General features: G+C 50.3%; 3 protein-coding genes across 8 annotated transcripts in view; 1 reads left to right on the top strand and 2 right to left on the bottom strand.

Annotated features, from left to right (window-relative positions):
• Window positions 1-33,541, top strand: part of dgke (diacylglycerol kinase, epsilon) — a 72,167-nt gene extending 38,626 nt beyond the window's left edge. Inside the window, exons 4-9 of the mRNA XM_041217401.1 lie at window positions 1-3; window positions 260-373; window positions 1,143-1,214; window positions 1,853-1,980; window positions 31,168-31,279; window positions 32,678-33,541. The exon at window positions 1-3 is cut by the window's left edge and continues 46 nt beyond it. Of these exons, the coding sequence (XP_041073335.1) occupies window positions 1-3; window positions 260-373; window positions 1,143-1,214; window positions 1,853-1,980; window positions 31,168-31,279; window positions 32,678-32,881 (633 nt within the window). The 3' untranslated portion in view covers window positions 32,882-33,541. The remainder of the gene's footprint in view (window positions 4-259; window positions 374-1,142; window positions 1,215-1,852; window positions 1,981-31,167; window positions 31,280-32,677) is intronic.
• Window positions 33,542-43,394: 9,853 nt separating this feature from the next.
• Window positions 43,395-98,590, bottom strand: trim25 (tripartite motif containing 25). Of its 6 annotated transcripts, XM_041216985.1 has the most exons (10): window positions 97,944-98,590; window positions 92,914-93,009; window positions 90,320-90,553; window positions 89,722-89,896; window positions 88,222-88,272; window positions 87,417-87,509; window positions 86,991-87,059; window positions 76,681-76,749; window positions 48,374-48,427; window positions 43,395-47,217 (listed from the first exon to the last, which is right to left on the bottom strand). In XM_041216985.1, exons 1-10 carry the CDS (start codon window positions 98,538-98,540, stop codon window positions 46,694-46,696), a joined length of 1,962 nt encoding a protein of 653 aa, XP_041072919.1. In that variant the 5' UTR covers window positions 98,541-98,590; the 3' UTR covers window positions 43,395-46,693. The 6 variants fall into 6 exon arrangements, with proteins under 6 accessions (XP_041072919.1, XP_041072921.1, XP_041072922.1 ...); XM_041216987.1 differs by lacking the exon at window positions 86,991-87,059; XM_041216988.1 differs by lacking the exon at window positions 87,417-87,509.
• A 2,293-nt stretch (window positions 98,591-100,883) lies between these two features.
• On the bottom strand, window positions 100,884-133,351 carry scpep1 (serine carboxypeptidase 1). Its single transcript, XM_041217113.1, has 13 exons — window positions 133,268-133,351; window positions 126,429-126,568; window positions 125,861-125,950; window positions 125,156-125,311; window positions 121,695-121,769; window positions 120,530-120,602; window positions 119,815-119,852; window positions 119,603-119,731; window positions 119,282-119,375; window positions 113,393-113,506; window positions 112,865-113,002; window positions 110,670-110,833; window positions 100,884-101,160 (listed from the first exon to the last, which is right to left on the bottom strand). Exons 1-13 carry the CDS (start codon window positions 133,311-133,313, stop codon window positions 101,098-101,100), a joined length of 1,320 nt encoding a protein of 439 aa, XP_041073047.1. The 5' UTR covers window positions 133,314-133,351; the 3' UTR covers window positions 100,884-101,097.
• Window positions 133,352-142,152: the final 8,801 nt, after the last annotated feature.

Raw genomic sequence — 142,152 nt, 5'->3', positions numbered from 1 at the left:
AAGGTAATGTTTGTCAACCCAAGCTCACTGTCACACACAGTGCCCACCCACCCTGCACCTCTCCAACTTCAACCCCTGACCCCACCCTCCCTTGAAGGTGCTGACTGTCCCTTCCCCTCCACACACTGAGCTCCTGCACTGGCTTGGCATGCAGTGCAGAATGGGCTGTGGCTGCCTCTTGGTGTAAATGCTGTATTGCGCTGTCTATGATTATGTTCCTGTTCTGTGCTCTCAATCTGGTCTTTCTCTTCCTTCCCAGATTTTCTCAATGAACAATTATTTCTCGGTTGGCCCAGATGCTCTTATGGCTTTAAACTTTCACGAATGCAGGCAGCATAGTCCATTTCTCTTCTCCAATCGGATTATTAATAAGGTGAGCGTGAACATTCAGTTGTCTGAATCAGGAGCCTGGCGATGAGACTGAATCACAGTGTGATCCTTTTCACTGTTTGGTATGAGTTACCAGCAATGTGCCGGTGTCTGTGCCTGTGCCTTCTCAAAGCCAACTGTGGTTATAGAAACCCTTGGAGAGGGCTGTGTAACTGTTCAGTGTAGAGGGAGCTTTACTCTGTATCTAACCCCGTGCTGTACCTGTCTTGAGAACAACTGTCTAGCAGCAGTGTCAGGACGGAATATTGAAACAGGACTGTGGTAAATGTGATGTTATGTGCTGCAAGCTCTGGGATCTGATTAGTGTCTGTGTTACAAGTGAACTGCTTATTAAAACACTCCATGAACACCCTGTATTTTAGCAGCAGACTAGAGCGGGAGCGGGAATGTGTTACTCCGGACTCCACAGTTCTCGGAAGGCTAGAGGCTGATTGACATGTATTTCTGCACTGAACCCAATCCTGGGAGTCTCCTATAAAAACAGAAAATGCTGGAAAAACTCAGCGGGTCTGGCAGCATCTGTGGCGAGAGAAACAGAGTTAGTGTTTCGATTCCATATGTCTCCTCTTCAGAAGAAGGAAAGTCTAAAGAAGAGCCATATGGAATCAAAACATTAACTCTGTTTCTCTCGCCACAGATGTTGCCAGACCTGAGTTTTTCCAGCATTTTCTATTTTCATTTCTGATTTCCAGCATCTGCAGGATTTTGCTTTTACCTGGGGGTCTCATGTTGCTTTTCTCTGTTTTGAAAAGGCTGTTTATTTCTTCTATGGGACCAGAGACTGTTTAGTTCAAGCCTGCAAGGACCTGGATCAGAAGATTGAGGTGAGTCCTGCTGCCTGGCTCCATCTACACTGTGATTTCACCAGGTCTTCATAGCCCAACGGACCCTTATCACAAAGCTTGTGTTAACCACGAGGGTAGATTTGGTGATGATGGGGTGGGGGCAGGTTCAGTGATGTTCTTGGGAGGGCTGGTTCAGTGTTGACAGGGGTGCAAAGTGAGGGTATTTTGGGCATTCAACTGAGGCCTATTGAATGTGAAAGATTCCATGCCCATATTGGAAGAAATGCCAGGGAATTCCACCCAGCCTCTTGGCCAATCTTTATCCAACCAACATCACTAAATCTGCTCTCTATCACAGTGCTGTTTCTGGGAGCTTGTTTGTAAATCGGCTGCTGTTGTTCCTGCAACAATGACCACGCTTAAATAAACACTCCATTGACTGGCAAGAGCTCTTGGACATCCTAAGGGTGCAAGTCGATTTCTAGAAATGTGAATTGATTTGTTTTATCAAAGAGACGAAGCAGAGGATCCCTGAATTTTTTCAGTTACTGCGCTCACTCCATGGCTACCCCATCCCACCCCCACAGCAATTCCTCCTTCCTGTCACTGTCACTGTGTGGTTAACATTGCCTCTGTCTCTCTCGATCCTTCATTCTTTGCTCTTCCCCCCCACACAGTTGGAGCTGGATGGGGTACAGATCTCTCTGCCGAAGCTGGAGGGGATTATCGTTCTCAACATTGCTTACTGGGGAGGGGGCTGTCGGCTTTGGGAAGGCACAGGGGATAAACCTTACCCCCTCGCCAGGTAAGATCCACTTTAACCAGCTTAAGCAGATACTGCAAAGAGCACATAGATCAAAGATTCCTCAGATCAGGAGCTGGGATCCTGTGGTTTGGGGGTGTGGAAGGAAACCCTGAGTAAACATGTAAAGATAACTTCAAGAGTCAGCATGTTCAGGGGAGTGGGAGAGAGAGAGAGAGTCAGCACCTTCAAGGGAGGGAGAGTTAGCATCTTCAGGGGAGGGAGAGTCAGCACCTTCAGGAGAGGGGGAGAGAGAGAGTCAGCACATTCAGGGGAGGGGGAGGGAGAGAGTCAACACCTTCAGGGGAGGGGGAGACTTCAGGGGAGGGGGAGGGAGAGAGTCAGCACCTTCAGGGGAGGGAGAGTCAGCACCTTCAGGAGAGGGGGAGAGAGAGAGTCAGCACTTTCAGGGGAGGGGGAGGGAGAGAGTCAACACCTTCAGGGGAGGGGGAGAGAGAGAGAGTCAGCACCTTCAGGGGAGGGGGAGAGAGAGTCAGAACCTTCAGGGGAGGGGGAGAGAGAGTCAGCACCTTCAGGGGAGGGGGAGAGAGAGTCAGCACCTTCAGGGGAGGGAGAGTCAGCACCTTCAGGGGAGGGGGAGAGAGAGAGAGTCAGCACTTTCAGGGGAGGGGGAGGGAGAGAGTCAACACCTTCAGGGGAGGGGGAGACTTCAGGGGAGGGGGAGAGAGAGTCAGCACCTTCAGGGGAGGGAGAGTCAGCACCTTCAGTGGAGGGGGAGAGAGAGAGAGTCAGCACCTTCAGGGGAGGGGGAGAGAGAGTCAGCACCTTCAGGGGAGGGGGAGAGAGAGAGAGTCAGCACCTTCAGGGGAGGGGGAGAGAGTGTCAGCACCTTCAGGGGAGGGGGTGAGAGAGTCAGCACCTTCAGGAGAGGGGGAGAGAGAGAGAGTCAGCACCTTCAGGGGAGGGAGAGAGAGAGAGTCAGCACCTTCAGGGGAGGGAGAGAGAGTCAGCACCTTCAGGGGAGGGGGAGAGAGAGTCAGCACCTTCAGGGGAGGGGGAGAGAGAGTCAGCACCTTCAGGGGAGGGGGAGAGAGAGAGTCAGCACCTTCAGGGGAGGGGGAGAGAGAGAGTCAGCACCTTCAGGGGAGGGGGAGAGAGAGAGAGTCAGCACCTTCAGGGGAGGGGGAGAGAGAGTCAGCACCTTCAGGGGAGGGGGAGAGAGAGTCAGCACCTTCAGGGGAGGGGGAGGGGAGAGAGAGTCAGCACCTTCAGGGGAGGGGGGGAGAGAGAGTCAGCACCTTCAGGGGAGGGGGAGAGAGAGTCAGCACCTTCAGGGGAGGGGGAGAGAGAGTCAGCACCTTCAGGGGAGGGGGAGAGAGAGAGAGTCAGCACCTTCAGGGGAGGGGGAGAGAGAGTCAGCACCTTCAGGGGAGGGGGAGAGAGAGTCAGCACCTTCAGGGGAGGGGGAGAGAGAGTCAGCACCTTCAGGGGAGGGGGAGAGAGTCAGCACCTTCAGGGGAGGGGGAGAGAGAGAGAGTCAGCACCTTCAGGGGAGGGGGAGAGAGAGTCAGCACCTTCAGGGGAGGGGGAGAGAGAGTCAGCACCTTCAGGGGAGGGGGAGAGAGAGAGAGTCAGCACCTTCAGGGGAGGGGGAGAGAGTCAGCACCTTCAGGGGAGGGAGAGAGAGTCAGCACCTTCAGGGGAGGAGGAGAGAGAGTCAGCACCTTCAGGGGAGGGGGAGAGAGAGTCAGCACCTTCAGGGGAGGGGGAGAGAGAGTCAGCACCTTCAGGGGAGGGGGAGAGAGAGTCAGCACCTTCAGGGGAGGGGGAGAGAGAGTCAGCACCTTCAGGGGAGGGAGAGAGAGTCAGCACCTTCAGGGGAGGGAGAGAGAGTCAGCACCTTCAGGGGAGGGGGAGAGAGAGTCAGCACCTTCAGGGGAGGGGGAGAGAGAGAGAGTCAGCACCTTCAGGGGAGGGGGAGAGAGAGAGAGTCAGCACCTTCAGGGGAGGGAGAGAGAGTCAGCACCTTCAGGGGAGGGGGAGAGAGAGTCAGCGCCTTCAGGGGAGGGGGAGAGAGAGTCAGCACCTTCAGGGGAGGGGGAGAGAGAGTCAGCACCTTCAGGGGAGGGGGAGAGAGAGTCAGCAGCTTCAGGGGAGGGGGAGAGAGAGAGAGTCAGCACCTTCAGGGGAGGGGGAGAGAGAGTCAGCACCTTCAGGGGAGGGGGAGAGAGAGTCAGCACCTTCAGGGGAGGGGGAGAGAGAGTCAGCACCTTCAGGGGAGGGGGAGAGAGAGTCAGCACCTTCAGGGGAGGGGGAGAGAGAGTCAGCACCTTCAGGGGAGGGAGGGGAGAGAGTCAGCACCTTCAGGGGAGGGGGAGAGAGAGTCAGCACCTTCAGGGGAGGGGGAGAGAGAGTCAGCACCTTCAGGGGAGGGGAGAGAGAGTCAGCACCTTCAGGGGAGGGGGAGAGAGAGTCAGCACCTTCAGGGGAGGGAGAGAGAGTCAGCACCTTCAGGGGAGGGGGAGAGAGAGTCAGCACCTTCAGGGGAGGGGGAGAGAGAGTCAGCACCTTCAGGGGAGGGGAGAGAGAGTCAGCACCTTCAGGGGAGGGGGAGAGAGAGTCAGCACCTTCAGGGGAGGGGGAGAGAGAGTCAGCACCTTCAGGGGAGGGGGAGAGAGAGTCAGCACCTTCAGGGGAGGGGGAGAGAGAGTCAGCACCTTCAGGGGAGGGGGAGAGAGAGTCAGCACCTTCAGGGGAGGGGGAGAGAGAGTCAGCACCTTCAGGGGAGGGGGAGAGAGAGTCAGCACCTTCAGGGGAGGGGGAGAGAGAGTCAGCAGCTTCAGGGGAGGGGGAGAGAGAGTCAGCACCTTCAGGGGAGGGGGAGAGAGAGTCAGCACCTTCAGGGGAGGGGGAGAGAGAGTCAGCAGCTTCAGGGGAGGGGGAGAGAGAGTCAGCAGCTTCAGGGGAGGGGGAGAGAGAGAGAGTCAGCACCTTCAGGGGAGGGGGAGAGAGAGTCAGCACCTTCAGGGGAGGGGGAGAGAGAGAGTCAACACCTTCAGGGGAGGGGGAGACTTCAGGGGAGGGGGAGGGAGAGTCAGCACCTTCAGGGGAGGGAGAGTCAGCACCTTCAGTGGAGGGGGAGAGAGAGAGAGTCAGCACCTTCAGGGGAGGGGGAGAGAGAGTCAGCACCTTCAGGGGAGGGGGAGAGAGAGAGAGTCAGCACCTTCAGGGGAGGGAGAGAGAGTCAGCACCTTCAGGGGAGGGGGAGAGAGAGTCAGCACCTTCAGGGGAGGGGGAGAGAGAGAGAGTCAGCACCTTCAGGGGAGGGGGAGAGAGAGAGAGTCAGCACCTTCAGGGGAGGGGGAGAGAGAGTCAGCACCTTCAGGGGAGGGAGGGGGAGAGAGTCAGCACCTTCAGGGGAGGGAGGGGGAGAGAGTCAGCACCTTCAGGGGAGGGGGAGAGAGAGTCAGCACCTTCAGGGGAGGGGGAGAGAGAGTCAGCACCTTCAGGGGAGGGGGGAGAGAGAGTCAGCACCTTCAGGGGAGGGGGAGAGAGAGTCAGCACCTTCAGGGGAGGGGGAGAGAGAGTCAGCAGCTTCAGGGGAGGGGGAGAGAGAGAGAGTCAGCACCTTCAGGGGAGGGGGAGAGAGAGAGAGTCAACACCTTCAGGGGAGGGGGAGACTTCAGGGGAGGGGGAGGGAGAGTCAGCACCTTCAGGGGAGGGAGAGTCAGCACCTTCAGTGGAGGGGGAGAGAGAGAGAGTCAGCACCTTCAGGGGAGGGGGAGAGAGAGTCAGCACCTTCAGGGGAGGGGGAGAGAGAGAGAGTCAGCACCTTCAGGGGAGGGGGAGGGGGAGAGAGAGTCAGCACCTTCAGGGGAGGGGGAGAGAGAGTCAGCACCTTCAGGGGAGGGGGAGAGAGAGAGAGTCAGCACCTTCAGGGGAGGGGGAGAGAGAGTCAGCACCTTCAGGGGAGGGGGAGAGAGAGTCAGCACCTTCAGGGGAGGGGGAGAGAGAGTCAGCACCTTCAGGGGAGGGGGAGAGAGAGTCAGCACCTTCAGGGGAGGGGGAGAGAGAGAGAGTCAGCACCTTCAGGGGAGGGGGAGAGAGAGTCAGCACCTTCAGGGGAGATAGAGAGAGTCAGCACCTTCAGGGGAGGGGGGGAGAGAGAGTCAGCACCTTCAGGGGAGGGGGGGAGAGAGAGTCAGCACCTTCAGGGGAGGGGGAGAGAGTCAGCACCTTCAGGGGAGGGGGAGAGAGAGAGAGTCAGCACCTTCAGGGGAGGGGGAGAGAGAGTCAGCACCTTCAGGGGAGGGAGAGAGAGAGTCAGCACCTTCAGGGGAGGGGGAGAGAGAGTCAGCACCTTCAGGGGAGGGGGAGAGAGAGAGAGTCAGCACCTTCAGGGGAGGGGGAGAGAGAGTCAGCACCTTCAGGGGAGATAGAGAGAGTCAGCACCTTCAGGGGAGGGGGAGAGAGAGTCAGCACCTTCAGCGGAGGGGGAGAGAGAGTCAGCACCTTCAGGGGAGGGGGAGAGAGAGAGAGTCAGCACCTTCAGGGGAGGGGGAGAGAGAGAGTCAGCACCGTCAGGGGAGGGGGAGAGAGAGTCAGCACCTTCAGGGGAGGGGGAGAGAGAGAGAGTCAGCACCTTCAGGGGAGGGGGAGAGAGAGAGAGTCAGCACCTTCAGGGGAGGGGGAGAGAGAGAGAGTCAGCACCTTCAGGGGAGGGGGAGAGAGAGTCAGCACCTTCAGGGGAGGGGGAGAGAGAGTCAGCACCTTCAGGGGAGGGGGAGAGAGAGTCAGCACCTTCAGGGGAGAGAGAGAGAGAGTCAGCACCTTCAGGGGAGGGGGAGAGAGAGTCAGCACCTTCAGGGGAGAGAGAGAGAGTCAGCACCTTCAGGGGAGGGGGAGAGAGAGAGAGTCAGCACCTTCAGGGGAGGGGGAGAGAGAGTCAGCACCTTCAGGGGAGAGAGAGAGAGTCAGCACCTTCAGGGGAGGGGGAGAGAGAGTCAGCACCTTCAGGGGAGGGGGAGACTTCAGGGGAGGGGGAGGGAGAGTCAGCACCTTCAGGGGAGGGAGAGTCAGCACCTTCAGTGGAGGGGGAGAGAGAGAGAGTCAGCACCTTCAGGGGAGGGGGAGAGAGAGTCAGCACCTTCAGGGGAAGGGGAGAGAGAGAGAGTCAGCACGTTCAGGGGAGTGGGAGAGAGAGTCAGCACCTTCAGGGGAGGGGGAGAGAGAGTCAGCACCTTCAGGGGAGGGGGAGAGAGAGAGAGTCAGCACGTTCAGGGGAGTGGGAGAGAGAGTCAGCACCTTCAGGGGAGGGGGAGAGAGAGTCAGCACCTTCAGGGGAGGGGGAGAGAGAGTCAGCACCTTCAGGGGAGGGGGAGAGAGAGAGAGTCAGCACCTTCAGGGGAGGGGTAGAGAGAGTCAGCACCTTCAGGGGAGGGGGAGAGAGAGTCAGCACCTTCAGGGGAGGGGGAGAGAGAGAGAGTCAGCACCTTCAGGGGAGGAGTAGAGAGAGAGTCAGCACCTTCAGGGGAGGGGGAGAGAGAGTCAGCACCTTCAGGGGAGGGGGAGAGAGAGAGAGTCAGCACCTTCAGGGGAGGGAGGGGGAGAGAGTCAGCACCTTCAGGGGAGGGAGGGGGAGAGAGTCAGCACCTTCAGGGGAGGGGGAGAGAGAGTCAGCACCTTCAGGGGAGGGGGAGAGAGAGTCAGCACCTTCAGGGGAGGGGGAGACTTCAGGGGAGGGGGAGGGAGAGTCAGCACCTTCAGGGGAGGGAGAGTCAGCACCTTCAGTGGAGGGGGAGAGAGAGAGAGTCAGCACCTTCAGGGGAGGGGGAGAGAGAGAGAGTCAGCACGTTCAGGGGAGTGAGAGAGAGTCAGCACCTTCAGGGGAGGGGGAGAGAGAGTCAGCACCTTCAGGGGAGGGGGAGAGAGAGAGAGTCAGCACCTTCAGGGGAGGGGTAGAGAGAGAGTCAGCACCTTCAGGGGAGGGGGAGAGAGAGTCAGCACCTTCAGGGGAGGGGGAGAGAGAGAGAGTCAGCACCTTCAGGGGAGGGAGGGGGAGAGAGTCAGCACCTTCAGGGGAGGGAGGGGGAGAGAGTCAGCACCTTCAGGGGAGGGGGAGAGAGAGTCAGCACCTTCAGGGGAGGGAGGGGGAGAGAGTCAGCACCTTCAGGGGAGGGGGAGAGAGAGTCAGCACCTTCAGGGGAGGGGGAGAGAGAGTCAGCACCTTCAGGGGAGGGGGAGAGAGAGTCAGCACCTTCAGTGGAGGGGGAGCAAGAGTCAGCAATTCAGGGGAGGGGGAGAGAGAGTCAGCACCTTCAGGGGAGGGGGAGAGAGAGAGTCAGCACCTTCAGGGGAGGGGGAGAGAGAGAGAGTCAGCACCTTCAGGGGAGGGGGAGAGAGAGTCAGCACCTTCAGGGGAGGGGGAGAGAGAGTCAGCACCTTCAGGGGAGGGGGAGAGAGAGAGAGTCAGCACCTTCAGGGGAGAGAGTCAGCACCTTCAGGGGAGGGGGAGAGAGAGTCAGCACCTTCAGGGGAGAGAGAGTCAGCACCTTCAGGGGAGGGGGAGAGAGAGTCAGCACCTTCAGTGGAGAGAGAGTCAGCACCTTCAGGGGAGAGAGAGAGAGTCAGCACCTTCAGGGGAGGGGGAGAGAGAGTCAGCACCTTCAGGGGAGGGGGAGAGAGAGAGAGTCAGCACCTTCAGGGGAGGGGGGAGGGGGAGAGAGAGTCAGCACCTTCAGGGGAGGGGGAGAGAGAGTCAGCACCTTCAGGGGAGGGGGAGAGAGAGTCAGCACCTTCAGGGGAGGGGGAGAGAGAGTCAGCACCTTCAGGGGAGGGGGAGAGAGAGAGAGAGTCAGCACCTTCAGGGGAGGGGGAGAGAGAGTCAGCACCTTCAGGGGAGGGGGAGAGAGAGAGAGTCAGCACCTTCAGGGGAGGGGGAGAGAGAGTCAGCACCTTCAGGGGAGAGAGTCAGCACCTTCAGGGGAGGGGGAGAGAGAGTCAGCACCTTCAGGGGAGGGGGAGGGGGGAGAGAGAGTCAGCACCTTCAGGGGAGGGGGAGAGAGAGTCAGCACCTTCAGGGGAGGGGGAGAGAGAGTCAGCACCTTCAGGGGAGGGGGAGAGAGAGTCAGCACCTTCAGGGGAGGGGGAGAGAGAGTCAGCACCTTCAGGGGAGGGGGAGAGAGAGTCAGCACCTTCAGGGGAGGGGGAGAGAGAGTCAGCACCTTCAGGGGAGGGGGAGAGAGAGTCAGCACCTTCAGGGGAGAGAGAGTCAGCACCTTCAGGGGAGGGGGAGAGAGAGTCAGCACCTTCAGGGGAGGGGGAGAGAGAGTCAGCACCTTCAGGGGAGGGGGAGAGAGAGTCAGCACCTTCAGGGGAGGGGGAGAGAGAGTCAGCACCTTCAGGGGAGGGGGAGAGAGAGTCAGCACCTTCAGGGGAGGGTTAGAGAGTCAGCACCTTCAGGGGAGGGGGAGAGAGAGTCAGCACCTTCAGGGGAGGTGGAGAGAGAGTCAGCACCTTCAGGGGAGGGGGGAGAGAGAGTCAGCACCTTCAGGGGAGGGGGAGAGAGAGTCAGCACCTTCAGGGGAGGGGAGAGAGAGAGTCAGCACCTTCAGGGGAGGGGGAGAGAGAGTCAGCACCTTCAGGGGAGGGGGAGAGAGAGTCAGCACCTTCAGGGGAGGGGGAGAGAGAGTCAGCACCTTCAGGGGAGGGGGAGAGAGAGTCAGCACCTTCAGGGGAGGGGGAGAGAGAGTCAGCACCTTCAGGGGAGGGGGAGAGAGAGAGAGTCAGCACCTTCAGGGGAGGGGGAGAGAGAGAGAGTCAGCACCTTCAGGGGAGGGGGAGAGAAAGAGAGTCAGCACCTTCAGGGGAGGGGGAGGGGAGAGCGAGTCAGCACCTTCAGGGGAGGGGGAGAGAGAGAGAGTCAGCACCTTCAGGGGAGGGGGAGAGAGAGTCAGCACCTTCAGGGGAGGGGGAGAGAGAGTCAGCACCTTCAGCGGAGGGGGAGAGAGAGTCAGCACGTTCAGGGGAGGGGGAGAGAGAGTCAGCACCTTCAGGGGAGGGGGAGAGAGAGTCAGCACCTTCAGGGAGGGGGAGGGGGGGAAAGAGTCAGCACCTTCAGGGGAGGGGGAGGGGGGGAAAGAGTCAGCACCTTCAGGGGAGGGGGAGAGAGAGAGTCAGCACCTTCAGGGGAGGGGGAGAGAGAGAGTCAGCACCTTCAGGGAGGGGGAGAGAGAGAGAGTCAGCACCTTCAGGGGAGGGGGAGAGAGAGTCAGCACCTTCAGGGGAGGGGGAGAGAGAGTCAGCACCTTCAGGGGAGGGGGAGGGGGAGAGAGAGTCAGCACCTTCAGGGGAGGGGGAGAGAGAGTCAGCACCTTCAGGGGAGGGGGAGAGAGAGTCAGCACCTTCAGGGGAGGGGGAGAGAGAGAGAGTCAGCACCTTCAGGGGAGGGGGAGAGAGAGTCAGCACCTTCAGGGAAGGGGGAGAGAGAGTCAGCACCTTCAGGGGAGGGGAGAGAGAGAGTCAGCACCTTCAGGGGAGGGGGAGAGAGTCAGCACCTTCAGGGGAGGGGGAGAGAGAGAGAGAGTCAGCACCTTCAGGGGAGGGGGAGAGAGAGTCAGCACCTTCAGGGGAGGGGGAGAGAGAGTCAGCACCTTCAGGGGAGGGGAGAGAGAGAGAGTCAGCACCTTCAGGGGAGGGGGAGAGAGTCAGCACCTTCAGGGGAGGGGAGAGAGAGTCAGCACCTTCAGGGGAGGAGGAGAGAGAGTCAGCACCTTCAGGGGAGGGGGAGAGAGAGTCAGCACCTTCAGGGGAGGGGGAGAGAGAGTCAGCACCTTCAGGGGAGGGGGAGAGAGAGTCAGCACCTTCAGGGGAGGGGGAGAGAGAGTCAGCACCTTCAGGGGAGGGAGAGAGAGTCAGCACCTTCAGGGGAGGGAGAGAGAGTCAGCACCTTCAGGGGAGGGGGAGAGAGAGTCAGCACCTTCAGGGGAGAGAGAGAGAGTCAGCACCTTCAGGGGAGGGGGAGAGAGAGTCAGCACCTTCAGGGGAGAGAGAGAGAGTCAGCACCTTCAGGGGAGGGGGAGAGAGAGTCAGCACCTTCAGGGGAGAGAGAGAGAGTCAGCACCTTCAGGGGAGGGAGAGAGAGTCAGCACCTTCAGGGGAGGGAGAGAGAGTCAGCACCTTCAGGGGAGGGGGAGAGAGAGTCAGCACCTTCAGGGGAGAGAGAGAGAGTCAGCACCTTCAGGGGAGAGAGAGAGAGTCAGCACCTTCAGGGGAGAGAGAGAGAGTCAGCACCTTCAGGGGAGAGAGAGAGAGTCAGCACCTTCAGGGGAGGGGGAGAGAGAGTCAGCACCTTCAGGGGAGAGAGAGAGAGTCAGCACCTTCAGGGGAGGGGGAGAGAGAGTCAGCACCTTCAGGGGAGAGAGAGAGAGTCAGCACCTTCAGGGGAGGGGGAGAGAGAGAGAGTCAGCACCTTCAGGGGAGGGGGAGAGAGAGTCAGCACCTTCAGGGGAGGGGGAGAGAGAGTCAGCACCTTCAGGGGAGGGGGAGAGAGAGAGAGTCAGCACCTTCAGGGGAGGGGGAGAGAGAGAGAGTCAGCACCTTCAGGGGAGGGAGAGAGAGTCAGCACCTTCAGGGGAGGGGGAGAGAGAGTCAGCGCCTTCAGGGGAGGGGGAGAGAGAGTCAGCACCTTCAGGGGAGGGGGGAGAGAGAGTCAGCACCTTCAGGGGAGGGGGAGAGAGAGTCAGCACCTTCAGGGGAGGGGGAGAGAGAGAGAGTCAGCCCCTTCCGGGGAGGGGGAGAGAGAGTCAGCACCTCCAGGGGAGGGGGAGAGAGAGTCAGCACCTTCAGGGGAGGGGGAGAGAGAGTCAGCACCTTCAGGGGAGGGGGAGAGAGAGTCAGCACCTTCAGGGGAGGGGGAGAGAGAGTCAGCACCTTCAGGGGAGGGGGAGAGAGAGTCAGCACCTTCAGGGGAGGGAGGGGAGAGAGTCAGCACCTTCAGGGGAGGGGGAGAGAGAGTCAGCACCTTCAGGGGAGGGGGAGAGAGAGTCAGCACCTTCAGGGGAGGGAGAGAGAGTCAGCACCTTCAGGGGAGGGGGAGAGAGAGTCAGCACCTTCAGGGGAGGGAGAGAGAGTCAGCACCTTCAGGGGAGGGGGAGAGAGAGTCAGCACCTTCAGGGGAGGGAGAGAGAGTCAGCACCTTCAGGGGAGGGGGAGAGAGAGTCAGCACCTTCAGGGGAGGGGGAGAGAGAGTCAGCACCTTCAGGGGAGGGGGAGAGAGAGAGTCAGCACCTTCAGGGGAGGGGGAGAGAGAGTCAGCACCTTCAGGGGAGGGGGAGAGAGAGTCAGCACCTTCAGGGGAGGGGGAGAGAGAGAGTCAGCACCTTCAGGGGAGGGGGGAGAGAGAGTCAGCACCTTCAGGGGAGGGGGAGAGAGAGTCAGCACCTTCAGGGGAGGGGGGAGAGAGAGTCAGCACCTTCAGGGGAGGGGGAGAGAGAGTCAGCACCTTCAGGGGAGGGGGAGAGAGAGTCAGCACCTTCAGGGGAGGGGGAGAGAGAGTCAGCACCTTCAGGGGAGGGGGAGAGAGAGTCAGCAGCTTCAGGGGAGGGGGAGAGAGAGAGAGTCAGCACCTTCAGGGGAGGGGGAGAGAGAGTCAGCACCTTCAGGGGAGGGGAGAGAGAGAGTCAACACCTTCAGGGGAGGGGGAGACTTCAGGGGAGGGGGAGGGAGAGTCAGCACCTTCAGGGGAGGGAGAGTCAGCACCTTCAGTGGAGGGGGAGAGAGAGAGAGTCAGCACCTTCAGGGGAGGGGGAGAGAGAGTCAGCACCTTCAGGGGAGGGGGAGAGAGAGAGAGTCAGCACCTTCAGGGGAGGGAGAGAGAGTCAGCACCTTCAGGGGAGGGGGAGAGAGAGTCAGCACCTTCAGGGGAGGGGGAGAGAGAGAGAGTCAGCACCTTCAGGGGAGGGGGGAGAGAGAGTCAGCACCTTCAGGGGAGGGAGGGGGAGAGAGTCAGCACCTTCAGGGGAGGGAGGGAGAGAGAGTCAGCACCTTCAGGGGAGGGGGAGAGAGAGTCAGCACCTTCAGGGGAGGGGGAGAGAGAGTCAGCACCTTCAGGGGAGGGGGAGAGAGAGTCAGCACCTTCAGGGGAGGGGGAGAGAGAGTCAGCACCTTCAGGGGAGGGGGAGAGAGAGTCAGCAGCTTCAGGGGAGGGGGAGAGAGAGAGAGTCAGCACCTTCAGGGGAGGGGGAGAGAGAGAGAGTCAACACCTTCAGGGGAGGGGAGACTTCAGGGGAGGGGGAGGGAGAGTCAGCACCTTCAGGGGAGGGAGAGTCAGCACCTTCAGTGGAGGGGGGAGAGAGAGAGAGTCAGCACCTTCAGGGGAGGGGGGAGAGAGAGTCAGCACCTTCAGGGGAGGGGGAGAGAGAGAGAGTCAGCACCTTCAGGGGAGGGGGAGGGGGAGAGAGAGTCAGCACCTTCAGGGGAGGGGGAGAGAGAGTCAGCACCTTCAGGGGAGGGGGAGAGAGAGAGAGTCAGCACCTTCAGGGGAGGGGGAGAGAGAGTCAGCACCTTCAGGGGAGGGGGAGAGAGAGTCAGCACCTTCAGGGGAGGGGGAGAGAGAGTCAGCACCTTCAGGGGAGGGGGAGAGAGAGTCAGCACCTTCAGGGGAGGGGGAGAGAGAGAGAGTCAGCACCTTCAGGGGAGGGGGAGAGAGAGTCAGCACCTTCAGGGGAGATAGAGAGAGTCAGCACCTTCAGGGGAGGGGGGAGAGAGAGTCAGCACCTTCAGGGGAGGGGGGGAGAGAGAGTCAGCACCTTCAGGGGAGGGGGGGAGAGAGAGTCAGCACCTTCAGGGGAGGGGGAGAGAGTCAGCACCTTCAGGGGAGGGGGAGAGAGAGAGAGTCAGCACCTTCAGGGGAGGGGGAGAGAGAGTCAGCACCTTCAGGGGAGGGAGAGAGAGAGTCAGCACCTTCAGGGGAGGGGGGAGAGAGAGTCAGCACCTTCAGGGGAGGGGGAGAGAGAGAGAGTCAGCACCTTCAGGGGAGGGGGAGAGAGAGTCAGCACCTTCAGGGGAGATAGAGAGAGTCAGCACCTTCAGGGGAGGGGGGAGAGAGAGTCAGCACCTTCAGCGGAGGGGGAGAGAGAGTCAGCACCTTCAGGGGAGGGGGAGAGAGAGAGAGTCAGCACCTTCAGGGGAGGGGGAGAGAGAGAGTCAGCACCGTCAGGGGAGGGGGAGAGAGAGTCAGCACCGTCAGGGGAGGGGGAGAGAGAGAGAGTCAGCACCTTCAGGGGAGGGGGAGAGAGAGAGAGTCCAGCACCTTCAGGGGAGGGGGAGAGAGAGAGAGTCAGCACCTTCAGGGGAGGGGGAGAGAGAGTCAGCACCTTCAGGGGAGGGGGAGAGAGAGTCAGCACCTTCAGGGGAGGGGGAGAGAGAGTCAGCACCTTCTGGGGAGGAGAGAGAGAGAGTCAGCACCTTCAGGGGAGGGGGGGAGAGAGATTCAGCACCTTCAGGGGAGAGAGAGAGAGAGTCAGCACCTTCAGGGGAGGGGGAGAGAGAGAGTCAGCACCTTCAGGGGAGGGGGAGAGAGAGTCAGCACCTTCAGGGGAGAGAGAGAGAGTCAGCACCTTCAGGGGAGGGGGAGAGAGAGTCAGCACCTTCAGGGGAGGGGGAGAGAGAGTCAGCACCTTCAGGGGAGGGAGGGGGAGAGAGTCAGCACCTTCAGGGGAGGGGGAGAGGGAGAGAGTCAGCACCTTCAGGGGAGGGGGAGAGAGAGAGAGTCAGCACCTTCAGGGGAGGGGGAGAGAGAGTCAGCACCTTCAGGAGAGGGAGGGGGAGAGAGTCAGCACCTTCAGGGGAGGGGGAGAGAGAGAGAGTCAGCACCTTCAGGGGAGGGGGGAGAGAGAGTCAGCACCTTCAGGGGAGGGGGGGAGAGAGAGTCAGCACCTTCAGGGGAGGGGGAGAGAGAGTCAGCACCTTCAGGGGAGGGGGAGAGAGAGTCAGCACCTTCAGGGGAGGGGGAGAGAGAGTCAGCAGCTTCAGGGGAGGGGGAGAGAGAGAGAGTCAGCACCTTCAGGGGAGGGGGAGAGAGAGTCAGCACCTTCAGGGGAGGGGGAGAGAGAGTCAGCACCTTCAGGGGAGGGGGAGAGAGTCAGCACCTTCAGGGGAGGGAGAGAGAGTCAGCACCTTCAGGGGAGGGGGAGGGAGAGAGTCAACACCTTCAGGGGAGGGGGAGACTTCAGGGGAGGGGGAGGGAGAGAGTCAGCACCTTCAGGGGAGGGGGAGACTTCAGGGGAGGGGGAGGGAGAGTCAGCACCTTCAGGGGAGGGAGAGTCAGCACCTTCAGTGGAGGGGGAGAGAGAGAGAGTCAGCACCTTCAGGGGAGGGGGAGAGAGAGTCAGCACCTTCAGGGGAAGGGGAGAGAGAGAGAGTCAGCACGTTCAGGGGAGGGAGAGAGAGTCAGCACCTTCAGGGGAGGGGGAGAGAGAGTCAGCACCTTCAGGGGAGGGGGAGAGAGAGAGAGTCAGCACCTTCAGGGGAGGGGTAGAGAGAGAGTCAGGCACCTTCAGGGGAGGGGGAGAGAGAGTCAGCACCTTCAGGGGAGGGGGAGAGAGAGGAGAGTCAGCACCTTCAGGGGAGGGAGGGGGAGAGAGTCAGCACCTTCAGGGGAGGGAGGGGGAGAGAGTCAGCACCTTCAGGGGAGGGGGAGAGAGAGTCAGCACCTTCAGGGGAGGGGGAGAGAGAGTCAGCACCTTCTGGGGTGGGGGAGACTTCAGGGGAGGGGGAGGGAGAGTCAGCACCTTCAGGGGAGGGAGAGTCAGCACCTTCAGTGGAGGGGGAGAGAGAGAGAGTCAGCACCTTCAGGGGAGGGGGAGAGAGAGTCAGCACCTTCAGGGGAGGGGGAGAGAGAGAGAGTCAGCACGTTCAGGGGAGTGAGAGAGAGTCAGCACCTTCAGGGGAGGGGGGAGAGAGAGTCAGCACCTTCAGGGGAGGGGGAGAGAGAGAGAGTCAGCACCTTCAGGGGAGGGGTAGAGAGAGAGTCAGCACCTTCAGGGGAGGGGGAGAGAGAGTCAGCACCTTCAGGGGAGGGGGGAGAGAGAGAGAGGTCAGCACCTTCAGGGGAGGGAGGGGGGAGAGAGTCAGCACCTTCAGGGAGGGAGGGGGAGAGAGTCAGCACCTTCAGGGGAGGGGGAGAGAGAGTCAGCACCTTCAGGGGAGGGAGGGGGGAGAGAGTCAGCACCTTCAGGGGAGGGGGAGAGAGAGTCAGCACCTTCAGGGGAGGGGGAGAGAGAGTCAGCACCTTCAGGGGAGGGGGAGAGAGAGAGAGAGTCAGAACCTTCAGGGGAGAGAGTCAGCACCTTCAGGGGAGGGGGAGAGAGAGTCAGCACCTTCAGGGGAGAGAGAGTCAGCACCTTCAGGGGAGGGGGAGAGAGAGTCAGCACCTTCAGTGGAGAGAGAGTCAGCACCTTCAGGGGAGAGAGAGAGAGTCAGCACCTTCAGGGGAGGGGGAGAGAGAGTCAGCACCTTCAGGGGAGGGGGAGAGAGAGAGAGTCAGCACCTTCAGGGGAGGGGGAGGGGGAGAGAGAGAGTCAGCACCTTCAGGGGAGGGGGAGAGAGAGTCAGCACCTTCAGGGGAGGGGGAGAGAGAGTCAGCACCTTCAGGGGAGGGGGAGAGAGAGTCAGCACCTTCAGGGGAGGGGGAGAGAGAGAGAGAGTCAGCACCTTCAGGGGAGGGGGAGAGAGAGAGTCAGCACCTTCAGGGGAGGGGGAGAGAGAGAGAGTCAGCACCTTCAGGGGAGGGGGAGAGAGAGTCAGCACCTTCAGGGGAGAGAGTCAGCACCTTCAGGGGAGGGGGAGAGAGAGTCAGCACCTTCAGGGGAGGGGGAGAGAGAGTCAGCACCTTCAGGGGAGAGAGTCAGCACCTTCAGGGGAGGGGGAGAGAGAGTCAGCACCTTCAGGGGAGGGGGAGAGAGAGTCAGCACCTTCAGGGGAGAGAGAGTCAGCACCTTCAGGGGAGGGGGAGAGAGAGTCAGCACCTTCAGGGGAGGGGGAGAGAGAGTCAGCACCTTCAGGGGAGGGGGGAGAGAGAGTCAGCACCTTCAGGGGAGGGGGAGAGAGAGTCAGCACCTTCAGGGGAGGGGGAGAGAGAGTCAGCACCTTCAGGGGAGGGTTAGAGAGTCAGCACCTTCAGGGGAGGGGGAGAGAGAGTCAGCACCTTCAGGGGAGGTGGAGAGAGAGTCAGCACCTTCAGGGGAGGGGGAGAGAGAGTCAGCACCTTCAGGGGAGGGGGAGAGAGAGTCAGCACCTTCAGGGGAGGGAGAGAGAGAGTCAGCACCTTCAGGGGAGGGGGAGAGAGAGTCAGCACCTTCAGGGGAGGGGGAGAGAGAGTCAGCACCTTCAGGGGAGGGGGGAGAGAGAGTCAGCACCTTCAGGGAGGGGGAGAGAGAGTCAGCACCTTCAGGGGAGGGGGGAGAGAGAGTCAGCACCTTCAGGGGAGGGGGAGAGAGAGAGAGTCAGCACCTTCAGGGGAGGGGGAGAGAGAGAGAGTCAGCACCTTCAGGGGAGGGGGAGGGGGAGAGAGTCAGCACCTTCAGGGGAGGGGGAGAGAGAGAGAGTCAGCACCTTCAGGGGAGGGGGAGAGAGAGTCAGCACCTTCAGGGGAGGGGGAGAGAGAGTCAGCACCTTCAGCGGAGGGGGAGAGAGAGTCAGCACGTTCAGGGGAGGGGGAGAGAGAGTCAGCACCTTCAGGGGAGGGGGAGAGAGAGTCAGCACCTTCAGGGGAGGGGGAGGGGGGGAAAGAGTCAGCACCTTCAGGGGAGGGGGAGGGGGGGAAAGAGTCAGCACCTTCAGGGGAGGGGGAGAGAGAGAGCGCCAGCACCTTCAGGGGAGGGGGAGAGAGAGTCAGCACCTTCAGGGGAGGGGGAGAGAGAGTCAGCACCTTCAGGGGAGGGGGAGAGAGAGAGAGTCAGCACCTTCAGGGGAGGGGGAGAGAGAGAGAGTCAGCACCTTCAGGGGAGGGGGAGAGAGAGAGAGTCAGCACCTTCAGGGGAGGGGGAGAGAGAGAGTGTCAGCACCTTCAGGGGAGGGGGAGAGAGAGTCAGCACCTTCAGGGGAGGGGGAGAGAGAGTCAGCACCTTCAGGGGAGGGGGAGAGAGAGTCAGCACCTTCAGGGGAGGGGGAGAGAGAGTCAGCACCTTCAGGGGAGGGGGAGAGAGAGAGAGTCAGCACCTTCAGGGGAGGGGGAGAGAGAGAGAGTCAGCACCTTCAGGGGAGGGGGAGAGAGAGTCAGCACCTTCAGAGGAGGGGGAGAGAGAGTCTGCACCTTCAGAGGAGGGGGAGAGAGTGTCTGCACCTTCAGGGGAGGGGGAGAGAGAGTCAGCACCTTCAGGGGAGGGGGAGAGAGAGAGTGTCAGCACCTTCAGGGGAGGGGGAGAGAGAGAGAGTCAGCACCTTCAGGGGAGGGGGAGAGAGAGTCAGCACCTTCAGGGGAGATAGAGAGAGTCAGCACCTTCAGGGGAGGGGGAGAGAGTCAGCACCTTCAGGGGAGGGGGGGAGAGAGAGTCAGCACCTTCAGGGGAGGGGGAGAGAGAGAGAGTCAGCACCTTCAGGGGAGGGGGAGAGAGAGTCAGCACCTTCAGGGGAGGGGGAGAGAGAGTCAGCACCTTCAGGGGAGGGAGAGAGAGAGTCAGCACCTTCAGGGGAGGGGGAGAGAGAGTCAGCACCTTCAGGGGAGGGGGAGAGAGAGAGAGTCAGCACCTTCAGGGGAGGGGGAGAGAGAGTCAGCACCTTCAGGGGAGGTGGAGAGAGAGTCAGCACCTTCAGGGGAGGGAGAGAGAGAGTCAGCACCTTCAGGGGAGGGGGAGAGAGAGTCAGCACCTTCAGGGGAGGGGGAGAGAGAGAGAGTCAGCACCTTCAGGGGAGGGGGAGAGAGAGTCAGCACCTTCAGGGGAGGTGGAGAGAGAGTCAGCACCTTCAGGGGAGGGGGAGAGAGAGTCAGCACCTTCAGGGGAGGGGGAGAGAGAGAGAGTCAGCACCTTCAGGGGAGGGGGAGAGAGAGAGAGTCAGCACCTTCAGGGGAGGGGGAGAGAGAGTCAGCACCTTCAGGGGAGGGGGAGAGAGAGAGAGTCAGCACCTTCAGGGGAGGGAGAGAGAGAGTCAGCACCTTCAGGGGAGGGGGAGAGAGAGTCAGCACCTTCAGGGGAGGGGGAGAGAGAGAGTCAGCACCTTCAGGGGGAGAGAGAGAGAGTCAGCACCTTCAGGGGAGGGGGAGAGAGAGAGTCAGCACCTTCAGGGGAGAGAGAGAGAGTCAGCACCTTCAGGGGAGGGGGAGAGAGAGAGAGTCAGCACCTTCAGGGGAGGGGGAGGGGGAGAGAGTCAGCACCTTCAGGGGAGGGGGAGAGAGAGTCAGCACCTTCAGGGGAGGGAGAGAGAGAGAGAGTCAGCACCTTCAGGGGAGGGGGAGAGAGAGTCAGCACCTTCAGGGGAGGGGGAGAGAGAGTCAGCACCTTCAGGGGAGGGGGAGAGAGAGAGAGTCAGCACCTTCAGGGGAGGGGGAGAGAGAGTCAGCACCTTCAGGGGAGAGAGAGAGAGTCAGCACCTTCAGGGGAGGCGGAGAGAGAGTCAGCACCTTCAGGGGAGGGGGAGAGAGAGTCAGCACCTTCAGGGGAGGGGGAGAGAGAGTCAGCACCTTCAGGGGAGGGGGAGAGAGAGAGAGTCAGCACCTTCAGGGGAGGGGGAGAGAGAGAGTCAGCACCTTCAGGGGAGGGAGAGAGAGAGAGAGTCAGCACCTTCAGGAGAGGGAGAGAGAGAGAGAGTCAGCACCTTCAGGAGAGGGAGAGAGAGAGAGAGTCAGCACCTTCAGGGGAGAGAGAGAGAGAGTCAGCACCTTCAGGGGAGGGGGAGAGACAGTCAGCACCTTCAGGGGAGGGGGAGAGAGAGTCAGCACCTTCAGGGGAGGGGGAGAGAGAGAGAGTCAGCACCTTCAGGGGAGGGGGAGAGAGAGAGAGTCAGCACCTTCAGGGGAGGGGGAGAGAGAGAGAGTCAGCACCTTCAGGGGAGGGGGAGAGAGAGTCAGCACCTTCAGGGGAGGGGGAGAGAGAGTCAGCACCTTCAGGGGAGGGAGAGAGAGAGTCAGCACCTTCAGGGGAGGGGGAGAGAGAGTCAGCACCTTCAGGGGAGGGGGAGAGAGAGTCAGCACCTTCAGGGGAGGGGGAGAGAGAGTCAGCACCTTCAGGGGAGGGGGAGAGAGAGTCAGCACCTTCAGGGGGAGAGAGAGTCAGCACCTTCAGGGGAGGGGGAGAGAGAGTCAGCACCTTCAGGGGAGGGGGAGAGAGAGTCAGCACCTTCAGGGGAGGGGGGAGAGAGAGTCAGCACCTTCAGGGGAGGGGGAGAGAGTCAGCACCTTCAGGGGAGGGGGAGAGAGAGTCAGCACCTTCAGGGGAGGGGGAGAGAGAGTCAGCACCTTCAGGGGAGGGGGAGAGAGAGTCAGCACCTTCAGGGGAGGGGGAGAGAGAGAGTCAGCACCTTCAGGGGAGGGGGAGAGAGAGAGAGTCAGCACCTTCAGGGGAGGGGGAGAGGGAGAGAGAGTCAGCACCTTCAGCAGAGGGCGAGAGAGAGAGTCAGCACCTTCAGGGGAGGGGGGAGAGAGAGAGAGTCAGCACCTTCAGGGGAGGGGGAGAGATAGAGAGAGAGAGTCAGCACCTTCAGGGGAGGGGGAGAGAGAGTCAGCACCTTCAGGGGAGGGGGAGAGAGAGTCAGCACCTTCAGGGGAGGGGGAGAGAGAGAGAGTCAGCACCTTCAGGGGAGGAGGAGAGAGAGTCAGCACCTTCAGGGGAGGGGGAGAGAGAGAGAGTCAGCACCTTCAGGGGAGGGGGAGAGAGAGTCAGCACCTTCAGGGGAGGGGGAGAGAGAGTCAGCACCTTCAGAGGAGGGGGAGCGAAAGAGAGAGTCAGCACCTTCAGAGGAGGGGGAGAGAGAGTCAGCACCTTCAGGGGAGGGGGAGAGAGAGTCAGCACCTTGAGGGGAGGGGGAGAGAGTGAGAGAGTCAGCACCTTCAGGGGAGGGGCAGAGAGAGAGAGTCAGCACCTTCAGGGGAGGGGGAGAGAGAGTCAGCACCTTCAGGGGAGGGGGAGAGAGAGAGAGTCAGCACCTTCAGGGGAGGGGGAGAGAGAGAGAGTCAGCACCTTCAGGGGAGGGGGAGAGAGAGTCAGCACCTTCAGGGGAGGGGGAGAGAGAGAGAGTCAGCACCTTCAGGGGAGGGGGAGAGAGAGTCAGCGCCTTCAGGGGAGGGGGAGAGAGAGAGAGTCAGCACCTTCAGGGGAGGGGGAGAGAGAGAGAGTCAGCACCTTCAGGGGAGGGGGAGAGAGAGTCAGCACCTTCAGGGGAGGGGGAGGGAGAGTCAGCACCTTCAGGGGAGGGGGAGAGAGAGAGTCAGCACCTTCAGGGGAGGGGGGAGAGAGAGTCAGCACCTTCAGGGGAGAGAGAGAGAGTCAGCACCTTCAGGGGAGGGGGAGAGAGAGAGAGTCAGCACCTTCAGGGGAGGGGGAGAGAGAGAGTCAGCACCTTCAGGGGAGGGGGAGAGAGAGAGAGTCAGCACCTTCAGGGGAGGGGGAGAGAGAGTCAGCACCTTCAGGGGAGGGGGAGAGAGAGAGAGTCAGCGCCTTCAGGGGAGGGGGAGAGAGAGAGAGTCAGCACCTTCAGGGGAGGGGGAGAGAGAGTCAGCACCTTCAGGGGAGGGGGAGAGAGAGAGAGTCAGCACCTTCAGGGGAGGGGGAGAGAGAGTCAGCACCTTCAGGGGAGGGGGAGAGAGAGTCAGCACCTTCAGGGGAGGGGGGAGAGAGAGTCAGCACCTTCAGGGGAGGGGGAGAGAGAGAGAGTCAGCACCTTCAGGGGAGGGGGAGAGAGAGTCAGCACCTTCAGGGGAGGGGGAGAGAGAGTCAGCACCTTCAGGGGAGGGGGAGAGAGAGAGAGTCAGCACCTTCAGGGGAGGGGGAGAGAGAGTCAGCACCTTCAGGGGAGGGGGAGAGAGAGAGAGTCAGCACCTTCAGGGGAGGGGGAGAGAGAGAGTCAGCACCTTCAGGGGAGGGGGAGAGAGAGTCAGCACCTTCAGGGGAGGGGGAGAGAGAGAGAGTCAGCACCTTCAGGGGAGGGGGAGAGAGAGTCAGCACCTTCAGGGGAGGGGGAGAGAGAGAGAGTCAGCACCTTCAGGGGAGGGGGAGAGAGAGTCAGCACCTTCAGGGGAGGGGGTGAGAGAGAGAGTCAGCACCTTCAGGGGAGGGAGAGAGAGTCAGCACCTTCAGGGGAGGGGGAGAGAGAGAGAGTCAGCACCTTCAGGGGAGGGGGAGAGAGAGTCAGCACCTTCAGGGGAGGGAGAGAGAGAGTCAGCACCTTCAGGGGAGGGGGAGAGAGAGTCAGCACCTTCAGGGGAGGGGGGAGAGAGAGTCAGCACCTTCAGGGGAGGGGGAGAGAGATTCAGCACCTTCAGGGGAGGGAGGGGGAGAGAGTCAGCACCTTCAGGGGAGGGGGAGAGAGAGAGAGTCAGCACCTTCAGGGGAGGGGGAGAGAGATTCAGCACCTTCAGGGGAGGGAGGGGGAGAGAGTCAGCACCTTCAGGGGAGGGGGAGAGAGAGAGAGTCAGCACCTTCAGGGGAGGGGGAGAGAGAGAGAGTCAGCACCTTCAGGGGAGGGGGAGAGAGAGTCAGCACCTTCAGGGGAGGGGGAGAGAGAGAGACTCAGCACCTTCAGGGGAGGGGGAGGGGGAGAGAGAGTCAGCACCTTCAGGGGAGGGGGAGAGAGAGAGAGTCAGCACCTTCAGGGGAGGGGGAGAGAGAGTCAGCACCTTCAGGGGAGGGAGAGAGAGAGTCAGCACCTTCAGGGGAGGGGGAGAGAGAGTCAGCACCTTCAGGGGAGGGGGAGAGAGAGTCAGCACCTTCAGGGGAGGGGGAGAGAGATTCAGCACCTTCAGGGGAGGGAGGGGGAGAGAGTCAGCACCTTCAGGGGAGGGGGAGAGAGAGAGAGTCAGCACCTTCAGGGGAGGGGGAGAGAGAGTTAGCACCTTCAGGGGAGGGGGAGAGAGAGTCAGCACCTTCGGGGGGGGAGAGCGAGAGAGTCAGCACCTTCAGGGGAGGGGGAGAGAGAGTCAGCACCTTCAGGGGAGGGGGAGAGAGAGAGAGTCAGCACCTTCAGGGGAGGGGGATAGAGAGTCAGCACCTTCAGGGGAGGGGGAGAGAGAGTCAGCACCTTCAGGGGAGGGGGATAGAGAGTCAGCACCTTCAGGGGAGGGGGAGAGAGAGTCAGCACCTTCAGGGGAGGGGGAGAGAGAGTCAGCACCTTCAGGGGAGGGGGAGAGAGAGTCAGCACCTTCAGAGGAGGGGGAGAGAGAGTCAGCACCTTCAGGGGAGGGGGAGAGTGAGAGAGAGAGAGTCAGCACCTTCAGGGGAGGGGGAGAGAGAGAGAGTCAGCACCTTCAGAGGAGGGGGAGAGAGAGTCAGCACCTTCAGGGGAGGGGGAGAGAGAGTCAGCACCTTCAGGGGAGAGGGAGAGAGAGTCAGCACCTTCAGGGGAGGGAGAGAGAGAGAGAGAGTCAGCACCTTCAGGGGAGGGGGAGAGAGAGAGAGTCAGCACCTTCAGGGGAGGGGGAGAGAGAGAGAGTCAGCACCTTCAGGGGAGGGGGAGAGAGAGAGAGTCAGCACCTTCAGGGGAGGGGGAGAGAGAGAGTCAGCACCTTCAGGGGAGGGGGAGAGAGAGAGTCAGCACCTTCAGGGGAGGGAGAGAGAGAGAGAGAGTCAGCACCTTCAGGGGAGGGGGAGAGAGAGTCAGCACCTTCAGGGGAGAGAGAGAGAGAGAGTCAGCACCTTCAGGGGAGGGGGAGAGAGAGAGAGTCAGCACCTTCAGGGGAGGGGGAGAGAGAGTCAGCACCTTCAGGGGAGAGAGAGAGAGAGTCAGCACCTTCAGGGGAGGGGGAGAGAGAGAGAGTCAGCACCTTCAGGGGAGGGGGAGAGAGAGAGAGTCAGCACCTTCAGGGGAGGGGGAGAGAGAGTCAGCACCTTCAGGGGAGGGGGAGAGAGAGTCAGCACCTTCAGGGGAGGGGGAGAGAGAGAGAGTCAGCACCTTCAGGGGAGGGGGAGAGAGAGTCAGCACCTTCAGGGGAGGGGGAGAGAGAGTCAGCACCTTCAGGGGAGGGGAGAGAGAGAGTCAGCACCTTCAGGGGAGGGGGAGAGAGAGTCAGCACCTTCAGGGGAGGGGGAGAGAGAGTCAGCACCTTCAGGGGAGGGGGAGAGAGAGAGTCAGCACCTTCAGGGGAGGGAGAGAGAGAGTCAGCACCTTCAGGGGAGGGGGAGAGAGAGAGTCAGCACCTTCAGGGGAGGGGAGAGAGAGAGAGTCAGCACCTTCAGGGGAGGGGGAGAGAGAGTCAGCACCTTCACGGGAGTGTGAGAGAAAGAGAGAGTTAGCACCTTCAGGGGAGGGGGAGGGAGAGAGAGAGTCAGCACCTTCAGGGGAGGGGGAGAGAGAGAGAGTCAGCACCTTCAGGGGAGGGGGAGAGAGAGAGAGTCAGCACCTTCAGGGGAGGGGGAGAGAGAGAGTCAGCACCTTCAGGGGAGGGGGAGAGAGAGTCAGCACCTTCAGGGGAGGGGAGAGAGAGAGTCAGCACCTTCAGGGGAGGGGGAGAGAGAGTCAGCACCTTCAGGGGAGGGGGAGAGAGAGAGTCAGCACCTTCAGGGGAGGGGGAGAGAGAGTCAGCACCTTCAGGGGAGGGGGAGAGAGAGTCAGCACCTTCAGGGGAGGGGGAGAGAGAGTCAGCACCTTCAGGGGAGGGGGAGAGAGAGAGAGTCAGCACCTTCAGGGGAGGGGGAGAGAGAGAGTCAGCACCTTCAGGGGAGGGGGAGAGAGAGAGTCAGCACCTTCAGGGGAGGGGGAGAGAGAGAGTCAGCACCTTCAGGGGAGGGGGAGAGAGAGAGTCAGCACCTTCAGGGGAGGGGGGAGAGAGAGAGTCAGCACCTTCAGGGGAGGGGGAGAGAGAGAGTCAGCACCTTCAGGGGAGGGGGAGAGAGAGAGAGTCAGCACCTTCAGGGGAGGGGGAGAGAGAGAGAGTCAGCACCTTCAGGGGAGGGGGAGAGAGAGAGAGTCAGCACCTTCAGGGGAGGGAGAGAGAGAGAGTCAGCACCTTCAGGGGAGGGGGAGAGAGAGTCAGCACCTTCAGGGGAGGGGGAGAGAGAGAGATGGAGAGAGAGAGAGAGTCAGCACCTTCAGGGGAGGGGGAGAGAGAGAGAGTCAGCACCTTCAGGGGAGGGGGAGAGAGAGAGTCAGCACCTTCAGGGGAGGGGGAGAGAGAGTCAGCGCCTTCAGGCGAGAGGGAGAAAGTCACCCTGACTCAGTTCCTGGAATTTGGGGTGAATCAATGTTGAGGGAACGGAGTCAGGGTTGCGGTTAAAGGTGACGGATTCTGTCTTGTTTGATCAAGTTGCTGGCTGTTCAGGATTGGGCATTGGGCAAACAACTGGATGCAAAGACCAAATTTGGGCATTAAATTTGTATGTTTAATATCTCTAAGAAAAGCTCTGCTACAAATGGTGCAGCATTGAAATGGGAGAGAGATTTGGATCGAGCAGGGCACTGAGTCGCAGTAACAAAATGATGCTACTTGGAGACTAATTCCCCTCAGTCATTGAGTGGGACTGGCAAAGAATAAACAGCTGAAGGGGATTGGATTGTGTAAACTGTGGACAGGACTCTGGAATTAATCAGCATGTCAGTCGACCACAAGGGGAGAGGTAAATACCTTGAGAAGTTTTATTGCAGCACAATGGATCAAGTAGAGGAATTAAATGTGGTTAAGGATGTCAGGAATAGTGGCCATAATATGATGAGGTTCAAGATCTAATTAAAAGCAGCAAAATGCTTGTGCAACAACCTACACGGATTGGAAATAGACTTTTCAAAAGTTAAAGATTGAATAAATAGGAGGAAATGGAAAGAGGACCTATCAATGTGATTTTTAAAGGTGCAGAATATCCACTTTTTAAAAAAAAAACTTCAATTTCAGTAATGTTTGGGTAAATGAAGGGGTTAAAAATAAATTAAAATCACAGGTGCAGCAATAAGAATGATATAAATATGAGTGAGAGAAAATAAACAGCCTGGTTAGAAGAGCAATAAAGACAGCATGAAGGGAATATGAAGAGAGAATCATTGTGAACTGGTATTCTACAGTAAAAAGGAGAATTTGTCATGTGATGTGGGAGCTGGGGGAGTGGGTTAGCAGCAGAGTCAGTTGAAATAAATTGTGAGAATTCATTGAGCTGAAATCTGGTTGACAATATCATTGGAGTTCTGCAGAGGGTACCTCTGGATAGCACGATGCCCTTCCATGTTCCTGGGGTTTTGAGGTCAGAGTCTGGGTCACATTAATCACAGGTCTTTAATTCAGTTGCAAAGTGTTGGTTTAATGATAACTCGACAATGAATTTCTTCACTGGGAAAAACCCAGCAGCATTATGGGATAGTTAAAGCTGATCCAGCAGCTAACGTTACCCCTTACCTGGGCTCTCTTAACCCTATCAATTCTGCTAATGTATTTACTCCCTGGTGGTTCCTAATTTCTGGCCCTGGGCAGGGGAGGGGCTGAGTGACCAGCCCCCAAAGTGGGAGGGGCTGAGTGACCGGCCCCCAAAGGGGGTGGAGTTGAGTGACCGGCCCCTGAAGGGAGAGGGGCTGAGTGACCAGCCCAGGAAGGGGGTGGGGTTGAGTGACTGGCCCTGGGATGGGTGGGAGAATGACGATCCCCAAGTTTTTGTTAAGATCCATTTAGGGACCGTCAATGTTTTGTTTTAAGTGGACAGTGTTTGAGATTCCAGACACTCGCTCAGTGAACAAAGCCGTAAGATTCCACAGGTTTTGAACAAATAAAAATAATCTTTACTTCGCAAGTTCAGAAATATAAAACAATTCACTATATATATCTTATACTCTAACATTCAGGGTTAATATGAGGTACATGCGAATTCACAGGCAAACTGGCCGAACACACCACATTACACAATAAATGACACACGACCAAGAAAATTTCCATGGATTTCTCAACAACCCACCCAGATGTAAGTAACACTGTGAGTCAACCAATCTCTCAAACTCTGTCTCTTTCATGGGAGATTCCAGTTTTTACCTTTGAAGATCTCACTTTGGAATTCTCTCCAAAAGTCGCTCCAGCTCAGGCAACCCAAGTGACTGCCCACCTCGCAGGGTTTCAATCTCGTCTCCCATCACTCCGTTCCTGTGGATTTCCAAATCTGTACTCAGCACCAACTCACAAGCACAACGTCATCTCTTCGGACACCCCAAGTGGAATACACCCGCTTCAAAGGCCCAGTGGCCTGCAGCATGAAATCACCAACTTTCTGCTGCCTCCTTCGATTGCCAGGGCTTCTCCTGAGCCCTCACCGCTTAGCCTGCCAACTGCAGCCCATTTTCTGCCTGGAGCCACTTTCTCTGCTCCTCCCTCCTCTTAACTGGGACATTTCCCTGCCCCTACTTGGACTCTTTCTGATCTCGGGTCACATGACTGGGGTTTTTACGCTATCTTTTTTTCTCCACTTCACGCAGGTTCCCTGTGCTGTGCTGTGTAGGTGCAGCTCCCTCCTGGAGCAAGCACCTCGATCAAACGCTGTGTAGTGGATAAGCCTCCCACTCCCGGTCTGTGCAGGTGCCCTGATCAAACACGTTGCTGCATATGCGCAGCCCGCTCCCGGTCTGTGGAGGTGTGGAAACTTGCTGGGAGTTGTAGTTCCCAATCTTCTGATGCCGATGTAAAATGTGGATCTCACAACAGGGTTCAGGTGAGGCGCTGATTTTCAGCCAATTTCATAAACCTACTGCCAAATTGGACAAGGGACTGGGAGCAGGAAAGGAAAGAATTGAAAATGGGGTCCTGGCTCTCCCTGGAGCAGCTGTATTGGGGAGAACTGTGTTCAGGCCTGGACACACACCTCAGGAGGGATACCAACATAAGTAGAAGCAGGAGTAGGCCATTCGGCCCTTTGAGCCTGCTCTGCCATTCTGTACGTTTCCTTGATGTGGACTGCACTTTCTCACTTGATCTTCATATTCCTTATTTTGGCCTTGGAGAGGGTGCAGCACAGATTCATCATAATGATACTGGGGCCAAAGGGACTAAACTCTAACAACATTACCTAGACTGCACTTGTCTGCCAGATTAAAGAAGATTAAGGGGTAATCTAATTGAGGTGTTTAAGATGATCAAAGGATTTGATAAAGTTGATAGAGAGAAACTAATTGCTGTGGGTTTTGGATGGTGAGTTGGGTAGTCCAGAACAAGGGGGTAGAACCTTCAAATTCAAGTCAGGCCATTCAGGGGTGATCTCAGGAAGCACTCCCTCACACAAAGGAGAGGGGAAATCATTAAAAGGTGGTTGAGACTGGAAGGCGTCAATTGAAAATTTCAGAAGTGACATTGAAGAAGTTTTGTGAAAGTTAAAATAGTGGGACAACAATCACATTGTGACACTAAGGATGAGATTTCAACTCATTCAAAACCCACCCACCCATACAGTTCAGTTTGGCCCTAAGCACATCCAGTAATGCGGATTCGTGTACATCCGGCCTTGGACTCCACTGGGACCTCACCAGATAGTGATGAGGAAGTGTATGGGCTGTAGTGGTATCTGCAGTCCAGGCAATTCAGAAGCTCGGTGTAGCGAGGCTTTGCCTCTTTTTATTATTGTTCATTCACGGGATGTGGGCTTCGCTGGCTGGGCCAGCATTTACTGCCCATCCCTCGTTACCCTTGAGAAGGTTGTGGTGAGCTGCCTACTTGAACCGCTGCAGTCCATGTGGTGTAGGTACACCCACAGTGCTGTTAGGGAGAGAGTTCCAGGATTTTGACCCAACGACAGTGAAGGAACGGCCGATATATTTCCAAGTCAGGATGGTGAGTGACTTAGAGGGGAACTTCCAGGTGGTGGTGTTCCCATGTGTCTGCTTCCCTTGTCCTTCTAGATGGTAGTGGTCATGGGTTTGGAAGGTGCTGTCTAAGGAGCCTTGGTGAATTCCTGCATTGCATCTTGTAGATGGTACACACACTGCTGCTACTGTGCGTCGGTGGTGGAGGGAGTGAATGTTTGTGGATGGGGTGCCAATCAAGCGGGGCTGCTTTGTCCTGGATGGTGTCAAGCTTGTTGAATGTTGTGGGAGCTGCACTCATCCAGGCAAGTGGGGAGTATTCCATCACACTCCTGACTTGTGCCTTGTAGATGGTGGACAGGCTTTGGGGAGTCAGCAGGTGAGTTACTCATCGTGCTACATGGCTAGTCCAGTTCAGTTTTTGGTCAGTGGTAACCCCCAGGATGTTGTTAGTGGGGGATTCAGTGATGGTAATGCCATTGAACATCAAGGGGCGATGGTTAGATTCTCTCTTGTTGGAGATGGTCATTGCCTGGCACTTGTGTGGCGTAAATGTTATTTACCACTTCTCAGCCCAAGCCTGAATATTGTCCAGGTCTTGCTGCATTTGGACATGGACTGCTTCAGTATCTGAGGAGTCACAAATGGTGAACATCCCCACTTCTGACCTTATGATGGGAGGAAGGTCATTGATGGAGCAGCTGAAGTTGGTTGGGCCGTGGACACTACCCTGAGGAACTCCTGCAGTGATGTCCTGGAGATGAGATGATTGACATCCAACAACCACAACCATCTTCCTTTGTGCTAGGGTATGACTCCAACCAGCGGAGAGTTTTCCCCCTGATTCCCATTGACTCCAGTTTTGCTGGGGCTCCTTGATACCACACTCGGTCAAATGCTGCCTTGATGTCAAGGGCAGTCACTCTCACCTCACCTCGCGTGTTAAGCTCTTTTGCCCATGTTTGAACCAGAACAGGGAATTAGGATTTGGAAGAATGACTCTCTTTCTTTCTATTTCTCTCTTTGCTTCTCTATACCTTTTTTTCTCTCTCACTCTTACTCTTTTTCTCTCTATCTTTTTCTCCCTCTCTCCCACCCACCCTCTCCCTTTTGCTCTCGCTCTTACTTTACCTCTTTCACTTGTTCTCTCCCTCTCTCTCTTTCGCTTGTTCTCTCCCTCTCTCTTTCGTCCATTCCCCCCCATGCCTTTTTAGGGTACAAAGGTTACAGCAGGGAAACAGATACCTTGTTCTGCCCAGACCATGTTGCCCTTTAAGCTTTGTGTAAGCAAGTAGTTGAAATCTCGTTTACTTGCCTTGTTTGCTGACTCTTCAACCCTTTTCCTTTATCCACCTCTCCAATCTAATCTTCAACATTGCTGTTGATTGGCTAGCTCAGTGTGATCTTGGACAGTGTTAGAACAGAAACGATTTATTTTCTAAAGTGCCACGAGAGTGAGCCTATGATGGGAAATGCTGATTGCACAAGGGTTACTGATGACTTTCAGTGGTCACATAGTGACAGACGAGGACACACGTCAAGAGACTGTCTCAGATGTGACCTCATCCTTGATTTCCACACTCACCAGTCAAAACAGGTTATGAGGAGACTGACTGCTGACACTTTTAAAGCAACAACACAGCAGCAAGGTCAGGATAGCATGGAATATTCCAGAATGAGGAATACCCCCAGACTTAATAAAGGACGGACTGGACAGAAGAATCACTGGGACCGCCAGGGGTTTTTATGTCTATTATATTCCAGTCCTTTGTATTCAGAATCCGAGCAAGCACCGGTTTAGGCCAAGGGAGGGTTTAATTGGACCAGCCATTCATCAGCCTCCATCATCATTACAAAAGCAAAATACAGCAAATGCTGGAAGTGCTCAGCAGGTGAGGCAGTGCCTGTGGTGAGAAACACTGATTCACTGACCTTTCATTGGAACAGGCCTGCATTCTCTCCTTTTAACGCTCATTTTGATCAAACTATTTATAATTAAACAGCAACAACTTAGGGTACTTTTGGGAAGCAGGTTTTTAGTTGGTTCACAGTTGGGAGTTTTCTAGCTGCAGGAGACAGTGTCAGTGCCCCCCCCCAGGGTGACAGATTTCCATTAGAATTAGAATGGCTGCTACTGGGATTTCAAAATCAAAAAGTTGACACAAGTCTATGGCGACAGTTCACAAATACTTTCCTTGAACTCTGAAATGTCAATGTTAGGAGGATATCCTCTTTTATTTAGTGGTACCCTGTATTTTTGGCTGCTTCAATGTATTCAGGTCAGTTTATTCTCTGCCCTTTAAACTGAATCTATTTCCCTTGCAGTCACAATGATGGCCTGTTGGAAGTGGTTGGTGTTTATGGCTCATTCCATTGTGCACAAATCCATGTGAAACTGGCCAACCCAGTGCGTCTGGGCCAAGCACACACAGTCAGAGTAAGTCCACAACCCTCAGATGGGAAAAAACATCACCCAGAGTTCCTTCTCCTGATAACTGACTCCTTACTGGAAGTGGCTTGTGGTGGGGAGGGGGTGTTCCTGGTGTGTCTCTGGGGGGTTACAGAGTAAGGCAGTTTTTTTTGGGGGGTATGCGGTGGGGCAGTTTTTTGGGGGGGTAATGGGGTGGGGAAGTTTATTGGGGGTAATGGGGTGGGGCAGTTTTTTGGGGGTAATGGGGTGGGGCAGTTTATTGGCGGTAATGGGGTGGGGCAGTTTTTGGGGGGTAATTGTGTGAGGCAGTTTATGGGGGTAATGGGGTGGGGCAGTTTTGGGGGTAATAGGGTGGGGCAGTTTATTGGGGGTAATGGGGTGGGACAATTTATTGGGGCTAATGGGGTGGGACAATTTATTGGGGCTAATGGGGTGGGGCAGTTTATTGGGGCTAATGGGGTGGGGCAGTTTATTGGGGCTAATGGGGTGGGGCAGTTTATTGGGGCTAATGGGGTGGGGCAGTTTTTGGGGGGTAATGGGGTGGGGCAGTGTTTTGAGGGTAATGGGGTGGGGCAGTGTTTTGGGGGGTAATGGGGTGGGGCTGTTTTTGGGGGGTAATGGGGTGGGGCAGTGTTTTGGGGGGGTAATGGGGTGGGGCAGTGTTTTGGGGGGTAATGGGGTGGGGCAGTGTTTTGAGGGGGTAATGGGGTGGGGCAGTGTTTTGGGGGGTAATGGGGTGGGGCAGTGTTTTGGGGGTAATGGGGTGGGGCTGTTTTCGGGGGGTAATGGGGTGGGGCAGTGTTTTGGGGGGTAATGGGGTGGGGCAGTGTTTTGGGGGGTAATGGGGTGGGGGCTGTGTTTTGAGGGGGTAATGGGGTGGGGCAGTGTTTTGGGGGGTAATGGGGTGGGGCAGTGTTTTGGGGGTAATGGGGTGGGGCTGTTTTCGGGGGTAATGGGGTGGGGCAGTGTTTTGGGGGGGGTAATGGGGTGGGGCAGTGTTTTGGGGGGTAATGGGGTGGGGCAATGTTTTGGGGGGTAATGGGGTGGGGCAGTGTTTTGGGGGGTAATGGGGTGGGGCAGTGTTTTGGGGGGTAATGGGGTGGGGCAGTGTTTTGGGGGGTAATGGGGTGGGGCAGTGTTTTGGGGGGTAATGGGGTGGGGCAGTGTTTTGGGGGGTAATGGGGTGGGGCAGTGTTTTTGGGGGTAATGGGGTGGGGCAGTGTTTTGGGGGGTAATGGGGTGGGGCAGTGTTTTGGGGGGTAATGGGGTGGGGCAGTGTTTTGGGGGGTAATGGGGTGGGGCAGTGTTTTGGGGGGTAATGGGGTGGGGCAGTGTTTTGGGGGGTAATGGTGCTGGCATGTTGTTTGCCTGAAGGGTCATCACTGTTCACCCTCTTTCCCCCAGCTGATCCTGAAGAACTCAGCCATGCCCATGCAGGTGGATGGTGAGCCCTGGGTTCAGGGGCCCTGTACAATTGTGATCACTCACAAAACCCACGCACTGATGATTTCACCACCAAGCGAGCAACTGGAGGATGATGTCCCGAGAGTGGCTGAGAGCCAGAGCAGGACCGAGAGGAAAATTAACGATCCGGATATTGGGATCTGAGGATGCCATGCATGCTGCTTTGCTGGAGGGGCCTCTCTCACAACTGAGGAAGATTCACTTCACCAGAGTGACGTGCTCGTCTTGGCTTGATGGCTGATTGTCATGAAGAGAGTACAGCTGGGAACTATCAGGCACTTCAATCCTGGGGAGGAACCCGCTCCCCGTGACATAATGGAGCGACATTAAAGACTCCGATTGGATGCACTGCTGCAGTCATCTGCTCAGCTCTTTCTGTAATTGCTCAATGGTTCGATTCAGCACATTCCCTTACCCCCCAGTGCATTTCTCTGTGACAGATGCCATACTCCCTTTCACCTTTTCAAATGACTGAGAAGAGGAACAAACAGGCTGAGAATCCGGGACAGACTGGCTCATACATGGGTCATTATTGAGAACCTGGGCTGGTCCATACTGATAGGGGGAAATCACCATTTGCTGCTCCAACAGTCCATAATCAATCTCAGCCCAATTCTTGAGCAGCATCTGCTGCAGATATAACCAGCACCCTCCCAGTGTCCCCAATAACCTCATTAACCACACACTGGCAGATATAACCAGCACCCTCCCAGTGTCCCCAATTACCTCACTAACCACACACTGGCAGATATAACCAGCACCCTCCCAGTGTCCCCAATTACCTCACTAACCACACACTGGCAGTACAAAGAGCATAGGAAATGGAGAAACACTCTCTGGAGAAGGAGAGAGAAATCAGCTTAGATTGGGGCTATGACAACTTGTTCGGGCAGTGGAGAGTGAGCTTTACTCTGTATCTAACCCCGTGTTGTACCTGTCCTGGGAGTGTTTGATGGGGACAGTGTAGGCGGAGCTTTACTCTGTATCTAACCCCGTGCTGTACCTGTCCTGGGAGTGTTTGATGGGGACAGTGTAGAGGGAGCTTTACTCTGTATCTAACCCCGTGCTGTCCCTGTCCTGGGAGTGTTTGATGGGGACAGTGTAGAGGGAGATTTACTCTGTATCTAACCCCGTGCTGTACCTGTCCTGGGAGTGTTTGATGGGGACAGTGTAGAGGGAGATTTACTCTGTATCTAACCCCGTGCTGTACCTGTCCTGGGAGTGTTTGATGGGGACAGTGTAGAGGGAGATTTACTCTGTATCTAACCCCGTGCTGTACCTGTCCTGGGAGTGTTTGATGGGGACGGTGTAGAGGGAGCTTTACTCTGTATCTAACCCCGTGCTGTACCTGTCCTGGGAGTGTTTGATGGGGACAGTGTAGAGGGAGCTTTACTCTGTATCTAACCCCGTGCTGTACCTGTCCTGGGAGTGTTTGATGGGGACAGTGTAGAGGGAGATTTACTCTGTATCTAACCCCGTGCTGTACCTGTCCTGGGAGTGTTTGATGGGGACAGTGTAGAGGGAGCTTTACTCTGTATCTAACCCCGTGCTGTACCTGTCCTGGGAGTGTTTGATGGGGACAGTGTAGAGGGAGCTTTACTCTGTATCTAACCCCGTGCTGTACCTGTCCTGGGAGTGTTTGATGGGGACAGTGTAGAGGGAGATTTACTCTGTATCTAACCCCGTGCTGTACCTGTCCTGGGAGTGTTTGATGGGGACAGTGTAGAGGGAGATTTACTCTGTATCTAACCCCGTGCTGTACCTGTCCTGGGAGTGTTTGATGGGGACAGTGTAGAGGGAGATTTACTCTGTATCTAACCCCGTGCTGTACCTGTCCTGGGAGTGTTTGATGGGGACAGTGTAGAGGGATCTTTACTCTGTATCTAACCCCGTGCTGTACCTGTCCTGGGAGTGTTTGATGGGGACAGCGTAGAGGGAGCTTTACTCTGTATCTAACCCCGTGCTGTACCTGTCCTGGGAGTGTTTGATGGGGACAGTGTAGAGGGAGCTTTACTCTGTATCTAACCCCGTGCTGTCCCTGTCCTGGGAGTGTTTGATGAGGACAGTGTAGAGGGAGATTTACTCTGTATCTAACCCCGTGCTGTACCTGTCCTGGGAGTGTTTGATGGGGACAGTGTAGAGGGAGATTTACTCTGTATCTAACCCCGTGCTGTACCTGTCCTGGGAGTGTTTGATGGGGACGGTGTAGAGGGAGCTTTACTCTGTATCTAACCCCGTGCTGTACCTGTCCTGGGAGTGTTTGATGGGGACAGTGTAGAGGGAGATTTACTCTGTATCTAACCCCGTGCTGTACCTGTCCTGGGTGTGTTTGATGGGGACGGTGTAGCCGGAGCTTTACTCTGTATCTAACCCCGTGTTGTACCTGTCCTGGGAGTGTTTGATGGGGACAGTGTAGAGGGAGCTTTACTCTGTATCTAACCCCGTGCTGTACCTGTCCTGGGTGTGTTTGATGGGGACGGTGTAGCCGGAGCTTTACTCTGTATCTAACCCCGTGCTGTACCTGTCCTGGGAGTGTTTGATGGGGTCGGTGTAGAGCGAGCTTTACTCTGTATCTAACCCCGTGCTGTACCTGTCCTGGGAGTGTTTGATGGGGACAGTGTAGAGGGAGCTTTACTCTGTATCTAACCCCGTGCTGTACCTGTCCTGGGAGTGTTTGATGGGGTCGGTGTAGAGCGAGCTTTACTCTGTATCTAACCCCGTGCTGTACCTGTCCTGGGAGTGTTTTAATTGGGTATTGCTGCTGTCACTTTTGAGGTATATTATCTCACGGCGTATAGAATTTACCAAAAGCCGAGTGAATTTCCCATCCTCTCTCCCCTACTGTCCAGCTTCGTTGATCTAGTTGATGGGTTCCTCCTGCTTCCCTCACATTGGTTATTCCCCAGCTGAGCAGAGGCTGATTTTAAGTTGCCTCTTCCCGACTCCCCTTCTGGTTTTGATGTTATTGTTTTGTGGTTGATTGTTTATTTCTGCTCTTGCTGTATTTGCACTGGTTTTGGACCTTGTCGAGTCTCTGCACTGTGGCTGTTTACTGTGACCCTTTTTACTGGTTAATCCAGTGTCTTTTATTTAAGGAATCTGTATTGCACTGGTGATCGCTGGGAGTGTCAGAGTTGCAGGTCAACACTGACTGGCTGGCTGAAGAAGGGGAGCAACAATTTGCTTTTATAAAACGCCTTTAACCTAGTAAAATGTCCCAAGCCGCTTTACATGAGCGTTTGTCAAACAATATTTGATCCTGATTACGTGAGGAGATGAGGGTACAGGTGAACTGAAGCTTGGCCAAAACAACGTGATTTTGGAATCGGAAGCTGAGCTTTCAGTTTGTGCCTTTTGTGGAAAAGCAGAACTGAGAGTTGGGGCCTTGTTTATATCCCATACCATCCCAGGAGGGTGAGAGGGAGCAGGACTGCACCCTGCTCTTCTTGCCCCCCAATCCCTGATGCACTGAGCTGACTTCTCCCTGAGGGGGGAGATGGTGTTTACATGTGTGTCACATTGTTATCTTCCCCTGCTCCTGGAACCTGTCATATTGAGTGTTTTCATTGTGTGGGTTCTCATTTGTGTAAATGGGGAGGGAAGTTTAGCATTGCTTATTGTGGTCAAACTTTGTGACATAATGTGGAATAAATTTAGGAAAAGCTCCCTGATGGAGTGTTTATATTTTTGTGTCCTGGATAATTCACATGGCTTTACCCCCCTCAATTTAATCTGGTCCCTCTGTTGCCTGTCTGCTACTGTTAGCCTGAGCTGTACCAAGGATTTCTCATGGACCATTCTGTTTTTGGGCCATCAGCAAAAACAAATCCCTTATTCAGTGAGGAACCTCCGTCGTGAGTCCCATTGACAGATTTAACTGATGCTGAACAGAGACACTGACTTTAATGAAAATCCTGTAGTTATTTGTGTGAAAAGAGGCCATCGTAGACCCTTGATGAGCTGCAGTGTGGAGACTTTATCCATCAGCTTGATATTACCTGACAGGTCTTCGAGATGATAAAACCTGCAGTTTCTGCTGGGTCAAAATCCAGTGATGCTTTTTGCAGGTTGCTCAGGCAGCCAGAGGAATAAGGAATTATTTCCCCAGGTAAACTATTGTGGTAGAAATACTTTGAAAAGTAACTAGAAAAATGTTCGTTAATGATGTGGGGGCTGTCCACAAACCCGTGACCCACACAAACTCCAGTCAGAGAATCATTGAGACACATGGAAATGCACACACTCAGCATCCAGGCACACCGACGCTGCGGTTCATCCAACAAACTGTTTCTTGATGGTCCCAGCTGGAGGGAGAGAACAGCGGGGGAGAGAACAGGGTAGTGGGGTGGGGGGGGTGGGGGGAGACCATGATGATGGAGGGGATAAAGAGACAGATGGACAGAGACTGAAAAATAGCATTACAGGAGGAGATACTGGGGTGTATTTGGAGGGACAGTGATTTCCATTGTCTGATTTTAAACATTGCAGAACATTTGCTAAAACATTTTTATCAAGCGTAGCTCCTCTCGATGGGAACCTGTGACTGACGGAGAACACTCTGTAAAACAGAGAGTTAAAAACAAAAAAACTGCAGATGCTGGAAATCCAGAACAAAAACAAAAACAAATTACCTGGAAAAACTCAGCAGGTCTGGCAGCATCGGCGGAGAAGAAAAGAGTTGACGTTTCGAGTCCTCATGACCCTTCGACAGAACTGAGTTCGACTCTTTCTTGGACTCGAACTCAAGTTCTGTGGAAGGGCCATGAGGACTCGAAACGTCAACTCTTTTCTTCTCCGCCAATGCTGCCAGACCTGCTGAGTTTTTCCTCTGTAAAACAGGTTGGATCCATTGTACATTTTTTGTCTAAACCGGAGCTTGGTTTTGGAGAATGTTGGGGATGAGGTGTGTCACTGGTAGGGTTTTGGAGAATGTTGGGGGTGGGGTGTGTCACTGATAGGCGTCAGCAGGGGATAAAATTGTTGTTGACTGCAATTCCCAGCTTTTCCAAGTGGGATTGAATGTGGGATACTGCTGCAGTCGGTGCTGTGTACAGGGACTCGTTACACTGCCTGCTGTACCTGTTGCAGGGGACCATTCAGCCTATCAGGCCAATGCTGGCTCTTTGAAAGAAGACCTTGTTTGTGATTGGAATATTTTGATGTCCCTTTGCTGAGTGGATTGAGAGAAGGGGTTGGGAGTGAATATGAGACAAATCTGGGAGGAGTTTTAAAGGGATCTGGCCCTGATCCACTCTGGGTTTTCGCTGATCAGAGTGAGCGGCTTCAGCACCTTGGACAGAGTGATTCCGGATACTGAACCAGGATCCTGATCCCAGTCCCGATGAGCTCTAGGCTGGTGTCTCTGCCTTCTGCCAAGGAGAAGCGGGGCAGTGGATCTCAAAGTAACTGGAGAGAGGTGAGCAATCCCAGGAAACTGCGGAGAATCTGATGAGATCTGGTTTGTATCTCGGAAGTGCTGTAAGGCGAGTGTGTTTGAGATTGTGACAGAGTAGGAATGTGTAGGAAGGGGGCGTATAGAAATGGAATGCCTCTATGTATAAAGCCCAGGTTCCTGTATGCCTTTTTAACCACTTTCTCAACCTCCCTGCCACCTTCAATAATTTGTACACGTCTACCCCAGGTCTCTCTGTTCTCGCACCTCCGTTTAGAATTGTCTCTTGTTTTCGTACCAAAACAAATCACTTTGTACTTCTCTGCATTAAATTTAATCTGCCGCCTGTCTATGTCCTTTTAAATTCTCTACTCCTCTCAGGTCGTACTACTCTTCCAAGTTTTATGTCATTGCAGCTTTTGCAATTGTGCCCTGTGTACCCATCTTGGTCTTTAATATGGATCACGAGCAGCCGGGGTCCTAGCACCAGCCCCTGGATAACCCCACTGAATAGCTTCCTCCAGTCAGAAGAACAATTGTTTACCAGTATTCCGCTTGCTGTCACTCAGCCAGTTTTGTAGCCGTTCTGCGATATGGTCTTCAATTTTGCTGACAAGTGTTTTCTGGTACTTTATCAAAAAACCTTCTGGAAATCCATATACAACACATCAACCACATTACCCTCAACTCTCTCATTTCATTGATAAACTCCAGCAAGTTAATTACTTACAAAATAGGACTAGGCCATTCAGCCCCTTAAGCCTGTTCTGCCATTCAATAAGACCATGGCAGACCTTATGTTTTGAATTCCACATTCCCATCTATCCCCAATAACCTTTGATCCCCTTGCCTAACAAGAATCTCTCTACCTCTGCTTTAAATATATTCAGTGACCCCACCCCCACCCCCTTCTGACTCAGAGAGTTCCAGAGTCGCACAACTGAGTACATACGAACAAGGATCAGGAGTAGGCCACTCAGCCCCTCAAACCTGCTCCCCCATTTAATAAGATCATGGCTGATCTGGTATTAACCTAAAATCTACATCCCACCTACCCCTGATAACCTATCACCCCCTTGTTTACCAAGAATCTATCCACCTCTGCCTTAAACATATTCAAAGTTTCTTTTCCTGAAAAGGCGGTGGAAGCAGAGTTCCAAAGACTCAACCCTCAAGTGAAAAAAATTCATCTCCTCTGTCCTAAAAGGGCACCCACAAGAAGAAACATCCTTTCCACACCCACCTTGTCGAGACCGTTCAGGATCTCTTATACTTCAACCAAATCACCCCTCACTCTTCTAAACTCCAGTGGAAACAAGCCCAGTCTGTCCAACCTTTCCTCATAAGACAACCCACTTATTCCAGGTATCAATCTAGTAAACCTCCTCTGAACCACCTCCAACACATTTACATCCTTCCTTAAATAGGGAGACCAAAACTGCCCACAGTATTCGAGATGCGGTCTCACCAATGCCCTGTATAACTGAAGCATAACATCCTTACCTTTATGTTCAACTCCTCTTGTAATACAGGATAACATTCCATTAGCCTTAATTACTTGCTGTGCCAGCATACTAACTTTTTGTGACTCATACACTAGAACACCTAGATCCCTCTACAGCTCAATTCTACAGTCATTCTCCATTTAAGTAATATTCTTTTTATTCTTCCTGACAAAGTGAAGTTTCACATTTTCCTACATTATACTCCATCTGCCAGATTTTTGCCCACTCACTCAACCCATCTATATCCATCTGCAATCTCATGCCCTCTTCAAAATATACTTTCCTACCTATCGTTGTCATCTGAAAATTGAGCTACCATGCCTTTGCTCCTTTCATTGAAGTCATTGATATAAATTGTAAAAAGTTGAGGTCCCAGTACAGACGCTGCAGGACTCCACTAGTCACATCCTGCCAATCAGAAAAAGACCCATTCATACATACTGTTTTCTGCCAGCTAGCCAGCCAATCTTCTATCCAGGCTAATACGTTACCTCATGCACTATGAGCTTTTATTTTCAGCAATAACCTTTGATGTGGCACCTTATCAAATACCTTCTGGAAATCCAAGTACAGCACATCTACAGGTTCCCCTTTATCCACAGCATGTTACTCCTTCAAAGAATTCCAATTAGTTAAACATGATTTCCATTTCACAAACCATGCTAACTCTTCCCGATTACCTTGAGTTTCTCTAAGTGCTCAGCTATAATCTCCTTAATGACCAATTCTAACATCATTCCCCATGACAGACGTCAAGCTAACTGGCCTGTATTTCCCTGTTTTCTGCCTCCCTCCCTTCTTGAATAGAGGAGTTATATTTGCTACTTTCCAGTCTGATGGAACCTTTTCAGAATCCAGGGAATTTTGAAAAATTAACACCATTTGCAAATACACTTTGCCCTTTAACCAATCTGTACTCACTTTCTTTAATTAATCTACATTCGTCCAAGTGACTATTAATTTTATTCCTGATCATTTCTAAAATCTTCCCCTACCACCTTTGGTCCTTTCATTCCGGTTTCTCCCGTCTCACCTCGGCTACAGACTACAGTCAACATCTCTTGTTCCTCATTTGTATTCTGCTACCCTTCCCCTCCCCATGAAGTTGCTGACTCTCCATTGATTTTCAAGGCTCCACATTTGCCCCTCCCTCATTCAATTATTTAAGTATTTTTTAAGGGTTGGACATTTATTTGGCTAAGGACCTTCCCCTTGACCCTGCGATGTTTTTCTGTTTAGATAATTATCCAATTTTCACTTGAAAGCCTCAATGAACTTGCCTCCACCAAATTCTCTTCAGTGTTCCTTCAACTGCCTTCCCCGTTTTAACCTAAAACCCAGATCATCTCTCTGAACAAACAGCAAGTGTGGGGGAAAGCGACGGCATCATGGTAATGTCACTAGACCAGTAATCCTGAGATGGAGGGGAAATACGGGCTCAAATCCCACCATGGCAACTGGGGGGGATTTAACTTCAATTAATAAAAAACATCTGTAATTGAAAGCCAGCCAGCTGTGGTGCTACATTAGCAATTGTCATTTAAAAAACCCCCATCTAGTTCACCGATGCCCTTCAGGAAGAAAAGCTGTTGCCCTCAGTGGGTCTGGCCCACACTCAATTGTACTAAACCACAACAGAATGCAGCAGTTCTGGAAGGTATCTTACCATCACCTTGCCAATGACACCCACATCCAATAAAGAATAAAAAACATCCCCACCCTCAGTCACCAAGTCAAACAACATCCATGGAGTCAGTTGGGTAGCCAGCCAGAGGCTGTCCAGGAACTGTACCCCAGTGAGAGTCAGTGTGTGTGGAACTGTACCCCAGTGAGTCAGTGTGTGTGGAACCCATATGGCAGTGAGTCAGTGTGTGTGGAACTGTACCCCAGTGAGAGTCAGTGTGTGTGGGACTGTACCCCAGTGAGAGTCAGTGTGTGTGGGACTGTATCCCAGTGAGAGTCAGTGTGTGTGGGACTGTACCCCAGTGAGAGTCAGTGTGTGTGGGACCGTACCCCAGTGAGAGTCAGTGTGTGTGGGACTGTACCCCAGTGAGAGTCAGTGTGTGTGGGACCCGTACCCCAGTGAGAGTCAGTGTGTGTGGGACCAGTACCCCAGTGAGAGTCAGTGTGTGTGGGACCAGTACCCCAGTGAGAGTCAGTGTGTGTGGGACTGTACCCCAGTGAGAGACAGTGTGTGTGGAACTGTACCCCAGTGAGAGTCAGTGTGTGTGGGACTGTACCCCAGTGAGAGTCAGTGTGTGTGGAACTGTACCCCAATGAGAGTCTGTGTGTGTGGGACTGTACCCCAGTGAGAGTCTGTGTGTGTGGGACTGTACCCCAGTGAGAGTCTGTGTGTGTGGAACTGTACCCCAGTGAGAGTCAGTGTGCGCGCGGAACCGTACCCCAGGGAGTCAGTGTGTGTGTGGAACCGTACCCCAGTGAGTCAGTGTGTGTGTGGAACTGTACCCCAGTGAGAGTCTGTGTGTGTGGGACTGTACCCCAGTGAGAGTCTGTGTGTGTGGAACTGTACCCCAGTGAGAGTCAGTGTGCGCGCGGAACCGTACCCCAGGGAGTCAGTGTGTGTGTGGAACCGTACCCCAGTGAGTCAGTGTGTGTGTGGAACTGTACCCCAGTGAGAGTCAGTGTGTGTGGGACTGTACCCCAGTGAGAGTCAGTGTGTGTGTGGAACTGTACCCCAGTGAGAGTCAGTGTGCGCGCGGAACTGTACCCCAGTGAGAGTCAGTGTGCGCGCGGAACTGTACCCCAGTGAGAGTCAGTGTGCGCGCGGAACTGTACCCCATTGAGTCAGTGTGCGCGCGGAACTGTACCCCAGTGAGTCAGTGTGCGCGCGGAACCGTACCCCAGTGAGTCAGTGTGCGCGCGGAACCGTACCCCAGTGAGTCAGTGTGTGTGTGGAACTGTACCCCAGTGAGAGTCAGTGTGTGTGGAACTGTACCCCAGTGAGAGTCAGTGTGTGTGGAACTGTACCCCAGTGAGAGTCAGTGTGTGTGGAACTGTACCCCAGTGACAGTCAGTGTGTGTGGACTGTACCCCAGTGAGAGTCAGTGTGTGTGGGACTGTACCTCGGTGAGAGTCAGTGTGTGTGGAACCTATACCCCAGTGAGAGTCAGTGTGTGTGGGACCCGTACCCCAGTGAGAGTCAGTGTGTGTGGGACCCGTACCCCAGTGAGAGTCAGTGTGCGCGCGGAACTGTACCCCAGTGAGAGTCAGTGTGTGTGGAACTGTACCCCAGTGAGTCAGTGTGTGTGTGGAACTGTACCCCAGTGAGAGTCAGTGTGTGTGGGACTGTACCCCAGTGAGAGTCAGTGTGTGTGGAACTGTACCCCAGTGAGAGTGGGTGCTTGGGGAACTATATCAGTTCTGAGGAAACAGGTGGGGAAAGAATTGTTCTCCCTCTGCTGGAATCCTCTAGAATGATCAGTGAAGTGAGGAAGCGGACACAATGGTCTGACTGATGACTGAACCAGTATATTAGCCCACAATGTTGCTGACAGATGTGCTGCTGTTCCTGGTCTGGTGCAGTACCTTTGCCAGATCACAATTAACTTTCCCATACTTTTCCAGTTCACTCTCCTGCTCACAAAGTGCTGTCATGCCCTTTATGACAGTTGAAGAATGATAAATGGAAACGTAATGAAAGGGGCCTTGACTGTCTGTCCAGCCCCAGAACCCCCCGCCCTCCCCACAACCTCCCCCATTGCCCTGTGGCACACAAAGGAGTAGCACACAGTCTGCATAGGAAGGTTTAAGGTTTAATGAGTTTTATACAATGAGATACAAATATATGCAAGTAGTCCCTTGATTAAATTATCAGACTCTGCATCTCCAAAAGCAGTAAACAACTATCATTAATCAGAAATCAAGAGGGGGCCAGCGTCTCTCCCCCTTCTCCACAAACATAAGAGAGCAACATCCCAATAAACACATCTTGACCAATCGTTCACTTTACCACAGCTGTAAATATCTTGTTTCACCACAGGTTAAAGTTCCCAACATTAAACCTGGTTCTGGTTAACAGAGACGAGGCTTCCCCAGTTGAGGGGCTCAGACCTACAATAGATTCTGCAGCTTTCCCTCTGCTCCGTGCTGTCAGATTAGTGCGTTCCCAAGTCAGAGCCCTCCCTAGGTTCCTGAGGTCAATATTTAACCTTCAATTAACATCTCTGAAAAGCAAGATTTTCTAATCATTATCACATTGCTGATTGTGGGATCTCCCTGTGCTCTAACTGGCTTCTGTATTTCCTGAGTTACATCAGTAACTACACCTCAAAGTGTCTACATCGGCTATAAAGTGCTTTGAGACCTTGAGGCTCCAGAAATGCTCTTATTATGAAGAAGTTAAGTTGTGCAAACTGAAGCCAAAATGAATCTTTAATATTTCAATCTCTCCCATTTTGTCCCACCCTTTTCCAAATACATATAGAAAATATTTTCCAAAACAGATCTGAAAAGCATTGCAATGAGAATAGAACCCCTGAGAAATAAGCATAAGCAGAATATATATTTTTTTAGAAGATTACAAGTTCCAAAATGATTTCCTGTATTATTAACATGCTGCTGTGATAATCTGATCGGAGTGTTGGTGTAACTGTGCCCTGGAGCACCTGGAAACACAGTGTGCTCAACACCATCAACAAGCAGAGTTCAGAGCAGTGATAGATTCACAAATGGCCCCTCAAACCATACAAAATTTCACTGCTGCAGGCAAGGCAATCAGCAGCATCGAACAGTCACTGGTCTAACTAGCAATGGGGATTGTCATAACTGGCATCAGGTACTAGTATAGTTACATAGGATACACTGCCCAGAAGCAGGCCATTCAGCCCAACTAGTCTATGCTGATGTTTCTGCTCCACTTAATCCTCCTGCCATCTTTCCTCATCTAAATTTACCACCGTAAACCCTCTGTTTCCTTCGCCCGCAAATGCTTGTCTATCTTCCCCTTAAATGTATCTATACCATTTGCTTCAACCACTCACTGTGGGAGTGAGTTCCACATTCTCACTACTCTCTGGGTAAAGAAATGTTTCCTGAATTGCCTATTGGATCTCTCGGTGACTATCTTATATCGATGACCTCTAGTTCTGCTCTTCTCCACAAGAGGAAACATTCTCTCTCTATCTACTCTGTCAAAACCTTCACTATTTTAAATGTGTCTACTAGGTCAACCCTCAGTCACATTTTTTTGAAAAGGACAGCGAGTCTGTCAAACCTCTCCTGACAGGTATGCCCCACCTTCTGGTATCTCCTTGTAAATCTTCCTCACACTCTCACCACCCTATAGCAGTCAGAATGGCACGTGATACTATGGGATATCTGATAAAGGTTTGTTACAAGTTTAACACAACTTTCCTACTTTTCAATTCTACTCTAGAAATGAGCTGAGTGCTTGATTTACAATTTTTATGACCTGATGAACCTGTGTTGCTATTTTTAGTGAGTAGTGTATCTGATCTCCCAAGATTTCCTTTTGTTCCTTTACCCCATTTCGATTCCTATTTTCAAAGCAAAATACAACCAACTTTGTCAAAATGTACAACCTCACAATTATCTATTGAACTTTTTTGGTCCATTTTGCATTACTAATGCCCTCCACTAACTTGGTCCATACCTCCTCAGTAATGACGGTTCCACCAATCTGATGTCATCTGCAAATTTAAGATTCCAAAATCTAAATTTTAATATAAATTACAATTACAACTAGCACAAGGCACCAGCATAATGAGGGCTGGCACTGGCATAGCTACCGAGCAATGACATAACACTAGTATAGCTAGCACCAGGAAATGGTACAACTAGTAATAGGCATCAGCCTAACTAGAATCAGGTACCAGTATAACTAGCACTGGGAATCAGCTGACCTATCACCAGAGTTGTAAATAACAATGTGCAACCAAGCTGGAGTAACTAGGTACTGCAATAACTAGGTACTGACTAACCAGCCCTGCACCTGATCAGGCCCAGTAATAGCTGCAGAGTGTGGAGAATTGTCATAGGGGTTAAATCCTGGGCATCGTACTGATGAACACAGCCTGGATAGTTAGCAAATTGTAGTCTCAGGAAGGGTGAGGAGTAACCTGTGGACTTCTGAAACTGGTTTGCAATCGAGTGGTGACTTGTTTCAAATATCCATCCTTAAAACTCTCAAGGGTTTAATAGAAAAATATGAATGGTTTCCTATTCTAACGTTCAATGTCATTTAAAGGGCAACAATTCCTTCAATACCACAATTCCCTTTTCTCCCTCATCCTGCCAGTTACAGCTTTTCTCTGATCATTTGATAACATGTGAGAGGGAGACAGGTTTAGCTCTGGAGCCCACCCCACCCCCTCCAGACAACAGTTCTGTATTTGTTGGTAGCTCAGTGTTTGTGGAGACAATTTCCAGGTACCTGTCTCCGAGATCTGCGAACTTCCACCCCACACTCTCAACTAAACTTGGAATTGTTCCTGCATATTGACCCCAAAGCCTGGATACTATCCAGCTCTTGCTGCATTTGGACATGGACTGCATCTGTATAGAAGTAGCTGAACATGGTTGGGCCGAGGACACTACCCTGAGGAACTTCCGCAGAGGCACTGTCACCCAGTGGGGAGATAGGGGTATTTTACCCTCACCCCAGGAAGGGCACAAACAATTCTGCCATAATAGATGATGCTTCTGCCCTGATTGCCACCCTGGGGTGGGTGCAGTGAAGGAGCTCAAGCCCAGGGCAATTCCAACCATCTTCCCATTCCCATCATTAGCGCTAAAATAAAATCAAAATATTGCAGATCCTGGGAATCTGAAATTAAAACAGAAAATGCTGTAAATACTCAGCAGGTCTGGCAGCATCTGTGGTTAGAGAAACAGAGTTAACATTGAGTCATATTATTCAAAAGTCATACTGGACTGGAAACATTAATTCTCTCTCCACAGATGCTGCCAGACCATTAACACTGAATTTTATTTATAAATTTTCCTGAAAATATTTTTGAAGTTGAAAAATAAATGGATAAGTGGTTGATCCATGGCGAGACAGTGCAAAAATCTTTTGGATTACTGAACAAGAGTCAGTTTGGTACCACTGGAACTCAGCCAGAAAGCAGGGTGAACCCGGCCCTGGAACACTGTTTTGAAGCCAAATAGCAGCACAATGGCATTAGTGACTGAATAAAAGGCCACAATTCCTGCCTCAAAGTCCAGGAACACCCCTACCACCCGGGGTCGCTGAACACTCAGGACAGTTTCCTGGTCTCCATGCCAGAACGACAGCTTCTGGCCAAAGCTCTCCACACACCAGCTCAGCAGGTTCCTTCCCAGGCGACTCCTGGAACCTCTCCTATCCATCCCACTATATGCAATCCCAATTGCCCAGAAACTGCTACCATCATTGTTCACCTCCCAGTAATGCCGGCCGTTTGTGAAACTCTGCAGGCCCAGCACCTGGGAACAGTTGAAGAACCTCTCGGGTAGATCAGGGTAGGACTGTGGCTGGTCAGCCACACTCAGGGTGGTGTAGCGATCGGCTATAACCAGCTTCTTGTGAGCAGTCCGGTGGTCGAAGGTGACCCTAGAGTTATCTGCAGAACACAGAATAAATCATTAATCAATGCAAGGAGTACCCAGCATCTAGTGCTCCAGGACTGATCAGTTACTCACCTGGATCACACAATCTGGCAAGGAGCAGACACCACTTATCAAACCACAAATCAGTGCTCAAACCAACCCTCACAGCCAAACGCTGCTATTTGCACTGATTCAGTCACTGGATGTGGGTTTACTGTACACATGCAGTCTTTCCAACATTACCAGGCAAGTGGGGAGTATTCCATCACACTCCTAACTTGTGCCTTGTAGATGGTGGACAGGCTTTGGGGAGTCAGGGGGTGAGTTACTCGCTGCAGGATTCCCAGCCTCTGACCTGCTCTTGTAGCCACAGTATTTATATGGCTAGTCCAGTTCAGTTTCTGGTCAATGGTAATAGCTTTGACTGTCAAGGGGAGATGGTTAGTGTTCTCTTGTTGGAGATGATAATTGTCTGGCATTGTGGCATGAACACTGTATAGAATTACATAGCACATATGGCACAAACAATCCATTTGCACAAACTGCTCCGTGGTGTTTAGACTCCACTCAAGCCTCATCCACACACTTAACCCTCTATTCCCTTCTGCCCTTTATGCTTATCAAATTTCCCCTTTAAATCACCAATATCCAAACACTGGGTCGCACCCCCAACAGAAATAGCAAAAGTGACTGAGAGAAATAAAATCAGGTTAATCTCAGTGTAGTATCATACAGAGCGTTAAATATCACTGTAGATACATGGGGACAGCTCAGGAACAGGACAAGTCAATACAATGTCAATGATACCCCTCAGCTGCAAATTTATATTGGGAGCCACAGCCTCTCCAGTGCTCTGGATCTTTCTACTTCAACTCTTTCCGGGTCCTGCTCCCTCACCCCAACCCTCCAACCATAGCTTCACTTCCTGCAGCTGCAGGCTCACTGCTCTTCCAATCACACTTCCCACCCCCAACTTTCCCATGGACTGCCTCATTATTGAGGAACTGCAACTGAACTGAACATTGTGCACTCATCAGCGAACATCCCCATTTCTAACTGTGTGGTGGAGGGAATGTCATTGATGAAACAGCTGTAGATGGTTGAGCCAAGGGAGAAGTGGTGGAGAGGAAGGGAGCAAGGGAAAGGGAGACTGCTCCTGGTCATACTCACATTGCATTAACTCCTGCCGGGTCTGTGAGATGGCCTTAGTGTTCAGTGGTAATCCTGTGGGATAAATACAAACAAATTATACTCAGTCTCCTCTCTGTTGTGGCAACTCAGAAAAGTGGATTGGTTTAAACAGGCTTCTGGAACTTAGAAACCGCAGAGGGGGACAGAATTCATTAGTTGTTTTTATTGTATTTCCTAAAAACCTCACTGAGCTTCCTAAGCGGTGAGCATGATGTCGGTAAATGTGAATTAACTTGGACATAGTAACATCGTACAAACAGCCGGGAGAGAAGTGGCAAATTAATTTGCTATTAATTAACCAAGTGCTGGTAAATGGGATTAGGTAGGTAGGTCAGGTGTTTCTCATAAAAACAAAAAAACTGCGGATGCTGGAAATCCAAAACAAGAACAGAATTACCTGGAAAAACTCAGCAGGTCTGGCAGCATCGACGGAGAAGAAAAGAGTTGACGTTTCGAGTCCTCATGACCCTTCGACAGAACTTGAGTTCGAGTCCAAGAAAGAGCTGAAATATAAGCTGGTTTAAGGTGTGTGTGTGGGGGGCGGAGAGATAGAGAGACAGAGAGGTGGAGGGGGGGGGGGGGTGTGGTTGTAGGGACAAACAAGCAGTGATAGAAGCAGATCATCAAAAGATGTCAACGACAATAGTACAATAGAACACATAGGTGTTAAAGTTAAAGTTGGTGATATTATCTAAACGAATGTGCTAATTAAGAATCGATGGTAGGGCACTCAAGGTATAGCTCTAGTGGGTTTTTTTTTATAATGGAAATAGGTGGGAAAAGGAAAATCTTTATGATTTATTGGAAAAAAAAAGGAAGGGGGAAACAGAAAGGGGGTGGGGATGGGGGAGGGAGCTCACGACCTAAAGTAGTTGAATTCAATATTCCGGACTGAATATTGAATTCAACAACTTTAGGTCGTGAGCTCTCTCCCCCATCCCCACCCCCTTTCTGTTTCCCCCTTCCTTTTTTTTTCCAATAAATCATAAAGATTTTCCTTTTCCCACCTATTTCCATTATAAAAAAAACCCCACTAGAGCGATACCTTGAGTGCCCTACCATCCATTCTTAATTAGCACATTCGTTTAGATAATATCACCAACTAACTTTAACACCTATGTGTTCTATTGTACTATTGTCGTTGACATCTTTTGATGATCTGCTTCTATCACAGAGATAAAAACAAAAAAACTGCGGATGCTGGAAATCCAAAACAAAAACAGAATTACCTGGAAAAACTCAGCAGGTCTGGCAGCATCGGCGGAGAAGAAAAGAGTTGACGTTTCGAGTCCTCATGACCCTTCGACAGAACTTGAGTTCGAGTCCAGGAAAGAGCTGAAATATAAGCTGGTTTAAGGTGTGTGTGTGGGGGGCGGAGAGATAGAGAGACAGAGAGGTGGAGGGGGTTGGTGTGGTTGTAGCGACAAACAAGCAGTGATAGAAGCAGATCATCAAAAGATGTCAACAACAATAGTACAATAGAACACATAGGTGTTAAAGTTAAAGTTGGTGATATTATCTAAACGAATGTGCTAATTAAGAATGGATGGTAGGGCACTCAAGGTATAGCTCTAGTGGGTTTTTTTTTATTTTATATAATGGAAATAGGTGGGAAAAGGAAAATCTTTATAATTTATTGGGAAAAAAAAGAAGGGGGAAACAGAAAGGGGGTGGGGATGGGGGAGGGGACTCACGACCTAAAGTTGTTGAATTCAATATTCAGTCCGGAAGGCTGTAAAGTCCCTAGTCGGAAGATGAGGTGTTGTTCCTCCAGTTTGCGTTGGGCTTCACTGGAACAATGCAGCAAGCCAAGGACAGACATGTGGGCAAGAGAGCAGGGTGGAGTGTTAAAATGGCAGCTCTCTTGCCCACATGTCTGTCCTTGGCTTGCTGCATTGTTCCAGTGAAGCCCAACGCAAACTGGAGGAACAACACCTCATCTTCCGACTAGGGACTTTACAGCCTTCCGGACTGAATATTGAATTCAACAACTTTAGGTCGTGAGTCCCCTCCCCCATCCCCACCCCCTTTCTGTTTCCCCCTTCTTTTTTTCCCAATAAATTATAAAGATTTTCCTTTTCCCACCTATTTCCATTATATAAAATAAAAAAAAACCCCACTAGAGCTATACCTTGAGTGCCCTACCATCCATTCTTAATTAGCACATTCGTTTAGATAATATCACCAACTTTAACTTTAACACCTATGTGTTCTATTGTGCTATTGTTGTTGACATCTTTTGATGATCTGCTTCTATCACTGCTTGTTTGTCGCTACAACCACACCAACCCCCTCCACCTCTCTGTCTCTCTATCTCTCCGCCCCCCACACACACACCTTAAACCAGCTTATATTTCAGCTCTTTCCTGGACTCGAACTCAAGTTCTGTCGAAGGGTCATGAGGACTCGAAACGTCAACTCTTTTCTTCTCCGCCGATGCTGCCAGACCTGCTGAGTTTTTCCAGGTAATTCTGTTTTTGTTTTGCTTCTATCACTGCTTGTTTGTCCCTACAACCACACCACCACCCCCTCCACCTCTCTGTCTCTCTATCTCTCCGCCCCCCACACACACACCTTAAACCAGCTTATATTTCAGCTCTTTCTTGGACTCGAACTCAAGTTCTGTCGAAGGGTCATGAGGACTCGAAACGTCAACTCTTTTCTTCTCCGCCGATGCTGCCAGACCTGCTGAGTTTTTCCAGGTAATTCTGTTTTTGTTCAGGTGTTTCTCATGTTGGTGCAGACTCGATGGGCCAAAGGGCCTCTTCTCCACTGTGTCATTCTGTAATTGTGCTCTTTGAAGAAAGACCTCAGCAGAAAAACCAAGGCTGACACGCCAGGGCAGTAATGAGGAAGTGCAGCACTGTCAGAGGTACTGTCTTTCAAAGAGATGTTAAACAGAGGCCCCCATTTGCCTGCTCGTGTGCAAGGAAAAAAATCCCAAAAGGCTATTTTGAAGAGGAGCAGGGGTGTTCTTCTTAGTGACCTGACCAACATTCATCCCTCAACACAGATTATCTGATTATGAGCACATGACTGATTGGGCTGTTTTGCTGAAGGTAAAATAGATACATTTCCTAAATTACAACACTTTATAACATTTCATACTTTATTGGTTGTAAAGTACTTTGAGATGTCAGGCAGTTGTGAAAAGTGCTAATTAGATGCAAGTCCTTTCTCTTCATTAAGGAATGTTGGTCAGACAGAAATTACATTTCCTAAGCAGCAACAGGAACTTGCACATCCCACTGACAGGACAGAGCTTTGGCTGAATGTCTCCTCTGACAGAGGGGCAGTCTAAGAGTATGGTGCCCCCAGAGATGCCCCTCAGCAGGGTGGGGGTGGGTGACATACGGTTAGACTGCCCTTCTGTCAGATGAGTATACAGAGAGTTACAGTGAGGGGTGTGGCGTATATCAGAGTGTTACAGTGAGGGGTGTGGGGTATATCAGAGTGTTACAGTGAGGGGTGTGGGGCATATCAGAGTGTTAAAGTGAGGGGTGTGGGATATATCAGAGTGTTACAGTGAGGGGTGTGGGGTGTATCAGAATGTTACAGTGAGGGGTGTGGGGTATATCAGAGTGTTACAGTGAGGGGTGTGGGGTATACCAGAGTGTTACAGTGAGGGGTGTGGGGTGTATCAGAGTGTTACAGTGAGGGGTGTGGGGTATATCAGAGTGTTACAGTGAGGGGTGTGGGGTATATCAGAGTGTTACAGTGAGGGGTGTGGGGTATATCAGAGTGTTACAGTGAGGGGTGTGGGGTATATCAGTGTGTTACAGTGAGGGGTGTGGGGTGTAGCAGAGTGTTACAGTGAGAGGTGTGGGGTATATCAGTGTTACAGTGAGGGGTGTGGGGTATATCAGAGTGTTACAGTGAGGGGTGTGGGGTATATCAGAGTGTTACAGTGAGGGGTGTGGGGTATATCAGAGTGTTACAGTGAGGGGTGTGGGGTATATCAGAGTGTTACAGTGAGGGGTGTGGGGTATATCAGAGTGTTACAGTGAGGGGTGTGGGATATATCAGAGTGTTACAGTGAGGGGTGGGGTATATCAGAGTGTTACAGTGAGGGGTGTGGGGTATATCAAAGTGTTACAGTGAGGGGTGTGGGGTATATCAGAGTGTTACAGTGAGAGGTGTGGGATATATCAGAGTGTTACAGTGAGGGGTGTGGGGTATATCAGAGTGTTACAGTGAGGGGTGTGGGGTATATCAGAGTGTTACAGTGAGGGGTGTGGGGTATATCAGAGTGTTACAGTGAGGGGTCTGGGGTATATCAGAGTGTTACAGTGAGGGGTGTGGGGTATATCAGAGTGTTACAGTGAGGGGTGTGGGGTATATCAGAGTGTTACAGTGAGGGGTGTGGGTTATATCAGAGTGTTACAGTGAGGGGTGTGGGTTATATCAGAGTGTAAAAGTGAGGGGTGTGGGGTATATCAGTGTTACAGTGAGGGGTGTGGGGTATATCAGAGTGTTACAGTGGGGGTGTGGGATATATCAGAGTGTTACAGTGAGGGGTGGGGTATATCAGAGTGTTACAGTGAGGGGTGGGAATATCAGAGTGCTACAGTGAGGGGTGTGGGGTATATCAAAGTGTTACAGTGAGGGGTGTGGGATACATCAGAGTGTTACAGTGAGGGGTGTGGGGTATATCAGAGTGTCACAGTGAGGGGTGTGGGATATATCAGAGTGTTACAGTGAGGGGTGTGGGATATATCAGAGTGTTACCGTGAGGGATGTGGGATATATCAGAGTGTTACACTGAGGGGTGTAGGCTATATCAGAGTGTTACAGTGAGGGGTGTGGGGTATATCAGAGTGTTACAGTGAGGGATGTGGGATATATCAGAGTGTTACACTGAGGGGTGTAGGCTATATCAGAGTGTTACAGTGAGGGGTGTGGGGTATAGCAGAGTGTTACAGTGAGGGGTGTGGGATATATCAGTGTTACAGTGAGGGGTGTGGGGTTTTTCAGAGTGTTACAGTGAGGGGTGTGGGTTATATCAGAGTGTTACAGTGAGGGGTGTGGGGTATAACAGTGTTACAGTGAGGGGTGTGGGGTATAACAGAGTTACAGTGGGGGTGTGGGATATATCAGAGTGTTACAGTGAGGGGTCGGGTATATCAGAGTGTTACAGTGAGGGGTGTGGGGTATATCAGAGTGTTACAGTGGGGGTGTGGGATATATCAGAGTGTTACAGTGAGGGGTGGGGTATATCAGAGTGTTACAGTGAGGGGTGTGGGGTATATCAGAGTGTTACAGTGAGGGGTGTGGGGTATATCAGAGTGTTACAGTGAGGGGTGTGGGATATATCAGAGTGTTACAGTGAGGGGTGTGGGATATATCAGAGTGTTACAGTGAGGGGTGTAGGCTATATCAGAGTGTTACAGTGAGGGGTGTGGGGTATATCAGAGTATTACAGTGAGGGTTGTGGGGTATATCAGAGTGTTACAGTGAGGGGTTTGGGGTATATCAGAGTGTTACAGTGAGGGGTGTGGGGTATATCAGAGTGTTACAGTGAGTGATGTGGGTTATATCACAGTGTTACAGTGAGGGGTGTGGGATATATCAGAGTGTTACAGTGAGGGGTGTGGGATATATCAGAGTGTTACAGTGAGGGATGTGGGATATATCAGAGTGTTACACTGAGGGGTGTAGGCTATATCAGAGTGTTACAGTGAGGGGTGTGGGGTATATCAGAGTGTTACAGTGAGGGGTGTGGGATATATCAGAGTGTTACAGTGAGGGATGTGGGATATATCAGAGTGTTACACTGAGGGGTGTAGGCTATATCAGAGTGTTACAGTGAGGGGTGTGGGGTATAGCAGAGTGTTACAGTGAGGGGTGTGGGATATATCAGTGTTACAGTGAGGGGTGTGGGGTTTTTCAGAGTGTTACAGTGAGGGGTGTGGGTTATATCAGAGTGTTACAGTGAGGGGTGTGGGGTATAACAGTGTTACAGTGAGGGGTGTGGGGTATAACAGAGTTACAGTGGGGGTGTGGGATATATCAGAGTGTTACAGTGAGGGGTCGGGTATATCAGAGTGTTACAGTGAGGGGTGTGGGGTATATCAGAGTGTTACAGTGGGGGTGTGGGATATATCAGAGTGTTACAGTGAGGGGTGGGGTATATCAGAGTGTTACAGTGAGGGGTGTGGGGTATATCAGAGTGTTACAGTGAGGGGTGTGGGGTATATCAGAGTGTTACAGTGAGGGGTGTGGGATATATCAGAGTGTTACAGTGAGGGGTGTGGGATATATCAGAGTGTTACAGTGAGGGGTGTAGGCTATATCAGAGTGTTACAGTGAGGGGTGTGGGGTATAGCAGAGTGTTACAGTGAGGGGTGTGGGATATATCAGTGTTACAGTGAGGGGTGTGGGGTTTTTCAGAGTGTTACAGTGAGGGGTGTGGGTTATATCAGAGTGTTACAGTGAGGGGTGTGGGGTATAACAGTGTTACAGTGAGGGGTGTGGGGTATAACAGAGTTACAGTGGGGGTGTGGGATATATCAGAGTGTTACAGTGAGGGGTCGGGCATATCAGAGTGTTACAGTGAGGGGTGTGGGGTATATCAGAGTGTTACAGTGAGGGGTGTGGGATATATCAGAGTGTTACAGTGAGTGATGTGGGGTATATCAGAGTGTTACAGTGAGGGGTGTGGGGTATATCAGACTGTTACAGTGAGGGGTGTGTGTATATCAGAGTGTTACAGTTAGCATTTTGGGATATATCAGAGTGTTACAGTGAGGGGTGTGGGATATATCAGAGTGTTACAGTGAGGGGTGTAGTGTATATCAGAGTGTTACAGTGAGGGGTGTGGGGTATATCAGAGTATTACAGTGAGGGGTGTGGGGTATATCAGAGTGTTACAGTGAGGGGTTTGGGGTATATCAGAGTGTTACAGTGAGGGGTGTGGGGTATATCAGAGTGTTACAGTGAGTGATGTGGGTTATATCACAGTGTTACAGTGAGGGGTGTGGGATATATCAGAGTGTTACAGTGAGTGGTGTGGGATATATCAGAGTGTTACAGTGAGGGGTGTGGGGCATATCAGAGTGTTACAGTGAGGGGTGTGGGGTATATCAGAGAGTTACAGTGAGGGGTGTAGGGTATATCAGAGTGTTACAGTGAGGGGTGTGGGATATATCAGAGTGTTACAGTGAGGGGTGTAGGGTATATCAGAGTGTTACAGTGAGGGGTGTGGGATATATCAGAGTGTTACAGTGAGGGGTGTAGGGTATATCAGAGTGTTACAGTGAGGGTGTGGGGTATATCAGAGTGTTACAGTGAGGGGTGTGGGGTATATCAGAGTGTTACAGTGAGGGGTGTGGGGTATATCAGAGTGTTACAGTGAGGGGTGTGGGGTATATCAGAGTGTTACAGTGAGGGGTGTGGGGTATATCAGAGTGTTACAGTGAGGGGTGTGGGGTATATCAGAGTGTTACAGTGAGGGGTGTGGGATATATCAGAGTGTTACAGTGAGGGGTGTGGGATATATCAGAGTGTTACAGTGAGGGGTGTGGGGTATATCAGAGTGTTACAGTGAGGGGTGTGGGATATATCAGAGTGTTACAGTGAGGGGTGTAGGGTATATCAGAGTGTTACAGTGAGGGGTGTGGGGTATATCAGAGTGTTACAGTGAGGGGTGTGGGGTATATCAGAGTGTTACAGTGAGGGGTGTGGGATATATCAGAGTGTTACAGTGAGGGGTGTAGGGTATATCAGAGTGTTACAGTGAGGGGTGTGGGGTATATCAGAGTGTTACAGTGAGGGGTGTGGGATATATCAGAGTGTTACAGTGAGGGGTGTGGGGTATATCAGAGTGTTACAGTGAGGGGTGTGGGATATATCAGAGTGTTACAGTGAGGGGTGTGGGATATATCAGAGTGTTACAGTGAGGGGTGTGGGATATATCAGAGTGTTACAGTGAGGGGTGTGGGCTATATCAGAGTGTTACAGTGAGGGGTGTGGGGTATATCAGAGTGTTACAGTGAGGGGTGTGGGATATATCAGAGTGTTACAGTGAGGGGTGTGGGATATATCAGAGTGTTACACTGAGGGGTGTAGGCTATATCAGAGTGTTACAGTGAGGGGTGTGGGGTATAGCAGAGTGTTACAGTGAGGGGTGTGGGATATATCAGTGTTACAGTGATGGGTGTGGGGTTTTTCAGAGTGTTAAAGTGAGGGGTGTGGGTTATATCAGAGTGTTACAGTGAGGGGTGTGGGGTATAACAGTGTTACAGTGAGGGGTGTGGGGTATAACAGAGTTACAGTGGGGGTGTGGGATATATCAGAGTGTTACAGTGAGGGGTCGGGTATATCAGAGTGTTACAGTGAGGGGTGTGGGGTATATCAGAGTGTTACAGTGGGGGTGTGGGATATATCAGAGTGTTACAGTGAGGGGTGGGGTATATCAGAGAGTTACAGTGAGGGGTGTGGGGTATATCAGAGTGTTACAGTGAGGGGTGTGGGGTATATCAGAGTGTTACAGTGAGGGGTGTGGGATATATCAGAGTGTTACAGTGAGGGGTGTGGGATATATCAGAGTGTTACAGTGAGGGGTGTAGGCTGTATCAGAGTGTTACAGTGAGGGGTGTGGGGTATATCAGAGTATTACAGTGAGGGGTTTGGGGTATATCAGAGTGTTACAGTGAGGGGTGTGGGGTATATCAGAGTGTTACAGTGAGGGATGTGGGTTATATCACAGTGTTACAGTGAGGGGTGTGGGATATATCAGAGTGTTACAGTGAGGGGTGTGGGATATATCAGAGTGTTACAGTAAGGGGGTTGGGCTTTATCAGAGTGTTACAGTGAGGGGTGTGGGGTATATCAGAGAGTTACAGTGAGGGGTGTAGGGTATATCAGAGTGTTACAGTGAGGGGTGTGGGATATATCAGAGTGTTACAGTGAGGGGTGTAGGGTATATCAGAGTGTTACAGTGAGGGGTGTGGGATATATCAGAGTGTTAAAGTGAGGGGTGTAGGGTATATCAGAGTGTTACAGTGAGGGATGTGGGGTATATCAGAGTGTTACAGTGAGGGGTGTGGGGTATATCAGAGTGTTACAGTGAGGGGTGTGGGGTATATCAGAGTGTTACAGTGAGGGGTGTGGGGTATATCAGAGTGTTACAGTGAGGGGTGTGGGGTATATCAGAGTGTTACAGTGAGGGGTGTGGGTTATATCAGAGTGTTACAGTGAGGGGTGTGGGATATATCAGAGTGTTACAGTGAGGGGTGTGGGATATATCAGAGTGTTACAGTGAGGAGTGTGGGGCATATCAGAGTGTTACAGTGAGAGGTGTGGGATATATCAGAGTGTTACAGTGAGGGGTGTAGGGTATATCAGAGTGTTACAGTGAGGGGTGTGGGGTATATCAGAGTGTTACAGTGAGGGGTGTGGGGTATATCAGAGTGTTACAGTGAGGGGTGTGGGGTATATCAGAGTGTTACAGTGAGGGGTGTGGGGTATATCAGAGTGTTACAGTGAGGGGTGTGGGGTATATCAGTGTTACAGTGAGGGGTGTGGGGTATATCAGAGTGTTACAGTGAGGGGTGTGGGTATATCAGAGTGTTACAGTGAGGGGTGTGGGGTATATCAGAGTGTTACAGTGAGGGGTGTGGGGTATATCAGAGTGTTACAGTGAGGGGTGTGGGGTATATCAGAGTGTTACAGTGAGGGGTGTGGGGTATATCAGAGTGTTACAGTGAGGGGTGTGGGGTATATCAGAGTGTTACAGTGAGGGGTGTGGGATATATCAGAGTGTTACAGTGAGGGGTGTGGGATATATCAGAGTGTTACAGTGAGGGGTGTGGGGTATATCAGAGTGTTACAGTGAGGGGTGTGGGGTATATCAGAGTGTTACAGTGAGGGGTGTAGGGTATATCAGAGTGTTACAGTGAGGGGTGTGGGATATATCAGAGTGTTACAGTGAGGGGTGTAGGGTATATCAGAGTGTTACAGTGAGGGGTGTGGGTATATCAGAGTGTTACAGTGAGGGGTGTAGGGTATATCAGAGTGTTACAGTGAGGGGTGTGGGGTATATCAGAGTGTTACAGTGAGGGGTGTGGGGTATATCAGAGTGTTACAGTGAGGGGTGTGGGGTATATCAGAGTGTTACAGTGAGGGGTGTGGGGTATATCAGAGTGTTACAGTGAGGGGTGTGGGGTATATCAGAGTGTTACAGTGAGGGGTGTGGGTATATCAGAGTGTTACAGTGAGGGGTGTGGGTATATCAGAGTGTTACAGTGAGGGGTGTGGGATATATCAGAGTGTTACAGTGAGGGGTGTGGGGTATATCAGAGTGTTACAGTGAGGGGTGTGGGGTATATCAGAGTGTTACAGTGAGGGGTGTGGGTATATCAGAGTGTTACAGTGAGGGGTGTGGGGTATATCAGAGTGTTACAGTGAGGGGTGTGGGGTATATCAGAGTGTTACAGTGAGGGGTGTGGGGTATATCAGAGTGTTACAGTGAGGGGTGTGGGATATATCAGAGTGTTACAGTGAGGGGTGTGGGTATATCAGAGTGTTACAGTGAGGGGTGTGGGGTATATCAGAGTGTTACAGTGAGGGGTGTGGGTATATCAGAGTGTTACAGTGAGGGGTGTGGGGTATATCAGAGTGTTACAGTGAGGGGTGTGGGGTATATCAGAGTGTTACAGTGAGGGGTGTGGGGTATATCAGAGTGTTACAGTGAGGGGTGTGGGGTATATCAGAGTGTTACAGTGAGGGGTGTGAGGTATATCAGAATGTTACAGTGAGGGGTGTGGGGTATATCAGAGTGTTACAGTGAGGGGTGTGGGATATATCAGAGTGTTACAGTGAGGGGTGTGGGATATATCAGAGTGTTACAGTGAGGGGTGAGGGATATATCAGAGTGTTACAGTGAGGGGTGTGGGGTATATCAGAGTGTTACAGTGAGGGGTGTGGGATATATCAGAGTGTTACAGTGAGGGGTGTGGGGTATATCAGAGTGTTACAGTGAGGGGTGTGGGTTATATCAGAGTGTTACAGTGAGGGGTGTGGGGTATATCAGAGTGTTACTGTGAGGGGTGTGGGGTATATCGGAGAGTTACAGTGAGGGGTGTGGGATATATCAGAGTGTTACAGTGAGGGGTCGGGGTATATCAGAGTGTTACAGTGAGGGGTGTGGGGTATATCAGAGTGTTACAGTGGGGGTGTGGGATATATCAGAGTGTTACAGTGAGGGGTGGGGTATATCAGAGTGTTACAGTGAGGGGTGTGGGGTATATCAGAGTGTTACAGTGAGGGGTGTGGGTATATCAGAGTGTTACAGTGAGGGGTGTGGGATATATCAGAGTGTTACAGTGAGGGGTGTGGGATATATCAGAGTGTTACAGTGAGGGGTGTGGGCTATATCAGAGTGTTACAGTGAGGGGTGTGGGGTATATCAGAGTGTTACAGTGAGGGGTTTGGGGTATATCAGAGTGTTACAGTGAGGGGTGTGGGGTATATCAGAGTGTTACAGTGAGGGGTGTGGGTTATATCAGAGTGTTACAGTGAGGGGTGTGGGATATATCAGAGTGTTACAGTGAGGGTTGTGTGGGGTATATCAGAGTGTTACAGTGAGGGGTGTGGGGCTATATCAGAGTGTTACAGTGAGGGGTGTGGGGTATATCAGAGTGTTACAGTGAGGGGTGTGGGTATATCAGAGTGTTACAGTGAGGGGTGTGGGATATATCAGAGTGTTACAGTGAGGGGTGTGGGTATATCAGAGTGTTACAGTGAGGGGTGTGGGATATATCAGAGTGTTACAGTGAGGGGTGTAGGGTATATCAGAGTGTTACAGTGAGGGGTGTGGGGTATATCAGAGTGTTACAGTGAGGGGTGTGGGGTATATCAGAGTGTTACAGTGAGGGGTGTGGGGTATATCAGAGTGTTACAGTGAGGGGTGTGGGGTATATCAGAGTGTTACAGTGAGGGGTGTGGGGTATATCAGAGTGTTACAGTGAGGGGTGTGGGGTATATCAGAGTGTTACAGTGAGGGGTGTGGGGTATATCAGAGTGTTACAGTGAGGGGTGTGGGTATATCAGAGTGTTACAGTGAGGGGTGTGGGATATATCAGAGTGTTACAGTGAGGGGTGTGGGGTATATCAGAGTGTTACAGTGAGGGGTGTGGGATATATCAGAGTGTTACAGTGAGGGGTGTAGGGTATATCAGAGTGTTACAGTGAGGGGTGTGGGGTATATCAGTGTTACAGTGAGGGGTGTGGGGTATATCAGAGTGTTACAGTGAGGGGTGTGGGTATATCAGAGGATTACAGTGAGGGATGTGGGATATATCAGAGTGTTACAGTGAGGGGTGTAGGGTATATCAGAGTGTTACAGTGAGGGGTGTGGGGTATATCAGAGTGTTACAGTGAGGGGTGTGGGGTATATCAGAGTGTTACAGTGAGGGGTGTGGGATATATCAGAGTGTTACAGTGAGGGGTGTGGGGTATATCAGAGTGTTACAGTGAGGGGTGTAGGCTATATCAGAGTGTTACAGTGAGGGGTGTGGGGTATATCAGAGTGTTACAGTGAGGGGTGTGGGGTATATCAGAGTGTTAGAGCGAGGGGTGTAGGGTATATCAGAGTGTTACAGTGAGGGGTGTGGGTATATCAGAGTGTTACAGTGAGGGGTGTGGGTATATCAGAGTGTTACAGTGAGGGGTGTAGGGTATATCAGAGTGTTACAGTGAGGGGTGTGGGGTATATCAGAGTGTTACAGTGAGGGGTGTGGGGTATATCAGAGTGTTACAGTGAGGGGTGTGGGGTATATCAGAGTGTTACAGTGAGGGGTGTGGGGTATATCAGAGTGTTACAGTGAGGGGTGTGGGGTATATCAGAGTGTTACAGTGAGGGGTGTGGGTATATCAGAGTGTTACAGTGAGGGGTGTGGGATATATCAGAGTGTTACAGTGAGGGGTGTAGGGTATATCAGAGTGTTACAGTGAGGGGTGTGGGGTATATCAGAGTGTTACAGTGAGGGGTGTAGGGTATATCAGAGTGTTACAGTGAGGGGTGTGGGATATATCAGAGTGTTACAGTGAGGGGTGTGGGATATATCAGAGTGTTACAGTGAGGGGTGTGGGGTATATCAGAGTGTTACAGTGAGGGGTGTGGGGTATATCAGAGTGTTACAGTGAGGGGTGTGGGGTATATCAGAGTGTTACAGTGAGGGGTGTGGGGTATATCAGAGTGTTACAGTGAGGGGTGTGGGGTATATCAGAGTGTTACAGTGAGGGGTGTGGGATATATCAGAGTGTTACAGTGAGGGGTGTGGGGTATATCAGAGTGTTACAGTGAGGGGTGTGGGGTATATCAGAGTGTTACAGTGAGGGGTGTGGGGTATATCAGAGTGTTACAGTGAGGGGTGTGGGATATATCAGAGTGTTACAGTGAGGGGTGTGGGATATATCAGAGTGTTACAGTGAGGGGTGTGGGATATATCAGAGTGTTACAGTGAGGGGTGTGGGGTATATCAGAGTGTTACAGTGAGGGGTGTGGGGTATATCAGAGTGTTACAGTGAGGGGTGTGGGGTATATCAGAGTGTTACAGTGAGGGGTGTGGGGTATATCAGAGTGTTACAGTGAGGGGTGTGGGTATATCAGAGTGTTACAGTGAGGGGTGTGGGATATATCAGAGTGTTACAGTGAGGGGTGTGGGATATATCAGAGTGTTACAGTGAGGGGTGTGGGGTATATCAGAGTGTTACAGTGAGGGGTGTGGGGTATATCAGAGTGTTACAGTGAGGGGTGTAGGGTATATCAGAGTGTTACAGTGAGGGGTGTGGGATATATCAGAGTGTTACAGTGAGGGGTGTAGGGTATATCAGAGTGTTACAGTGAGGGGTGTGGGTATATCAGAGTGTTACAGTGAGGGGTGTGGGGTATATCAGAGTGTTACAGTGAGGGGTGTGGGTATATCAGAGTGTTACAGTGAGGGGTGTGGGATATATCAGAGTGTTACAGTGAGGGGTGTGGGTATATCAGAGTGTTACAGTGAGGGGTGTGGGGTATATCAGAGTGTTACAGTGAGGGGTGTGGGGTATATCAGAGTGTTACAGTGAGGGGTGTGGGGTATATCAGAGTGTTACAGTGAGGGGTGTGGGTTATATCAGAGTGTTACAGTGAGGGGTGTGGGGTATATCAGAGTGTTACAGTGAGGGGTGTGGGGTATATCAGAGTGTTACAGTGAGGGGTGTGGGATATATCAGAGTGTTACAGTGAGGGGTGTGGGTATATCAGAGTGTTACAGTGAGGGGTGTGGGGTATATCAGAGTGTTACAGTGAGGGGTGTGGGATATATCAGAGTGTTACAGTGAGGGGTGGGGGTATATCAGAGTGTTACAGTGAGGGGTGTGGGGTATATCAGAGTGTTACAGTGAGGGGTGTGGGGTATATCAGAGTGTTACAGTGAGGGGTGTGGGATATATCAGAGTGTTACAGTGAGGGGTGTGGGATATATCAGAGTGTTACAGTGAGGGGTGTGGGATATATCAGAGTGTTACAGTGAGGGGTGTAGGGTATATCAGAGTGTTACAGTGAGGGGTGTGGGGTATATCAGAGTGTTACAGTGAGGGGTGTGGGTATATCAGAGTGTTACAGTGAGGGGTGTGGGGTATATCAGAGTGTTACAGTGAGGGGTGTGGGGTTTATCAGAGTGTTACAGTGAGGGGTGTGGGTATATCAGAGTGTTACAGTGAGGGGTGTGGGATATATCAGAGTGTTACAGTGAGGGGTGTGGGTATATCAGAGTGTTACAGTGAGGGGTGTGGGTATATCAGAGTGTTACAGTGAGGGGTGTGGGGTATATCAGAGTGTTACAGTGAGGGGTGTAGGGTATATCAGAGTGTTACAGTGAGGGGTGTGGGATATATCAGAGTGTTACAGTGAGGGGTGTGGGTATATCAGAGTGTTACAGTGAGGGGTGTGGGATATATCAGAGTGTTACAGTGAGGGGTGTGGGTATATCAGAGTGTTACAGTGAGGGGTGTGGGGTATATCAGAGTGTTACAGTGAGGGGTGTGGGTATATCAGAGTGTTACAGTGAGGGGTGTGGGGTATATCAGAGTGTTACAGTGAGGGGTGTGGGGTATATCAGAGTGTTACAGTGAGGGGTGTGGGTATATCAGAGTGTTACAGTGAGGGGTGTGGGGTATATCAGAGTGTTACAGTGAGGGGTGTGGGGTATATCAGAGTGTTACAGTGAGGGGTGTGGGAATATCAGAGTGTTACAGTGAGGGGTGTGTGGTATATCAGAGTGTTACAGTGAGGGGTGTGGGTATATCAGAGTGTTACAGTGAGGGGTGTAGGGTATATCAGAGTGTTACAGTGAGGGGTGTGGGGTATATCAGAGTGTTACAGTGAGGGGTGTGGGGTATATCAGAGTGTTACAGTGAGGGGTGTGGGGTATATCAGAGTGTTACAGTGAGGGGTGTGGGTATATCAGAGTGTTACAGTGAGGGGTGTGGGATATATCAGAGTGTTACAGTGAGGGGTGTGGGGTATATCAGAGTGTTACAGTGAGGGGTGTGGGGTATATCAGAGTGTTACAGTGAGGGGTGTGGGGTATATCAGAGTGTTACAGTGAGGGGTGTGGGTATATCAGAGTGTTACAGTGAGGGGTGTGGGATATATCAGAGTGTTACAGTGAGGGGTGTGGGGTATATCAGAGTGTTACAGTGAGGGGTGTGGGGTATATCAGAGTGTTACAGTGAGGGGTGTGGGAGTATATCAGAGTGTTACAGTGAGGGGTGTGGGGTATATCAGAGTGTTACAGTGAGGGGTGTGGGAGATCCAGAGTGTTACAGTGAGGGGTGTGGGAGATACCAGAGTGTTGCAGTGAGGGGTGTGGGGTATATCAGAGTGTTACAGTGAGGGGTGTGGGGTATATCAGAGTGTTACAGTGAGGGGTGTGGGGTATATCAGAGTGTTACAGTGAGGGGTGTGGGGTATATCAGAGTGTTACAGTGAGGGGTGTGGGGTATATCAGAGTGTTACAGTGAGGGGTGTGGGGTATATCAGAGTGTTACAGTGAGGGGTGTGGGATATATCAGAGTTTAACATTGAGGGGTGTGGGGTATATCAGAGTGTTACAGTGAGGGGTGTGGGGTATATCAGAGTGTTACAGTGAGGGGTGTGGGGTATATCAGAGTGTTACAGTGAGGGGTGTGGGGTATATCAGAGTGTTACAGTGAGGGGTGTGGGGTATATCAGAGTGTTACAGTGAGGGGTGTGGGATATATCAGAGTGTTACAGTGAGGGGTGTGGGGTATATCAGAGTGTTACAGTGAGGGGTGTGGGGTATATCAGAGTGTTACAGTGAGGGGTGTGGGGTATATCAGAGTGTTACAGTGAGGGGTGTGGGATATATCAGAGTGTTACAGTGAGGGGTGTGGGATATATCAGAGTGTTACAGTGAGGGGTGTGGGGTATATCAGAGTGTTACAGTGAGGGGTGTGGGGTATATCAGAGTGTTACAGTGAGGGGTGTGGGGTATATCAGAGTGTTACAGTGAGGGGTGTAGGGTATATCAGAGTGTTACAGTGAGGGGTGTGGGATATATCAGAGTGTTACAGTGAGGGGTGTAGGGTATATCAGAGTGTTACAGTGAGGGGTGTGGGGTATATCAGAGTGTTACAGTGAGGGGTGTGGGGTATATCAGAGTGTTACAGTGAGGGGTGTGGGGTATATCAGAGTGTTACAGTGAGGGGTGTGGGATATATCAGAGTGTTACAGTGAGGGGTGTAGGGTATATCAGAGTGTTACAGTGAGGGGTGTGGGGTATATCAGAGTGTTACAGTGAGGGGTGTAGGGTATATCAGAGTGTTACAGTGAGGGGTGTGGGGTATATCAGAGTGTTACAGTGAGGGGTGTGGGTGATATCAGAGTGTTACATTAAGGGGTGTGGAGTATATCAAAGTGTTACAGTGAGGGGTGTGGAGTATATCAGTGTTACAGTGAGGGGTGTGGGGTATATCAGAGTGTTACAGTGAGGGGTGTGGGGTATATCAGAGTGTTACAGTGAGGGGTGTGGGGTATATCAGAGTGTTACAGTGAGGGGTGTGGGGTATATCAGAGTGTTACAGTGAGGGGTGTGGGTATATCAGAGTGTTACAGTGAGGGGTGTGGGGTATATCAGAGTGTTACAGTGAGGGGTGTGGGGTATATCAGAGTGTTATAGTGAGGGGTGTGGGGTATATCAGAGTGTTACAGTGAGGGGTGTGGGGTATATCAGAGTGTTACAGTGAGGGGTGTGGGTATATCAGAGTGTTACAGTGAGGGGTGTGGGGTATATCAGAGTGTTACAGTGAGGGGTGTGGGGTATATCAGAGTGTTACAGTGAGGGGTGTGGGGTATATCAGAGTGTTACAGTGAGGGGTGTGGGTATATCAGAGTGTTACAGTGAGGGGTGTGGGGTATATCAGAGTGTTACAGTGAGGGGTGTAGGGTATATCAGAGTGTTACAGTGAGGGGTGTGGGGTGTATCAGAGTGTTACAGTGAGGGGTGTGGGGTATATCAGAGTGTTACAGTGAGGGGTGTGGGATATATCAGAGTGTTACAGTGAGGGGTGTGGGGTATATCAGAGTGTTACAGTGAGGGGTGTGGGGTATATCAGAGTGTTACAGTGAGGGGTGTGGGGTATATCAGAGTGTTACAGTGAGGGGTGTGGGGTATATCAGAGTGTTACAGTGAGGGGTGTGGGGTATATCAGAGTGTTACAGTGAGGGGTGTGGGATATATCAGAGTGTTACAGTGAGGGGTGTGGGGTTTATCAGAGTGTTACAGTGAGGGGTGTGGGATATTTCAGTGTTACAGTGAGGAGTGGGGGATATATCAGTGTTACAGTGAGGGGTGTGGGGTATATCAGAGTGTTACAGTGAGGGGTGTGGGGTATATCAGAGTGTTACAGTGAGGGGTGTGGGGTATATCAGAGTGTTACAGTGAGGGGTGTGGGGTATATCAGAGTTACAGTGAGGGGTGTGGGATATATCAGAGTGTTACAGTGAGGGGTGTGGGTATATCAGAGTGTTACAGTGAGGGGTGTGGGGTATATCAGAGTGTTACAGTGAGGGGTGTGGGATATATCAGAGTGTTACAGTGAGGGGTGTGGGGTATATCAGAGTGTTACAGTGAGGGGTGTGGGATATATCAGAGTGTTACAGTGAGGGGTGTGGGGTATATCAGAGTGTTACAGTGAGGGGTGTGGGGTATATCAGAGTGTTACAGTGAGGGGTGTGGGGTATATCAGAGTGTTACAGTGAGGGGTGTGGGTATATCAGAGTGTTACAGTGAGGGGTGTGGGGTATATCAGAGTGTTACAGTGAGGGGTGTGGGATATATCAGAGTGTTACAGTGAGGGGTGTGGGATATATCAGAGTGTTACAGTGAGGGGTGTGGGGTATATCAGAGTGTTACAGTGAGGGGTGTGGGGTATATCAGAGTGTTACAGTGAGGGGTGTAGGGTATATCAGAGTGTTACAGTGAGGGGTGTGGTGTATATCAGAGTGTTACAGTGAGGGGTGTGGGATATATCAGAGTGTTACAGTGAGGGGTGTGGGATATATCAGAGTGTTACAGTGAGGGGTGTGGGGTATATCAGAGTGTTACAGTGAGGGGTGTGGGGTATATCAGAGTGTTACAGTGAGGGGTGTGGGGTATATCAGAGTGTTACAGTGAGGGGTGTGGGGTATATCAGAGTGTTACAGTGAGGGGTGTGGGTATATCAGAGTGTTACAGTGAGGGGTGTGGGGTATATCAGAGTGTTACAGTGAGGGGTGTGGGGTATATCAGAGTGTTACAGTGAGGGGTGTGGGGTATATCAGAGTGTTACAGTGAGGGGTGTGGGGTATATCAGAGTGTTACAGTGAGGGGTGTGGGGTATATCAGAGTGTTACAGTGAGGGGTGTGGGGTATATCAGAGTGTTACAGTGAGGGGTGTGGGGTATATCAGAGTGTTACAGTGAGGGGTGTGGGTATATCAGAGTGTTACAGTGAGGGGTGTGGGGTATATCAGAGTGTTACAGTGAGGGGTGTGGGGTATATCAGAGTGTTACAGTGAGGGGTGTGGGGTATATCAGAGTGTTACAGTGAGGGGTGTGGGGTATATCAGAGTGTTACAGTGAGGGGTGTGGGGTATATCAGAGTGTTACAGTGAGGGGTGTGGGGTATATCAGAGTGTTACAGTGAGGGGTGTGGGGTATATCAGAGTGTTACAGTGAGGGGTGTGGGGTATATCAGAGTGTTACAGTGAGGGGTGTGGGGTATATCAGAGTGTTACAGTGAGGGGTGTGGGGTATATCAGAGTGTTACAGTGAGGGGTGTGGGGTATATCAGAGTGTTACAGTGAGGGGTGTGGGGTATATCAGAGTGTTACAGTGAGGGGTGTGGGTATATCAGAGTGTTACAGTGAGGGGTGTGGGGTATATCAGAGTGTTACAGTGAGGGGTGTGGGGTATATCAGAGTGTTACAGTGAGGGGTGTGGGTATATCAGAGTGTTACAGTGAGGGGTGTGGGTATATCAGAGTGTTACAGTGAGGGGTGTGGGGTATATCAGAGTGTTACAGTGAGGGGTGTGGGTATATCAGAGTGTTACAGTGAGGGGTGTGGGGTATATCAGAGTGTTACAGTGAGGGGTGTGGGTATATCAGAGTGTTACAGTGAGGGGTGTGGGTATATATCAGAGTGTTACAGTGTGGGGTGTGGGGATATATCAGAGTGTTACAGTGAGGGGTGTGGGGTATATCAGAGTGTTACAGTGAGGGGTGTGGGGTATATCAGAGTGTTACAGTGAGGGGTGTGGGATATATCAGAGTGTTACAGTGAGGGGTGTAGGGTATATCAGAGTGTTACAGTGAGGGGTGTGGGGTATATCAGAGTGTTACAGTGAGGGGTGTGGGTATATCAGAGTGTTACAGTGAGGGGTGTGGGGTATATCAGAGTGTTACAGTGAGGGGTGTGGGGTATATCAGAGTGTTACAGTGAGGGGTGTGGGGTATATCAGAGTGTTTCAATGAGGGGTGTGGGTATATCAGAGTGTTACATTGAGGGTTGTGGTGTATATCAGCGTGTTACAGTGAGGGGTGTGGGGTATATCAGAGTGTTACAGTGAGGGGTGTTGGGTATATCAGTTTGGTTACAGTGAGGGGTGTTGGGTATATCAGAGTGTTACAGTGAGGGGTGTGGGGTATATAAGAGTGTTTACAGTGAGGGTGTGGATATCAGACTACAGTGAGGGGTGTGGGTATATCAGAGTGTTACAGTGAGGGGGTGGGTATATCAGAGTGTTACAGTGAGGGTGTGGGATATCAGAGTGATACAGGAGGTGTGGGGTTACAGTACGTGAGGGGTGTGGGTATATCAGAGTTACAGTAGAGGGGTGGGGTATATCAGAGTGTTACAGGAGGGTTGGTATACAGAGTGTTACAGTGAGGGTGTGGGTATACAGAGTGTTACAGTGGGGGGGTATATCAGAGTGTTACAGTGAGGGGTGTGGGGTATATCAGAGTGTTACAGTGAGGGGTGTGGGGTATATCAGAGTGTTACAGTGAGGGGTGTGGGGTATATCAGAGTGTTACAGGGAGGGGTGTGGGATTTATCAGAGTGTTACAATGAGGGGTGTAGGGTATATCAGAGTGTTACAGTGAGGGGTGTGGGGTATATCAGAGAGTTGCAGTGAGGGGTGTGGGATATATCAGAGTGTTACAGTGAGGGGTGTGGGGTATATCAGAGTGTTACAGTGAGGGGTATATCAGAGTGTTACAGTGAGGGGTGTGGGGTATATCAGAGTGTTACAGTGAGGGGTGTGGGATATATCAGAGTGTTACAGTGAGGGGTGTAGGGTATATCAGAGTGTTACAGTGAGGGGTGTGGGGTATATCAGAGAGTTACAGTGAGGGGTGTAGGGTATATTAGAGTGTTACAGTGAGGGGTGTGGGGTATATCAGAGTGTTACAGTGAGGGGTGTAGGGTATATCAGAGTGTTCCAGTGAGGGGTGTAGAGTATATCAGAGTGTTACAGTGAGGGGTGTAGAGTATATCAGTGTTACAGAGAGAGGTGTGGGGTATATCAGAGTGTTACAGTGAGGGGTGTGGGGTATATCAGAGTGTTACAGTGAGGGGTGTGGGGTATATCAAAGTGTTAGAGTGAGGGGTGTGGGATATATCAGAGAGTTACAGTGAGGGGTGTAGGGTATATCAGAGTGTTACAGTGAGCGGTGTGGGATATATCAGAGTGTTACAGTGAAGGGTGTAGGGTATATCAGAGTGTTACAGTGAGGGGTGTGGGGTATATCAGAGTGTTACAGTGAGGGGTGTGGGGTATATCAGAGTGTTACAGTGAGGGGTGTGGGGTATATCAGAGTGTTACAGTGAGGGGTGTGGGGTATATCAGAGTGTTACAGTGAGGGGTGTGGGGTATATCAGTGTTACAGTGAGGGGTGTGGTGTATATCAGAGTGTTACAGTGAGGGGTGTGGGATATATCAGAGTGTTACAGTAAGGGGTGTGGGATATATCAGAGTGTTACAGTGAGGGGTGTGGGGTATATCAGAGTGTTACAGTGAGGGGTGTGGGGTTTATCAGAGTGTTACAGTGAGGGGTGTGGGGTTTATCAGAGTGTTACAGTGAGGGGTGTGGGATATAACAGAGTGTTACAGTGAGGGGTGTGGGATATATCAGTGTTACAGTTATGGGTGTGGGATAGATCAGAGTGTTACAGTAAGGGGTGTGGGGTATATCAGAGTGTTACAGTGAGGGGTGTGGGGTATATCAGAGTGTTACAGTGAGGGGTGTGGGGTATATCAGAGTGTTACAGTGAGGGGTGTGGGATATATCAGAGTGTTACAGTGAGGGGTGTGGGATATATCAGAGTGTTACAGTGAGGGGTGTGGGGCATATCAGAGTGTTACAGTGAGGGGTGTGGGGTATATCAGAGAGTTACAGTGAGGGGTGTGGGTATATCAGAGTGTTACAGTGAGGGGTGTGGGTATATCAGAGTGTTACAGTGAGGGGTGTGGGGTATATCAGAGTGTTACAGTGAGGGGTGTGGGGTATATCAGAGTGTTACAGTGAGGGGTGTGGGGTATATCAGAGTGTTACAGTGAGGGGTGTGGGGTATATCAGAGTGTTACAGTGAGGGGTGTGGGGTATATCAGAGTGTTACAGTGAGGGGTGTGGGTATATCAGAGTGTTACAGTGAGGGCTGTGGGGTATATCAGAGTGTTACAGTGAGGGGTGTGGGATATATCAGAGTGTTACAGTGAGGGGTGTGGGATATATCAGAGTGTTACAGTGAGGGGTGTGGGGTATATCAGAGTGTTACAGTGAGGGGTGTGGGGTATATCAGAGTGTTACAGTGAGGGGTGTGGGATATATCAGAGTGTTACAGTGAGGGGTGTGGGATATATCAGAGTGTTACAGTGAGGGGTGTGGGATATATCAGAGTGTTACAGTGAGGGGTGTGGGATATATCAGAGTGTTACAGTGAGGGGTGTGGGGTATATCAGAGTGTTACAGTGAGGGGTGTGGGGTATATCAGAGTGTTACAGTGAGGGGTGTGGGGTATATCAGAGTGTTACAGTGAGGGGTGTGGGATATATCAGAGTGTTACAGTGAGGGGTGTGGGATATATCAGAGTGTTACAGTGAGGGGTGTAGGGTATATCAGAGTGTTACAGTGAGGGGTGTGGGGTATATCAGAGTGTTACAGTGAGGGGTGTAGGGTATATCAGAGTGTTACAGTGAGGGGTGTAGGGTATATCAGAGTGTTACAGTGAGGGGTGTGGGGTATATCAGAGTGTTACAGTGAGGGGTGTGGGGTATATCAGAGTGTTACAGTGAGGGGTGTGGGGTATATCAGAGTGTTACAGTGAGGGGTGTGGGATATATCAGAGTGTTACAGTGAGGGGTGTGGGTATATCAGAGTGTTACAGTGAGGGGTGTGGGGTATATCAGAGTGTTACAGTGAGGGGTGTGGGATATATCAGAGTGTTACAGTGAGGGGTGTGGGGTATATCAGAGTGTTACAGTGAGGGGTGTGGGTATATCAGAGTGTTACAGTGAGGGGTGTGGGGTATATCAGAGTGTTACAGTGAGGGGTGTGGGTATATTGGGGTGTTACAGTGAGGGGTGTGGGTATATCAGAGTGTTACAGTGAGGGGTGTGGGGTATATCAGAGTGTTACAGTGAGGGGTGTGGGGTATATCAGAGTGTTACAGTGAGGGGTGTGGGGTATATCAGAGTGTTACAGTGAGGGGTGTGGGGTATATCAGAGTGTTACAGTGAGGGGTGTGGAGTATATCAGAGTGTTACAGTGAGGGGTGTAGGGTATATCAGAGTGTTACAGTGAGGGGTGTGGGGTATATCAGAGTGTTACAGTGAGGGGTGTGGGTATATCAGAGGATTAAAGTGAGGGATGTGGGGTATATCAGAGTGTTACAGTGAGGGGTGTGGGGTATATCAGAGTGTTACAGTGAGGGGTGTGGGGTACCTCAGAGTGTTACAGTGAGGGGTGTGGGATATATCAGAGTGTTACAGTGAGGGGTGTGGGTATATCAGAGTGTTACAGTGAGGGGTGTGGGATATATCAGAGTGTTACAGTGAAGGGTGTAGGGTATATCAGAGTGTTACAGTGAGGGGTGTGGGGTATATCAGAGTGTTACAGTGAGGGGTGTAGGGTATATCAGAGTGTTACAGTGAGGGGTGTGGGGTATATCAGAGTGTTACAGTGAGGGGTGTGGGATATATCAGAGTGTTACAGTGAGGGGTGTGGGGTATATCAGAGTGTTACAGTGAGGGGTGTGGGGTATATCAGAGTGTTACAGTGAGGGGTGTGGGGTATATCAGTGTTACAGTGAGGGGTGTGGTGTATATCAGAGTGTTACAGTGGGGGTGTGGGATATATCAGAGTGTTACAGTAAGGGGTGTGGGGTATATCAGAGTGTTACAGTGAGGGGTGTGGGGTATATCAGAGTGTTACAGTGAGGGGTGTGGGTTATATCAGAGTGTTACAGTGAGGGATGTGGGATATATCAGAGTGTAACAGTGAGGGGTGTGGGATATATCAGAGTGTTACAGTGAGGGGTGTGGGGCATATCAGAGTGTTACAGTGAGGGGTGTGGGGTATATCAGAGAGTTACAGTGAGGGGTGTAGGGTATATCAGAGTGTTACAGTGAGGGGTGTGGGATATATCAGAGTGTTACAGTGAGGGGTGTAGGGTATATCAGAGTGTTACAGTGAGGGGTGTGGGGTATATAAGAGTGTTACAGTGAGGGGTGTAGGGTATATCAGAGTGTTACAGTGAGGGGTGTGGGGTATATCATAGTGTTACAGTGAGGGGTGTGGGATATATCAGAGTGTTACAGTGAGGGGTGTGGGGTATATCAGAGTGTTACAGTGAGGGGTGTGGGGTATATCAGAGTGTTACAGTGAGGGGTGTGGGGTATATCAGTGTTACAGTGAGGGGTGTGGTGTATATCAGAGTGTTACAGTGGGGGTGTGGGATATATCAGAGTGTTACAGTAAGGGGTGTGGGATATATCAGAGTGTTACAGTAAGGGGTTTGGGGTATATCAGAGTGTTACAGTGAGGGGTGTGGGTATATCAGAGGATGAAAGTGAGGGATGTGGGGTATATCAGAGTGTTACAGTGGGGGTGTGGGATATATCAGAGTGTTACAGTGAGGGGTGGGGTATATCAGAGTGTTACAGTGAGGGGTGTGGGGTATATCAGAGTGTTACAGTGAGGGGTGTGGGGTATATCAGAGTGTTACAGTGAGGGGTGTGGGGTATATCAGAGTGTTACAGTGAGGGGTGTGGGGTATATCAGAGTGTTACAGTGAGGGGTGTGGGGTATATCAGAGTGTTACAGTGAGGGGTGCGGGGTATATCAGAGTGTTACAGTGAGGCGTGTAGGGTATATCAGAGTGTTACAGTGAGGGGTGTGGGATATATCAGAGAGTTACAGTGAGGGGTGTAGGGTATATCAGAGTGTTACAGTGAGGGGTGTGGGGTATATCAGAGTGTTACAGTGAGGGGTATATCAGAGTGTTACAGTGAGGAGTGTGGGGTATATCAGAGTGTTACAGTGAGGGGTGTGGGATATATCAGAGTGTTACAGTGAGGGGTATATCAGAGTGTTACAGTGAGGAGTGTGGGGTATATCAGAGTGTTACAGTGAGGGGTGTGGGATATATCAGAGTGTTACAGTGAGGGGTGTAGGGTATATCAGAGTGTTACAGTGAGGGGTGTAGGGTATATCAGAGTGTTACAGTGAGGGGTGTGGGGTATATCAGAGTGTTACAGTGAGGGGTGTAGGGTATATTAGAGTGTTACAGTGAGGGGTGTGGGGTATATCAGAGTGTTACAGTGAGGGGTGTAGGGTATATCAGAGTGTTCCAGTGAGGGGTGTAGAGTATATCAGAGTGTTACAGTGAGGGGTGTAGAGTATATCAGTGTTACAGAGAGAGGTGTGGGGTATATCAGAGTGTTACAGTGAGGGGTGTGGGGTATATCAGAGTGTTACAGTGAGGGGTGTGGGGTATATCAAAGTGTTAGAGTGAGGGGTGTGGGATATATCAGAGAGTTACAGTGAGGGGTGTAGGGTATATCAGAGTGTTACAGTGAGCGGTGTGGGATATATCAGAGTGTTACAGTGAAGGGTGTAGGGTATATCAGAGTGTTACAGTGAGGGGTGTGGGGTATATCAGAGTGTTACAGTGAGGGGTGTGGGGTATATCAGAGTGTTACAGTGAGGGGTGTGGGGTATATCAGAGTGTTACAGTGAGGGGTGTGGGGTATATCAGAGTGTTACAGTGAGGGGTGTGGGGTATATCAGTGTTACAGTGAGGGGTGTGGTGTATATCAGAGTGTTACAGTGGGGGTGTGGGATATATCAGAGTGTTACAGTAAGGGGTGTGGGATATATCAGAGTGTTACAGTGAGGGGTGTGGGGTATATCAGAGTGTTACAGTGAGGGGTGTGGGGTTTATCAGAGTGTTACAGTGAGGGGTGTGGGGTTTATCAGAGTGTTACAGTGAGGGGTGTGGGATATAACAGAGTGTTACAGTGAGGGGTGTGGGATATATCAGTGTTACAGTTATGGGTGTGGGATAGATCAGAGTGTTACAGTAAGGGGTTTGGGGTATATCAGAGTGTTACAGTGAGGGGTGTGGGGTATATCAGAGTGTTACAGTGAGGGGTGTGGGGTATATCAGAGTGTTACAGTGAGGGGTGTGGGATATATCAGAGTGTAACAGTGAGGGGTGTGGGATATATCAGAGTGTTACAGTGAGGGGTGTGGGGCATATCAGAGTGTTACAGTGAGGGGTGTGGGGTATATCAGAGAGTTACAGTGAGGGGTGTAGGGTATATCAGAGTGTTACAGTGAGGGGTGTGGGATATATCAGAGTGTTACAGTGAGGGGTGTAGGGTATATCAGAGTGTTACAGTGAGGGGTGTGGGGTATATCAGAGTGTTACAGTGAGGGGTGTAGGGTATATCAGAGTGTTACAGTGAGGGGTGTGGGGTATATCATAGTGTTACAGTGAGGGGTGTGGGATATATCAGAGTGTTACAGTGAGGGGTGTGGGGTATATCAGAGTGTTACAGTGAGGGGTGTGGGGTATATCAGAGTGTTACAGTGAGGGGTGTGGGGTATATCAGTGTTACAGTGAGGGGTGTGGTGTATATCAGAGTGTTACAGTGGGGGTGTGGGATATATCAGAGTGTTACAGTAAGGGGTGTGGGATATATCAGAGTGTTACAGTAAGGGGTTTGGGGTATATCAGAGTGTTACAGTGAGGGGTGTGGGGTATATCAGAGTGTTACAGTGAGGGGTGTGGGTTATATCAGAGTGTTACAGTGAGGGGTGTGGGATATATCAGAGTGTAACAGTGAGGGGTGTGGGATATATCCGAGTGTTACAGTGAGGGGTGTGGGGCATATCAGAGTGTTACAGTGAGGGGTGTGGGGTATATCAGAGAGTTACAGTGAGGGGTGTAGGGTATATCAGAGTGTTACAGTGAGGGGTGTGGGATATATCAGAGTGTTACAGTGAGGGGTGTAGGGTATATCAGAGTGTTACAGTGAGGGGTGTGGGGTATATCAGAGTGTTACAGTGAGGGGTGTAGGGTATATCAGAGTGTTACAGTGAGGGGTGTGGGGTATATCAGAGTGTTACAGTGAGGGGTGTGGGGTATATCAGAGTGTTACAGTGAGGGGTGTGGGGTATATCAGTGTTACAGTGAGGGGTGTGGTGTATATCAGAGTGTTACAGTGGGGGTGTGGGATATATCAGAGTGTTACAGTAAGGGGTGTGGGATATATCAGAGTGTTACAGTGAGGGTTGTGGGGTATATCAGAGTGTTACAGTGAGGGGTGTGGAGTTTATCAGAGTGTTACAGTGAGGGGTGTGGGATATATCAGAATGTTACAGTGAGGGGTGTGGGATATATCAGTGTTACAGTGAGGGGTGTATGGTATATCAGAGTGTTACAGTGAGGGGTGTGGGGTACATCAGAGAGTTACAGTGAGGGGTGTAGGGTATATCAGAGTGTTACAATGAGGGGTGTAGGGTATATCAGAGGGTTACAGTGAGGGGTGCGGGGTATATCAGAGTGTTACAATGAGGGGTGTAGGGTATATCAGAGGGTTACAATGAGGGGTGTGGGGTATATCAGATGTTACAGTGAGGGGTGTGGGGTATATCAGAGTGTTACAGTGAGGGGTGTGGGGTACATCAGAGAGTTACAGTGAGGGGTGTAGGGTATATCAGAGTGTTACAATGAGGGGTGTAGGGTATATCAGAGGGTTACAGTGAGGGGTGTGGGGTATATCAGGGTATTACAATGAGGGGTGTAGGGTATATCAGAGGGTTACAGTGAGGGGTGTGGGGTATATCAGATGTTACAGTGAGGGGTGTGGGGTATATCAGAGTGTTACAGTGAGGGGTGTGGGGTATATCAGAGTGTTACAGTGAGGGGTGTGGGATATATCAGAGTGTTACAGTGAGGGGTGTAGAGTATATCAGAGTGTTACAGTGAGGGGTGTGGGGTATATCAGTGTTACAGTGAGGGGTGTGGGGTATATCAGAGTGTTACAGTGAGGGATGTGGGGTATATCAGTGTTACAGTGAGGGGTGTGGGGTATATCAGAGTGTTACAGTGAAGGGTGTGGGGTATATCAGAGTGTTACAGTGAGGGGTGTGGGGTATATCAGAGTGTTACAGTGAGGGGTGTAGAGTATATCAGAGTGTTACAGTGAGGGGTGTGGGTATGTCACTTACTTGAGTCCCCTTCTTTCGGTGGAGCTGGTGCTTTGATTGGATTGGGTGGCTGTTTAGGTTTGGGTTTCTCTGTGGGAAAGAGGAGAAAGTATCAATATTGCTGGAGAGAGACATGTTGCTGAATCTTTACATCTTGCACTCATCAGGACAAACGCTGAAATGCTAACTTTCAAACAAGCACAATAATTTATACCACAGGAGAAAAAGCTGCTATCTGATTAACAGGTTGAGGAATTGCTAATGGCCAGCGCCATAGGGAACTTCAGGCTCCCTAAGCTCCTGGGTAATTTCTAAAAGGTGCAAGGTTTGAACATATTCCTTTTGTTTACAGAGAACGGGTCCCTGTGAATGAATGGATGCTGCTTCCAACAAGTGTAAATGAGCTATATTACAAGCTTGACTAATTATCTTCAATTGGTTGTTAGTGTAGATATTAGCAGACTCAGGATTGATATTAGTAGATAAAAACAAAAAAACTGCGGATGCTGGAAATCCAAAACAAAAACAGAATTACCTGGAAAAACTCAGCAGGTCTGGCAGCATCGGCGGAGAAGAAAAGAGTTGACGTTTCGAGTCCTCATGACCCTTCGAAGGGTCATGAGGACTCGAAACGTCAACTCTTTTCTTCTCCGCCGATGCTGCCAGACCTGCTGAGTTTTTCCAGGTAATTCTGTTTTTGATATTAGTAGACTCAGGATTGATATTAGTAGACTCAGGATTGTTGAAGTGCTGCTCATTCAAGGGATCACAACTAAAAGGTGTTTTTGTTTCGGGTTCTGCAATGCAGTTTGGCTGTGTGGCCTCTACTCTGCTTATTATGAACAACCGAAGGAGCCTTCTGTTTGACTTGATCAGCCAATTGTTGGGACATATGCCTGGCATTGCATTAGCACTGAAATTTATACATGTTGGTCAGTTGTGTCGCAGACAGAACATGTGAAGCATCCTGTAGTAGAACCGACAAATCTCTGTGGACACGAGGGCCGCTGTCAGCCTTTCCCTTCCAGTGGGTGTATCCCCCTGCTTGTTCCTTCAGCTGCCTCTCCCCAGGAAGGCGGGTCTTGCTGAGGGCATCATTGTCAATTTGGAGTCTTGGTCATTCATGTGATATGATCGCTGTTCTTCTTTCCGGACAGTCACTCTTGAGATTATCCTGTGTCTTCTAACATTCCAAGTTGCAAAATTTAAAGTTTTCTTCCTTAGACCACAAAGATGGTGATACCGTAGGGTGTGGTTCCCCAGCCAAGAGAAAGTGGGACAGCCCATTTTTACAGGACCTTTCCTAGCCCCCTTCTCATTTGGAGTGAGTAGAGGATATAAAGAAAATAGGAGGAGGTCATTCAGCCCTTCGAGCCTGCTCTGCCATTCAATATGATCATGGCTGATCCTCCATCTCAACACCGTACTCCCACTCTCTCCCCACACCCCTTCAAGTCTAGAAATTTATTTCCTTCTTAAATATATTCAGTGACTTGGTCTCCACAGCCTCTGTGGTAGAGAATTCCACAGGTTCATCACCCTCTGAGTGAAGACATTTCTCCACATCTCAATCCTAAATGGTCTACCCCGTATCCTGAGACTGTGACCCCTGGTTCTAGACCCCCCCAGCCACAGGAAACATCATCCCCGCATCCAGTCTGTCCAGCCCTGTCAGAATTTTATACATTTCAATCAGATCCCCTCTCATTCTTCTAAACTCCAGTGAATACAGGGCCTAGTCAGCCCAATCTCTCCTCAAACAACAATCCTGCCATCCCAGGAATCAGTCTGGTGAACCTTCACTGCACTCCCTCTATGGCAAGTATATCCTTTCTTAGGTAAGGAGACCAAAACTGCACACAACACTCCAGGTGTGGTCTCACCAAGGCCCTGTACAGCTGCAGTAAGACATCCTTGCTCCTGTACTCAAGTCCTCTCACAATGAAGGCCAATATACCATGTGCCTTCATAACTGCTTGCTGCACCTGCATGTTTGCTTTCAGTGATTGATGTACAAGGACACCCAGGTCCCTTTGTACATCAACTTTTCTCAATCTATCACCAATTAAATAATACTCTGCCATTCTGTTTTTCCTATTGAAGTGGATAACTTCACACTTATCCACGTTACACTGCATCTCCCATGTATTTGCCCACTTACTCAACCTGTCTAAATTGTCTTGAAGCCTCTTAACACCCTCATCGCTCACATTCCCACCTAGTTTTGTGTCATCAGCAGAATGTAGGAGGGTCGATCAGTAAGTTCACGCATGACAAAAATTGGTGGGGTGGTAAATAGTGAGGAGGGTAGCTTTCGATTATAGGGGATATAGACAGGCTGGTCAGATCAGTGGCAAATGGAATTTAATCGTGCTAAGTGTGAGGTGATGCACTTGGGCAGGACAAACCAGGCAAGAGAATACATGATGAATGATACGACCCTGGGAAGTATCAAGGATCAGAGGGACCTTGGTGTGCACGTCCACCAGTCCCTTAAGGTAGCGGGACAGGTAGATAGTGGTTAATAAGGCATATGGGATACTTACATTCTCTGCCTCAGCTAATAAAGGCAAGAGCAGGGAGGTTATACTGGAACTGTATAAAACGCTGGTTAGGCCACAGCTAGAGTACTGCGTGCAGTTCTGGAATCTGCATTATAGGAAGGATGTGATTGCACTATAGAGAGTGTAGAGGAGATTTACCAGGATGTTGCCTGGGCTGGAGAGTTTTAGATATATGAGGAGAGATTGGACAGACTGGGGTTATTTTCCCTGAAGCAGAGGAGATTGAATGGGGACATGATTGAGGTGTATAAAATTATGAGGGGCATAGATAGGGTAGACAAGAAGGAACTTTCCCCCTTGGTGGAGGGATCAATAACCAGGGGGCATAGATTTAAGGTAAGGGACAGGAGGTTTAGAGGGGATTTGAGGAAGAATTGTTTTCACCCAGAGGGTGGTGGGAATCTGGGACTCACTGCCTGAAAGGGTGGTAGAGGCAGAAACCCTCATAACATTTAAGAAGTATTTGGATGTGCACTTGTGATGCCATGGCATACAAGGTTATGGGCCTAGAGCTGGAAAATGGGGTTAGAATAGTTAAGTACTTGTTTGACCAGCGTAGACTCGATGGGCCGAAGGGCCTTTTTCTATGCTGTAGACCCCTATGACTAACTTAGAACTATTACAAATACTCATCCAAATCATTGATATATATTGTGAATAGCTGGGGCCCAAGCACTGACCCCTGTGGTACCCACTAGTCACTGCCTGCCACTCCAAAAAAGACCCATTTATTCCTACTCTGTCTGCTGACCAATTCTCAATCCATGGCAATCTTTTACCCCCAATCCCATGTGTAAAATTAAACCACATTAACCTCTTACGTGAGACTTCATAAAAAGCTTTCTGAAAATCCAAATACACCACCGTAAGGTTCTCCCTTAACTCTTCTGCTAGTTACATCCTCAAAAAACCTCCAGTAAAGTTTGTCAAACATGATTTCCCTCTCATAAATCCATGTTGACTTTGTCTAATCCCATTGATATTTTCTACTTTCTCATACTCTACTTTTCCCCTCTTAAATCAATCCCTTGGTCCTCCTTTGCTGAATTCTAAGCTGCTACCAATGTACTTTTTCTAGCAACTTTATATGACTCCTCGCTGGATCTAATACTAACCATAATTTCTTTTATTAGCCATGGTTGGGCTGCTTTTCCAGTTGTGTTTTTGTGCCAGAAAGGAATGTATAACTGTTGCAATGCATTCATTTGTTCCTTAAATATTAGCCATTCCTATCTTGAAGAATACTGCTCCACCACAGATGCTGCTGTTCAAAGTCACCTCTGTCCCAACACAGGTGGCCAATGACCTTCATGCATCTGTTGCCTATGTGCCGATCCTTGACTAGGGACTCCCAGGTTCAAAGCCCTGTCCCTGTCGCCAACTCTCCATCACCACAGGACTTGGCAAATGGACACTGGTAGAAGCCTGTGCGTGACTTTGTTCAACGTGGGGATCTTGGGATGCCCTCATTGTCCACATGATCCTGGTGGTCAGATTTCAATCATGTGTCGAGCCAGTGACTGGGACCACCTTACCGCTGAAGCCTTCTTCTGTCTTTGCAGCCGGTGTGACTCAGCTGTCCTTCGCCTGTTCTACCATTGGCGACCTTTAGGACCACACCTTGTCTGGCGTCTCTCCTGACCTTGCTGTTATGGCTGGCTCTACCAGGAACAAGGACCTCCTGACAGCATCGTTCAAGGATCATCAGAACTCAAGCCTCACAGTCAAGTCAAGGTGGCAATCCAGTTGAATCGGTGAAAGAGTCATGACACTTCACCTGCAGCTCAGCTGTAATCAGTATGCCACCGTCATCAGCACTTATGGCCCGACCCTTGACTCCGATGAAGATGTTCAGGAAAAGTTCTATTCTGACCTTGATGAAGTCCTCACTGCAATCCCAAAAGAAGGAAAGGTCATTTTTCTGGGAAACTTAATGCCAGGGTTGGACATGACTCTGGGGTGGTACATTGGGAAAAACAGGGTAGGGAAAAGCCAATGCCAATAGTGCCCTCTTGCAGTCAAAGTGTGCAAGGCCTCATTATAACAAACACCCTCTTCTACCAGAAGGACAATTAGAAAATCACATGGTGGCATCCTAGATCAAAGCATTATCACCTCCTGGATTATGTTGTTCTTCCGGTCAAAGATCTAAATGCTGACTGTATCTTTGATCCATGCGAGGGGCTGATGCCTCATGGACAGATCTTTAACTTGTTCGGCCGGTGATGAACATCCACCTAACACCAAAACATCACAAAAGCGAAAAGTCCAAGAGGAAGAAGATCAATGTCTCAGCCTCAAGCAGCCCAACTGAAGAGAGGAATTCCAAGTGCAGCTCACAACCAATCTGGAAAATCTTCACACATCCAACTCAATTCCAGAACAGTGGGATCAAATAAAGTCGGTCGTACTGGATTCCTGTGTCCAGACCATTGGATTCGAGCATCATTGTCACCAGGACTGGTTCGATGAAAATGATGCTGAGATAACTGACCTCCTGGAACAAAGCCAAGCGGCCTTCATTTCCCAGCAGAACAACCCAAGGTTGCAAGTCAAGAAGAGAGTGTTCCAATAGATCAAGACTGATGCCAAAGACAAATCCGAAAGGTAAAGGACATGTGGTGGGAAGAGAAAGCCCGAGAGTTCCAACAATACGCTGACCATCATGACATGCAAAGCTTCTTTGAAGCACCAGGACCATCTATAGAACAATGTCAAATGGACAAAATTCCCTTCACTCGCAGGATGGTGTCTCTCTTCTTAATGATGACAATACTGTCCATCAACGCTGGGAAGAACACTTTCAACAACTCCTCAATCATAACTCCACAGTGGCAGCTGATAATCTCCAGCCTCACCCCCAGTACCTGTGGTAGAATCCATGGGTGAACCACCATCGATGGGAGAGCTGCAACAAGCAATCAAACGGGTGAAAGCGAGCAAGCCTGCGGCCCCAATGGTCTTCCAGCTAAGGTCCTCAAATCTGGTGGGTGTGGCTGAGGGAATCCTCCCAGAGACACAGTGTGGCTTTAGACCTTCCAGAGGAACCTCTGACATGGTCTTTGTTTCCAGACAAATCCAAGAAAATGTCAAGAACACCATCAGGAACTCTTCATTGCACTCACTGACCTGAGCAAAGCATTTGACTCAGTGAATCACGAGGCTCTGTGGATTGTGCTCCAGAGATTTGGATCTCCAAGAAACTTCATCACACTCCTGAAGCTGCTGCATGATGATATGATTACAGCTGACTTGTGTGGGAGATCTGAAACAGACACTTTCAAAATCCGAACCAGGGTCAAGCAAGGCTGTGTGATAGCCCCCATACCATTTACAATCTACCCGACAATGGCTATTCACCTCATCAAAGATCAACAGCTCTCTGGTGTGAGTATTAAATACAGCCTAGATGGAAAACTCTTTAATTTCAGTTGTCTTCCTGCCAAAATTAAACTTACCACCATAGACATACATGATCTACAGTTTGTGGTGACTGCAGAGTCGTTGCCCACTCTGCACCAGATTTGCAAGCCACTCTCGATCTCTTCAATTCTGCATACAAGAGACTCAGCCTGTGCTTGAATTTTGCCAGAACAAAACTCATGTAAACCCACACCTGGTCAGACAAATATTCCATCTTCCATAAATGTAGAAGGAGAGACTCTGGAATATGTTGAGCATTTCCCACACCTTGGCAGCCACCTCTCTCAAAAGGTCACCACTGACGAGGAGATCCAACAGAGAAGCAGCCACACCAGCTCAGCCTTGTCCAAACCACAGAGCAACTGTTTTTTGACAACAAAGATCTCCGCAAGTCAACTAAAGTCCTAGAGTACAGAGCAGTTGTCACCACACTCCTGTACTGCAGTGAGACCTGGACTGGTTATCAGTGACACTTAAGAATGCTAGAGAAATTCCATCAGAAATGCCTCAGCTACATCCTCCAGATTCAATGGGAGGACCATCAAACAAACACTCATGTCCTTCTTGAATCTAGCCCAACAAGCATTCAGGCAAAACTCCTGCAAAATCAACTTTGATGGACTGGACAGTGTGTCCAGATGGCTGAAAACTGACCCAGCCAGGTCCTGTTTTCTCAGCTCTCAAATGGCCATGGGGTTGTTTTTGCCATCCAGAATAGGACCTTGGGTGCAGGGCCAGAAGTCAGAGGCTCAGGTACCCTCAGTGACCTCTGGGCTAGAAAGCTAGGAATTCAGCCAGGGTCCCTGCCTCTGATACTGTCCAGTGACCCCTGAGTTATAGAGTTGGGGAATCAGCCAGGGCTCCCTCCTTGTCCAGTAACCCCTGGCTTGGAGAGAGGGGGAACCAGCCAGGGTTCCTCAACTTGATCACTGTCCAGTGGTATTTTCCACTAACAGGGCACTGCTGTCTGTCCAGCCAATGAAAATGTTTACGATAGCAATGCCACAGACATGCGCAGCATGTCAGTATATCATGGCTATCTAGGTGATTTACCACTTTCCAAATCTGTATTCATTGAATTTATGAACTTCACAACTCACTCAGTTGAGTTCAGCTTTAATGACGCTATGTTTGCCCAAATAGATGGTGTTGCCATGGGACCCCCAAGGTCCAGCTCTCACTAACATCTTCATCAGTTTCCATGAGAAACATGTTTTTGGTAATGACTCTACCCTCCTAGCCCTTACACATTTCCAACACGCAGATGATATGTTTGCTATATTTGAACCTGCAGCTGCATGTAAGAATTTCCATTCCCACCTTAATGCGCTCCATCCCGCACTCAATTTCCCCTTTGAAATGGAGCAATCCAGTGAGCTCCCTCTCCTCCACAGGCTAGTTGAGAAATCCACTAATGAGTTCTCGACGACTGTCGACCTTCACTGGTCAATATACGCATTGTCATTCCTACAGCCCCACTTGCTATAATATCGACCATGTCAGTAATCTCGTAAATAGGATCTGATCCATTTGTTCACCGTGCAAGTTAGCTGCTGAAATTGGGCACATCAAAGCTATCCTGTAAGATAATGTCTACCCTGATCAGACCATAGCTTGCTGCGTCTCACGCATGCACACACATGGTCCTAAGGCCGCTACTTTCGGACATGAAAAGTGCCCAGTATACCTCCAATTACCCTGCAAGGGTAGCGTATCTCAAAACTGGGGCAACAGACGAAGCTAGCAGATTCAATAGCAACATGAGTGGTATTTGCCACTAACAGGATGCTGCCATCAAACCAAACAGCTGTTCTGCCTTCTACACTAATCAGTAATGTGGTATATTAATTTCAGTGCCAGTGCAATGCCAGGAGCAAAGGCCATACGTTCCCAACAGCTGGCAGATCATATCAAACAGCGTGTCCCTTTGACTGTTCAGAATCGGCTGGTGTACTCAACCAGCTGTACTTGCAAAACTTAGAAAACCATGTCTAAGGTTAGATGTGGTTCTGCGATTGGACAATCCCAAGCGTGCTAAGAATTACACCAACATCCAATTAAAGACAAGTTGGGCTCACAAGGTGGCTCACCTATGCTTGCTAGAAGCTACATATATTCATACAAAGGGACCAGCCCTCTGCAGGCAAAAGGAACATGTCCAGACACTGCACTTTTTGCAATTAAACAAAAGCACGAGGCCAACAGTCCCCTGGAGCATTCTCCATGGAAACACCACTACCACAGGCCACTTGCCAACCAAACAGCATCCATTTCTCATGAGGTATAAATTTTTGCTCCCTTTGAAATATGGTATGCTTGTATCTGGCCTGATGAGTCCAAAGCATTTAGCTTTGACAGCTTGTCTCTTTTTTTCAGTTCTGCACTACAAGAAACTATTACAAGATGCACTGCAGGAGCTCACCAGGGCTCCGTCAACATCACCTTCGAAACCCACAACCACTAGCACCCTGGAAGACCAGGGCAGCAGGAGGAAGATGGTGGCATAGTGGTAATGTAACTGGACGAGGAATCCAGAGGCCCAGGCAAATACCCAGAGCAGATGGGTTCAAATCCCACCACAGCAGCTGGTGGAATTTAAATTCAATTAATAAAAAAATCTGGAATTAAAAGCCAGTCTCAGTGGTGGTGAAACTATCACCGATTGTCACAAAAACATATCTGGTTCACTAAAGCTCTTTAGGGAAGGAAAGCTGCCACCTTCACCTGGTCTGACTAACACGTGACTCCAGGCCGACAGCAATGTTGTTGACTCTTACCTGCACTCTGAAATGGCCTAGCTCAGCTCAAGGGTAATTAGAGATGGACAACAAATGCTGGCATTGTCAGCGCCACCCACAACCATGTGGAGCAAGAGGAGAAAGTATTAAACTCTGGAATGGACTTAATGGAATGGAATTAACCATCTTGACCTGGAAATATATCGCTGCTTCAAAATAGTACAGACCCCTGTCTGAAAACACTGTGGGTGTGCCTACACCAAGCAGGCGGCTCACCACCACCTCCCTGAAGGTCAATTAAGGATGGACAACAAATGCTGGTCCCAGCCAGCGATGCCCACATCCATAAACAAAGAAAAAAGTTCTTAGTGAGGGGTGTAGGGTATATAAGAGTGTTACAGTGAGGGGTGTGGGGTATATCAGAGTGTTACAGCGAGTGTGTGGGATATATCAGTGTGTTACAGTGAGGGGTGCGGGGTATATCAGAGTGTTACAGTGAGGAGTGTGGGGTATATCAGAGTGTTACAGTGAGGGGTGTGGGGTATATCAGAGTGTTACAGTGAGGGGTGTGGGGTATATCAGAGTGTTACAGTGAGGAGTGTGGGGTATATCAGAGTGTTACAGTGACGGGTGTGGGGTGTATCAGAATGTTACAGTGAAGGGTGTGAGGTGTATCAGAGTGTTACACTGAGGGGTGTGGGGTATATCAGAGTGTTACAGTGAGGGGAGTGGGGTGTATCAGAATGTTACAGTGAGGGGTGTGGGGTGTATCAGAGTGTTACAATGAGGGGTGTGGGGTATATCAGAGTGTTACAGTGAGGGGTGTGGGGTATATCAGAGTGTTACAGTGAGGGGTGTGGGATATATCAGTGTTACAGTGAGGGGTGTGGGATATATCAGAGTGTTACAGTGAGGGGTGTGCGGTATATCAGTGTTACAGTGAGGGGAGTGGGGTGTATCAGAACATTACAGTGAGGGGTGTGGGGTGTATCAGAGTGTTACAGTGAGTGGTGTGGGGTATATCAGAGTGTTACAGTGAGGGGTGTGGAGTATATCAGAGTGTTACAGTGAGGGGTGTGGAGTATATCACAGAGTTAAAGCGAGGGGTGTAGGGTATATCAGAGTGTTACAACAACGGGTGTGGGGTATATCAGAGTGTTACAGTGAGGGGTGTGGGGTATATCAGAGTGTTACAGTGAGGGGTGTGGGGTATATCAGAGTGTTACAGTGAGGGGTGTGGGGTATATCAGAGTGTTACAGTGAGAGGTGTGGGGTATATCAGAGTGTTACTGTGAGGGGTGTGGGGTATATCAGAGTGTTACAGTGAGGGGTGTGGGGTATATCAGAGTGTTACAGTGAGGGGTGTGGGGTATATCAGAGTGTTACAGTGAGGGGTGTGGGGTATATCAGAGTGTTACAGTGAGGGGTGTGGGGTATATCAGAGTGTTACAGTGAGGGGTGTGGGGTATATCAGAGTGTTACAGTGAGGGGTGTGGGGTATATCAGAGTGTTACAGTGAGGGGTGTGGGGTATATCAGAGTGTTACAGTGAGGGGTGTGGGGTATATCAGAGTGTTACAGTGAGGGGTGTGGGGTATATCACTTACTTTGGCCCTGTATGTTATCTGCAGCCAGTCTTTGGGTTTGATCGGGCGAAGGATTGGACTTGTTTTTCTCTGTGGAGCAAGAGGAGAAAGTATTAAACTCTGGAATGGACTGTGATGGATCATGCTACACCAGCTCTCACTCCATCTCTCATTCACCCTTTCCCCCCTTCTCATACTTTCACATCATCTTCACTCTCGGTAGAGGGTGACTGGACAGTGGTCAGGAGCAGGAACCCTGGCTGATTCTCCTCCTCTCTCCAACTCAGGGGTCACTGTGGGTAGTGAGCCACTGACTGAGCTCAAGCAGAGACTAAGCTCAGAACCTCCTATACTGGACGTGCACATTGACATGGGGTGGGGGGCCATTCCACAAAACAAATACGAGGTGAAAAACTGAGACCCCTTTGGTGTCACTCCCCCACTCACTCTTTCTCACTTGCTTGCCCTCAGGAGAATTGGTTGTTTCAGATAATTCTGGGTCATTGGCAGATGATGGTTCCACTGGATCTGGGGGGTAACCTGTGGAATGAATTAGAAACAATACCATCACATGACAGACATCATCACTGAATCCTCCACCATCAACATCCTGGGGGTCACCATTGACCAAAAACTGAACTGGACTAGCCATATAAATACTGCGACCAGAAGAGCAGGTCAGACGCTGGGAATCCTGCAGCGAGTAACTCACCTCCTGACTCCCCAAAGCCTATCCACAAGGCACAAGTCAGGAGTGTGACATAATACTGTCCAGTTACCTGGATGAGTACAGTCCAACAACATTCAAGAAGCTTGACACTGTCCAGGACAAAGTAGCCCAGCTGATTGGCACCCCATCAACCACTTTAACATTCACTCCCTCCACCAATGCACAGTAGCAGCAATGTGTACTATCGACACAATGCACTGCAACAACTCACCAAAACCTGTCACCTAGAGAAAAGGGCAGCAGACACATGGGAACACCACCACCAGCAAGTCCCCCTCCAAGCAATTAACCATCTTGACCTGGAAATATATCGCTGCTTCAAAATAGTACAGACCCCTGTCTGAAAACACTGGGTGTGCCTACACCAAGCAGGCGGCTCACCACCACCTCCCTGAAGGTCAATTAAGGATGGACAACAAATGCTGTCCCAGCCAGCGACGCGGCAAGGGGTGTGGCGTGGCGGGCGGGGGGCGGGGGGAGGAGGCAGGAGGAGGATGTCACCTCCTTCGCCCTCTTCCTTACCTGCATCCAGTTTCGGGTTTTGACTGGGTGACGGACGGGACTTGGCTTTCTCTGTGTAGTAAGAGAAGAAAGGATTAAACTCTGGAATGAACTGTGATGGATCGTGCTACACCAGCTCTCACTCCATCTCTCATTCACCCTTTGCACCTCTCCCTCCCCCTTGTACTCGCACATCATCATCACCCTCAATAAAGGGTGGCTGGTCAGTGATCAGGAGCAGGAGCATGGCTGATTTCCCCTCTACCTGCAGCAGTCATTATGAATAGAAACCTGATCACTGTATCACAATCCTTACCCACACACAAACATACCTCATATTGAGTGATGTACTATTGTCCGAATGTGCGGCAGCGAAGAGCCTTAAACACAGGAAAATCTTCCAAACAGCAGTGACAAGGCACCCAGGGAGTTTCCAGCAGAGACAGACTGCAGGTCGGTATTAATAAACGCCTTAAAGGCAGAGAGGGGTTTAGGGAGGGAATTCTGGAGCTTGGGGCCCAGTCAACCCAAGTCATGGCTGCCAATGGCGGAGTGAACTAGGGGTATCTGAGGATTTGAAGGGTGCACGTAGACGGTGGGCAAGGAGAGGAAGAGTGCACTGAGACCAAAATCAAAGAAAAGATAACCCAGGGCATGGTGCCAGCACAGCACAGGCAACTGGACGTTTGCAAAGCCCAGAGGTAAGGAACACAAATCTGAAGGAATTGGGGTTGGAGCAGCAAAAAAAAATCAAAGCGATGTCAGACAGGGGAATGTGCCGATTGGTGAGGAGTTGCTGAGATTTTAAAGAAAAGGCTTTAAATAAGATTTTTGATTATTTGCGTTTAGTCCAATGAGTGGAGACGTGGTAGGGAACCTGAGACCCCTGTGAATGTCCTCAGTCCATGTGATGAAAGGTCACCGACCTGAAACATTAAGTTTCTCCACACATGATATCAGACATGCTGATACTCAGCCTTTTGTTAATTCAGATTATCGTCAGCATTTTGCTTTTGTTGATGAGGGAGGAGGCTGTTCTGGGTCTTTTCATAAACAGGAAGCAAGCTGAGCCAGGAGGGAAAGACCAGACCCGAGCTGAGGTACAGAGACATTCACTTTGGTGAGCAGGTAGGCAATTCGTTGGTGAATTTTATTTTTTTCTTCTAGGGCACTATTTTAAACGATGAATAGGGAACTATAAGGACTGCACTGTATTAAATTTATAACTTAGCAAGTTAAAATACCAATGGCAACCTGAGGAAAGCCTTTCACACAGGTTCTGGACTTCACCGCCTGAGTGGGTGGTGGAAGCAGCTTCAATCATGGCTTTCAAAAGGGAATTGGAGAAAGGGCTTACCGAGCAACAGGGGAAAGGACAGGGGTGGGAGAAGGTGAGACAAGAATATGACAGGCCAAATGGCCCTTTCTGATTCTATTCTAATAAAGGAGCAGCTGGCAGCAAAAGTGAAAGGACAATCACTGTCAAGCTGCTAGTCTGAATCAGGGGTGTTTCTTACTCACCTGCCTGCTCCAGTTGTTGCATTCTCTGCTGCAGTGAACACCTCAGCTGCCGAACCAGAGCCTGCTTCAGTGTAGAAACCACTTTCCCAATAAGCTCCATCTTCCTGGAATCCAGTTCTATTGGTTCAGGGGGTGTGCCCATGTCCAATGGGATTACAGGAAGCTCAGCAATGTTCTGAAACCAAAACACCAGCATTAATTCTTAATGCAGAATCCAGATTCACGAGCAGACTGTAACGAAACGTTAGCTGTCTTTCTCTCCGCAGATGCTACCAGACCTGCTGAGTTTTTCCAGGTATTCTTATTTTTGTTCACGAGCAGACTATTGGTCACATTCTGACAATGGAAAATGATCTGCAATCAATCTTGCAGAACACTGTCAATTAATTGTTAAACCCTTTGCTGAGGAGTTCACAATGGATGCTGCTTTATCAGGACAGCCACTTTGTACACCATCACAGACATTGCTTAAAAACAATGTTGAAACTCCTTTAGATGAATGTGTGGCTACGTTCTCACCCATCACACGTCCCTGGGAACACTGTCATCACTGACTGTTAGAAATCAGAAAAACATTAGGTTATAAAGAGAACAATACCTTCCAAAATACCATGCTTCCGGTGTGAGCCAATACAGAGTCCAGCTGCTCCTTGTATTCCTTTAGTTTAGTGAGCTGGGTGCTGACCTGATCAAGCACAGCCACAATCTGACTGTTTGCTCTGTTCTCTTCCTCTTCAATCAGGTTGGTCGCAATTTTCTCCTCCTTCTCTATAAGAGATTTCATGTTGTTGAATTCACTAGAAAGCGATGATCTCTGTTTCTCTGAAGAATCCTGATGTAAAGGACATCAACCTTCAGTGTTTTGTAAATATAATTTGGAATAGGCAGAAATAACTCATAGCTGAAATCGTCATAAACACCCCCAACACACCCCCTCACAGCCTGGAAACCGACAACTACCTGGACAGGTTCGAAAACTGCCCCAGAGTGAAACCCCCCATCAAACCCCGGTACCCAGTGTGACCCCCACCCCCCCACCCAGTGTGACCCCGGACACCCAGTGTAACCCCCCCTTCCCCGACCCCGGTACCCAGTATGACCCCCTCCCCCCACCGCAACACCCAGTGTAACCCCCCCCCTCCCCGACCCCGGTACCCAGTGTGACCCCCTCCCCCCACCGCAACACCCAGTGTGACACCCCTTCCCCAACACCGGTACCCAGTGTGACCACCCCCCGCCCCCCCCAACATCCAGTGTGACCCCAGACACCCAGTGTAACCCCCCCACCCCTCCCCAACCCCGGTACCCAGTGTGACCCCCTCCCCCCACCGCAACACCCAGTGTGACCCTAGACACCCAGTGTGACCCCCTCGCCCCGACCCCGGTACCCAGTGTGACCCCACCCCCCCACCCCAACACCCAGTGTGATCCCCTCCACCCGATCCCGGACGCCCAGTGTGGCCCCGACACCCAGTGAACACCCCCACCCCGAGACTGCCCCCCACACCCAGTGTGACCCCAACATCCAGCATGAACCCCCCAACCCCAAGACAGCTCCCGACACTGTTCCCGACCCTAACTGTTAGGGGGAAAGTAAATATACACATGTAATAAAAGAAAGCACATAGTAAGAATTTGCTAAACATACAAAAAATCTACAAGCAGCCATGGATGCTGAACCTATTGACAGCTGAGGGTAAGCTGATGGACATTGCACACAAAGGGGCTTTGAGTTTTGTGAGATTTACACAGTTTCAAGAGATGAGCTAATGTCCAGCCACAGACAGAACCATTCAAGTGGTGCAATGATGCGTTGAAGCCTTGACAGCTGGACTGGAGATAAAACATAACAAAGTTAAGACTAGGTGTACTCCTCTCTCAGACAGAGATGGGGCAGATGGTTTAGCTTAGATATGGGAAGACATACAATGGACAAAGAGAAACACAAACAGTTCTGAGAACCAACCTCTTTGTGTATGTGTTTTAATTTTGATTGGATAATATAATTATGTATTCACCCTTTAGAATAATTGGCTAGCAAAATCACATGTTTATGTTCAATAAGATAGTTTTAACATGGTACCTCTGTGTCAGTTACCGATTGGATGTATTCAAATGTATTGTGATAAGAAAAAGTACAAAAGTAATGAAATGTAATCAATCTGGGAGCTGCTGGCTCATCCTTCTCAGGAATGATTGTGGCTCCCTTGCATATGTTTAAATAAAACCGGTTAAAGGAAGCCTGAGTCTCTGTGGTCGCTGTGTAATCGGGGATTGTAGTTTCTCCACTTCAACTGGCCTATGTGGTAGTTGCAGGATTGGAGGGAATACTCTCTTCACCGGTGCTCCCCCGACACCCAGTGTGCCCCGAGCATCGCCCCCGGCACCCGGTGTGCCCCGAGCATCGCCCCCGGCACCCGGTGTGCCCCGAGCATCGCCCCCGGCACCCGGTGTGCCCCGAACATCGCCCCCGGCACCCGGTGTGCCCCGAACATCGCCCCCGGCACCCGGTGTGCCCCGAACATCGCCCCCGGCACCCGGTGTGCCCCGAACATCGCCCCCGACACCCGGTGTGCCCCGAACATCGCCCCCGACACCCGGTGTGCCCCGAACATCGCCCCCGACACCCGGTGTGCCCCGAACATCGCCCCCGACACCCGGTGTGCCCCGAACATCGCCCCCGACACCCGGTGTGCCCCGAACATCGCCCCCGACACCCGGTGTGCCCCGAACATCGCCCCCGACACCCGGTGTGCCCCGAACATCGCCCCCGACACCCGGTGTGCCCCGAACATCGCCCCCGACACCCGGTGTGCCCCGAACATCGCCCCCGACACCCGGTGTGCCCCGAACATCGCCCCCGACACCCGGTGTGCCCCGAACATCGCCCCCGACACCCGGTGTGCCCCGAACATCGCCCCCGACACCCGGTGTGCCCCGAACATCGCCCCCGACACCCGGTGTGCCCCGAACATCGCCCCCGACACCCGGTGTGCCCCGAACATCGCCCCCGACACCCGGTGTGCCCCGAACATCGCCCCCGACACCCAGCGGGTCCCCGAACATCGCCCCCGACACCCGGCGGGTCCCCGAACATCGCCCCCAACACCCGGCGGGTCCCCGAACATCGCCCCCGACACCCGGTGTGCCCCGAACATTGCCCCCGACACCCGGTGTACCCCAGCCCTTTACCGTAAGATGCTGTTTCTGATACTGCACCAGCTCCAGATGATGCTGCATTTGGATGATTTGGAATTGCATATCCTTCTGTTGAGCCTTCAGATCTTCCTAGAAAAGATTATTTCTGATCAAAGACATAGTTTCTTTTCAGAGTTACTCAAACACTTTAGGTCCCCCACCCAGGGGCGCAAACACCCTGAATTCACCTCGGACAATGGGGGGCAGCTCAGTCTTACCAGAATGGTAGCAGAGGTTTAATTAAGGGGGGGGGGTGTTGCACAGAGAGGGTTTTTAATTAAGGGGGGGGTGTTGCACAGATAGGGTTTTTTAATTAAGGGGGGGTGTTGCACAGAGAGGGTTTTTAATTAAAGGGGGGGTGTTGCACAGAGAGGGTTTTTAATTAAAGGGGGGTGTTGCACAGAGAGGGTTTTTAATTAAGGGGGGGTGCTGCACAGAGAGGGTTTTTAATTAAGGGGGGGTGTTGCACAGAGAGGGTTTTTAATTAAGGGGGGGGTGTTGCACATAGAGGGTTTTTAATTAAGGGGGGGGTGTTGCAGAGAGAGGGTTTTTAATTAAGGGGGAGGGTGTTGCACCGAGAGGGTTTTTAATTAAGGAGGGGGTGGTGCACAGAGAGGGTTTTTAATTGGGGGGGGTGTTGCACAGAGAGAGGGTTTTTAATTAAGGAGGGGGTGGTGCACAGAGAGGGTTTTTAATTGGGGGGGGTGTTGCACAGAGAGAGGGTTTTTAATTAAGGGGGGGGTGTTGCACAGAGAGGGTTTTTAATTAAGGGGGGGGTGTTGCACAGAGAGGGTTTTTAATTAAGGGGGGGGTGTTGCACAGAGAGGGTTTTTAATTAAGGGGGGGTGTTGCACAGAGAGAGGGTTTTTAATTAAGGGGGGGGTGTTGCACAGAGAGGATTTTTAATTAAGGGGGGGTGTTGCACAGAGAGGGTTTTTAATTAAGGGGGGGGTGTTGCACAGAGAGAGGGTTTTTAATTAAGGGGGGATTTTTGCACAGAGAGAGGGTTTTTAATTAAGGGGGGAGGGTGTTGCACAGAGAGAGGGTTTTTAATTAAGGGTGGGGTGCTGCACAGAGAGAGGGTTTTTAATTAAGGGGGGGGTGTTGCACAGAGAGAGGGTTTTTCATTAAGGGGGGCTGTTGCACAGAGAGGGTTTTTAATTCCCTGGGAAAAAAGAAAATTGGTCAAAGTGTCAAATGGACAGGAAAGTGAGAAATGCAATTCCACTGAGGGAGGTGTGATGTAACGTACTTGGGGAGGACGAACAAGGCAAAGGATTACACTATAAATGGGAGGCTGGGCAGTTTAAAGGAAGCTTGCTTGATTCATCTTGTAAGACGACCACCCCCACCCCCAAGTCACTGGCATTGACTGCCACTCTGAAGGGTTTAGCGATGTTCAGGGCAGCCAACACTGGTTCAATTGTGATTTTTCAAAGTATTGGATTTCTGCTTCTACCTGAGCCAGTTTCTCCAGGAATAGATGATAAATATGTTGTTTAATAGCAGAGGACCTTCCTATAACCACATCATGCTTGGCCAAAGTCATATACCCTGGTTCATCCCTGCAGATTCCTTTGAACTTCTGAAGTAAACTCACTAAATCTTCTTGTTGCCCTACCTCCAAGCATTAGAACATGGTGTCTAACTGTCCTAATATTTCAGAATTAGAAAATTGAACAGGAAGTTCAACTGGTGAACTGTCTAAATCTCCTTCACCCTCCAATCTCCTTACTACTTGGCATACCTGCTCCTTTCTATTTTCTTCCCTACAATCATATAGTTTTGACATGTCAATGTGACATAGCTGATTCTTTTTCCTGCAGTCTGGGGTGTCTATCAAATAATTTACTTTATCAGCCCTCAATTGTCTTGTATGGACCACTGAATCATGCTTCCAGAGGACCCTCCTGTAAAGGGGCAATAACAGTAACACTTCACCCCCCTGGTTGGAATGTCTAGTTCTCAGTTTATTTTGATCTGCCCATTCCCATTCCTTCATCTTTGCTTGAGAAACCCGGAGATGTTCTGAGCCACTTTGCAGGCTCCATGAGCCGTTCCTGAACACGAACACAATCTACTATACAGGATTCATCCCTCTCCTAAACACTTTCCTTTCACTAATTTCAGAGGATCTCATCTCTCATGCCCAGAAATTAATTCAAAAGGCTAAAACCAGTAAATTCATTTGGTGAATCTTGGCAGCAAATAAAGGAAAGTCCCAATCATGGGGATATTCATGACAATATGCTTTAATTGTTTTGAGAGTTTGATGTACCTCTCTAAACCTCCCTGCGTTTGCGAATGGTATGCCGTGGACTTTAACTGTTTTATCCCCAAACTACTCAGTATGCTATGAAAAATTTTAAGACATAAAACTGGAACCCTCGATCTAACTGGATCTCTATCAGTAATCCATATCAAGTAAAAAATTGGGTCAACTTCCCTACTATGACCATAGCTGTAACCGTTCTCAAAGGGATAGCCTCTGGAAATTGAGTTGTCATATCTGTGACAACACCATGGGCTCTTAAGTAGCCTTGGGGGCAGTACCTTATCAAATGCCTTTTGGAAATCCAAATATATTACATCTACTGGTTCCCTTTTATTTATCTTGCTTGTTCCCTCCTCAAAGAATTCTAAGAAATTTGTCAGGCACGATTTCCCCTTTGTGAAGCCATGCTGACTCTGCTTGATGTTAAATTGTTAAAGGATGTTAAATTGGCAGTTTTCCAATCCTCTGGGGCTTTTCCAGAACTGAAGGATTCTTAGATTACTACCAGCGCATCCACTATCTGTGTACCTATTTCCTGAGGAAATTGTGCCTGACAAATTTCTTAGAATTCTTTGAGGAGGGAACAAGCTGCTGACAAAGAGTCTCCCAGCCTAATCTGACCTTGCTGCACTCCTCTATAACCCTGCAGGTTACAGCTCTTCGAAGTGTAGGTGCTTAGAGACAGAAACTCAGCATTTTATCTGCCTTTCAGGCAGTGACTCCCAGGTTCCTCCCCCTCTCTGGGTGAAAAAATGTCTCATCTCCCTCCACTCATTCTGCCAAATATTTTGAATCTCTGGCAGCCCCTGGTTTTTGACCTCTCTAAAGATATGAAGTTGTTCCTATCCACTCTATCCAGGTCCCTCAATTAAATCTCCCCTCAGCCTCCTCTGTTCTAAAGGAAACAACCCCAATCTATCCAGTCATTCCTCATAGGTAAAATTCTCCATTCCTGGCAACACCCTTTGCACCCTCTCCAATGCAATCTCATATTTCGAGTAACGTGGTGAGTGAACACAGTGCTCTAGCTGTGGAATAACTGGGGCTTTATACAGTTCCAACATAAGAGTTTTCCCTTTTGAGGGAGGTTAAGGGCTAAGGGAAAAGCAAGAATAGTGCGGTTAATGGGACATTTGTGAAAATCTGGCATAGGCAAGATGGGCTAAATGGTCATCATGTGTGTCATTCTGTAATTCTACCTCTCTCCCCGCAACCCTCAAAGGGCGAAAGGCAGCAGATCATGTGCTGGTGTCAGCCCATGTTTTGGGACATGGCTCCTGAATTTGCTCTGCCTCTCATTGGTTAAATTGGATCCTGTCCCCATAACATCGCTCCTGACCAGCCCCATAAAATTAAGACTGACCCACTGTCCCTCTCCAAACAGTACAGCTACCAACACGACAGATTTGGGCTGAGAACTAGTTTCATTTTCGATGAGCTGGTTTGGAAACTGTCTCAGCTGAAACTCGACCTTTGAATCAGTCCGGAGATTACAGCCCCTGCCAAGCAAACACCCAGAACAACAGCCGGGAATTGGCACTGTGCCTGGCTTATAACAGCAGTGATGTGTCTGTCTCAATACTGAGCAACGCACCAGGTTCAACATTCCAGTCACAACTCAGCTTCAGCCCCAATCACAGCTCTCCTTCCAACCCAGTTATCAGCTCAGAGTTTGCAGGGTGAGAGTTAACACAATCTGGGGGGGAGAGAGAGAAATATAGGGAGCAAGGGGGATTCTGGGTTTGGGGGGGGGGGGGGGGGGGGGGGGGAGAGAGACTCTGGGGTGGGTGGGGGGGGGTGGGATTTTGGGGTGGGTGGGGGGGGTTGGATTTTGGGGTGGGTCGGGGGGGGGGGGGGTTCTCCTGAATCCACTCACTCCTGACACTAGCAAGCAGTTGCGAGTTGAGGACAACTTCTATCTGGTGTCGAGAAAGGGAAGGAACCCCCCTCTCTCCCCTCCTCACTCACCTCCCTCTCCCCTCCTCACTCACCTCCCTCTCCCCTCCCCTCATCCACCTCCCTCTCCCCTCCCCTCACTCACCTCCCTCTCCCCTCCCCTCACTCACCTCCCTCTCCCCTCATCCCTCTCCCCTCATCACTCACCTCCCCCTCCCCCCTCCCTCTCCCCTCATCCACCTCCCTCTCCCCGCCTCCCTCTCCCCTCGTCACTCACCTCCCCCTCCCCCCTCCCTCTCCCCTCATCACTCACCTCCCCCTCCCCCCTCCCTCATCACTCACCTCCCCCTCCCCCCTCCCTCTCCCCTCATCACTCACCTCCCCCTCCCCCCCTCCCTCTCCCCTCATCACTCACCTCCCCCTCCCCCCCTCCCTCTCCCCTCGTCACTCACCTCCCCCTCCCCCCTCCCTCTCCCCTCGTCACTCACCTCCCCCTCCCCCCTCCCTCTCCCCTCATCACTCACCTCCCCCCTCCCTCTCCCCTCATCACTCACCTCCCCCCTCCCCCCTCCCTCTCCCCTCATCACTCACCTCCCCCTCCCCCCTCCCTCTCCCCTCATCACTCACCTCCCCCTCCCCCCCTCGTCACTCACCTCCCCCTCCCCCCTCGTCACTCACCTCCCCCTCCCCCCCTCGTCACTCACCTCCCCCTCCCCCCTCGTCACTCACCTCCCCCTCCCCCCCTCCCTCTCCCCTCATCACTCACCTCCCCCTCCCCCCCTCCCTCTCCCCTCGTCACTCACCTCCCCCTCCCCCCCCCTCCCCCTCCCCCTCCCCCCCCTCACACACTCACCACTTGCCGCTTCCGGGCCTCCTCCATGTTCTGGGTGTCGCAGCCGCGGTGCTCGAGTAGGCAGGAGGCACAGATGCAGCGGCGGTGCGGGCGGCAGTAGAACTCCAGCAGGTTACTGTGCTGGGGGCAGCGGCGCTGGGCCAGGTCGGAGAGCGGGGCGCTCAGGTTGTGGGAGCGGAAGGCCGGGCTCTGGCGGTGCGGCTCCAGGTGCTGGGAGCAGAAGGAGGCCAGGCAGGTCAGGCAGGTCTGGACAGCGGCGGCCCCGGCGCCGCCCGCCGGACACGCATCGCAGGGGACGGAGAGCTCGGGGGCCGGAGGCGGCTCCGGGGGCTGGTGTTTGGCGCGGCCCCGCTCGAACTCCTCCACCACGGCGCACAGGACCCGGTTGGGGTGGAGGTCGGGCCGCTCGGGGAAGTGGGCCCGACACTGCGGGCAGGTGAAGCCCAGGAGGCGGCGCCGGTCCCCGGCCCAGAACTGAGCCAGGCAGTCCCGGCAGAAGTTGTGTCCGCACGGAGCGGTGACCGGCTGCCGGAACAGGTCCAGGCAAACGGCGCAGGTCAGCTCGGCCTCCAGCGTAGGAAGCTGCACCTCCGCCATCGTCAACAAGACGGAGGCCCGGCGAAGGGAACGGCCCCGAGCCCAGCCACAGAGCCCGCCCCCCCGGGGAGACCAGCCAATCAGCACTCACAGCCCAGCCACAGAGCCCGCCCCCCGCCCCTCCGGGGAGACCTGCCAATCAGCACTCACAGTCCAGCCACAGAGCCCACCCCCCCCGGAGACCTGCCAATCAGCACTCACAGCCCAGCCACAGAGCCCGCCCCCCCAGGAGACCTGCCAATCAGCACTCACAGCCCAGCCACACAGCCCGCCCCCCCCCCGGGGAGACCTGCCAATCAGCACTCACAGCCCAGCCACAGAGCCCGCCCCCCCGGGGAGACCTGCCAATCAGCACTCATAGCCCAGCCACACAGCCCGCCCCCCCCCGGGGAGACCTGCCAATCAGCACTCATAGCCCAGCCACAGAGCCCGCCCCCCCGGGGAGACCTGCCAATCAGCACTCACAGCCCAGCCACAGAGCCCGCCCCCCGCCCCCCCCGGGGAGACCTGCCAATCAGCACTCACAGCCCAGCCACAGAGCCCGCCCCCCGCCCCCCCGGGGAGACCTGCCAATCAGCACTCATAGCCCAGCTACAGAGCCCGCCCCCCCCGGGGAGACCTGCCAATCAGCACTCATAGCCCAGCCACAGAGCCCGCCCCCCCCGGGAGACCTGCCAATCAGCACTCATAGTCCAGCCACAGAGCCCGCCCCCCCGGGGAGACCTGCCAATCAGCACTCATAGCCCAGCTACAGAGCCCCACCCCCCCCCGGAGACCTGCCAATCAGCACTCACAGCCCAGCCACAGAGCCCGCCCCCCCCCCCGGGGAGACCTGCCAATCAGCACTCAGTCCAGCCACAGAGCCCACCCCCCCCGGAGACCTGCCAATCAGCACTCACAGCCCAGCCACAGAGCCCCACCCCCCCCCGGGAGACCTGCCAATCAGCACTCAGTCCAGCCACAGAGCCCACCCCCCCCCGGAGACCTGCCAATCAGCACTCACAGCCCAGCCACAGAGCCCCACCCCCCCCCGGAGACCTGCCAATCAGCACTCACAGCCCAGCCACAGAGCCCCACCCCCCCCCGGGAGACCTGCCAATCAGCACTCTCAGTCCAGCCACGCAATGTTGCTAAGTCCAAATACCTCCGCGTTTGCTAACACATCCTGCCACATCATCCTGCCACCATCCTGACATCATCCTGACATCATCCTGCCACCATCCTGACATCATCCTGACATCATCCTGCCACCATCCTGACATCATCCTGCCACATCCTGACATCATCCTGCCACATCCTGACATCATCCTGCCACATCCTGCCACCATCCTGACATCATCCTGCCACATCCTGACATCATCCTGCCACATCCTGACATCATCCTGCCACCATCCTGACATCATCCTGCCACATCCTGACATCATCCTGCCACATCCTGCCACCATCCTGACATCATCCTGCCACATCCTGACATCATCCTGCCACATCCTGCCACCATCTTGACATCATCCTGCCACATCCTGACACATCCTGACATCATCCTGCCACCATCCTGACATCATCCTGACACATCCTGACATCATCCTGCCACCATCCTGACATCATCCTGCCACCATCCTGACATCATCCTGCCACATCCTGACATCATCCTGACATCATCCTGACACATCCTGCCACATCCTGCCACCATCCTGACATCATCCTGCCACCATCCTGACATCATCCTGCCACCATCCTGACATCATCCTGACATCATCCTGACACATCCTGACACATCCTGCCACCATCTTGACATCATCCTGACACATCCTGCCACCATCTTGACATCATCCTGCCACATCCTGACACATCCTGACATCATCCTGCCACCATCCTGACATCATCCTGCCACCATCTTGACATCATCCTGCCACATCCTGACACATCCTGACATCATCCTGCCACCATCCTGACATCATCCTGCCACATCCTGCCACCATCCTGACATCATCCTGCCACCATCCTGACATCATCCTGACATCATCCTGACATCATCCTGACACATGCTGCCTGCCTGCGAACTTCAGTGAGGTGTTTAGGAAATACAATCAAAATAACAAATGAATTAACGTCCCTTTCCATGGTTTTTAAGTTCCAGAAGCCCATTTAAAAAGAAGGAAGTGTTAAGTCGAGTGAGAGCCAGTGCTACCTGGGTACAAATCATTAAAGCTGTTGGTATACAATGAGCAGCCAGGGTATGCAAGCCTTTCAGAATTAGCTTGGGACCATAGAGAATATTTCATGTGGGAATGCTGGGAATATTCGCCAACACAGAATGATGGATAAAACAGACAGACACAGAAAAAAATCACAAGAGGTCATTTTAATAAGGAAAGGATTCTGACATTTTATCATCTTCCTGCTCTGTACACTGGGAGCAACATAAGCTGCTTTTAGTACAGTGCTGTCCTTGGGTCATTCTCCAGTCTGAGTTGCCTTCTCTCCCTGAGTAACTTCAGCCCCAAATATCGAGGGGTGATTCCACAAGTCAATCCCGAATTGGAGAGCACTTGGAGGGTTATACCTGACCTGTCACCATCTGTAACAGTTTCAACGCCATCTCTCCCTGGTCAGATGGAATCTGGAAGCAAAGATACAACAGTCCTTAGCACAACTTCCGCACCACATAAATGTAAGAATTCACTTGTGGGAGTAGTTTATAGGCCTCCTAACAGTAGCTATATTGTAGGACGGAGTATACAAGAAGAAATAATAGGGGTTTGCTTAAAAAAAGGCGAAAATCATTGGTGATTTCATATAGATTGGACAAATCAGATTGTCAAAGGCAGCCTGGATTACGAGTTCATAGGAGTGTACTCGGTACATTTTTTTTTAGAACAGTATGTTTTAGAGCCAACCAACAAACAGGCTATTGCAGATCTGGTAATAAGCAATGAGACAGGATTAATTAATAACCTCATTGTAAAGGAGCCTGTAGGCAACAGTGATCATGACATGATGGAATTTAACTCGCAAACAATGTGAAAAGTGTGGGTCTAGGACAAGTGTCTAAAACTTAAAATAAAGGCAATTACAAGGGTTTAAGGACAGAGTTGGCTGAAGTGAACTGGAAAAATAAGTTAAAAGATAAGACAGTAGAGAAACAGAGGCAGACACTTAAGGAGATATTTCATAATTCTCAAAGATACATTCCATTAAGAAAGAAAGGCTATGCATGGCTAACGAAATAGTTAGGGATAGTGCTACATTGAAAGAAAAAAATGTACAAGACTGCAAAGATTAGTGGTAGGTCAGAAGATTGGAGAGATTTATAAACAAGCAAAGAATGACTGAAAAAAAGGATGAAGAAATTAAGAGTGCGAGAGAAAGTTAGCTGAAATATAAAATCAGATAGGAAGGGTTTCAAGTATTTAAAAAGGAAAAGAGTAATGTCACAAACATGTAATGATATTACAGACTTTAAAAATAACAGTTTTAAAGATTCATGTCTGTTTTCAAAACTTCAAATGGAGTTTAAAAGCCTTTTTCAAAATGGAAGTACAGACAACCTGGCACCTTTCTGTTTAGTTCAAACCTTGTCAGGCATAACTTTAAAGCTGTCTATGAAGAGTAATTAAAATGCAAAGACTCCTCCGGGGATGTCCATTGAATTGCTTTGGCTTCAAAGGACATCAACGCAATTAACTTCCTTACTTGTTTGAAACGATGATTGACTGAAAATTAAGATAGCAGTTATTTTTGTATAAACAGTATAAAGGGGGCAGTAAGAAGTCTTTTTGTGTGGCACTGTTCAGAGAACCAAGACAACCTCAAAGTCAGTTCCAGTCCACAGTCCTCAGCTGAACTAACTGTGAAAAGCAGGAGAGCACTGGCTCTCTCTCTCTCTGCCCCCGGGAGTCACAGAGGAAGCTGTTCCGAAATCGTCACCTGTTCTGCTGAAAAAGGAATCCAGGTAGTCTTCAAGTGTCATGTCTGCAGACCAGAAAATGGGAGTGCAACGAAGGTTTAGCAGACTGATTCCTGGGATGGCAGGACTGACATATGAGGAGAGATTGAGTCGGTTAGGATTATGTTTGCTGGAGTTCAGAAGAATGAGGGGGATCGCATAGAAACCTATAAAATTCTAACAGGACTAGACAGGGTAGATGCAGGAAGGATGTTCCTGATGGTGGGGGAGCCCAGAGCCAGAGGTCACAGTCTGAGGATATGGGGTAGACCATTTAGGACTGAGATGAGGAGAAATTTCTTCACCCAGAGAGTGGGGAGCGTGCGGAATTCACTACCACAGAAAGTAGTTGAGGCCAAAACATTGTATGTTTTCAAGAAGGAGTTAGATATAGCTCTTGGGGTGAAAGAGATCAAAGGATATGGGGAGAAAGCGGGAGCAGGTTATTGAGTTGGATGATCAGCCATGATCATATTGAATGGTGGAGCAGGCTCGAAGGGCCGAATGGCCTACTCCTGCTCCCATTTTCTGTTTTCTGTATGTTTCTCTCAGAGGGAAAATGCTAAAGTCCATAATTAGGGAGGTAATAACAGGACATTTAGAAAATCATAATACAATCAGGCAAAGCCAACATAGTTTTGTGAAAGAGAAATCACGTTTGACAAATTTATTAGAAATCTTTGAGGAAGTAATAAGCAAGGTGGATAAAGGGGAACCTGTAGATGTGGTGCACAAGGATTTCCAAAAGGCATTTGATAAGATACCATATCAAAGGTTACGACATAAAAAAAGAGCGCAATGTGTAGGGGGTAACATATTAGCATGGATAGAGGATTAATTAGCTAACAGGAAGCAGAGAGTAGGGAAGGAATGGGACATTTTCAGGTTGGCAACTAGTGGAGAGCCACAGGGATCAGTGATGGGGCCACAACTATTTACAATCTATATCAATGATTTGGATGAAGGGACCAAACGTATGGAAGCAAAACTTGCTGATGACACAAAGGAAGGTAGGAGAGTAAGTTGTCAAGAGGACATAAAGAGTCTACAAAGGGATTTAGATAGGATAGGAAAAGGGATTTAGATTGGATAGGAAAAGGGATTTAAATAGGTTAAGTGTTGAGCAAATAATTTGGCAGATGAAATATAATGTAGGAAAATGTGATCTTGTCCACTTTGGCAGGATGAATAGAAAAGCAATATATTATTTAAATAGAGACCACAGAACTCTTCAGATACAGAGGGATCTGAGTGTCCTGGTAAATGAATCACAAAAAGTTAGTGTGTGGGCACAGCAAGTGATTAGGAAGGCATATGGAATGTTGGTGTTTATTGCTAGGGGAATCGAGTATTAAAAGGAGGGAAGTGTTGTTGCTGCTGCTGTATAGGGCCTTATTAGACTGTATCTGGAGTACTGAGGACAGTTTATGTCTCCTTACTTAAAAAAGGATATAACTGCATTAGCAGTTCAGAGAAGGTTCACTCAACTGGTTCTTGGGATGAAGGGTTGTCTTATGAGGGAAGATTGAGCAAGTTGGGCCTATCCTCATTGGAGTTTAGAAGAATGAGCGGTAATCTTAAGATTCTGAGGTGGCTTGACAGGGTGGAAACTGATAGGATGTTTCCTCTTGTGGGGGAGTCCAGAACAGGGAGGGCGCAGTTTCAAAATTAGGGGTCTCCCATTTAAGACCGAGGGGAGAAGAATTTTTTTCTGAGGGTCTTCAGTCTATGGAATTTGCTGTAGGTTGTTGGTTACAGTTCAGTAGGTCTAAAGAAGTCTTTGTAGTCATACATAGGTTAACTGTAAGTCTGTATTGAGTCTCAGAATATTTATAAACATACAGTGAAGGGTACAAGCTAGGAGCTGTCTCCATGCTAGCTGGTACACATGGCTTTGTCCAACACTCGACTGACCCTGGGTGCAGGTGATGTGCTCTCTTAAAATCACTGTGGGCAGTACTGCACTCAGTCCCACATTAGCCCTATATGTGCCAGACTCTCTCAGTACACCACCTCCCTCCTCCCAAGTCTTTATCCAATGCATTTAAAGCGATTATAGTTTACCTTATGATTTATTGTTACAGACAGGAGGGGGTTAATTTAAACAGGACTAGTTTCTCCTCTCACCACTTGTCCATAGGCTGAAAGGGGTTTTATTAGTTTCCCTCTTTATAAGCAGTGGTGTATTTCCCAACCCTTCGGTTTTGGTGCGATCCAATTTTCTATTAAACTATTAAACAGCAAACTTGAGATTGAGTTCATCCTAAGGGTTAGTTTATTTGCACACAGTTAAAGCACCAAAGAGGGTTTGCAAAGGCCTCCTTATTTTCAGATAGTAAAGAGAGGGATAGAGAAAATATAGATTTACAGCACAGAGACCATAGAGAAAAGAAATACTGTTTCACGTGGGCTCCAGAGTCCAGAATCAAAGTCCAATGAGGTATTTCTTCACAAAGGTTGGTGTGCTGAAAAGCAATACTGGATAATTAACTTTTCCAGTGCTGTTTAAAAATTAGGGGTCACGGGCTCCTTCGGTGTGACCTGCTAGTCAGATGTTAAACAGCAGACTGAGCTTCGCAATACAGCAAGGCAATAGTACTGGTTTCACAAACCAGAGGCTAATGCCACATGACTCTCACCTCTCCGCACTGTCTTATGACAAAGGAATGTGTTAGGATCCTTTGTCTCAGCAGATGAGTATATTCCTGTTGGCCAGCCTGGGTTATGAAATGCAGATGGCCTTTGTATAGCTCCCTTTGAATTTGGTCTGTGCAGCCCACAGGGGGTCATTAATGGCTCCCCAGAGATAACAATGTGCAAGTTTTCCCGATATTGCCAGGTAGTTCCTTTTGTTTGGGGGTCACACACAGACATGGATTCAGATATTTTAAAGGTCTTAGTCCAGTTTTAAATTTTTTAGATGTAGCAATGAGCAAATCCCCATATATTCTGTTGTGTTGAACTGCTATTGGTTAGTCCGGCTGTTGCACTAATCATTGATTAATACTCTAACTTATTTCTTGTGGGGTAGATGACATGTGCTCAGGTCCTAGTCACCTCTTCATTTCTTCCACCATCGTGTGGGTCATCACGATGTATGTTGAAGTTTATGTTTCAAATATAGAACCCTCGTTCCCACTTGTTTCACATTTCTACCCAAATTTTTGATTACTGTCTTCTTTTCTTATGAATCTTTTCATTCAGCTCAGCAACTACTCTTAGTTGTCTTTGTTTCAGAGTTATCTGTGGAACTCTTATATAAGTTTGACAACTTTAGGTGGGCATTTAGTTCTGTTGGAAATCTTTCTTCCATAATCACTGACTGCTCTCGGGACTTTCAATTCACTTTTTAGATCGTGAGTCTGTTTTGTAGAATTTCTCTTATCTGCTTTCAAAGTCTGGATTTGCTCTTCCACATAGCGTATCTCAACCTTCATGTTGTTCAGATTGGACTGAAGCTCAGTTTTGGTTGTTAATTTTGCTTTCAAGTAACTGTTCTGCGGTATCAGCAATTCTTTATCCTGTTCCGGGCATTTTGCACGATGCTCACTAAAGGCTCCAGATGCCTACAGTTCATCAAGTTTTAACTGAAGATCTTTGTTCAAATGGCTTTTACAAATTTATCACTTAGCATTTCAAGTCCTCTTTCAAGTCCTCTACCTCCTGAGTGACATTCCAGTGTTCTCATCAGTTCTCATTTTTCCTTTACAAACTAATCTTTCGTATGTGAAAATTGATTCTCTACAGTGCTGTTTTTCTTTAGAGCCTAATTCCCCTGCACTATCCTTCAATCTCTCATTCTGTAATTGTTTCAGAGACTCTTCACACTCTTTTGTGAGAGAGTCTACTTGGTCTTTCCATTCTAGGTTTTAATTTTCCAACCTTATTTCATTTTCCTTACTGAGTTTCTCCACATTTTCTGTTTTTATTCCATTTTCCTTTTGCAGGGCTTGTGTATTTTGGAATTCATCCAGGTTTTCTAGCTTTCCTTCGTTCTTAGTCAGCTGTTCACACCGCACTGCCACCTTCGGGCTGTAGTTTGGGTAATGTGTCAGGATGTCTAAGAAGATATATTTTTGGGACTTCTGGAAAGTTCTTTGCCTCTCTGGCATCCTCATGTGGTATACTCGGGCAATGTCCTTTTCCCTTTCATACCTTTACCAGGGGTTTTCTATCCTTTTTAAGCTCCATGCACTTCGCAATTTGAAAGTTAAAGAACTTGTCAAAAACTTTTAATATTTAATCAAAGCTGGTTGAGGGGCTCATCAATGCCTTGCATTAGGATTACTTCATCCACAAATACACCAAATAAGTATAAAAATGTATTGACTTGCACTTTTTCTGATTTCTGACCTAATCTGGATGTACTCCTGTAATCTAAAAATATTCTTCTCCAGGATGTCCAATTTTGCGTCTGGTTTGAACCTCACCTTAGCTTAAATTGTTCTGGAAGAGTGGAATTCTAATTCATGGTTAAAAATGTAAAAGTGTAGGTTGTTCTTTAAGAGCTTTCAGAATTTCAAGATGGTGTCATCGTTCACTTGGAGACAAAGGGATTTCCCACGCTTGCCACTTTCTGCAGGCTCCACTACAATGACGATCACACTTAGCTTAAAAACAATTTGCAACAATGGCTGCCTGGATTGAGCTCTTGCTCAACGTTTACTTTAAAGTCACAAATTTGTCAAATCTCGGCTTTTGCTTGCTCTCAGCTGAGTTTAGAAGTTACAATTCTCTCTGATTATTTAATTAATTATTTTTTCCATTTGCTAGCTCGGACGTCATGTGTTCAGGTGCCAACTAGGGTTTCGGGTTTTAGAAACAGGTATTTTCAAAGTGCACTTCTAACTCTGAACTATTTAAAGATTTCTCCGGACTTGCTGTCGCCTGGAGTTTTAAAATATATAACTCACCCACGCTGGGACAGCTGACTCTGCACCCTGAAGCTGGACTTCCAAAGGAGATTCAATGGAGTCATCTGCTGCAGTAAGGAATTTTACATTTCTGCCTTCAGCTTCCAAGCATTTCCTTGGATCTTTTTCCTGGTGATTTTTTCTCTGCGCCTCCGCTTCTGAAGCTTCTTTTCAGGTCAGACCTGCTTTGCTGAATTTTTTTCTTGGTCTTCCAGCATTTTAGCTTTTCTCTGTGAGGTCTTGGGTTTTTCCACAAGCTGTCACCATGCTTTAGAGTATTGCTTACAGTTCGGTAGGTACAAAGAAGTCTTCGTACTCATAAGTGGGTTAACTGTAAGTCTGTATTGACTCTTAGAACTATTTACAAATATACAGTAAAGGTTACAGCTCAGAGCTGTCTCCATGCTTGCTGGTACACACGGCTCTGTCCCACACTAGACTGACGCTGGGTTCAGGTCATGGACTCTTCTACATCACCGTGTGGGTGGTACTGTACTCAGTCCCACATTAACCCTCCATGTCCCTTATAGTACAGAATCCTCTTCCACATAGAGCAGTGGAGGCTGGACCATTGAATATATTCAAAGCTCAGTTAGACAAATTTTTGATTGATAAGGGAGTCAAGGGTTATGGGGGGGAAAAGACATGAAAGTGGAGCTTAAGCCACAATCAAATCAGCCATGATCTTATTGAATGGCAGAGCAATCCCAAGGGCTGAATGGCCTCTTGCTGCTCCTAATTCTTGTTCTTGATCTGGTTCTGATGCTGAGAGACCAGCTCTTCACATCTAAATGTATTGCACTCTCAGAGTCTTGACAGCGAGATTAACAAAACAGAGAACTATAGAGAGCAAAGCAGAGCCAAGTCAACGTCATCTTCACCTAAACTCTGTACACAGATGATAGCAACCAGTGAGGGGCCACCACAGTGCGATCAACACAGCTACCCTAGCTGATCAGGCCCTTTCCCAAACCAGGATACCAAGGCCAATTCTGGCACCTGAACTGCTATCCAGTTCAGTAGAGGCTGGGCCTGGGTCTGGGTCCTTCCTGTTTTATGCCTGGGGCTCTATATCAAACTGGATGAAAGCAAAATACTGCAGATGCTGGAAATCTGAAACAAAAACAGAAAATGCTAGAAAAAAAACTCAGCAGGTCTTACAGCATCTGTGGAGAGAGAAACAGAGTTAACATTTCAAGTCCGTAAGACTCTTCCTCAGAGCTGAAGAGAAGTGGAAATGTGATGAAATTTATAGTGTTTAAGGTGGGTAGAGCAGGTGGAGCTGGATAGAAGGCCAGCGATAGGTGGGGGCTAAGGAGGGATGGCCAAAGATGTCATGGACTAAAGGACAAAGGGAGTGTTAATGGTAGAAAGGTGCTGATAGTGGCATAAAAGTAAGAAAGCAGAATGCGATAATAGCAGAACAAGGGTAGCATTGTGTTAAAGAACAACATGAACGAGTAACAGATGGTCCTGTGGGGGGTGGGCTGGGGAGAGGGGGCGGTGCCGGGGGAATAAAGGGTAGAAAATGGAATAAAAGGGAGGATAAAAAGGGGATAAAACCACAGATAAATTAATAAAAATAAATGGATAAAAAATAAAAATGAATGTAGAAAAAAGGGGATTAAAAAAAGAGGGTGAGGATGGAGGAGAGAGTTCATGGTCTAAAATTGTTGAACTCAATATTCAGTCCGGAAGGCTGTAAAGTGCCTAGTCAGAAGATGAGGTGTTGTTCCTCAAGTTTGCGTTGAGCTTCACTGGAACAATGCAGCAGGCCAAGGACGGACATGTGGGCATGAGAGCAGGGTGGAGTGTTGAAATGGCAAGCGACAGGGAGGTCTGGGTCATGCTTGCGCAAAGCGGTCACCCAGTCTGCGTTTGGTCTCCCCGATGTATAGAAGACCACACTGCGAGCATTGAATACAATGGACCAAATTGAAGGAGATGCAAGTGAAGCGCTGCTTCAACTGAAAGGAGTGTTTGGGGCCATGAACAGTGAGGAGGGGGGGAGGAGGTAAAGGGGCAGGTGTTATACCTCCTGTGATTGCATGGGAAGGTGCCTTGGGAAGGGGATGAGGTGTTGTGGTTGATGGAGGAGTGGACCAGGGTGTCTCGGAGGGAATGGTCCCTATGGAATGCCAACGGCCGGTAGGCATTGAAGGGAAGATGTGTTTGGTGGTGGCATCATGCTGGAGTTGACAGAAATGGCAGAAGATGATCCTTTGAATGCAGAGGCTGGTGGGGTGAAAAGTGAGGATAAGGGGGACCCTATCATGGTTCTGGGAGGGAGGGGAAGGTGTGAGGACAGAGGCATGGAAGATGGGTTCAACACGGTTGAGGGCCCTATCAACCACAGTTTGGTGGAGGGGGGGGGAACCTTGGTTAAGGAAGAAGGAAGACATGATATCAAACTGGATGAGATTGGCTAATTCAGCTACTGACTGAACAATCTGCCATGTTTGTGGTGAGGAGGTCACAGTTCATATCCTAATGGATATCTCAAAGCTGCAGAGTTTAAAAATTATTCGTTACACTAAAGCATATTTTAAAACTGATAAAACTCAGCACTGTAAAGGGGGCTTTTACAGAATTTATACGTACACAGGGGGCATTTGAGAAAAGACAGACTTGCATAGAAATTACAATAGAGAAACAGGCCATCAACACAATGAGTGCATGGTGTTTATCCTCTACGAGCACTATCCCATTCCCATGAACCCCACTGGCAGCCATGGGTCAGTTGATAGCTCCCTCATCTGAGTCACAATGTTATGGTTTAAGTCCCAATCCATGACTTGAGCACAGAAATCTAGGCCAACATTTCAGTGCAGTACTGAGGGAGTACCGTATGGTTGAAGGTGCTGCCTTTCAGATGAGATGTTAAACCAAGACCCTTTCTGCCCCTCTCAGGTGAATGTGAAAGATCCCAGGGCAATATTTTGAAGAGCAGGGGTGTTCTCCCTGATGTCCTGGCCAATATTTATCCTTCAATCAGCATCACTAAGACAGATAATCTGGTCATTAGCACGCTGCTGTTTGTGGGAGCTTGCTGTGCACACTTTGGCAAATAATGTTTCCCACATTTCAACAATGACAGCACTTAAAAATGATATTTCATTGGCTTTAAAGCACTTTGGAACATCCTGTGGTCATGAAAGGTGCTATATAAACGTAAGTCTTTCTTTTCCCGAATCCCTTTACCTCCTGACTACCAGTTCTGGATTGCTGATCTGGTCTCATAGACTGTCAGGAAGTTGAGAAATGACTCACCATATGTCCAGCCTTCAGGATCCAGTAAAAGGCGAAGTTCTGGTACTGTTTGTAGAAGGCAGCTGTGTCTTTGGCTCTGGATGGAGTGTACACTGGTTTCCATCGCAGGCTGGAGAATGTAGAAAGGCCTGGCCATTTCAGCTTCTTCACCCACATTTCTTGTCCTGGATTGTGGAGAGAGAGAGACACACAGAGAAAATGTATTTTATGAACTTCGACATGTCTCTCCTGTTCAGCAATATTAATTTCCTCATCCTTTTTAGCCCCTAGGTTACCCCCTATTTCTGGCATGAAACTTGTGTCTTCCACTGTGAAGACTGACACAAAATATTTGTTCAACGCCTGTCATTTCCTCATTCCCTGATAATTTCTCTCCTCTCTGATTCTAATGAACCAACATTTACTTTAGCTACTCTCTTCCTTTTCATATACTTGTAAAGGCTCTTACAATCTTTTTATATTTCTGACTAGTTTACTCTTGTATTCTATTTTTTCCCTTTTTAATCAACATTTTGAATTCGGCAATTTGCGCAGTTGAGTTCAGTTTTAATTACACTATATATGCCCAAATAGATGGCCCTTTGCTGGTTTCTAAAACCAATCCTCATATTTACTACTGTTTTCTCCAACATAAGCCTCTTTTTCTTCTTTTAATCTAATACTATCCTTAACCACTGCGTTAAGCCACAGATGGATCTTTCTTGCTGAGCCTTTGTTTTTCAATGGAGTGTATTTTTGCTGAACATTTTGAATTGTTTCTTTAAATGTTTTCCACTGTTTCTTTACCTCCATGCTTTTTAGTCTATTTACCCAATCAATCTTAGCCAGCTCTCCCTTCATATCTATGTAATTGGCTATGTTTAAGATTATGATTCTTTTTGTGCTGGAGTACGTAGTTTTCAAACAACGTGGAATTCAATTGTATTATGATCACTATTTCCCAGTGGATCTTCTCCTGTGACTTTACTAATTAACCTTGCCTCATTGCACAATATTAAATCGAAAATAGCTTTATCCTCAGTTGGTTACACAACATATGGATCTAGGAAACTGACACAAAAATCATCTGCAAAATCCATTTTCCAGACCACCTTTGCCAATTTCATTGGTCCAGAGTATATGAAGATCCCCAACATTACTGATTTCGATCACTTGATTTGTGGCTGTCTCTTCAGCCACCTGGGTCCTAAGCTCTAGAATTCCCTCTTTAAACCTCTCCTCCTCTTTGGCTCTCTATTCCTTTAAAACATTCCTTAAAATCTAGCTCATTGATCAAATATTTGGTCAGCTGCCCTAATATCTAATTTGACTCGGAGTTTTCTTTTTGATAACACTCTGAAACACCTTGGGATCTTCTACTTTTTTTAATCCTTTCATGGGATGTGGGTATCACTAACAAGGCCAGCATTTGTTGCCCATCTCTAATTGGCCTTGAACCTAGGGCACTTCAAAGAACAGTTAAGTGTCAACCACATTTCTGTGGGTCTGGAGTCACATGTGGGCCAAACCAGGTTAAGGACAGCAGATTTCCTTCTCTAAAGTGAACCAGATGGGTTTTTAGGATAATTAATGATAGTTTCAGGATCACCATTACTGAGACTAGCTTTTAATTCCTGATCCATTAACTGAATTTAAATTCCACCGGCTGTCATGGTGGGATTTGAACCCATGTCCCCCAGAGAATTAGGCTGGGCCTCTGGATCACTAGTCCAGCAACATTACCACAATGTCACTGTCTCCCCTTCTACTACATTAAAGGCACTTCATAAATACAATCTGTTCTTGTTGTTCGTCAACCAACTTTCTCCCAAATATGTTCTTTATACCATACAACGTGGAGTGTCAACCTAGATGGTAAGGGGAAATCTCTGGAGTGGGACGTGAAGACACGATCCTCTGAGTCAGAGATGAGAGCTACTCAGTGAGCCATGGGTGACACCGATATAGAAACTGCAGGTTCCCTCTCTTAACTCGATGCAGTTACTGCTAAAGGAACCAAAACCAATTTTAAAAACATCTGATGCATAAACACAAACCACACAGCCCAGCACTGCAGATCTCAAAGTGGAGCAAAGACATTCTATGAAGATCCATCTGTGGAATCTCTGTGATCACAGCAGCATTGTCCTGAGACAGGCTCCAGAGCTGTGGATGGTGCCCTACACAGTGCATACAAAATTATTGGAAACCCTTACCCAAGGTGTCCACAATTAGGTCCAGCTGTCCATTATAAACCGTTACATTCACACCAGCGAGCAGCAGCTTGTCAATGATGTCAATCACTGGTTTCATGAAGTCACCCTCCATATTGGAGAACACATCACCAGACTGACCTGGGTGGTTACAGATAAAAGGTTAAATACAGCTTGTTCCAAACATTGCAAATCAAGATCAGCAGCATAAACAGCCCAAACAAGAAACACAGAACAAACTCAACTACACCAAAAACGGCAGAGCAGCACAATAAGGGCCAAATCAGGGAGCGGAACACTTGGGGAGTGGAGGTGGTGGTGGTGGTGGTGGGGGGGGTAGGTGTGAGCGGAGAGAACAGGGATTAGGGATAAGGACAGGGGAACAAGACACGGTTGGGGGGGTTGGGTCATGGGGTAAGGACATGGGGCTGGGGGTTGCAAGGCAGAGGGCAGGACAGTGGGGCAACACTGTGTGCGGACAATAATGGGCTCTCATGCTCAAATCCCTCCCTGTACCCCACACACAGGTACCTCCCCATTTGACGAAGTCGGGAATGATTTTCAGCTTCTTTCTGATGGGCCCATTCATCAGCGATTCCAGGCTGGTACGCTGCATGGGGCTGACATGACGCTGGTAAAGACTGACTGCAAAACAGAAACAAAACTGTGTGAGTAACCGCAAGGGAGAGAGAGCCAGACAGCACCTGTAACAGAGTAATCACAAGGAGAGCTAAACAGCACCTAAAATGGAGTAATCACGAGGAGAGAGAGCTAGACAGCACCTGGAATGGAGTAATCACGAGGAGAGAGAGCCAGACAGCACCTGGAACAGAGTAATCACAAGGAGAGCTAAACAGCACCTAAAATGGAGTAATCACGAGGAGAGAGAGCTAGACAGCACCTGGAATGGAGTAATCACGAGGAGAGAGAGCCAGACAGCACCTGGAACGGAGTAATCACAAGGAGAGAGAGCTAGAGAGCACCTAGAATGGAGTAATCACGAGGAGAGAGAGCTAGACAGCACCTGGAATGGAGTAATCACAAGGAGAGAGAGCTAGATGGCACCTAGAATGGAGTAATCACGAGGAGAGAGAGCTAGACGGCACCTGGAACGGAGTAATCACAAGGAGAGAGAGCTAGACAGCACCTGGAATGGAGTAATTACAAGGAGAGAGAGCTAGACAGCACCTGAAATGGAATAATCATGAGGAGAGCTAGACAGCACCTGGAACGGAGTAATCACGAGGAGAGAGAGTTAGACAGCACCTGGAACAGAGTAATCACGAGGAGAGAGAGCTAGACAGCACCTGGAAAGGAGTAATCATGAGGAGAGAGAGCTAGACAGCACCTGGAACGGAGTAATCACGGGGAGAGAGAGCCAGACAGCACCTGGAACAGAGTAATCATGAGGAGAGAGAGCCAGACAGCACCTGGAACGGAGTAATCACGAGGAGAGAGAGCTAGACAGCACCTAGAATGGAGTAATCACAAGGAGAGAGAGCTAGACAGCACCTGGAACGGAGTAATCACAAGGAGAGAGAGCTAGACAGCACCTAGAATGGAGTAATCACGAGGAGAGAGAGCTAGACGGCACCTGGAACAGAGTAATCACGAGGAGAGAGAGCCAGACAGCACCTGGAACAGAGTAATCACGAGGAGAGAGAGCCAGACAGCACCTGGAACAGAGTAATCACGAGGAGAGAGAGCCAGACAGCACCTGGAACAGAGTAATCATGAGGAGAGCTAGACAGCACCTGGAACGGAGTAATCACAAGGAGAGAGAGCTAGACAGCACCTAGAATGGAGTAATCACAAGGAGAGAGAGCTAGACAGCACCTAGAATGGAGTAATCACAAGGAGAGAGAGCTAGACAGCACCTAGAATGGAGTAATCACGAGGAGAGAGAGCTAGACGGCACCTGGAACAGAGTAATCACGAGGAGAGAGCCAGACAGCACCTGGAACAGAGTAATCACGAGGAGAGAGAGCTAGACAGCACCTGGAATGGAGTAATCACGAGGAGAGAGAGTTAGACAGCACCTGGAATGGAGTAATCATGAGGAGAGCTAGACAGCACCTAGAATGGAGTAATCACAAGGAGAGAGAGCTAGACAGCACCTAGAATGGAGTAATCACAAGGAGAGAGAGCTAGACAGCACCTGGAACGGAGTAATCATGAGGAGAGAGAGCCAGACAGCACCTGGAACAGAGTAATCATGAGGAGAGCTAGACAGCACCTGGAACGGAGTAATCACGAGGAGAGAGAGCTAGACAGCACCTAGAATGGAGTAATCACGAGGAGAGAGAGCTAGACGGCACCTGGAACAGAGTAATCACGAGGAGAGAGAGCCAGACAGCACCTGGAACAGAGTAATCACGAGGAGAGAGAGCCAGACAGCACCTGGAACAGAGTAATCATGAGGAGAGCTAGACAGCACCTGGAACGGAGTAATCACAAGGAGAGAGAGCTAGACAGCACCTAGAATGGAGTAATCACAAGGAGAGAGAGCTAGACAGCACCTAGAATGGAGTAATCACAAGGAGAGAGAGCTAGACAGCACCTAGAATGGAGTAATCACGAGGAGAGAGAGCCAGACAGCACCTGGAATGGAGTAATCACGAGGAGAGAGAGCTAGACAGCACCTGGAATGGAGTAATCACGAGGAGAGAGAGTTAGACAGCACCTGGAATGGAGTAATCACGAGGAGAGAGAGCTAGACAGCACCTAGAAGACTTCTTCTTCTTCTTTCATGTGACATGGGTGTTGATGGCTGCGCCAGCATTAACTGCCCATCCCTAATAATGGAATGGAGTAACCATGAAGAATAGAGGGACGGAGAGTACTCGGAGTGGAGTAACCACACAAATAGAGTCATGGAGGGTACTCGGAATGGAGTAACTGCGATGAATAGAGGGACGACGAGCACTTGGAACGGAATAATCACAAAGAATAGAGAGACGGAGAGTACTTGGAATGGAGTAACTGCGAATGGAGAGACTGAGTACTCAGAGTGGAGTAAATGCGAGGAGAGAGACATGGAGAAAACTCGAAATAGAGTAACCGTGAGCATAGAGAGACAAAGAGGATTCAGAATGGAGCAACTGCGAGGACAGGGAGACAAGAGTACTCAGAATGAAGCAATCAGGAGGAATAGAGGGATGGAGAGTACTCAGAATAGAGCAGCCGCAAGGATAGACACACGGAGTGTACTTGGAATGGAGTAGCCGTGAGGATAGAGAGATGGAGAGTACTCAGAATGGAGTAACTGCAAGGATAGGGAGCCACAGAACATCTGAATAGGTTGATTAAACAGTTGACTAAACAGTTGATTAAACTCCTGCATTCAAAGTCTGTATTCCTTTACCAGTTTAAAGTACACCAATATTCATAGCACTGGATGGATCTAAGTAACCATTCACATTACAGAACGTGTCTGAAACCATCCGAAAAAATTACACATTGTGATAGCCATTGCCGTTTCTGGAGGTAAACACAGCAACTACTTTTTTGACAAGACATGAAGGTCCTCTTATTGCTGGTACTGTTCAAGGACAAATCTTACGACATGGAGTGAGTTCCCCTGCTCTCAAAAATGGATCAACCATCAGTACACACAGCAAGCGCAGGCCCTCCGACAGCCCAGCCCCCTCCGACAGTACTGACCCTCCGTCAGTGCGGCTCCCCCTCAGTACTGACCCTGTGACAGTGCGGCTCCCCCTCAGTACTGACCCTGTGACAGTGCGGCACTCCCTCAGTACTGACCCTCTCAGTGCGGCACTCCCTCAGTACTGACCCTCCGACAGTGCGGCACTCCCTCAGTACTGACCCTCCGACAGTGCGGCACTCCCTCAGTACTGACCCTCCGACAGTGCGGCACTCCCTCAGTACTGACCCTCCGACAGTGCGGCACTCCCTCAGTACTGACCCTCCGACAGTGCGGCACTCCCTCAGTACTGACCCTCCGACAGTGCGGCACTCCCTCAGTACTGACCCTCCGACAGTGCGGCACTCCCTCAGTACTGACCCTCCGACAGTGCGGCACTCCCTCAGTACTGACCCTCCGACAGTGCGGCACTCCCTCAGTACTGACCCTCCGACAGTGCGGCACTCCCTCAGTACTGACCCTCCGACAGTGCGGCACTCCCTCAGTACTGACCCTCCGACAGTGCGGCACTCCCTCAGTACTGACCCTCCGACAGTGCGGCACTCCCTCAGTACTGACCCTCCGACAGTGCGGCACTCCCTCAGTACTGACCCTCCGACAGTGCGGCACTCCCTCAGTACTGACCCTCCGACAGTGCGGCACTCCCTCAGTACTGACCCTCCGACAGTGCGGCACTCCCTCAGTACTGACCCTCCGACAGTGCGGCACTCCCTCAGTACTGACCCTCCGACAGTGCGGCACTCCCTCAGTACTGACCCTCCGACAGTGCGGCACTCCCTCAGTACTGACCCTCCGACAGTGCGGCACTCCCTCAGTACTGACCCTCCGACAGTGCGGCACTCCCTCAGTACTGACCCTCCGACAGTGCGGCACTCCCTCAGTACTGACCCTCCGACAGTGCGGCACTCCCTCAGTACTGACCCTCCGACAGTGCGGCACTCCCTCAGTACTGACCCTCCGACAGTGCGGCACTCCCTCAGTACTGACCCTCCGACAGTGCGGCACTCCCTCAGTACTGACCCTCCGACAGTGCGGCACTCCCTCAGTACTGACCCTCCGACAGTGCGGCACTCCCTCAGTACTGACCCTCCGACAGTGCGGCACTCCCTCAGTACTGACCCTCCGACAGTGCGGCACTCCCTCAGTACTGACCCTCCGACAGTGCGGCTCTCCCTCAGTACTGACCCTCCGACAGTGCGGCACTCCCTCAGTACTGACCCTCCGACAGTGCGGCACTCCCTCAGTACTGACCCTCCGACAGTGCGGCACTCCCTCAGTACTGACCCTCCGACAGTGCGGCACTCCCTCAGTACTGACCCTCCGACAGTGCGGCACTCCCTCAGTACTGACCCTCCGACAGTGCGGCACTCCCTCAGTACTGACCCTCCGACAGTGCGGCACTCCCTCAGTACTGACCCTCCGACAGTGCGGCACTCCCTCAGTACTGACCCTCCGACAGTGCGGCACTCCCTCAGTACTGACCCTCCGACAGTGCGGCACTCCCTCAGTACTGACCCTCCGACAGTGCGGCACTCCCTCAGTACTGACCCTCCGACAGTGCGGCACTCCCTCAGTACTGACCCTCCGACAGTGCGGCACTCCCTCAGTACTGACCCTCCGACAGTGCGGCACTCCCTCAGTACTGACCCTCCGACAGTGCGGCACTCCCTCAGTACTGACCCTCCGACAGTGCGGCACTCCCTCAGTACTGACCCTCCGACAGTGCGGCACTCCCTCAGTACTGACCCTCCGACAGTGCGGCACTCCCTCAGTACTGACCCTCCGACAGTGCGGCACTCCCTCAGTACTGACCCTCCGACAGTGCGGCACTCCCTCAGTACTGACCCTCCGACAGTGCGGCACTCCCTCAGTACTGACCCTCCGACAGTGCGGCACTCCCTCAGTACTGACCCTCCGACAGTGCGGCACTCCCTCAGCACTGACCCTCCGACAGTGCGGCACTCCCTCAGCACTGACCCTCCGACAGTGCGGCACTCCCTCAGCACTGACCCTCCGACAGTGCGGCACTCCCTCAGCACTGACCCTCCGACAGTGCGGCACTCCCTCAGCAGGGCACTCCCTCAGTACTGATCCTCCGACAATGAGGCACTCCCTCGGTACTGATCCTCCGACAATGAGGCACTCCCTCGGTACTGACCCTCCGACAGTGCAGCACTCCCTCAGTACTGACCCTCTGACAGTGCTGCACTCCCTCAGTACTGACCCTCTCACAGTGCTGCACTCCCTCAGTACTGACCCTCTCACAGTGCTGCACTCCCTCAGTACTGACCCTCTCACAGTGCTGCACTCCCTCAGTACTGACCCTCTCACAGTGCAGCACTCCCTCAGTACTGACCCTCTCACAGTGCTGCACTCCCTCAGTACTGACCCTCTCACAGTGCTGCACTCCCTCAGTACTGACCCTCTCACAGTGCTGCACTCCCTCAGTACTGACCCTCTCACAGTGCTGCACTCCCTCAGTACTGACCCTCTCACAGTGCTGCACTCCCTCAGTACTGACCCTCTCACAGTGCTGCGCTCCCTCAGTACTGCATTGGAGTGTCACCCCAGATTGTGTTCTGGTGCTGGAACACGGCTGACATTGAAAGCTGTGTACTACCATTGAGCCACGGCTGACACTAATTTTTTCCTGACATTGAAGCCCAAGTCCCCTTCCCTTCATGCAGTTCCCCACCTCATGTTCTCAAAGTCCTTGAATTTACTTCATACAAAACAACATGCCACAACACGCTCACCCAATTGGTAGTTCCTCATCACAGGGGTAAGTTGTGGGCTCACAAGCTCTGCCTCTTTGGTCATGATGTTGTAAAAATTCACTCCATCTGTATTCTGGAACAGAACCAGCCAAATGTTATACACTCCAATTACAACCCCCCCCAACACCAACCCCCGCCCCAGTCTAGTTATGCACTCCAACTGCCTCCAGCCCCCCCTCACACCATCTGATTACACCCTCCAATTAGCAGCCGCCCTCCCACCAAGATTTTTGTTAATATTGCTCCTCATCTCACAGATTAGATGTTATGTAGCAGGGAATCTGACAATCCGATACTCACTAGCTCAACAATCTTCTCAGTCATACCCCACCGCTCCGTTGCCTTGCGATAGTTGCCAGCCTCAATTGCTGCCTTCACTTCTTCAGCGTAAGAGTTAACCTCCACCAGACCCTGGTCATCCAGCAGAGACTGGAAAACAACACACACACACATGGAGATTAAATATCCCACACAAAATGAGGATGTCCTGAGTAGCAAGGGCATGTACTTACGATGCTGTACAGGTACGGTCCCCAGGACAGGACAGAGTCTATAGGAGCAAGGAGGATCGCATCAGTTGTTTTTCAGGTGATAGATATAACAGCACCAATCTGGCCAACCACTCACGCAGCCTTCCCCCACCCACACTCTCAGCCCAGCTACCCACCCCTTTCACCCATCCACACACACCCCATCCTTCCACACAGCCCCTACACACCCCTCACCCACCCACCTCCACACCAGCCGCCCAACCACCCACGCGTGCACACACACCCAAGCACACGCCAGCCCTCCCCCACACACGCACACACACCCCTGCCCCACCCGTCCCCACCCCCCGCCCCGATACCCCCACCCCCTTGCACCCAACTGCCCCCCTGCACCCACACACACCCCACACCCACATCTCTCCACGTACCTATATGCCCCACACAGCTCCCTGATACACCCCCCACCCATACTCTCCCACCTCATCGAACCCTGTGACATATCTGGATACACAGCCTTTTCCTCAGATAAGGTTATTGACTCTCTGATCTGTGCTTAATATTAAAAAAGATATTTTGAAACATTTGTTTAAATAAAAAAAAGTGTTGCATCACTCAACATTAAATACAAGCAACATTAGCACCATAGCATCGTATGGCAGTAATTCCCTCAACCCTCTCCCATTCCTCAACAGTCCAGCACATCTCTCATTTAACTGAAAGGTGTGTGTAGCCTTACCCAGAGGTGAGATCCAGGAATCACCCAAAGCAACACCAGCAAAATGACACTTAATTTCATTGAGCTGGGCAGCCTGTGAACGAGACAAAGGGTCAGAATGGAATCATGTATCAATATGAATAGAATTACAGAGAACTCTCAGCACAGAATCAGGATATTCAGTCCAACGGATTTATACACATCCCACCCCTTGGCAACTCAGCCTCTCAGCATAACCTATTACTTTCTGCCTCATGTTTATGCAGCTTGCCCTTAAACGTATCTATACCATTGACCTCAACTCACTCCCTGTTCCGCCAGTTCCACATTCTCCCCACTCTCTGGGTAAAGAAGTTTCTCCTGAATTCCCCATAGAATTTATTAGTGACTCTCATATTTATGGCCCTTGGTGACCCCCACAAGTGGAAGTAACTTCTCTACATCTATCCTATCAAACCCTTTCAGCATCTTAAAGGTCATCCCTTGGCCTTCTCTTTTGCAGAGGAAAGACTCCCATCTTGTTCAATCTTTCCTGGTGTCATTCTTCTGCATCTCAAAATTAGAATTGTTACAGGGCAGGAGGTCATTTGGCCCATTGTGTCTCCACAGGCTCTCCAAATTAGCACCTCTTTTGCACTCTCTCATATCCACTATATTCTTGTTGTATTATGGAGACCAGGATTGTTCAGTTTTCTAAGTGTAGCCTCACCAAGGTTCTATACATGTTTAAAATAACTTATCTGCTTTTCAATGCGATCCGTCTGGAAATGAACCCAGTGCTATGTTTGCTTTTTTATGGTTTTATTAACCTATGCTCCTACTCTGACTTGTGTATCTCAACCCCCAGGTACTTCTCTTCCTCTACTACCACTTTTATTTGCCAAGAAGGATTTGGTCTCCTTATCCTTCCCACCAAATTGTACCACTTCACGCTTGTCTATGTTAAAACTTAATTTTCCAATTATACACCCACAGTGCATGTTTACATTTAATACATTTAACTGAGCTCTGGACTAAATCACAGATTTTACTGTCATTACACCATCTGTGCCGTGACTGAGAGCAAATAGCCCACTTCACAGTAGCAAATACCCCCTGCGTCCTCTACACAAAACACCTAAATGCTGCAGCCTACACAGACATTAGTTGAACAGTAGATTGTGTTTAATTTCACAGCAGGTCCTACCTTAATCAGCTCCAGAGAAATTGCAGCTGCCATTTTACCCCCATAGGATTCGGAGAAAATATAGAATGGAATATTCTGTTCAAGAGAAAGATGGTGATATTCTGATTTTAAACTTCTAACAATGTCACTTTAATCTGGCCCAAGCATTTTAAACTGGTCACAAAGCACTCAATCCCAGTTCATGCCTGGCACAAGTTAGTCTGCTACAACTCAAAAACTTTTCATTTTCCAGACAGCCATATCACACCAGAGTGACAATTTGGCCCTAGGCAGATGCAGTGAAGTACAGGCATGCAGAGCTTTCACTGAGACCTGGTCTGTTTGTCTACAGGCCGAGTGCGACCAGAAAATGACCTCTGACTTATTCCCCAACCCCAAGACTGGTCTCTGACAGCCCCCCGACACCAATCCCACAGACTGGCCTCTGACCCCCGACACCAACCCCAAGACTGGCCTCTGACCCACGACACCAATCCCACAGACTGGCCTCTGACCCCCGACACCAATCCCACAGACTGGCCTCTGACCCCCGACACCCATCTCACAGACTGGCCTCTGACCCCCGACACCCATCCCACAGACTGGCCTCTGACCCCCGACACCCATCCCACAGACTGGCCTCTGACCCCCGACACCCATCTCACAGACTGGCCTCTGACCCCCGACACCCATCTCACAGACTGGCCTCTGACCCCCGACACCCATCCCACAGACTGGCCTCTGACCCCCGACACCCATCCCACAGACTGGCCTCTGACCCCCGACACCCATCCCACAGACTGGCCTCTGACCCCGACATCCATCCCACAGACTCTGCCTCTGACCCCCGACACCCATCCCACAGACTGGCCTCTGACCCCTGACACCCATCCCACAGACTGGCCTCTGACCCCCGACACCCATCCCACAGACTGGCCTCTGACCCCCGACACCCATCCCACAGACTGGCATCTGACCCCCGACACCCATCCCACAGACTGGCCTCTGACCCCCGACACCCATCTCACAGACTGGCCTCTGACCCCCGACACCCATCTCACAGACTGGCCTCTGACCCCCGACACCCATCCCACAGACTGGCCTCTGACCCCTGACACCCATCTCACAGACTGACCTCTGACCCCCGACACCCATCCCACAGACTGGCCTCTGACCCCCGACACCCATCCCACAGACTGGCCTCTGACCCCTGACACCCATCCCACAGACTGGCCTCTGACCCCCAACACCAATCCCACAGACTGGCCTCTGACCCCCGACACCCATCCCACAGACTGGCCTCTGACCCCCGACACCCATCCCACAGACTGGCCTCTGACCCCCGACACCCATCCCACAGACTGGCCTCTGACCCCCGACACCCATCCCACAGACTGGCCTCTGACCCCCGACACCCATCCCACAGACTGGCCTCTGACCCCCAACACCCATCCCACAGACTGGCCTCTGACCCCCAACACCCATCCCACAGACTGGCCTCTGACCCCTGACACCCATCCCACAGACTGGCCTCTGACCCCCAACACCCAGCCCACAGACTGGCCTCTGACCCCCAACACCCAGCCCACAGACTGGCCTCTGACCCCGACACCCATCTCACAGACTCTGCCTCTGACCCCCGACACCCATCTCACAGACTGTTCTCTGACCCCAACATCCATCCCACAGACTGGCCTCTGACCTCCGACACCCACCTCAAAGACTGGCCTCTGACCCCCGACACCCATCCCACAGACTCTACCTCTGACCCCCGACACCCATCTCACAGACTGGCATCTGACCCCCGACACCCATCCCACAGACTGGCCTCTGACCCCGACATCCATCCCACAGACTGGCCTCTGACCCCCGACACCCATCCCACAGACTCTGCCTCTGACCCCCGACACCCATCTCACAGACTGGCCTCTGACCCCCGACATCCATCCCACAGACTGGCCTCTGACCCCCAACATCCATCCCACAGTGATACCTTGAGGGAGTACAAGAGCAGAGAGATCTAAGGGGGTGCACATTAACAAATCTCTGAAGGTGGCATTGCAAGTTAATATGATTAAGAGAGCGTATGGGATATTTGGCTTTATAAATACAAAAGCAAGTCGTGCTGAACCTGTCTAAGTCTCTAGCTAGGCCTCAGCTGGAATATGGTGTCTAATTCTAGGCACCACTCTTTAGGAAGAATGCCAAGAGTTTGGAAAAATTCTTTTTACTGCATCCATGGGATGTGAGCGTCATGGGCTTGGCCAGCATTCATTGCCCTAAGTGGCCCTGGCGGAACCTAGACTGAGTATTAGTGAGCAAGTTATTGCTGTGTAAGTGCCGCTTGATAGCACTGGTGATGACACTTTCCATCACTTTGCTGACAAACGAGGGTGGACTGATGGAATGGTAACCAGCTGGATTAGATTTGCCCTGCTTTTAGTGGACAGGATGTACCTGGGCATTTTTCCACATTGCCGGGTAGATGCCAGTGTTATAGCTGCGCTGGAACAGCTTGGCTAGGGGCGCGGCGAGTTCTGGAGCAGAGGAGATGTATCAGAATGGTATATAAGGAGCTTCTGTTATTAGGGCAGCCAGATGTCTGATTTTTAGCCTGTTTGGCTGCTGCCTGGTGATGGAAGGCATCACATTTTGTATTTCAAAGCTATAGTCTACTTACTTTTGTGAATCACTGGGAGGATTCTGTGATTGTTCTTTCCCCCTCCTCAGCTGCCTCCATAGAACAGGCATGCAGGAGTCAGCTATGTTTCGATACCTCTTTCGCATCTCCCCACATTTCCCCCCCCCCACACAACTCCCTCTCCCCACCCCTCCCCCCAGTTTGATGCAGAATCTCCAAACGGGATGATACCACATCTGTGTGTGATGTTGTCATCAGACCCACGCCCCAGATATATCCAGGTTTGGTGACTGCCAGCGCTAACCACCCTATAGAGACTGAAGGTGCTGGATTTGTTCTCTTTAGAGAAAAGATGGTTAAAGAGAGGCATGATAAGGATATTCAAAATTGAGTGGTTTTGATAGTGCAAGAAGGGTAAAACTGTGACTGCTGGGGAGCGGGTCAGTAAGCAGAGCTTGTAACTTTAAAATAATTGACCAAAGAGTAGAGGAGAAATGAGGAGAAGTGGTTTTCACAAGAACAGGCATTAAGATCTGGAATGCATCAGCTGAAAGAATGCTGGGAGCAGATTTCACAAGTACTGTTAAAAGGCAATTGAACATGTAAGTGAAGGAAGCTAACTTGCAGGGTTCTTAAGTAAGAGGCAGTTTTGGGATGGGAGAGGGAAGACAAGCAGGAAATGGAAACCGATCAATATGGGAAGTGTGACAATGCACATGAGGAATTGGCTGAGTTGATAAAAGGCCACTCCTTATGTGCGTCACTGCTCACTAGTGTGAAGTCTTTAGCCAAGGACATGTGACCAGTACATGGATACCAACAGAAGTAGTTGTGACATTACCTGGAACTCTGGCTTCATTTTGAAGAATTCCTTCAGCAGAATCATCATGTCCGTTACAACCGTGGTGAGGTCTTTGGCGAATGCATCAGCATTGGTGGTGTAACTGTATCCAGCCCCCACAGGGTTATCCACAAACAGCAGACTGGCAGCTTTCACCTGTCACACAGAAAGGGACAAGAGAAACATGATGGTGTCTCAGAGGGCGGGAGGAGGAGGAGGGGGGGTGGCCAGGGGAGGGGGGCGGCCGGGGGGGGGGGGGCACCGGGGGGGGGAGGGGGGGGGGGGGGGGGGGCGGGGTGGGCGGCAGCGGGGGTGGAGGGGGGGGGCGGTGGCGGGGGGAGGGGGAGGGGCGGCGGGGGGAGGAGGGGGGTGGCAGGGGGGCAGGGTGGGCGGCGGCGGGGGTGGAGGGGGGCGGTGGCGGGGGGAGGGGGAGGGGCGGCGGGGGGAGGAGGGGGGAGGAGGAGGGGGGCGGCGGGGGGAGGAGGGGGGGTGGCAGGGGGAGGAGGGGGGGTGGCAGGGGGAGGAGGGGGGGTGGCAGGGGGAGGAGGGGGGGTGGCAGGGGGAGGAGGGGGGGTGGCAGGGGGAGGAGGGGGGGTGGCAGGGGGAGGACGACAAGGACAAGTCATAAGGTTAACACCAGCTGTTAGATATCGGGAACAAAGAGTGAGGGATCCTGATTGACTGAGACTCAGACAGAAACTTTACCCAGGAGCTGTTTCGAGGATTCAGATCAGTGTCGAAAGGGCCAATCTCCATAAAGTTTCCAAAGCCACAACTTGAGCCTCCTGGACCACCCTACACAGGGAAGCAAAAGGGTTAGGAATATAATGGAGAGCAGGTGCAGTGTCCCCTTCACTTCCAACTCTTGACAATAGAAGTATTAACTTCACAATGAAGGGCTCCAAGAGTGGTCATTCCATATTCCCTACTCCAAACCCACCCAAATCCCTCAACGCCAGCCTAACCCACACCCCCACCTCACCAAATACAGCTCCTCACACCTCCCCCAGCACCTGCCAAATCTCCCCTCCAGCCCAAACATAACTACAACCTTTCCCCCCTTCACACTTCCACCCTCCCCACCCCACCTCCACCCCCTCCCTTCCCCCGCCCCACGCCCTCTCCCGCCGGCCCCGCCTCCGCCCCTCTCCCGCCGGCCCCGCCTCCTCGCACCCACCCCTCACCCTACCCAATTCTCCACTTGCAAACTCACATCTCCCCACACCTCTTCCCCTACACGCCCTGCTCCGTCTCCATTGCAAAGGATGTTTACCTGTAGCCACATGATAAGAGGCAGGGAGGTGAAGTTCTCAGTTGGACTGTTTGCATAATAAAGCCACCAGAACATATTAGCATCTTTACGGACAGGTACATATCCCCAGTTCTCCTTCTCATTGTTGGAAATAAGATCACCTGCGTATGGAGACACAGTCATAGATAGTGGAAACATGAAAGGCAGCAGGAACAATTCACAGGCTGGGGAGCTGTTAACATCACAGGTTGCGAGAGAAACTGTGCTTCATAGCGGGAACAGCATCACTTATTGAAGTGTGGGCTCGTACAGAACGGCGTGCGTGTGTGTATTTTAATGAGAAAGTGGCAGTCGGATCATGTCTCAGTAAATTAAAGCTGGAGGGAGGTGCATCAGATTGTTCTCCTATTAGGATATAGAAATGAGATTGAGGATTGCTCATGAAATTCCAATGGGGGGGACATTTAGGAATTAGGAAAAGATAGAGGTTTTTTTTTGGCCAGGATTGCATAGGGATGTAGTCCAATTCTGTAGAACCTGTTATACATGTCAAATAACAGGAAAATCACAAGCAGTGATTAAGCCGGTGCCTTTAATCTCAATAGCAGCATTTGAAGAATCTTTTACCAGGGTCATGATCGATTATGTAGGAGCCCTCCCTAAGACTAAAAGTGGAAATCAGTATTTATTGACAATAATGGATGTGTCTACCAGGTTTTCTGAAGCGATACCTTTAAGAAACATTACAACAAAGAAGATTGTGGAGGAGTTAATTATTTACAAGATATGGTTTACCTAAAGAAATAAAATCAGATCAGGGGTCAAATTTCATGTCACAGCTGTTTAAGGAAGTAATGAACAGTTTGGGGATAAAACAGTTTAAGTCAACAGCTTATCATCCGGAGTCACAAGGAGCTTTGGAAAGACGGCATCAAACTTTAAAAACTATGATAAGAGCATACCGTCAGGGTTATGCACAGGATTGGGATACGGGAATTCCATTTTTGTTATTTGCTATTAGAGACGCTCCTAATGCATCGACTGGATTTAGCCCTTTTGAACTAGTTTATGGTCATGAGGTAAGGGGACCACTGAAATTGATTTACGAGAAATGGGTGGGTCAAAATTCAGAAACTCCTCTCCTGGATTACGTATCACATTTCAGGGAAAGATTGAACATAGCGTGTGAACTGGCTACAGAACATTTAAATTATATCACAGAATGTGATGAAAGTGAAAGCAGATAAGGCAGCTAAATTTCGCAGTTTTGTTTCTGGAGAGAAAGTACTAGTTTTGTTACCAGTCCTAGGTGATTCATTAAAGGCAAGATTTAGTGGGCCTTACAGGATTGAAAAGAAATTGAGTGAAGTAAATTAATTAATAAATACTCCAGATGGAAGAAAGAAGCAGAGGGTGTGTCATGTAAAGATGCTTAAAAAGTACTTTGACAGGGAAGAGGAATAAAAAGAAGTGTTAGTGATGGTGGATGATGAGAAAGAGATAGAAGTGCAGGATCCTGAAATTGATTTTTCTCTAATCAAATTGGATAATCAGGGGGTGCTTGAAAATGTAAATTTCAAGCAAATGTCAAAGTGATTTAGAAAAGCTATTGTAGTAACACAAACCTATTTGTGGAAATAAGTTGGGAAGACATTTGGCTTTACATGATGTATGTATAGAAATATCATCTGTAATAAGGCAACAATCTTATAGATTAAATCCAGTAAAGCTTTCACAAGTACAAAAAGAAATTGATTTCATGCTTCAAAATGATATCATTGAGTCCAGTTGCAGTAATTGGAGTTCACCTATTGTACAGGTACCGAAACCAGATGGAACATGAAGGCTTTGTATGGACTATCAAAAGATGAATGCGATAACAAAAGCGGATTCATATCCCATACCACGGTTGGAGGATTGCATTGAGAAAGTGGGACAATCGAAACTTATCACAAAGATTGACTTATTAAAAGGGTATTGGCAGGTAGAGTTGTCGGAGAGAGCAACGGGGGTATCAGCTTTTGTAAGGCCAAGTGGATTATATCAGTTTAAAATCATGCTATTTGGTATGAACAATGAACCTGCGACATTTTAAAGACTGAAACAAAGTAATAGTGGATCTGAGCAATTGTGCTGTTTATATTGATGATCTACTCATTTTCACTCAGACGTGGGAGGAGCATTTACAGCATCTGGAAGAACTTTTTACTCAACTACAAGAAGCTAATTTGGTGATGAACTTAGCTAAAAGTGAATTTGCAAAAGTGAAAGTTACGTATCTTGGACATGGTAAGGCAGGTCCGAGAGATGCGAAAGTCAAGGCTATCGTGGATTTCTCAGTATCTACAACAAAATGAGAAGTTTTGAGATTTCTAGGCACGAGTGGGTTTTACCACAATTTGTACCAAAGTTTAGCCAAGTGGTTGCTCCGCCAACTGAACTATTAAAAAACAAGTAGTTTCAATGGACACTGGAGTGTCTGAAGTCATTCAATAGTTTGAAAACTGTATTAACTGCGACACTGGTGTTGGCAGTGCCCAATTATGCCAAGCAATTTAAGTTGGCCTTTGACACAAGCGATATAGGCATTGGGCTGTACTGTTACAAGATGACGATACTGGAATTGAAAAACTGATAGGATATTTTTAACTGAAGCTGAATGTACAACAGAGAAGATATTCATCGATTGAAAAAGAGTCTTGAAGTTTGGTGTTAGCATTGCAGCAGTTTGAAATTTATGTTGCAAACAATTCACCAGAAACAATTATTTATACAGACCATAATCCTTTGAAGTTTTTGGACAAATTTCGAGGCAAAAGTGCAAGGCTTTTCAGATGGAGACTATTGTTACAACCATTTAATCTGCATATTATACATATTGCGGGAAGAGAAAATCTGTTCGCAGACGCATTATCAAGGGTTTGAAGCTTAAAGGAAAATGGGACATTTAAAAAAAAACCTGGACACTGAACTGGAGTGATTTCTGTTGATACCAGGGACTTGTGTGTATATATATGTTAAAGCAGATATCTGGTCATGTAATAGTGTAATGAAAATAGGAGATAGTGAGAGATGGGTTGTTAAAATGAAGCCGTCTTTTAGAATTATGACGGTTCATTTTCTGGTGAGGGGATGTCATGAAGTTATTCCTGTATGTAATATTATTGGAAAATATTTTTTTTTTTAAATGGAGGTTTAGTCTGTGGGTGTGTCTTAATTAGATTAAAGCCAGCTAGCCTGGGTGCTTTGATATGTACTAGTTTGAGATGTAAACAGAGAGGTAGAGTGTATTTGCATTGTTTGAATAGAGCATTCAAGAAGTGAGGTGAAAACTGATGCCTATCTTGCAGATACAAAGCAATATGCTTATATTATTAATAAAACTGGTACTATCAAAGGGGTTTTATTGTTAGAGAGGTTTAGTTCAGAGGTTGGTGATACAATGAGAATTTACATTCAGTGGGGGTGGTGGGTATAACGTTAGCAGTTTTTGGGTGTGCAGAGCAGAGGCAATGTAAAATCAAAAGGCAGCTGCAAGCCCCAGCTGTCTCCACAGGAACCAAAGTGAAAAGAACCTCATGTTGAATTTGTAAGGTGAAAATGCTTTGCCTGGTGTCTGGTTAAGTCTATGGGTTGCTGTTGCCTTAATGGAGATTATTTTGGGAACTTGTTATGATAGCAGTAATTTGAAGCCATATGTTTACTTATGCATAAATTAATAAAATGTTTCATTTAGTTTAGTGTAAAATCTCAAGAACTGGTGGTCTGGTTCCTGAATTTAGAGTCGCGTCTCAAACATAACACTCTAAATTGTTTTGGATTTCCAGCATCCGCAGTTTTTTGCTTTTATAACACCTATAGGTTGACAGTTGTTTAAAGTTTCCCTCTGGGAATTTAAAATAACTCCACTTTATCAACTGCACTGAATCACTGAAAGCTAGTGTGCAGGTACAGCAAGTAATAAGGAAGGCAAATAGAATTTTGGCATTTATTGCTAAAAGAATAGAGTATAAAATTAGGGAAGTGTTGTTGCAACTGTACAATGCATTGGTGAGACCGCACCTGGAGTACTGGGCACAGTTTTTGTCCCCTTACTTGAGCAAGGATGTAACTCTTTCGAGTACAAACCTGTTTCCATCTGTGTCAGATGAAGTTACATTGTTTCATAGTTTGCCATTGTGAGATTTGAACTCTTGATACTCTTTTTGAGTAAACCTGTTTCCATCTGTTTCAGATGAAGTTACATTGTTTCATAGTTTGCCATTGTGAGATTTGAACTCTTGATACTCTTTTTGAGTAAACCTGTTTCCATCTGTGTCAGATGAAGTTACATTGTTTCATAGTTTGCCATTGTGAGATTTGAACTCTTGATCTCGGGGTTACAAACCCAGTACCATAACCACTTGGCTATTTAGGCCAAGCAGGGAACCAGTGTAACTCTTTGAGTACAAACATGTTTCCATCTGTTCCTATTCAGATGAAGTTACATTGTTTCATAGTTATTGTTTCATAGTTTGCCATTGTGAGATTTGAACTCCTGACCTTGGGGTTACAAACCCAGTACCATAACCACTTGGTTATTGGATGCGGGTCAGAGAAGGTTCACTAGATTGATTCCAGAGATGTGGGGCTTGTCTTACGAGGAGAGATTGAGCAGTTTAGGCCTATACTCGCTAGAGTTTAGAAGGATGAATAGATCTAATTGAGGTATATAAGATGCTAAAGGGGAGAGGCAAAGTAGACGTGGAGCAGATATTTCCCCTTGTGGGGCATTCTAGAATGAGAGGCCATAGTTTTTAGGCTAAGGGGAGGTAGATTTAAATCAGAGATGAGGAATTACTTTTCTCAAAGGGTCGTGAATCTGTGGAATTCACTGCCTCAGACTGCAGTGGGTGCCGGGACGCTGAATAAATTTGAGATGGTAATCAGATTTTTAATTAGCAACGGGTTGAAAGGTTATGGGGAGAGGTTGGAAGTTGGATTTGAGGCCGAAATGAGATCAGCCATCATCATATTGAATGGCAGGGTAGGCTCGAGGGGCTGAATTGCCTACTCCTGCTCCTAGTTCTTAATGCCAAGTGTGTGTGTGTGTCTGTAGCTGGAGAATGGGGGAAGGGTGCGCGCGCCCGCGGAGAGCCGGGGGAGGTGGGGGGGGCAGGGTGCGTGCGCCCGCGGAGAGCCGGCGGGGGGGGGGGGGGGGGGGAGAGAAACAGGGTGTGCGTGGAGAGCCGGGGAAGTTTGTATGTGTGTTTTCTGTGTGGGGGAGTGCGGGGGGGATTGTGTGCTGGGGGGGGGGGGAATTGTGTGCTGGTACGGGGGGGATTGTGTGCTGGTAGGGGGGGGATTGTGTGCTGGGGGGGGGGGGATTGTGTGCTGGTAGGGGGGGGATTGTGTGCTGGTAGGGGGGGGATTGTGTGCTGGTAGGGGGGGGATTGTGTGCTGGGGGGGGGGATTGTGTGCTGGTACGGGGGGGATTGTGTGCTGGTACGGGGGGGATTGTGTGCTGGTACGGGGGGGGATTGTGTGCTGGGGGGGGATTGTGTGCTGGGGGGGGGGATTGTGTGCTGGGGGGGGGGATTGTGTGCTGGGGGGGGGGATTGTGTGCTGGGGGGGGGGATTGTGTGCTGGGGGGGGGGATTGTGTGCTGGGGGGGGGGGATTGTGTGCTGGGGGGGGGATTGTGTGCTGGGGGGGGGATTGTGTGCTGGGGGGGGGATTGTGTGCTGGGGGGGGGATTGTGTGCTGGGGGGGGGATTGTGTGCTGGGGGGGGGGGATTGTGTGCTGGGGGGGGGGATTGTGTGCTGGGGGGGGGGATTGTGTGCTGGGGGGGGGGATTGTGTGCTGGGGGGGAAACAGCGCACGCGGGGGGGGGAACTGTGCGTGTGTGTGGGGGGGGGGAAATGTGTGTGTGTGTGTGTGTGTGTGTGGAGAATGGGGGAAGTGAGAGTATCTGTGTTGGGGAGAATGGGGGAAGTGAGAGTATCTGTGTTGGGGAGAACGGGGGAAATGTGTGTGTGTGTGTGGAGAATGGGGGAAATGTGTGTGTGTGTGTGGAGAATGGGGGAAATGTGTGTGTGTGCGTGGAGAATGGGGGAAATGTGTGTGTGTGCGTGGAGAATGGGGGAAATGTGTGTGTGTGTGTGGAGAATGGGGGAAATGTGTGTGTGTGCGTGTGTGTGTGTGTGTGTGGAGAATGGGGGAAATGTGTGTGTGTGTGGAGAATGGGGGAAATGTGTGTGTGTGTGGAGAATGGGGGAAATGTGTGTGTGTGTGTGTGTGGAGAATGGGGGAAATGTGTGTGTGTGTGTGTGTGTGTGTGTGGAGAATGGGGGAAATGTGTGTGTGTGTGTGTGGAGAATGGGGGAAATGTGTGTGTGTGTGTGTGTGTGGAGAATGGGGGAAATGTGTGTGTGTGTGTGTGTGTGTGTGTGTGGAGAATGGGGGAAGTGAGAGTATCTGTGTTGGGGAGAATGGGGGAAGTGAGAGTATCTGTGTTGGGGAGAATGGGGGAAGTGAGAGTATCTGTGTTGGGGAGAATGGGGGAAGTGAGAGTATCTATGTTGGGGAGTACACTGGGGAAATGTTTTACATCCTCACGGCTCCTGTCTGAAGGTGACAGCTTTCCCTGTTATCAATCACTTCCTGCTCAAAGCGATCCCGTGAAGTTTGTATAGAAAAGCCCCGTGCGGGAGGCTAGCAGAAAGCGGGGAGAGAGAGAGAGAAACATACCAACACCCAGAAATAAAGACAGCAGGAGCGGCCTGAGAGGCGCAGCGCCCGGGAGGGGAGGGGACGGTACGGGAGGGGAGGGGAGGGGAGGGGGTGGTACCGGCTCTGGGAGCCCGGGGAGAGGCACTGACCTGCCGCAAAGAATCCGAACACAAGCAGCGCTCCAAGCTTCCCCATGGCCGGCTTCTAATGTGAGCGCGCTGGCCCCACCCACTGCTGATACAGGGAATGGCCCCGCCCCTTTGCGCCCTGGCCCCGCCCCAGTCCGCCCTGGCCCCGCCCCAGCCCGCGCTGACCCCGCCCCTGTCCGCGCTGGCCCCGCCCCAGTGCGCCCTGGCCCCGCCCCAGCACGCGCCAGCCCCGCCCACAGGAAACGACCTCTACCACTGACTCCCGAATTTCGAAGGGTCATGAGGACTCGAAACGTCAACTCTTTTCTTCTCCGCCGATGCTGCCAGACCTGCTGAGTTTTTCCAGGTCATTCTGTTTGTGTTTTGGATTTCCAGCATCCGCAGTTTCTGTTTTTAACCCGAATTTTTCTCCTGTCACGGGGATGGATTTTATTCCTCCTGTCATGGGGATGGATTTTATTCCTCCTGTCATGGGGATGGATTTTATTCCTCCTGTCACGAGGATGGATTTTATTCCTCCTGTCACGGGGATGGATTTTATTCCTCCTGTCACAAGGATATCTTGGGGATGGATTTCATTCCTCCTGTCATGGGGATGGATTTTATTCCTCCTGTCACGAGGATGGATTTTATTCCTCCTGTCACGGGGATGGATTTTATTCCTCCTGTCACAAGGATATCTTGGGGATGGATTTTATTCCTCCTGTCACGGGGATGGATTTTATTCCTCCTGTCACGGGGATGGATTTTATTCTTCCTGTCACGGGGATGGATTTTATTCCTCCTGTCACGGGGATGGATTTTATTCCTCCTGTCACGGGGATGGATTTTATTCCTCCTGTCACGGGGATGGATTTTATTCCTCCTGTCACGAGGATGGATTTTATTCCTCCTGTCACGAGGATGGATTTTATTCCTCCTGTCACGGGGATGGATTTTATTCCTCCTGTCACGCGGATGGATTTTATTCCTCCTGTCACGAGGATGGATTTTATTCCTCCTGTCACAGGGATGGATTTTATTCCTCCTGTCACGGAGATGGATTTTATTCCTCCTGTCACGAGGATGGATTTTATTCCTCCTGTCACGAGGATGGATTTTATTCCTCCTGTCACAGGGATGGATTTTATTCCTCCTGTCATGGGGATGGATTTTATTCCTCCTGTCACGGGGATGGATTTTATTCCTCCTGTCACGAGGATGGATTTTATTCCTCCTGTCACGAGGATGGATTTTATTCCTCCTGTCTTGGGGATGGATTTTATTCCTCCTGTCACGGGGATGGATTTTATTCCTCCTGTCACGGAGATGGATTTTATTCCTCCTGTCACGAGGATGGATTTTATTCCTCCTGTCACGAGGATGGATTTTATTCCTCCTGTCACAGGGATGGATTTTATTCCTCCTGTCACGGGGATGGATTTTATTCCTCCTGTCACAGGGATGGATTTTATTCCTCCTGTCACGGGGATGGATTTTATTCCTCCTGTCACGAGGATGGATTTCATTCCTCCTGTCACGAGGATGGATTTTATTCCTCCTGTCACGGGGATGGATTTTATTCCTCCTGTCACGGGGATGGATTTTATTCCTCCTGTCACGGGGATGGATTTTATTCCTCCTGTCACGGACATGGATTTTATTCCCCCTGTCACGAGGATGGATTTTATTCCTCCTGTCACAGGGATGGATTTTATTCCTCCTGTCACAGGGATGGATTTTATTCCTCCTGTCACGAGGATGGATTTTATTCCTCCTGTCACGGGGATGGATTTTATTCCTCCTGTCACGGGGATGGATTTTATTCCTCCTGTCACGGGGATGGATTTTATTCCTCCTGTCACAGGGATGGATTTTATTCCTCCTGTCACGGGGATGGATTTTATTCCTCCTGTCACGAGGATTTTATTCCTCCTGTCACGGGGATGGATTTTATTCCTCCTGTCACGGGGATGGATTTTATTCCTCCTGTCACGGGGATGGATTTTATTCCTCCTGTCACGAGGATGGATTTTATTCTTCCTGTCACGGGGATGGATTTTATTCCTCCTATCACGAGGATGGATTTTATTCCTCCTATCACGAGGATGGATTTTATTCCTCCTGTCACGGGGATGGATTTTATTCCTCCTGTCACGAGGATGGATTTTATTCCTCCTGTCACGAGGATGGATTTTATTCTTCCTGTCACGGGGATGGATTTTATTCCTCCTATCACGAGGATGGATTTTATTCCTCCTATCACGAGGATGGATTTTATTCCTCCTGTCACGGGGATGGATTTTATTCTTCCTGTCACGAGGATGGATTTTATTCCTCCTGTCACGAGGATGGATTTTATTCTTCCTGTCACGGGGATGGATTTTATTCCTCCTATCACGAGGATGGATTTTATTCCTCCTATCACGAGGATGGATTTTATTCCTCCTGTCACGGGGATGGATTTTATTCCTCCTGTCACGGGGATGGATTTTATTCCTCCTGTCACGGGGATGGATTTTATTCCTCCTGTCACGGGGATGGATTTTATTCCTCCTATCACGAGGATGGATTTTATTCCTCCTATCACGAGGATGGATTTTATTCCTCCTGTCACGGGGATGGATTTTATTCCTCCTGTCACGGGGATGGATTTTATTCCTCCTGTCACGGGGATGGATTTTATTCCTCCTGTCACGGGGATGGATTTTATTCCTCCTGTCACAGGGATGGATTTTATTCCTCCTGTCACGAGGATGGATTTTATTCCTCCTGTCACGGGGATGGATTTTATTCCTCCTGTCACAGGGATGGATTTTATTCCTCCTGTCACGGGGATGGATTTTATTCCTCCTGTCACAGGGATGGATTTTATTCCTCCTGTCACGGGGATGGATTTTATTCCTCCTGTCACGAGGATGGATTTTATTCCTCCTGTCACGAGGATGGATTTTATTCCTCCTGTCACGAGGATGGATTTTATTCCTCCTGTCACGGGGATGGATTTTATTCCTCCTGTCACGAGGATTTTATTCCTCCTGTCACAGGGATGGATTTTATTCCTCCTGTCACGAGGATGGATTTTATTCCTCCTGTCACGGGGATGGATTTTATTCCTCCTGTCACGGGGATGGATTTTATTCCTCCTGTCACAGGGATGGATTTTATTCCTCCTGTCACGAGGATGGATTTTATTCCTCCTGTCACGGGGATGGATTTTATTCCTCCTGTCACAGGGATGGATTTTATTCCTCCTGTCACGAGGATGGATTTTATTCCTCCTGTCACGGGGATGGATTTTATTCCTCCTGTCATGGGGATGGATTTTATTCCTCCTGTCACGGGGATGGATTTTATTCCTCCTGTCACGGGGATGGATTTTATTCCTCCTGTCACGGGGATGGATTTTATTCCTCCTGTCACGAGGATGGATTTTATTCCTCCTGTCACGGGGATGGATTTTATTCCTCCTGTCACGGGGATGGATTTTATTCCTCCTGTCACAGGGATGGATTTTATTCCTCCTGTCACGAGGATGGATTTTATTCCTCCTGTCACGGGGATGGATTTTATTCCTCCTGTCACGGGGATGGATTTTATTCCTCCTGTCACGGGGATGGATTTTATTCCTCCTGTCACGGGGATGGATTTTATTCCTCCTGTCACAGGGATGGATTTTATTCCTCCTGTCACGAGGATGGATTTTATTCCTCCTGTCACGGGGATGGATTTTATTCCTCCTGTCACAGGGATGGATTTTATTCCTCCTGTCACGGGGATGGATTTTATTCCTCCTGTCACAGGGATGGATTTTATTCCTCCTGTCACGGGGATGGATTTTATTCCTCCTGTCACGAGGATGGATTTTATTCCTCCTGTCACGAGGATGGATTTTATTCCTCCTGTCACGAGGATGGATTTTATTCCTCCTGTCATGGGGATGGATTTTATTCCTCCTGTCACGAGGATGGATTTTATTCCTCCTGTCACGGGGATGGATTTTATTCCTCCTGTCACGAGGATTTTATTCCTCCTGTCACAGGGATGGATTTTATTCCTCCTGTCACGAGGATGGATTTTATTCCTCCTGTCACGGGGATGGATTTTATTCCTCCTGTCACGGGGATGGATTTTATTCCTCCTGTCACAGGGATGGATTTTATTCCTCCTGTCACGAGGATGGATTTTATTCCTCCTGTCACGGGGATGGATTTTATTCCTCCTGTCACAGGGATGGATTTTATTCCTCCTGTCACGAGGATGGATTTTATTCCTCCTGTCACGGGGATGGATTTTATTCCTCCTGTCACGGGGATGGATTTTATTCCTCCTGTCACAGGGATGGATTTTATTCCTCCTGTCACGAGGATGGATTTTATTCCTCCTGTCACGGGGATGGATTTTATTCCTCCTGTCACGGGGATGGATTTTATTCCTCCTGTCACGGGGATGGATTTTATTCCTCCTGTCACGGGGATGGATTTTATTCCTCCTGTCACAGGGATGGATTTTATTCCTCCTGTCACGAGGATGGATTTTATTCCTCCTGTCACGGGGATGGATTTTATTCCTCCTGTCACAGGGATGGATTTTATTCCTCCTGTCACGGGGATGGATTTTATTCCTCCTGTCACAGGGATGGATTTTATTCCTCCTGTCACGGGGATGGATTTTATTCCTCCTGTCACGAGGATGGATTTTATTCCTCCTGTCACGAGGATGGATTTTATTCCTCCTGTCACGAGGATGGATTTTATTCCTCCTGTCATGGGGATGGATTTTATTCCTCCTGTCACGAGGATGGATTTTATTCCTCCTGTCACGAGGATGGATTTTATTCCTCCTGTCACGAGGATGGATTTTATTCCTCCTGTCACGAGGATGGATTTTATTCCTCCTGTCACGGGGATGGTTTTATTCCTCCTGTCACGAGGATGGATTTTATTCCTCCTGTCACGAGGATGGATTTTATTCCTCCTGTCACGAGGATGGATTTTATTCCTCCTGTCACGAGGATGGATTTTATTCCTCCTGTCACGAGGATGGATTTTATTCCTCCTGTCACGGGGATGGATTTTATTCCTCCTGTCACGGGGATGGATTTTATTCCTCCTGTCACGGGGATGGATTTTATTCCTCCTGTCACGGGGATGGATTTTATTCCTCCTGTCACGGGGATGGATTTTATTCCTCCTGTCACAAGGATATCTTGGGGATGGATTTTATTCCTCCTGTCACGGGGATGGATTTCATTCCTCCTGTCACGTGGATGGATTTTATTCCTCCTGTCACGAGGATTTTATTCCTCCTGTCACGGGGATGGATTTTATTCCTCCTGTCACAAGGATATCTTGGGGATGGATTTTATTCCTCCTGTCACGGGGATGGATTTTATTCCTCCTGTCACGGGGATGGATTTTATTCCTCCTGTCACAAGGATATCTTGGGGATGGATTTTATTCCTCCTGTCACGGGGATGGATTTTATTCCTCCTGTCACAAGGATATCTTGGGGATGGATTTTATTCCTCCTGTCACGGGGATGGATTTTATTCCTCCTGTCACGGGGATGGATTTTATTCCTCCTGTCACGGGGATGGATTTTATTCCTCCTGTCACGGGGATGGATTTTATTCCTCCTGTCACGGGGATGGATTTTATTCCTCCTGTCACGGGGATGGATTTTATTCCTCCTGTCACGGGGATGGATTTTATTCCTCCTGTCACGGGGATGGATTTTATTCCTCCTGTCACGGGGATGGATTTTATTCCTCCTGTCACGGGGATGGATTTTATTCCTCCTGTCACAAGGATATCTTGGGGATGGATTTTATTCCTCCTGTCACGGGGATGGATTTCATTCCTCCTGTCACGTGGATGGATTTTATTCCTCCTGTCACGAGGATTTTATTCCTCCTGTCACGGGGATGGATTTTATTCCTCCTGTCACAAGGATATCTTGGGGATGGATTTTATTCCTCCTGTCACGGGGATGGATTTTATTCCTCCTGTCACGGGGATGGATTTTATTCCTCCTGTCACGGGGATGGATTTTATTCCTCCTGTCACGGGGATGGATTTTATTCCTCCTGTCACGGGGATGGATTTTATTCCTCCTGTCACAAGGATATCTTGGGGATGGATTTTATTCCTCCTGTCACGGGGATGGATTTTATTCCTCCTGTCACGGGGATGGATTTTATTCCTCCTGTCACGGGGATGGATTTTATTCCTCCTGTCACGGGGATGGATTTTATTCCTCCTGTCACAAGGATATCTTGGGGATGGATTTTATTCCTCCTGTCACGGGGATGGATATTATTCCTCCTGTCACGGGGATGGATTTTATTCCTCCTGTCACGGGGATGGATTTTATTCCTCCTGTCACGGGGATGGATTTTATTCCTCCTGTCACAAGGATATCTTGGGGATGGATTTTATTCCTTCTGTCACGGGGATGGATTTTATTCCTCCTGTCACGGGGATGGATTTTATTCCTCCTGTCACAAGGATATCTTGGGGATGGATTTTATTCCTTCTGTCACGGGGATGGATTTTATTCCTCCTGTCACGGGGATGGATTTTATTCTACCTGTCACGGGGATGGATTTTATTCCTCCTGTCACGGGGATGGATTTTATTCCTCCTGTCACGGGGATGGATTTTATTCCTCCTGTCACGGGGATGGATTTTATTCCTCCTGTCACGGGGATGGATTTTATTCCTCCTGTCACAAGGATATCTTGGGGATGGATTTTATTCCTCCTGTCACGGGGATGGATTTTATTCCTCCTGTCATGGGGATGGATTTTATTCCTCCTGTCACGGGGATGGATTTTATTCCTCCTGTCACGGGGATGGATTTTATTCCTCCTGTCACAAGGATATCTTGGGGATGGATTTTATTCCTCCTGTCACGGGGATGGATTTTATTCCTCCTGTCACGGGGATGGATTTTATTCCTCCTGTCACAAGGATATCTTGGGGATGGATTTTATTCCTCCTGTCACGGGGATGGATTTCATTCCTCCTGTCACGGGGATGGATTTTATTCCTCCTGTCACGGGGATGGATTTTATTCCTCCTGTCACGGGGATGGATTTTATTCCTCCTGTCACAAGGATATCTTGGGAATGGATTTTATTCCTCCTGTCACGGGGATGGATTTTATTCCTCCTGTCACGGGGATGGATTTTATTCCTCCTGTCACGGGGATGGATTTTATTCCTCCTGTCACAAGGATATCTTGGGGATGGATTTTATTCCTTCTGTCACGGGGATGGATTTTATTCCTCCTGTCACGGGGATGGATTTTATTCCTCCTGTCACAAGGATATCTTGGGGATGGATTTTATTCCTCCTGTCACGGGGATGGATTTTATTCCTCCTGTCACGGGGATGGATTTTATTCTACCTGTCACAAGGATATCTTGGGGATGGATTTTATTCCTCCTGTCACGGGGATGGATTTTATTCCTCCTGTCACGGGGATGGATTTTATTCTACCTGTCACAAGGATATCTTGGGGATGGATTTTATTCCTCCTGTCACGGGGATGGATTTTATTCCTCCTGTCACGGGGATGGATTTTATTCTACCTGTCACAAGGATATCTTGGGGATGGATTTTATTCCTCCTGTCACGGGGATGGATTTTATTCTACCTGTCACAAGGATATCTTGGGGATGGATTTTATTCCTCCTGTCACGGGGATGGATTTTATTCTACCTGTCACAAGGATATCTTGGGGATGGATTTTATTCCTCCTGTCACGGGGATGGATTTTATTCCTCCTGTCACGAGGATGGATTTTATTCCTCCTGTCACGAGGATGGATTTCATTCCTCCTGTCACGGGGATGGATTTTATTCCTCCTGTCACGGGGATGGATTTTATTCCTCCTGTCATGGGGATGGATTTTATTCCTCCTGTCACGAGGATTTTATTCCTCCTGTCACGGGGATGGATTTTATTCCTCCTGTCACGAGGATTTTATTCCTCCTGTCACGGGGATGGATTTTATTCCTCCTTTCACAAGGATATCTTGGGGATGGATTTTATTCCTCCTGTCACGGGGATGGATTTTATTCCTCCTGTCACAAGGATATCTTGGGGATGGATTTTATTCCTCCTGTCACGGGGATGGATTTTATTCTACCTGTCACAAGGATATCTTGGGGATGGATTTTATTCCTCCTGTCACGGGGATGGATTTTATTCTACCTGTCACAAGGATATCTTGGGGATGGATTTTATTCCTCCTGTCACGGGGATGGATTTTATTCCTCCTGTCACGAGGATGGATTTTATTCCTCCTGTCACGAGGATGGATTTCATTCCTCCTGTCACGGGGATGGATTTTATTCCTCCTGTCACGGGGATGGATTTTATTCCTCCTGTCATGGGGATGGATTTTATTCCTCCTGTCACGAGGATTTTATTCCTCCTGTCAAGGGGATGGATTTTATTCCTCCTGTCACGAGGATTTTATTCCTCCTGTCACGGGGATGGATTTTATTCCTCCTTTCACGAGGATATCTTGGGGATGGATTTTATTCCTCCTGTCACGGGGATGGATTTTATTCCTCCTGTCACAAGGATATCTTGGGGATGGATTTTATTCCTCCTGTCACGGGGATGGATTTTATTCCTCCTGTCACAAGGATATCTTGGGGATGGATTTTATTCCTCCTGTCACGGGGATGGATTTTATTCCTCCTGTCACGGGGATGGATTTTATTCCTCCTGTCACGGGGATGGATTTTATTCCTCCTGTCACGGGGATGGATTTTATTCCTCCTGTCACAAGGATATCTTGGGGATGGATTTTATTCCTCCTGTCACGGGGATGGATTTTATTCCTCCTGTCACGGGGATGGATTTTATTCCTCCTGTCACAAGGATATC

This window comes from Carcharodon carcharias, chromosome 22 (assembly GCF_017639515.1).
Source record: "Carcharodon carcharias isolate sCarCar2 chromosome 22, sCarCar2.pri, whole genome shotgun sequence".
In the NCBI taxonomy this organism is placed as follows: domain Eukaryota; kingdom Metazoa; phylum Chordata; class Chondrichthyes; order Lamniformes; family Lamnidae; genus Carcharodon; species Carcharodon carcharias.
Note: the sequence above shows the minus strand (reverse complement) of the source record. Positions and strands in the feature narration are given on the sequence as shown.

Coding starts and splice junctions, on each gene's coding strand:
- trim25 (XM_041216985.1), bottom strand. CDS start 98,540: ATGGCGGAGGTGCAGCTTCCTACGCTGGAGGCCGAGCTGACCTGCGCC. Junction 87,060..87,416: donor GGGCAAGCAAGTGAGAAAGA/GTGAGTGGGGGA, acceptor CTTGCTCCACAG/AGAAAAACAAGTCCAATCCT. Junction 47,218..48,373: donor CCGGCAGGAGTTAATGCAAT/GTGAGTATGACC, acceptor TGTGTTCTGCAG/ATAACTCTAGGGTCACCTTC.
- scpep1 (XM_041217113.1), bottom strand. CDS start 133,313: ATGGGGAAGCTTGGAGCGCTGCTTGTGTTCGGATTCTTTGCGGCAG. Junction 126,569..133,267: donor GTTCGGATTCTTTGCGGCAG/GTCAGTGCCTCT, acceptor CTCCATACGCAG/GTGATCTTATTTCCAACAAT. Junction 121,770..125,155: donor AAATGAAGCCAGAGTTCCAG/GTAATGTCACAA, acceptor TCTCTTGAACAG/AATATTCCATTCTATATTTT.